Consider the following 115,395-nt stretch of genomic DNA (forward strand, 5'->3'; position numbering starts at 1 on the left):
CCTTTGGAGCAGAGGGAAAAATTCCAGTTGGAATAAAAACATTGGAAATCTTGCAGGGAATTCTTCAGATCCATCCATGAAACCTCCAGGGATTTTCATCCACGAGGAAATTCTGATTCCTTGAGCTGTGATTTCCCAAATCAATCCCACACCTTCCACAGGTTTCTCACAAAAAAAAAAAAAAAATCTGAGGTCAACTGGAAGTAAAATTTTCTGCCTGGAAAACCATCCCTGGTGGTTTTGGGGCTTTTTTTTATTATTTCCATTCTGCCCTGCTGGGCTTTGTGAGCCCAGGTGGGAATTGTGGAATCCAGGCTGGATTTCCTAAATTGTGGTGTCAGGCAGTGAACAGAAGAGATTCCCTGGCAGCCAAATCCCATTCCTGAGGAATTCCTGCTCTGTTGAGGAAAGGTTGGCAGAGCTGGGGAAGGTGCAGGGAATTTTTTGTTCCCCTCTCTGGCAGCAGGTTCAGGGAATTGGTGCTGAATTCCACTGGATTTTGGGGAAACTCCATCCAAACCTCCTCTCCCAGGAGCTGGATTCTGACTTATCCAAAATCCTTAGAAATTTTCACTTTTTTTTTTGGCAAATCTGACCCATTCCATGCTGGTGCAAAACCAGGATAACTCAGGCCTGGAATCTTGGAGTGTTTCTGTGCTTTGTGTGAATTTTGTCAGCTCTTGGGGAATGTTTCAGCATCATTCCAAGGTTGTTGGGTTTTTTTTTATCAAATCCATCCTCGTGATTGCAGCTGGGGGTTTGGGATTTCAGCTCTGGCAGTGTCAGGTGGGGGCTGCTCCTCTCTGCTGGGGGCTGGGTGTCAATGATTCATTCCACATTAATTCCTCTCTCCAGGAAAAAAAAAATAAAAATAAAACAATTTTTAAAATCTCTGGCAAATCCAGCCATTTGGATTTCTTTTCTTGATAGAAATCCTCAAACTCAAAAACTCCTTCCAGGGAATTTTACAAATCGAATTGCACATCCAAAAAATGCCCTTTGTGGGCAAATATTCCCCCAGGAAAAAAAAAACAAAACAACAAAAAACCAACCTGGGAGTGCAGGAGTTGATGCTGGGATGGAGTTCATCTCCTCAGGAGCTCGGTTTGGGATTTCTGGACATGTTTTTTGTTGTTTGAGGAAGGAAATCGTGTGACACGAGGCGCTGGGGGTTGGGAAATGAGGAGCTGGCGTTGCTCAATCCCAGTTTGGGCTCCCCACACCAGTTTGGGGTGGGGCTGGGAGCTGAGTGGGGGCTGCAAGGGAAGGAGGGGACATTTCCCTGGGTTTGGGGACACCCCATGGTGTCCTTGTCACCCCCCAACTCCTCCTCACAGCCAAAATCTTTGGGGTTTCCTCGTTCCCAGGGAGAATTTCACTGGGATTTTTCCAGCAGGAAGCCAGGGACGCTCGTGGTGACCCTGGGGGACACATGGTGGCCACGTTGTGCTGCTGCTGTCATGGCACTGTGGGTTGTCCCTGTCACTGTGGGGGTGACCCAGACACTGTGGGGTGTCCCCAACACTGTGGGGTGTCCCTGATGCCATGGAGCGTCCCCAACACTGTAGGGTGTTCCCAATGCCATGGGATGTCCCTGTCACTCGGGTGTCCCTGTCACTGTGGGGTGTCCCTGATGCCATGGAATGTTCCCAACACCATGGGGGTGTCCCCAGCACCATGGGTGTCCCTGTCCACTCTGGGGTGTCCCCAACACTGTGGGGTGTCCCCAACACTGTAGGGTGTCCCCAATGCCATGGGGTGTCCCCGTCACTCTGGGGTGTCCCTGTCACTGTGGGATGTCCCCAGCACAGTGGGATGTCCCCAACACGGTGGGGTGTCCCCAACACCATGAGGTGTCCCCAACACCATGAGATGTCCCTGTCACTCTGGGGTGTCCCCAACACCATGGGGTGTCCCTGATGTCATGGACATGACCCAGACACCGTGGGATGTCCCTGATGCCATGGATGTCCCCAACACCATGAGGTGTCCCTGTCACTATGAGGTGTCCATGATGCCATGGAGTGTCCCTCACACTGTGGGGTGTCCCTGGCCCTATGGGATGTTCCCTCACACCATGAGATGTCCCTGGCCCTATGGGATGTCCCCAACACCATGAGATGTCCCTGGCCCCGTGGGATGCTCGTGGCAGGGAAGGAATGCAGGCCTGCAGGGTGTGTGGGAAGCTGAGCCCACGCAGCAGCAGGAGCAGAACGTCCCAGCTCAGCTCCCTGCTCTGCCCACGCTGCTGCTCCCAGCACCATCCCACATCCTGGAGATTTTGGAGTTTCCATCAGAATTGTGTCAGTGAAGCTGGAGAGAGCAACAACAGCTTGGAGGGGAGGAAAGCTTTTCCTTTTGGGATGTTTTCCCTCGTGGAGAGTCAAAAATCCAGCACGGGCTCAGCCAGGTTGAGCCTCGTGGAATTCTGTTTGCCATAATCCCTTTGTCATTGTGGAATTCTGTTTGCAATAATCCCTTTGTCCTCATGGAATTCTGTTTGTCATGATCCCTTTCTCCTTTTGGAACTCTCTTTGCCATTATTCCTTTGTCCTTGTGGAATTCTCTTTGCCATGATCTCTTTGTCCTCGTGGAATTCTGTTTGCCATGAGTCCTTTGTCTTTTTGGAATTCTCTTTGCCATAATCCCTTTGTACTCATGGAATTCTGTTTGCCATGATTCCTCTGGCCTGGTGGAATTCTGTTTGCAATAATCCCTTTGTCCTTTTGGAATTCTGTTTGTCATGATCTCTCTGTCGTCGTGGAATTCTCTTTGCCATGATCCCTTTGTACTCATGGAATTCTGTTTGTCATGATCGAATTCTCTTTGCCATTATTCTTTTGTCCTTTTGGAATTCTCTTTGCCATGATCTCTTTGTCCTCGTGGAATTCTATTTGTCATTATCCCTTTGTCCTTGTGGAATTCTGTTTGCAATAATCCCTTTGTCTTTTTGAAATTCTGTTTGCCATGAGTCCTTTGTCATTGTGGAATTCTGTTTACTATGATTCCTTTGTCATTGTGGAATTCTCTTTGCCATGATCCCTTTGTCCTCATGGAATTCTCTTTGCCATGATCCCTTTGGAATTTCTCCACTCTCAGGAGGGAACACCGAGTCCAAGCCGTTGTTTGTTCCCATCCCAGCATTCAGGACACCGAGTTTTCTCCCCAAAACCACTGGAGGTTCAGGGCATCCCACATTCCCACAGATCCAGGAGGATTTCATCCTTCATCCCTCACCGATGATGGAATTTTCCCCATCCCAGCTCAGCAATTCTGGGTGGTTTGGAGTTAAAGTCAGGGCAGCAGCTCCGAGTCCCCTCGCGGTGGCACCGAGGTCGTGGCGGTGCCGGGCGGATCGGGCACGGCACAGAGGAGTCCTGCTGGCCACACTTTGGGGTTTGTAGATCCCAAAATTTGAGTTTGTAGACCCCAAAGTTTGAGTCTGTAGATCTCAAAGTTGGTTGAGCTTGTAGACCCCAAAGCTTGAGTCTGTAGACCCCAAAGCTTGAGTCTGTAGATCCCAAAGTTGTTTGTAGACCCCAAAATTTGAGTTCATAGATCCCAAAGTCGTTTGAGTTTGTAGGCCCCAAAGTTTGAGTTCATAGACCCCAAAATTTGAGTTTGTAGACCCCAAAGTTTGAGTTTGTAGACCTCAAAGTTGTTTGAGTTCATAGACTCCAACATTTGAGTTCGTAGATCCGAAAGTTTGAGTTTGTAGACCTCAAAGTCATTTGGGTTGTAGACCCCAAAGTTTTGAGTTCGTAGACCCCAGGGTTTGAGTTTGTAGACCTCAACATTTGAGTCTGTAGACCTCAAAGTCATTTGGGTTTGTATACTCCAGAGTCTGAGTTTGTAGACCTCAAAGTTTGAGTTTTTAGACCTCGAAGTTGTTTGAGTTTGTCGATCCCAAATTCGAGTTTGTAGACCCCAGAGTTGGAGTTTGTAGAACCACAGATCTGGTTTGCAGACTCCCAAGTTTGGGGACTTGTGGACCCCAAGATTTTGGGTTGTGGAACTTTGGGTTTGTGGAACTCCAGGTTTGGGTTGGTGGAACCCTCAGGTTTGGGTTTAGGATTCCCCAGATCTGCATTTGTGAACCCACCAAGTTCAGGGTTGGTGGAACCCCACATTTGGGGTCATGGAACACCAAGTTTGGGTTTTGGGCCCCCAGATTTGGGGTTGTGGACCTCAAAGCTTGGCTTGGTGAACCCTCAGGTTTGGGTTTATGATTCCCCAGATTTGGGGTTGTAGACTCCCAGGTTGGGTTTGTTGGACTCTCAGGTTTGGGTTGGTGGAACCCCAAAATTTGGGGCTGTGAACCCCAAGGTCTGGATTTGTGAACCCTCAGCTTTGGGTTTGGGGCTGGATTTATGATTCAAGCCCAGATTTGATTTGTGGAGCCCAGATTTGGGCTTTGAGGACTCCCAAGTTTGGTTTTATGGAGCCCCAGGTTTGGGGTTGGGTTTGTGGAGCTTCATCCAAAAATCTTTTCCTTCAGTTTGTGTTTGTTCCTCTGTGGCTGAGCTGGTTCTGGAGAAGCCCAGGTGGGTTTGTTGTGCTCTGTGCATGGTGGAATTCCGTGTTTTGCCAAGAAATAATCCTATAAAAACCCCCAGCCCGTGCCTGTGGGGTGCTGTGTGGCGAGGACTGAAGGTCAGAGCCAGCCCCAGGAAATTCCTTCTTGTCCTCTTCCAGCCTCCTCCTCTTCCGGGATTTTTTGTTCCTTCTCTCTTGGGAACTGATCCTTCAGGACAGTCATTGGATTTAGGAATATTTGATGAAGAAACCAAGAGTTTCTAGTGGTGTCTCCCCTGAGTAATTTCAGCAAATTTCAATAGGCACCTTCAAAAAAAGCTTCCGTAATTCCCGGGTTTGCTACAAGAACTGGATCCCTCGGAGGGAACCCAAATGCTGCTTGGGAAAACAAACAAAACGAACAAAAAAACCCCAAAAAACTCATCCTGCTGAGGAACTCCCGCTCCTTTGTCCTCCAGAATTCCAAGAGCTGCTCTGAGATGTCCCCCTGGAGAGAAGCGGTGCTGGGGTCCTCTCCTGCTTGGAATTCAAGTATCCAGGAGGGCTCCCGGCTCTGAAAAAGGGAATCCCAGCCCCAAGGATGGCCCAGAGCCCAAAAAGGAACCCCAGAGTCTGGGAAGGGAATTCCAGAGCTCAGGAAGGGAATCCCAGAGCCCAAAAAGGGAATTCCAGAGCCTGGGAAGGGAATTCCAGAGCCCAAAAGGGAATCCCAGAGTCTGGAAATGGAATCCCAGAGCTCAGGAAGGTGAATCCCAGAGTCTGGAAATGGAATCCCAGAGCCCAAAAAGGGAGTCCCAGAGGTCAGGAAGGGAATCCCAGAGGTCAGGAAGGGAATCCCAGAGCCCAAAAGGGAATCCCAGAGTCTGGGAAGGGAATCCCAGAGCCCAAAAAGGGAATCCCGGAGCTCAGGAAAGGAATCCCACACCTTGAGGAGGACAGCCTGGTCTGGATTAGGAGATCCCAGCTCCTAGGAGGGGATCCAAGATCTTGGGAAGGAGATCCCAGCCCTCAGGGAGGGAACCCCAACCCCTGAGGAGGGAACCCCAACCCCTGAGGAGGGAACCCCAGCCTTTAAGGACAGCTCCTGCTCCAAGGAGGACATCCCAGACCCCAGGAAGGGCATCCCAGCTCCTGAGGAGGGAATCCCAACCTCAAGGAGAGCATCCCAACCCTGAGCAGGGCTCCCAGACCCCAAGGAGGGACAGGCAGACCTCGAGGACATCCCAGCTCCAAGGAGAACATTCCAGACCTCGAGGAGAGCATTCCATCTCCAAAGAGAACATTCCACACCTCGAGGAGGACATCTGAGATCTGAGAAGAACATTCCAGACCTCGAGGACATCCCAACTCCAAGGAGAACATTCCAGACCTCGAGGAGAGCATTCCATCTCCAAGGAGAACATTCCACACCCTCGAGAAGAGCATTCCATCTCCAAGGAGAACATTCCAGACCTCGAGGAGAACATTCCATCTCCAAGAAGAACATTCCAGACCTCAGGAGGGCTCTCCAGCTGGGAAGGAAGGGCTGGGAGGCAGGATCCTGCTGTTCCCTCTCCTTTTCCTGCCTCCCACGAGGCATTCCCAGAGTTTTGGGTCTGGTTTTGGCGCTGAGACACGAGGAGAAGCCCGGCAAGCTCCCCTTCCCCTGTCCCCTCTTGCTTTGGCAATGGTCACAGGCTACATGCTCCCGGGAAAACCATTAAAAAAATAAAAATTTGGGGGGAAAAAAGAAAAAAAAAAAGGCAGGGAAATGGCCACCAAAAGTGCTGGGAAGCGACCAAAGGGATGAGAGTGGCAGATGTTCCCGGTCCATCCGGAGTTCTCTTGGGTATTGCAGTGAGTGTTGTTAGCACGTGGCAAAGCTACATAAGAGAAGATGCTACATTCCTTGGAAAACAAAAAAAAACCAGTGCTGAGTTGGATTTGTTCTGAGTTCGGCAGGGTTCTCCCCTTTTTGCTCATCCTCAGCCAGGCTGAGAGGAGCTGGGGGTAGATCTGGGAACAGTCTGAGATCTTGGCAGCCCTCAGAGGGAATTTCTGCCTCTCCTTCCCCCTCTCCCTTCCTGGGGAGGAGCATCCAGGGCAGATTTTTTTTTTTTTTTTTTTTGGCAGGGGTGGGGAAGGAGATTGAAAATTTAAAAAAAAAAAGGAAAAAAAAAAATAAAATCTATTTACAGCTCTCCACAACCAGTTCTGCAAGATCTCCTCGTGTCTCCTTGCCCCTAGGGGCAGGAGGGGCTGGTGGAGCTCTCCAGGGAGGACTGGGAGAGGCGGCGGGTCAGGGGTCCGATGCTGGAGTCGGCCAGGGACGAGGTGGGGAAGAGTTTGTACCAGCCCGAGACGGGGCTGGACAGATCCAGCTCCTCCAGGATGATCTGGGCCATGCCCATGAAGCACTTGTGGTCCATGCGCCCGTAATCGCCCCACACGATCACCTGAGGGCAGGGAAACGGGGATGGAGCTGGGGATTCCTGCCCAGGAGGGAAAACCCCGCTGGGCTCGGGGCTGAAGGGTCTGAGGGATGTGGGAAGGGGCTCTGGGCAGTCCTGGCTCTGCTCCCCTCGCCCTGTGAGGGTGGGGAGGGCCTGGCACAGGGCGTTCCAGATCCCAAACAGGGCATTCCAGATCCCAAACAGGGCATCCCAGATCCCAAACAGAGCATTCCAGGTCCCAAATAGGATATTCCAGGTCCCAAACAGGGCGTTCCAGATCCCAGACAGGGCATCCCAGATCCCAAACAGGGCATCCCAGATCCCAAATAGGATATTCCAGATCCCAAATAGGGCATCCCAAACTCGAGAAGAGCATCCCAACCCTGAGAATATCCCAATGGTAAGCACAGTATTCCAGACCTTAAGGAGAAACATCCCAAACCTCAGGACAACATCCAGACCTTGAGGAGAACATCCCAACCCTAGGCAGGGCATTCCAGATCTCAAGGAAAATATCCCAGACCTCAAGGAGAACATCCAATCCTGAGGAGAACATCCCAAACCCAAGGAGAACATCCCAATCCCAAGGAGATCATTCCAGACCTCGAGGAGAACATCCCAACCCTGAGGAGGGCATCCCAAACTCGAGGAGAGCATCCCAACCCTCAGTACACCCCAACCCTAAGCAGGGCATTCCAGACTTTAAGAAGAACATCCCAAACCCCAAGGAGAACATCCCAACCCCAAGGAGAACATCCCAACCCCAAGGAAAACATCCTAGACCTTGAGGAGAATATCCCAACCTCAGGCAGGGAATTCCAGACCCCCAAGGAGAGCACCCAGACCTCAAGGAGGGACACCCAGACCTCAAGATCATTCCAGAGCTCGAGGAGGACATCCCAACCCCAAGGAGAACATCCCAGCCCTCGAGGAGAACATCCCAATCCCAAGGAGATCTTTCCAGACCTCGAGGAGAGCATCCCAATCCTGAGGAGAACATCCCAACCCCAAGGAGAACATCCCAGACCTCCAGAAGAAAATCCCAATCCTGAGGAGGGCATCCCAAACTCCAGGAGAGCATCCCAACCCTGAGAACATCCCAACCCCAAGCAGGGCATTCCAGACTTTAAGAAGAACATCCCAAACCTCAAGGAGAACATCCCAACCCCGAGGACAACATCCTAAGACCTTGAGGAGAACATCCCAACCTCAGGCAGGGAATTCCAGACGCCCAAGGAGAGCACCCAGACCTCAAGGAGGACACCCAGACCTCAAGGGGATCATTCCAGACCTCAAGGAGAACATCCCAACCCTAATGAGAACATCCCAACCTTAATGGGAACATCCCAACCCCAAGGAGAACATCCCAACCCCAAGGAGAGCACCCCAGCCTCAAGTAGATCATCCCAACCCCAAGGAGAACATCCCAACCCCAAGAAGAACATCCTAACTCTGAGAACATTCCAGCTCCAAGGAGAACATCCCAACTCTGAGAACATCCCAACCCCAAGGACACCCCAGCCCAGAGCAGCTGTGGCTGCCCCAGCCCTGGCAGTGCCCAAGGCAAGGCTGGATGGGCTCAGAGCCAGCTGGGATGGGGGAAGGGGTCCCTGCCCACCTGCAGGACTTTGCCCTGGGGGCTCTCCTCGAAGAGCAGGGGCTGCTGGTACGAGGGGTCGCAGGTTTTCTTCACCACCTTGGTTTTCTTCTTGGCCAGGCAGACGCCGTTCTCCAGCAGGTAAACCTTCACATAGGTGGCTGCGTGGGGAGGGGACAAACAGGGATCCTGGGGTGACCCTGGGGTGACCCTGGGGTGACCCCAGCACGGCACCTCCATCCCCACCCCCCTACCAGGGATGCACTTGGAGCCCATCTTCGGGATGAGTCCCCTGGCCTGGATCACGTCCACCTCCAGCTGCCCGTTGCGCTCAGCCATGCCCACGTGGACGTCACCTGCAGGGAGGGGACACACCTTCAGGGACAGCCACCTCCCCTGGGGACAGCCACAGCCCCTGTCCTCAGCACTGTGGGGATCTGGGCACCCCCTTCCTCACAGGTCCCCACTGGATCCCTGATTTGTTGGGAATTGGGATGTGGGTGGGAAGGAGCTTGGATTGAGCAGCCAGGAGAGATCTGGGTGGGAGCCCCATGGGTTCCATCCCTGCCACTGGGATTTTACCCCTCAGGATGGGAAGAAGGCTGGGATTTACCAGGTTGGGCCTTGGCTGGGTGATTCCCCAGGGAAAAGAGAGTTGGGACAGAAGGAAACAGGGGACAGGAACTCTGAGGGGGTCTTAACTATCCCACTTCCTTTTCCCTTTTCCCTTTTCCCATTTCCCCTTCCCTTCCCTTCCCCTTCCCTTCCCTTCCCTTCCCTTCCCTTCCCTTCCCTTCCCTTCCCTTCCCTTCCCTTCCCTTCCCTTCCCTTCCCTTCCCCTGGGAAGGGCAATTCAGACTTCGGGCACAATTTTGATCCCCATTTGGGATTTCAAATGGAAAAGTGGGACAAACTGTAGGGTTTGGTTCCAGGATGCTCGAAAAGGAGGGGGAAAGGCAGAGCTGCTGCTTCTCAGGGATGCTCTGCACGCTCCAGGGCAGAGCATTCCCGAGAATTCCAAAGAATTCCCAAACATTCCCAAGAATTCCTGAGCATTCCCAAGCATCCCTGAGAATTCACAATAATGTCCGAGCATTCTCGAGAATTTCCGAGAATTCCCAGTAATTCCGAGAATTTCCAAGCATTCCTGAGCATTCTCGAGCATTCCCGATAATTTCTGAGGATATTCAATAATTCCCAAGAATTCCCAAGCATTCCCGAGAATTCCCAAGCATTCCCGAGAATGCCAGAGCATTCCCAAAAATTCCCAAGCATCCCCGAGAATTCCCAAGAATTCCCAAGCATTCCCGAGAATTCCCGAGCGTTCCCAAGCATTCCCGACAATTCACAAGAATTCCCGAGCATTCCTGAGTATTCCCAAGCATTCCCAATAATTCCCGAGCATTCCCAATAATTCCCGATAATTCCCAAGCATTCCCAATAATTCCCAATAATTCCCGAGCATTCCCAAGCATTCTCAAGCATTCCCATTAATTCCCGATAATTCCCAAGCATCCCCGAGCATCCCCGGCCCGCGCAGGAGCATCCCCTGCTCACCCATCGGGGGTGTCGCCAACGTTTGTCTCCCCACGAGCTGCCCCGGCCCCAGCCCGTCCAGGAAATCGCTGAACTGGCTCTCGGCTCCCAGCCGCGTGGTGGGGAAGATGAACCTGCAAAAGATCCCCATGGAAAACCAACAATTCTCCCCTCGGGAGCGATCCCAGCGCGGTTTCCCCCCGTTCCTTACGTGCCGTCGGAGCTGTTGCTGTTGGTGCTGCCGTCGGTGGAGTCGCGGCTGCCCTGGCGGGTCACCCTGGTGCGCATCTCCACGGCGATGCCGGTCTCGGTGCTCCTGCGGATGGTGCTGCGCAGCTTCTTGGGGCCGCCCTCTGCAAACCGGGCACGGGGGAGCTGCGGGAGCCGCCCCCAGCCCGAGCTCCCTGCGCTCCCGGGGTGGATTCCCCGTGTCCCTGTGTCCCTGTGTCCCCGTGTCCCTGTGTCCCTGTGTCCCCACCCTATCTGCGACAGCCCCGCTCTGTCCCAGTGTCGCTGTGGTTTTGGGTGGCTCAGAGTCCCCTCTGCAACTGAGACCTGCCCCGCGCATCGGACATCCATTGTCCCCGTGCTAGAGGGGACAATAATCCGCAGTGTCGTAGCCCCAATGCTCCTGATGTCCCCTCTGTCCACCCTCCGTGTGCCCCTGTCTCTGTGACAAAGGGGACAGCAACCTGCAGGTGTGGGCACAACCCCAGCTGCTCGATGTCCCTTTATCCCCTCCAAAATCGCTGTGCCCCTGTCCCCGTGCCAGAGAGAACAGGAACCCACGGGTGTGAATAGAACCCCAAAGCTGCCCGATGTCCCCTTGTCTCCCAAACCCCGCTGTCCCTGTGCCACAGGGGAGAGGAGCCCACAGTGCCACAGGTGTGGGCACAGCCCCAGCACCACCTGATGTCCCCTTGTCCCTTCCAAAATCGCTGTGCCTTTTTCCCCATGCCAGAGAGGACAGGAACCCACAGGTGTGAACACAACCCCAAAGCTGCCCGATGTCCCCATGTTCCCCATGAGGGAACACTCAACACTCAAGTGTGGGCACAGCCCCAAAGCTGCCCGATGTCCCTTTGTCCCCTCCAAAATCGCTGTGCCCTTGTCCCCATGCCAGAAGGGACAGGAGCCCCCAGGTGTGGGAACAACCTCAAAGCTGCCGGATGTCACTTTGTCCCCCAAATCCCCCCTGTGCCCCTGTCCCGGTGACAAAGGGGACAGCAACCTGCAGGTGTGGGCACAGCCCCAAAGCTGCCCGATGTCCCCTTGTCCTCCAAAATCCCTGTCCCCATGTCCCCCATGAGGGGACAGCAACCGGCAGGTGAGGGGACAGCAACCGGCAGGTGTGGGCACAGCCCCAGCATCCCCCGATGTCCCCTGGTCCCCCAAACCTGGCTGTCCCCGTGCACAGGGGACAGGAGCCTGCAATGCCACAGGTGTGGGCACAGCCCCAGCACCACCTGATGTCCCCTTGTCCCTTCCAAAACCCGCTGTGCCTCTGTCCCCATGCCAGAGAGGACAGGAACCCACAGGTGTGGGCACAGCCCCAGCACCCCCCAATGTCCCCTTGTCCCCAAACCCTGCTGTCCCCGTGTCACAGGGGACAGGAGCCCCCAGTGCCACAGGTGTGGGCACAGCCCCAGCACCCCCCTTTGTCCCCTTTCCTCCCCCCGCGTGTCCCCTGCGGTGACAGATGGCAGCAGGAGGAGCAGGAGGGTGGCACCAGCGGCCACGCCTGGCACTGTCCCCGAGCCCTGCAGTGTCACCATGTGCGAGAGGTGGCACTGCCAGCTCTGGGCTGTCCCCACGCCAGGGTTGGTTTTTTTAGTTGGCATTTTTTCGTGTGTGTCATTTTTTTACCTGTATTTTTTTGGGGTTGTCATTTTTTGGTTGTCATTTTTTTATTTGTCATTTTTTGGTTGTCATTTTTTAGTTGTCTTTTTTTTTGTGTCATTTTTTAGTTGTCATGTTTTGGGTGTCTTGTTTTAGGTGTATTTTTTTGGGTTGTCATTTTTAGGTGTATTTTTTTGTGTCTTTATTTAGGCGTGTTTTTTGGGGGGTTCATCTTTTAGGTGTAGTTTTTTTAGGTGCCGTTTTTGGGGTGTCATTTTTGTGCATGGTTTTTTTAGGTGCCACTTTCGTGGTGTCATTTTGGGGTGTAGTTTTTGTGTGTCATTTCTGAGCTGTCATTTTTTGGGTGTAGTTTTTGTGATGTCATTTTTGGGGTGTAGTTTTTGTGGTGTCATTTTTTGGGTGTAGTTTTTTTGGGTGTAGTTTTTCAGGTGCCATTTTTGGGCTGTAATTTTGAGGTGTAGTTTTTTAGGTGCCATTTTTGTGGTGCCACTTTTGTGGTGTCACTTTCATGGTGTCATTTTTGGGTGTAGTTTTTGTGGTGTCATTTTTTAGGTGCCATTTTTAGGTGTCATTTTGGGGTGTAGTTTTTAGGTGCCATTTTCAGGCACCACTTTTGCCGTGTCACTTTTGGATGTAGTTTTTGGGTGTAGTTTTTGTGGTGTCGTTTTTGAGTTGTCATTTTTAGATGTAGTTTTTAGGTGCCACTTTCATGGTGTCATTTTTGGGGTGCCGCTTTTTTAGGTGTCATTTTTAGGTGTCATTTTTAGGTGTCATTTTTGGGTGTAGTATTTCAGGTGCCATTTTTAGGCACCACTTTCACAGTGTCACTTTTGGTTGTAGCTTTTGTGTGTGGTGTCATTTTTGAGCTGTCATTTTTGGGTGTAGTTTTTTAGGTGTCACTTTTGTGGTGTCATTTTTTGGCTGTCATTTTGGGGTGTAGTTTCTTAGGTGCCATTTTTAGGCACCACTTTCGTGGTGTCATTTTGGACTGTCATTTTTTAGGTGCCATTTTTAGGTGTCATTTTTGGGCTATCGTTTTTTAGGGACCATTTTTAGGCGCCACTTTCGCGGTGTCACTTTTGGGTGTAGTTTTTGGGGTGTACTTTTTGTGGTGTCATTTTTGAGTGTAGTTTTTTAGGTGTCATTTTTGAGCTGTCATTTTTGGGTCTAGTTTTTTAGGTACCATTTTTAGGTGCCATTTTTGGGTGTAGTTTTTTAGGTGTCACTTTTGTGGTGTCGGTTTTAGGCTGTCATTTTTGAGTGTAGTTTTTTAGGTGCCATTTTTAGGCGCCACTTTCGCGGTGTCGCTTTTGGGTGTAGTTTTTGTGTGTGGTGTCATTTTTGAGCTGTCATTTTTTAGGTGCCATTTTTGGGTGTAGTTTTTTAGGCGCCACTTTTGTGGTGTCATTTTTGGGCTGTCCTTTTTGGGTGTAGTTTTTTAGGTGCCATTTTTAGGCGCCACTTTCGTGGTGTCACTTTTGGGTGTAGTTTTTGTGTGTGGTGTAATTTTTCAGGTACCATTTTTAGGTGCCATTTTTGGGCTGCCATTTTTTAGGTGCCATTTTTAGGTGCCATTTTTGGGCTGCCATTTTTTAGGTGCCGTTTTTAGGCGCCACTTTCGCCGTGTCACTTTTTTGCCCGTCGCTTTCACTCGCCACTCCTCGTGCCCCACCTTCAGGCGCCTCCACCGCGCGCGGGCAACCAAAACACAAACGGTGGCCACTCAAACCCCTCGAGAGGAATCAGGGCAGCCTCTCACCGGTCTGGTTGAGCTGCAGGGTGCTCTTGCTCCACTGGGACAACCCCACGATCGCCACCATCTTGGCGCCCAGGCTGGAGCGTCGCTTCTTGCTGGCGGTGACGGTGACGGAGTCGGCGCTGCCGCGCGCGCTCTTCTCCAGGTTGTACATCTCGCCGCTGATGCTGGAGCTGCGCACCACATTCCTGCCGGATGAGGAGCTGCCATCCCCGGGGAACATGGTCAGAGCGCCCGCCGGGCACCGGCGCCGCCGCCCGGGATCAGCTGTGGGGACAAGGTGGGGACGTGAGGGGTGGCATTGATGGATGGGTGGAAATTCAGGATTCCTGGAATTTCAGGGAATTCAGGTTGGAATGGGAATTAGGGAAAGGTTTTCACTCAAGGGGATTTTCTCTCCATCCCTGGGTTGGGAACTGCCCAGGATCAGCTGAAGGGACAAGGTGGGGTGGCAGCAGTGGATGGGTGGTGGTTGGGGACATGAGGGGTGGCATTGACGGATGGGTGGTGGCATCAAAGTGTCAGCAAATCAAGGAAATTCAGGTTGGCATGGGAATCAGGGAAAGGTTTTCACTGAAGGGGATTTTTCCCCATCCCTGGGTTGGGAACTGCCCTGGATCAGCTACAGGGACAAGGTGGGGATGTGAGGGGTGGCAGCAGTGGATGGGTGGTTGTGTCAAAGTTGGCAAATCCAAGAAATTCAGGTTGGAATGGGAATCAGGGAAAGGATTTTCACCCAGGACATTTTTTCTCCCCTTCCTGGACTGGGAACGGCCCAGGATCATATGAGGGGACAAGGTGGGGACGTGAGGGGTCACAGCAGTGGATGGGTGGTGGTGTCAAAGTTGGCAAGTCCAGGAAATTCAGGTTGGAATGGGAATTAGGGAAAGGTTTTCACTCAAGGGGATTTTCTCTCCATCCCTAGGTTGGGAACTGCCCTGGATCAATCAGCTGCAGGGACAAGTTGGGGACGTGAGGGGTGACAGCAGCTGTGGCATCCCCACAGGGATGGGCAGTGGCATCAAAGTGTTGGCAAATCCAGGAAATTCAGGTTGGAATGGGAATCAGGGAAAGGTTTTTTCCACCCATCCATGGGCTGGGAACTGCCCAGGATCAGCTGAGGGGACAAGTTGGGGACGTGAGGGGTGGCAGCAGTGGATAGGTGGAAATTTAGGATTCCTGAAATTCCAGGAAATTCAGGTTGGAATGGGAATCAGGGAAAGGATTTTCCCCAGGAGGTTTTTCCCCCCATCCCGGGGCTGGGCACTGCCCAGGCTCCCCAGGGAATGGGAACATTCCCGAGGCTGCCAGAGCTCCAGGAGTGTTTGTCCAGGGATGCACAGGGTGGGATTTTGGGGTGTCTGTGCAGAGCCAGGGGTTGGATTGGATGATCCTGGTGGATTCCTTTCATCTCAGCATATTCCAAGATTTTTTCCCATCCAGAGGCTCCCCAGGGAATGGGCACAGCCCCAAGATCTCAAGGAATATTTGGACACTGCTCCCAGGGATGCACAGGGTGGGATTTTGGATTGGATTTTTTTCATCTCAGCATATTCCAGGATCTTTCCCCACCCGTGGGAGCAGCAGGAAGGGCTCAGGTCACCCCTGGGGTGAACACCCAGCCCTGCCTCAGCTCCCTGCAGGACCTGGACCCTCCCAAAATCCAGGAGACACCGGGATGGGCAGAAATCTCTGATTGTCACCAACCTCGGGTACAGCCCCATCCACCCCTGAGGACATCCCAAATCCCACCCAGGCTCGTTCTCCCTGCACATCCAACCCGTGTCCAGTTGATTCCAGCCCGGGATGGGAATCCCTGGAGCTCCAGACCTCCCACACGGCCCTCCCTCCTCCCCTGGCCCATGAATATTTAAACTGCAGCAGGATGGAGCATCCATCTTCCAGGGAAAGCTGGATTATTAACTGCAGGCCAAGCCAAGCCACTTTGTGATAATGGATGGAGGCAGAGCCTGGGAAAATGTTTCCCTTTCAGGAGAGAGGGATGGACACGAGCACGGGGAAGGGATGGGGAGTGGGGCAGGGGGGGCTCTGCTGCTCCACAGCTGCTGGGAATCATGGATGAGAGCTGGCAGGAGCTGTGGGATCAGCTCCAGCACCGCTGAACTCGTGGATTTATCAATTCCAGGGTGAGTGGGTGATTAGTCATTAATATCATTAATGAGCTCGCTGCTGGCTGGGTGTTCTCTCCTGGCTCTGCCCGGGCATTGACCCACGGCCTTCCCCTCCTCCTGGTGCCTGGGTGGGCTCAGAGGGGATGGATCCTCTGGATAAAGCTGTTTATTGTGGGGTGAGCCCATTCCAGAGGGATGGATCCCCTGGATAAAGCTGTTTATTGTGGGGTGAGCCCATTCCAGAGGGATGGATCCTCGGGATAAAGCTGTTTGGTGTGGGATCAGCCCATTCCAGAGGGATGGATCTCTGGGATAAAGCTGTTTGGTGTGGGATCAGCCCATTCCAGAGGGACGGATCCCCTGGAAAAAGCTGTTTATTGTGGGGTAAGCCCATTCCAGAGGGATGGATCCCTGGATAAAGCTGTTTATTGTGGGGTGAGCCCATTCCAGAGGGATGGAGCCATGGCACCAGGTGCCTCCCAGCCCTGGAGCTGCCCCACCACAGCTCTGTGTCCATCTCCTCCTCCAGGAGGGGCCAGGGCTGATCCCCTCTCTGCCTTGGGGACCTTTGGGGTGACACTTTCCACTCCCCCCCACCCCTCTCAGCCTCCAAATCTGCTGCAATCTCTGAGTTTTCCCTGACCCAGGGAATGGATCCCAAACACTTCCCCAACCACAGTGTCCCCATGCCTCAGTTTCCCCAGCAGCAAACCTGGCCCAGGCTGTGCCTGAACAAACACAAATCCCTCAGCCAGGCCCAGCCCAGGCCCCTCCACGTTCCAGGTGAGAAATCCCCGGAACAGCCCAACCCTGCAGGGCCAGGAGGACACAAAAGGCTCCTGTTGCTGCTCCCCACTCGCTGCTCCAGCTGCCTGGAGAGCACCAGGCTCTGGTGGGAGCAAATTAGATCAGGAGAGCACAGCACTAATGGGATCATTTGCAATGCAACACACAGGGATAATCCCAGCAAAGGAAGGAGCTCGCTCCTCAGCCTGAAGGGAGGATTTGCTTTCCCTTGCCCGTGATTTTACCCCTTATCTCTCTGCACAATCTGCTTCTGCCCGCAGCAGGTGCTGGGTGGAGGGTTCAGGAGGTGCCTGGTGCTGAGAGGGGCTGGGCTGGAGAGTGGGTTTGAGTGCTGGAGACTGGCTGCCACAGCTGAGCCGGCCTTGGCAGGGCCACAGCATCCTTGGGCCAGAGCATCCTCAGTATCACCAGAGCATCCTCAGCACAGCCACAGCATCCTCAGCACCACCACAGCATCCTCAGTATCACCAGAGCATCCTCAATATGACCAGAGCATCCTCAGTATCACCAGAGCATCCTCAGCATCACCACAGTGCCCTCAGCACAGCCACAGCATCCTCAGTATCACCAGAGCATCCTCAGCACAGCCACAGCATCCTCAGTATCACCAGAGCATCCTCAGTATCACCAGAGCATCCTCAGCATTGCCAGAGCATCCTTGGTGCCACCACAGCATCCTCAGCACAGCCACAGCATCCTTGGTACCATCACAGCATCCTTGGCAGGGCCACAGCACCCTCAGTATCACCAGAGCATCCTCAGCACCACCACAGTGCCCTCAGTATCTCCAGAGCATCCTCAGTATCACCAGAGCATCCTTGGTGCCACCACAGCATCCTCAGTATCACCAGAGCATCCTCAGCACCGCCACAGTGCCCTCAGCACAGCCACAGCATCCTCAGGATGGCCACAGCATCCTTGGCAGGGCCACAGCATCTTCAGCATCACCACAGTGAACCCAGCATGGCCACAGCACCTTTGATGCCACCACAGCATCTTTGATGCCACCACAGCATCTCTGGTACCACCACAGCATCCTTGGCATGGCCACAGCATCCTTGCCACCACCACAGTGTCCTCAGCATGGCCACAGCCCCCCTGAAGCCACCACAGCCCCTCTGATGCCGCCACAGCATCCTCGAGGCCACCACAGTCCCTCCGATTGCCACCACAGCATCTTTGATGCCACCACAGAATCCTTGGTGCCACCACAGCATCTCTGGTACCATCACAGCGTTCTTGGCATGGCCACAGCATCCTTGCCACCACTATAGTGTTCTCAGCACAGCCACAGCCCCCCCGATGCCACCACAGCATCCTCGAGGACACCACAGCCCCTCTGATGCCACCACACCACCCCTGATGCCACCACAGCATCCTTGGTGCCACCACAGCATCCTCAGGATGGCCACAGCATCCTTCCCACCACCACAGTGTCCTCAGCATGGCCACAGCCCCCATGATGCCACCACAGCATCTCTGATGCCACCACAGTCCCTTTGATTGCCACCACAGCACCCCTGATGCCACCACAGCATCTCTGGTACCATCACAGCATCCTTGGCATGGCCACGCCATCCTTGCTACCACCACAGTGTCCTCAGCATGGCCACAGCCCCTCTGATGCCACCACAACCCCCCTGATGCCACCACACTGCCCCTGATGTCACCACAGCATCTCTAAAGCCACCACAGCCCCCCTGATTGCCACCACAGCATCCTCGATGCCACCACCAGCCCCCCTGATGCCACCACAGCATCTCTGGTACCATCACAGCCTCTCTAAAGCCACCACACACCCCTGATGCCACCACAGCCCCCCCAGCCCCGGCTCCCCGCTCCCAGCAGCACGGGGGCACTCCGGGAACCGCAGCACTTTTCCCTTCCAACCCCCATTTCCCCTTTTCCCCTCCCCGTGTTTATTGCCCGTGTCCCCAAGCCCCGCGATGCTCGCAGCGATCCGCGGTGACGCCGCATCCCAGCCCGAGCTCCCGCAGCCCCCGCAGCTCTCACCGCCAGCTCGCTCCGTCCTTGCGGGAATCAACACGCACCGCCAAGTTCCCCAGAGAGCCAAACCCCGATCCCGAGGGATGCGCGGAGCCCCCGAGCCGTGTCATGGCTGGATGGATAAGCACAAAAAAAAAAAAAAAAAAACGGGATCCCTGTTGCGTTTGGATCCCCTCCCAAAAAAAAAATATATGGAAAGAAAAGAGATGGAGGAGCCTTACCAGCCCTGCGCAGGGGAGGAGGAGCAGGCTCAGCTCAGCGTTCCAGCCCCATCCCGGCCGGATCCGGAGGGTGCCAGGGCGGGTGAATCTTTCCAGGGTTCTGGAGAGCTGTGCTGGCGCTGCTTCAGCATCTCCCTCAGCATCTCCATGGTTACACGGCTGACCCAGTTCTCCCAGCCCCGAGCAGGGGCACAGTGGTCCAGCGGGGTGGGATGTGCTGGGAGCATCCCTGGGATTTGGGGAGATGGTGATCCCCGCCCTGCATCCCTACAGACACATCCGAGGGGATGGCAGGGATGGGAAAAGTGGGGCTGGAGGGGTCACAGGTGAGCCCTGGTGCCAGGACAGTGCCAGGTGTGGGAAGGAAAATCTCAGGTTTGGCCCCAAATCTGGCACAGAAACTGGAATGAGGGGTAAAATATTGATGGGGGGAATGGATGCTTTGGGAAAAGCTCTGGAGAAGGAGGGAGCAGCCCTGCAGGTGCCCCCACACAGGTGGGGAAGGAGGAGGAGGAGGAGGAGGAGGAGGAGGAAGGCTCTGAATGAGCACGGTGGGGGTGGCTGGGAATGCTGCCTTGCCAGGGAAGGAGGCAGAAGGATTTTGGCTCCCTCAAAACCATCAAGGTGGAAAAACAGAGCTGAAAACCCCCCAGCAGTGGGGCAGGAAAATCTTCTTGTCCCTTGTGCTTGAGCCTGGAGGGAGAGCACTAAAAACTGCAGATGTCTGGAGCAGGTAGGTCCTAAAATCAGCTTTTTTTAGGGAATAAAATGTTGTCAGAGCTGCCACCCCAAGGCCCTGCCAGTCCTGGGCAGGACAAGCTGCAGCATCCCAGCTCCCACACACGTGCTCCTCCAGGAATTTGGGAATAAGGCAAAGCTTATTTCCCCTAGAAGTATTTCATTCTAATTAATTGCTTCAGCTTTGATAGGCAGCTGCTTGTATAATTTTAATTGCCCAACAAGGGGTATAATTGGGTGCACGTGAGCTGGGAATTTGGGAGGAACTCCAGGTTCTGGAATTCAGCTTCTCCTGGCTCAGGCAGGTTAGAAAAGTTCAGTCCTGGCTGGAATTTGCTGCAGGTGCAGCATTATTGCTGCTGCACCAGTTTAAAATTAAAGGATGTGCTCCATTTCTTGGAAAAGTCGGGAAATTTGGATGGAGCTGTGCTCAGGGATCCCACAGGAGCAGCTGCTGCCTCTGGAAAAAGGCCTGGCTGGTGGATGAGCGAGGTTCAGCAAGGGAGGAGGAAGAGGAGGAAGGGCCTGGAGCAAACCCCACAGGATGGTTTTCCAAAGGGCAGGGGCTGGGATGGAGCCTGGACTGGTTTTCCATCGGGATGGGAAGTGCTGGTGGCTGTGGTGTGGGAGCAGAGCTCAGGGGCTGGTGGTGGTGACAGGGACCAGGGATGTCCCCAAGGGCTCAGCTCTCCCAGACACCTGGGAATGGCTCTGGTGGGACAGCCCAGGGGCTCTCCAGGCTTCCAGCTGCTCCTGCACAGGGGATGGACTGGGAGCACCAGTGGGATCAGACTGGGAGCACCAGTGGGATCTGAACTGGGAGCACCAGTGGGATGGACTGGGAGCATCACTGGGATCCAGACTGGAAGCACAACTGGAATCCAGACTGGGAGCACCAGTGGGGTCCAGACTGGGAGCACCAGTGGGATCCAGTCTGGGAGCTCCAGTGGGATCCAGTCTGGGAGCACCAGTGGGATCCAGTCTGGGAGCACCAGTGGGATCTGAACTGGGAGCACCAGTGGGATCCAGTCTGGGAGCTCCAGTGGGATCTGAACTGGGAGCTCCAGTGGGATCTGAACTGGGAACACCAGTGGGATCCAGTCTGGGAGCACCAGTGGGATCTGAACTGGGAGCACCAGTGGGATCCAGTCTGGGAGCTCCAGTGGGATCCAGTCTGGGAGCACCAGTGGGATCCAGTCTGGGAGCACCAGTGGGATCTGAACTGGGAGCACCAGTGGGATCCAGTCTGGGAGCTCCAGTGGGATCCAGACTGGGAGCATCACTGGGATCTGGATTGGAAGCATCACTGGGTGAGAGAACCAATGGGATCCAGACTGGGAGCTCTAGGGGGATCAGACTGGGAGGATCACTGGGATCTGGAGTGGGAGCATCACTGGGATCTGGACTGGAAGCTCCAGTGGGATCCAGTCTGGGAGCAACACTGGGTGGGAAAATCACTGGGATCCAGACTGGGAGCACCAATGGGATCCAATCTGGGAGCAACACTGGGTGGAAGCTCCAGTGGGATCAGCCTGGGAGCTCCAGTGGGATCAGCCTGGGAGCTCCAGTGGGATTTGGATTGGAAGCATCACTGGGTGACAGCACCAATAGGATCCAGTCTGGGAGCTCCAGTGGGATCCAGACGGGGACCCACAGCTCAGTGGGGTCTCCAGGCAGCAGTGGCACAGGACAAATGTCCCCTGGGGATGTTCCTGAGTCCCTCTGTGTCCAGTCGTGGCAATTCCCTTTCCATGCCCGTTCCATCCCCAGGTGCCACAGCTCCAGAAGGATCCATCCCAGAGCACCTGCAGCATCCTCCTGCACCCACTTTGTGCCCATTTCCCACTGGAATAATTCCACAGGTGTGGAATTGCTCCAGGACACCCGTGTCCTGTGGGGAAGGGGCTGCAGGACACCAGACCCACGCCGTGGCCACGCTGTCCCTGTCCCCCGTGTCCCTGCGTGACGTCTGCGCCCGCTTCAATCAGATCTGAGCTGAATCCCAGCGTTTCCTTGGCAACATCAAGGAATCCGAGGAGCAAAAGGCACCAGGCAGGGCCAGGCTGGGGGACAGCCAGCGCCCACTGAGCCCAACTGGCCACCAGAGCCACGGGGACACTGCGGCAACACCGGGCTGTCCCCGCGGTCCAGCTCCTCCTGCAGAGAATCCAGGGCAGAGCGCGGATTTCCTGCTCTGGTGGCACTCGCTGCTGGCTGTGGCCACCGATGGGGACACACAGGAGGTGGCACCAAGCAGCCACCGTGGGCAGGGGGACATTGCAGCCGCGTGGCCCCAAAAACTGGGGCAGCTCCATGAGGGTGAAGAATCCAGCCCTGGGATGGGTTTGGGATGGGATGGCCCCGCTCAGATCCCAACCCTGGTGCTGGTGGCACTGAGAGCCGTGCCAGGGCAGTGCCAGGGCCGTGCCAGGGCCGTGCCAGGGCCAGGGCTGATCTCGCTGGCACTCAGGGAAGATGGAGAGGAGCTTTTCCCTTTCCGCTGCTCGGCTCCCAGCTCTGCAATGCAGCTCGCACGGCTCGGCTGCTGTGTGTGAATCCCATCAATATTTCATGGAGCTGCTTCCTCCAGGGGAAGGGCTGCTCTCAGCTCCGGCTTTCTGCTGCTCCTACCAGCAGGGAACATCTGATTTCCTTCCACCAGCACCCAGCAGATCCTCCTCGTCCTCCTCATTCCATAACCCTGTGCTTTCCAGGGGCTCTGGATGCTGAAATCTCTCAGCTTCCACCCTTGTTGTTCCTGGGGTCTGCAGGGAAAAGCCACCAGCTCCACCAAACCCACCCACGTCCCCAAATCCACATCCAGCAGTGGGATGTGCCAACAGCCCGCCTGGATCTGACATTCCCTGCCCAGCCACATCCATCCCGATCCCAGCTGGCTCCCGAGCCCAGCAGGAGTCGGGGGTGAGCAGCTTTGTTTGCAGAAAAAAAAAAAATTGCTTTTTTAACTGCTAAATCTGCACAATTATTCCCGAGCTTCTTCAGGGATCAGCAGAAAACTTGGGAAGAGTTGTGGGAGCCGGAGCGATGCCAGGAGGGGGCAGAGCCTGCGGCAAACACCCCTGGCTGAGGCACGGGGAGCTGGGGAGGCGCCCCGGGGGTGGCAGCGGCTCCTGCATCCCTGCAGGAGGAACGGGATGGGATGGAGGCACACGGGACGATCCCAAAGTGCTGCTCCCACAAGAATACTTGTGAGAAGATGAGGCCAAAAGCTTAAAATCTGCGTAATTCCCAATTTCCAGGGTGAAACTTCCACCTCCAGTTCTGTGGGAAGGATGAGGAGGATGGAGAGGCTCCCAGCAGAGCATCCCAAGGCACGGAAGCAGCTCCTGACCCCAGGGCAGGGAAGCAACTCCTGATCCCAGGGCAGGGAAGCAACTCCTGATCCCAGGGCAGGGAAGCAGCTCCTGATCCCTGCAGGAGCATCCCAGAGCAGGGAAGCAGCTCCTGATCCCAGGAGAACATCCTGGAGCAGGGAAGCAGCTCCTGACCCCAGGAGAACACCCTGGAGCAGGGAAGCAGCTCCTGATCCCAGCACAGGGGAGCAGCTCCTGATCCTAGGGCAGGGAAGCAGCTCCTGATTCCAGGGCAGGGAAGCAGCTCCTGACCCCAGGAGAACATCCTGGAGCAGGGAAGCAGCTCCTGATCCCAGCAGGAGCAGGGCTGTCAATCCCTCCCCAAGAATTCCTAACCGAATCTCTCTCCCTGCTCGTGGAGATGTGGTGACAAAACATTTGAAACGCCTTGACAGGGACGCCAAGAGCTGCTGCCACACAGCTCCGGGTTTAATCAGCAGGGAAATCAGGGATTTTCATCGCCTTAAACTGCATTTTGTATCCGTGTGAGGCTTCCCAAAGGGCTGTGCTGCTGTGGGAGCCACGGGGATGGGGAAGATTCACCCCTGGATTTGGGACCACGATTCCACAATGTCACCTCTGTCCCTGTCCCACAAAGGCTGGAACGGGGACAGAGCGAGAGGCTGGAGCGCTGGGAATGTGGGAGGTGGCAAAGTTCGGCCTCACAAAGGGAGGTCGGGGATGGAACAGAGAGAGAGAGGTGTGAGCACAGCAGGAGCGGCCTTGGGGAGGTGTCGGTGCAGCAAGGAACGAGCACACGGAGAACTGGGGCTGGGAGAGCTGAGGAGCAGCCAGGGAAGGAAAACAGGGATGGTTTGGGAAAAGTCAGGGGATGAAAACAGGAATGGTGTGGGAGAAATCAGGAAAATAAAACAGGGATGGTTTGGGAGAAGTCAGGAAAATAAAACAGGGATGGTTTGGGAAAGTCTGGGGATGAAAACAGGGATGGTTTGGGAAAAGGCAGGGGATGAAAACAGGGATGGTTTGGGAATGGCCATGGGATCAGCCAGGGACGGTTTGGGAGAAGTCAGGGAAATAGAACAGGGATGGTTTGGGATCAGCCAGGGATGGTTTGGGAGCAGCCCAGGGATCAGCCAGGGATGGTTTGGGAATTGCCCAAGGATCAGCCAGGGTTGATTTGGGCAGTCCCTTGTCCTGTGGTGGAAGAACAGCCCCAGGTCCCGTGCCTGCCAGCACGTCCCTGCCCATCCCGAGCTCCCGGAGGATTCACAGCCTCCCACTCCCAGCTCCCAACCAAAACAAACATCACAGCCCCGGGATGTTCCCTGGACACTCAGGGATGGGGTTGAGCCTCGGAAGATCCTTTCCTGTGGGTATCAGACCCCCAGGAATGGCCACTGTCACCACAGAGCCTGTGACACCCCCAGGAACGGGCACTGCCCATCACAGAGCCTGTCACACCCAGGAGTGGCCCCTGTCACCACAGAGCCTGTGACACCCCCAGGAGTGACCACTGTCACCACAGAGCCTGTGACACCCCCAGGAGTGGCCACTGTCACCACAGAGCTGTCACACCCAGGGGTGTCCCCTGTCACCACAGAGCCCCTCACAGCCGCCACCTCCCGCGGGTGCCACCCCGCAGCTCGACGCTCCCTCGCAGTGACCCTGGGGACCGTTCTGGGGCACACAGGGGACCCTGTGGCCAGCCAGGCCTGTGCCCATCGGGGCGATGCCACCCTGCCCTCGGGCTGTCCCCACTTGTTGTCCCCCTGGCTGTGGCACACGGGAGCAGCACAGGAGCTCTGCCCATCTCACTCTTCCCACCCCTTCTTTAACAATTTTCCCTCCAGAACCGACCCCAAAACCGCAGAGGAAGCTCTGGATGGAGGAAGAGACAAATCCACGACAAATCCCGAGGTGGAAACGCTGCCGGGAATCCCGGGACGAGCCGAGCCCGGTTCGATGCCCCGGGGCAGAACCTCCCGCGGACCCTCCCGGCTTTTCCCGGTCCCTATCCCGGTTTTCCCGGTCCCTATCCCGGTTTTCCCGGTCCCTATCCCGGTTTTCCCGGCGCTGGCACCGCCGTGCACGGGACGGGCTTGACGTCAAACGGGGCTTTCAGCGGGATGATGGATGGCACGGGAAGGCGCTCCCGGTGCCGAGCCGCCGGGGGGAAGCGCTGCCCGGGAAAGGCTCGGGAAAGGCTCGGGAAAGGCTCCGGGAAAGGCTCGGAAAAGGCACCGGGAAAGGCTCCGGGAAAGACTCGGGAAAGGCTCGGGAAAGGCTCCGGGAAAGGCTCGGGAAAGGCTCCGGGAAAGGCTCCGGGAAAGGCTCGGGAAAGGCTCGGGAAAGGTTCGGGAAAGGCTCCGGGGAAGGCACCGGGAAAGGCTCGGGAAAGGCTCGGGAAAGGCTCCGGGAAAGGCTCGGGAAAGGCTCGGGAAAGGCTCCGGGAAAGGCTCCGGGGAAGGCACCGGGAAAGGCTCGGAAAAGGCTCGGGAAAGGCTCCGGGAAAGGCTCCGGGAAAGGCTCCGGGGAAAGCTCGGGAAAGGCTCCGGGGAAGGCTCCGGGAAAGGCTCCGGGGAGCCCTCGGGATCGCGGGGAGCGCGGCCGCATCTCCCCGGCTGTCGGCGCAGCGATGATTTTGGGAGGTTGGCATCCCTGGGGGATGATTTAGGGGTGCCGGGCACAGCGGGTCCCCACCCCACACGGGTCCAGCCCCCTCCTCTCCCTCCAGCCCTCCTCCCGGAGCTCCCGGAGCGCGCATCCCGCTGCTCCCCGTTCCCGGCATCCCCAAATTCACCTTCCCCGCTGCCCCGCTGCCGGCCGGGGATGCTGCGGGGCAGGTGCGGCCCCGCTCGGCCCGGTCCCCACGGGGGTCAGGGGGTGTCGCCGCTGTCCCGGGCGCTCGGAGCGCCGCACCCCGCGGGCACTCACCGCTGCCGCCGCCGCCGCCCGTGCCCGCTCCTCCCCCGGCCCCGGCGGGCTGCTGGGAGCGGCGGGCGGGGGAGCCCCGGGCCCGGCCCCGAGCCACCGGGCGGAGCGGAGAGGGAGCGGGAGAGCACCCCCGAGGGAGCGGGAACCCCAAAAGGGAGTGGGAACACTAAAAGGAGCGAGAACCCCAAAGGGAGCGGGAACCCCAAAGGGAGTGAGAGCCCCAAAGGGAGCGGGAACACTAAAAGGAGCGGGAACCCCAAAGGGAGCAGGAACCCCAAAAGGGACCGGGAACCCCAAAAGGAGCGGGAACCCCAAAAGGGAGCGGGAATCCCAAAGGGAGTGGGAGCCCCAAAGGAAGCGGGAACCCCAAAAGGAGCGGGAATCCCAAAGGGAGCGGGAACCCCAAAGGGAGCGGCAACCCCGAGGGAGCGGGAGAGCACCCCCGAGGGAGTGGGAACCCCAAAGGGAGCGGAAACCCCAAAAGGGAGTGGGAACCCCAAAAGGGAGCGGGAACCCCAAAAGGAGTGGGAACCCCAAAGGGAGCGGCACCTCCAAGGGACCGGGAATCCCAAAGGGAGCAGGAACCCCAAAGGGAGCGGGAACCCTCAAAAGGGAGAGGGAACCCCTCGAAGGACCGGGAACCCCAAAAGGGAGCAGCACCCCCCAAGCGACCAGGAACCTCAAAGGGAGTGGGAACCCCAAAGGGAGGGGGAACCCTAAAAGGAGTGGGAGCCCCAAAGGGAGCAGCACCCTCAAAATGACCGGGAACCCCAAAAGGAGCGGGAACCCCAAAGGGAGTGGCACCCCCTGAAGGACCAGGAACCTCAAAAGGACCAGCACCCCCTTGAAGGACCAAGAACCCCAAAGGGAGCAGGAACCCCCCGAAGGACTGGGAACCCGAAAGAGAGCGGCAACCCCAAAGGGAGTGGGAACCCCAAAAGGAATGGCACCCCCTGAGGGACCAGCACCCCTGAAGAACCGGGAACCCCAAAGGGAGCGGGAACCCCAAAAGGAGCAGCACCCCTAAAAGGAGGAGGTGGCAGCCAGACCCCCCTTTTGGGGCCGTGCAGCCATCAGATGGATCCTAAGGGATGATGGAAGCAGCAGCAGGTCCCCAGCAGCTTCCAGTTGGACCCTACAGCCTTCAAGTGGATCCTACACTCAGCAGCTGGACCCCAAAAACCTCCAGCTGGATCCTTCAGCTGGAGGCTGGACCCACTAACCAGAGCTTGGGAGGCACCAGATGGATCTTACACCCAGAAATTGAACCCCAAGAGGCACCAGATGGATCCTACACCCAGCAATTGAACCCCAAGAGGCACCAGATGGATCCTACACCCAGCAATTGAACCCCAAGAGGCACCAGATGGATCCTACACCCAGAAATTGAACCCCAAGAGGCACCAGATGGATCCTACACCCAGAAATTGAACCCCAAGAGGTACCAGATGGAGCCTGCACCCTTCAGTCAGGCCCTACAGCCATCAACTGAACCCCAAGAGCCTTCAGCTTCACCCTGTATCCATCAACTGGACCCTACACCCATAAACCGAACCTGAAAAGGCTCCAGTTGGATCCTACACCCATCAGCTGCACCCCAAAAGCCTCAGATTGAGCCCTGCACTCATCAGTTGGACCCCAAGAGCTTCAGCTTGAACCCTACACCCATCAGTTACACCCCAAGAGCCCCCAGCCAGACCCTGCACCCATCAGTGACACCCCAAAAGCCTCAGATTGAACCCTACACCCCTCAGTTGGACCCCAAGAGCCCCCAGCCAGACCCTGCACCCATCAGTGACACCCCAAGAGCCTCCAGTCGGACCCTACACCCAACAACTGGACCCTACACCCATCAAACGAACCCCAAAACCCCCAGCCTGACCCCACACCCCCCAGCTGGAGCTCAGGACCCTCCAGCTGGACCTTCCAGCCACCAGCTGGACTCTGGAGCTGCCACCTGTCCCTTGTGTCACAGCTGGACCCCCAAGAGCAGCTGCCAACCCCTCTGGTGTCACCTGGACCCCAAGAGTCCCCAGGGAGCCCCGGGGAGCTCGGGAGGCTCCGGGCTGATCCCGGAGCTTTGGGATTTGGGGCTGGGCTTTGGGATTGCTCAAACCCCGCAGCTCCCATCCCGCTGGAGCCCCCGGGGGGGACAGGGACACCTTGGGGACAGCACTGGGACACCATGGGGACACCTCAGCGCCCTGGATCCTGCACAGGGAGGGAGAGGCGGCGATTCCAGCGCTGCCCTTGGACTCACCTTGGCTGCCGGGATCCAAACACCGATTTCCCTGCGAGCAGCGTCTCCCCGCTCCCGGTGAATTCCTCCGGCGCTTTCCCTGCGATGCCTCTGCCGGCTGACATGGAGCCACGTGCCAGGAGGAAACCCTCCTTCCCCGCCTTTAACTCTGTCCCTCCCTAAAATCCCGCAATTCCCAGCTCCCCGTGCCATGGGCAGCACCGACCCCAATCCCAGCGCTGGGATTTGAGATTTGGGATCGGGCTGGGTCGGTGAGTGAGAGCATCCAGCAGTGCAGGGAGGATGTGGATGATTGTCCCCGTGGTAAGGAGGGAAAAACTGGGATGCAGCAGGTCCCGGCAGGAAAGCTGGTCCAGGAACAGGAATAGCTGAAAGAACTAAATATGGAAACTTGGATAAAGCAGCGCTGAAGGAGGGAGATGGTTTCCTAATGGGATTCAAAGCTTATAAACAAACTCAGGGAGGAGGGAGGGTGTCCAGAGGGGCCTTGGGGAGGAAGAGTTTGGAAAATCAGATGGAATTCTCCCAGCAGGGAAAGCTGTTCCATGGAATTTGCAGCTCTGTGGAGGAATTGCTGCTCCTGGGAACACATTGTTGGGGGGAAGAGATAATGAAAACAGCATCCCTGAAAGATTCTCTGAAGGATTTTTTTCCTTTTTGATGATAGGAAATCTCCCAGCAATGGAGTTCTCAGTTCCTTTGGAAGTTTTTTTGCTTCCTTTGATTTTTCTGGGATCACCAACCTCACACTGGGAAAGCTTTGGTGGCACCAAATTCCTGGGAATTGCTCTGAGATCCCAGCATTGTTGGGATGAAAAGATAATGAAAACAACACCCCTAAAAGATTTTTTTTCCAGCTGTTTTTTGACGATAGGAAATCCCCCAGCAATGCAGAGTCCTCACATTGGGAAAGCTTTGATGGCACCAAATTCCTGGGAATTGTTTCCCTGCAGGGACAAACCCCGAGGCTCCGAGATCCCAACATTGTTGGGGTGAAAAGATAACGAAAAGAACAGCACTGAAAGATTTTTTTCCAGCTGCTTTTTGATGATAGGAAATCTCCCAGCAATGGAGTTCTCAGTTCCTTTGGAAGTTTTTTCGCTCCCTTTGGTTTTTCTGGGATCAAGGACCTCACACTGGGAAAGCTTTGATGGCACCAAATTTCTGGGAATTGCTTCCCTGCAGGGACAAACCCCAAGGCTCTGAGATCCCAACATTTTTGGGGGGAAGAGATAATGAAAACAACACTCCTAAAAATTCTCCAAAGGGTTTTTTTGATGATAGGAAATCTCCCAGCAATGGAATTCTCAGTTTCATTGGAAGTGTTTTGCTCCCTTTGGTTTTTCTGGGATCAAGGACCTCACACTGGGAACGCTTTGGTGCTGCAGATTCCAAACTGGGGCTGCGTGGCACCAAATTCCTGGGAATTGCTCCGAGATCCCAGCATTGTTGGGATGAAAAGATAATGAAAACAACACCCCTGAAAGATTTTTTTTCCAGCTGTTTTTTGACGATAGGAAATCCCCCAGCAATGCAGAGTCCTCACACTGGGAAAGCTTTGATGGCACCAAATTCCTGGGAATTGTTTCCCTGCAGGGACAAACCCCGAGGCTCCGAGATCCCATCAGAGCTCTCCCATCTCCGTTTCTGTTAATTCCTTAAGGAGCTCGGCTTTGCCGGCTCCCCGGCACCTTCTCCTTTCCCTTCTGGGTTGGTGGCGGCCCCACGGGCTCGGCTTAACGCGATGATCCCGCTCCAAGTGCCCTAAGAGGATTCCCGGGGCTGATCCTTGCTGCTGGCTCTGGGGGAGCCCCGCGAGGGTGACCCCGGGATTTACAGCCCCACGTGCTGCCCTTCCCCGGGATAAGGTGGGAAAGTGTCCGTGGATGGATCCTGGATGCAGGGAAAGGGGTGGGGATGTCGGGGTTCTGCGGATCTGGGGGGGTTTGGGGGATCCTGGGGCTGCTCTGGGGCTTCCCAGGAGATTTTGGGGTTTTCACAGGAGTGTCCTGGAGCTTTCCAGAGAACTGGAACTTCCCAGGAGGATCCTGGAGCTGTTCTGGAGCATCCTGGAGCTTCCCAGGAGGATGCTGGTGATTCCCAGGGAGGTCCTGGAGCTTTCCAGAGGATTGAGGCTTCCCAGGAGTGTCCTGGAGCTGCCCCAGGAAGGTGTTGGGACGTCCCAGGAGGATCCTGGAGCTGCTCTGGGGCATCCTGGAGCTGCCCTGGGGCTTGCCAAGAGATTTTGGCGTTTCCCAGGAGTGTCCTGGAGCTTTCCAGAGGACTGAGGCTTCCCAGAGGGATCCTGAGGCTGCCCTAGGAAGGTGTTGGGAATTCCCAGGAGGGTTCTGGAGCTGCTCTGGGAAATCCTGGAGCTGCCCTGGGGCTTGCCAAGAGATTTTGGGGTTTCCCAGGAGTGTCCTGGAGCTTTCCAGAGGACTGAGGCTTCCCAGGAGGGTCCTGGAGCTGCTCTGGGGCACTCTGGAGCTTCCCAGGAGGGTGCTGGGGATTCCCAAGAGGGTCCTGGAGCATCCTGGAGCTGCCCAGAGAATTCTGGGGCTCCCCAGAAGGGTCCTGGAGCTGTTCTGGAGCATCCTGGGGCTTCTCAGATGATTTTGGAGCTTCCCAGGAGGGTGTTGGGGATTCCCAAGAGCATCCTGGAGCTTTCCAGAGGACTGGAGCTGCCCAGAAGGATCCTGGAGCTGCCCTGGAGCTGCCCAGACAATTCTGGCACTCCCCAGAAGGGTTCTGAAGCTGCTCTGGAGAGTCCTGGAGCTGTTCTGGAGCATCCTGGCGCTCCCCAGGAGATTTTTGGTCTCTCCAGGAGGTTCCTGGAGCTTTCCAGAGGGCTGAGACCTCCCAGAAGGATCTTGGAGCTGCTCTGGAGCATCCTGGAGCTTCCCAAGCTGCTCCTGGGGCTGTCCTGGAAGCTCTGAGGCTGCTCTGGAAGTCCTGGAGACCTCCAGATGTCCAGAAGGAGAAGTTGCACCTGGAGAAGGGTCATGGAACGGGGCTGGAATTCCCAGTGGGGATTCCCTGGATTAACCCTGCCCAGTGTCCCTGTCCTGGCCCCTCTGGAAGTGCCCAGTGGGATGAGCTGCTGGAGCTGGGTCAGTTCTTCCCCTGCTGGAGGCTGTGTCCCACTTCTGGCAGGAGCAGGAGCCGTGTGGAGACGCTGGGAAATCTCAATCAGGTCACCAGTGCTCACCAGTTGGGTACTGGGACAGCCAGGGGGTTGAACTGGGCAGGAACTGCATCCCTGGGAAATCCTCTCCCCACTGATCCTAAAGTTTTGGGGGGGTTTTCCTGATTTCTGTCAGCTCTTCCTTAGGAAATGATGGCTGGGAGGATGAAGGAGAGCAGGATTCCTTTGGGAATTCCCATCTGGATCAGAAAATGTAAAATTTCTTGGGGCACAGGTTCAAACCTGAGCACAAAAGGGGACACACAAGTTGACCCTGGATCATCCCTCAGCAATTTTGGGTTCCTGAGGAATCCTTTGGCAACACCCAACAGTCAAATTATTTCCCCAGGGGTTTAATTTCAAAGCAGAAGGTTTAAAAAAAATCAATGTTCAGATATAGATATATTCCTAAATATCCTTAAATATCCTTTAATATCCTTAAATATTCTTAAATATCATTCCAGCTAGGACAGGCACCAGGTGGGAATGTGGCACAAAAATCAGGCCCCAAAATCTGGCCCTAAATGTCCCTTTTTTTCCTGCAGATCCATAAATCAGCATGTCCATGTCCAGAAAAAATGAATATCCAGGTTTTCCTGTGCCTGTGGATGATTGGCCCGAAGCAGAGGCTGGTTTGGGATAAATCCAGAGTGCTGCTGGAACGGGAATCCCGGGGGATGGCGGGGGCTGAGCTGGGAAGGGCCAGCCCTGTCCCTGCTGCTCTGAGCTGATTTTTCCAAACGGATCCAAGGTCCCAAATCCCAAATCCAGCTCTGGGGTGCAGGGGGAAGTGTGGGAGGGATGGCACGAGCAGGTGGGAGGTGCTGGGTGAGTCCAAACCCATCAAAGCATCACCAGATTCCTGTAAAAGCACTTTCTCCATTCTTTTTTATTTTTTTTAATTTTTTTTCTCTCCTCTGTTTCTTGTTTTCCTTGGCTCCTCCACGTTCCGGGCAGGCTGACAGGGAGCTGAAATCCCTGTGGGAAAAAGCGAGCAGCTCCAGACAATGGATCCATTGCTGCTGGAAAAGGGAGCAGGTGGGGAGGAAACGGAGCCGCACAAAAGGATCGGGAGGAGGAGGAGGAGGAGGAGCAAGGGGGGATTGTCCAGAAATCCCTGGAGAGGGGCAGGACCCGAGCTGGGGGCTGGGGAATTAATTAATAAATGAGGCGTTTGCCAGGGAATTGTGGGGATGGATCAGTGCTGAAACAGGAGGGAACGGCTCAGAAAATTGGGAATTTAAAAAAATCAAAAAACAAAAAAACAAATCAAACTGGAGGGTGGGGAATGGATTTCCCAAGGGTGGATTTCCCAGGGATGGATTTATCAGGGATGGATTTATCAGGGATGGATTTATGAGGGATGGATTTCCAGGGATGGATTTCCCAGGGATGGATTTCTCAGGGGTGGATTTCTCAGGAATGGATTTCTCAGGAATGGATTTGTCAGGGATGGATTTCCCAAGGATGGAATTCCCAGGGAAGGATTTCCCAGGGATGGATTTCCCAGGGATGGATTTATGAGGGATGGATTTATGAGGGATGGATTTCCAGGGATGGATTTCCCAGGGATGGATTTCTCAGGGATGGATTTCCCAAGGATGCATTTCCCAGGGATGGATTTCCCAGGGATGGATTTCTCAGGGCTGCATTTCCCAGGGCTGCATTTCCCAGGGATGGATTTCCCAAGGATGGATTTCCCAAGGATGCATTTCCCAGGGATGGATTTATCAGGGATGGATTTCCCAGGGATGGATTTCCCAGGAATGGATTTCCCAAGGATGCATTTCCCAGGGATGGATTTATCAGGGATGGATTTATCAGGGATGGAATTCCCAGTGATGGATTTCTCAGGGATGGATTTCCCAAGGATTCATTTCCCAGGGATGCATTTCTCAGGGATGGATTTATCAGGGATGGATTTCCCAGGAATTGATTTCCCAAGGATGCATTTTCCAGTGAAGCTGTGTTTGCCCCATCCTGGCAGTGTTCAATTCCAGGCTGGAGCACCCTGGGACAGGGGGAAATGTCCCTGCCCACGGCAGGAGGAGGGATTGGAGGATCCTGAATGTCCTTCCAAGCCAAACCACTCCATGATCCCGACTTTTATTTCTCTTGGCTGCCTTGCAAGTGCCCTCAGTCTCGAGACTTCCAATAAAACTGCAGGAATTTTGCTGTTAAACATTTCCCACTCCACTGCCAGCTGAGCTCCCAGCCCATGGAGGACACAGAAATTTGTCCCATTTCCTCCATTTCTTCCACAAAAACCCCACAAATCCCAAATCCCTGTGCTTGCAAGAAATGGGATTTTTGTCCTCTGGCAGGGCAGACCCAGCCATCAATTTTGGGAAGGGTGACTGGAAGTGCAGCAGCCCTGTGGGATTCCACTTTCCTTTCTCATCCCAAACAATATTTCAAGGGATTTATTTTTATAACCTGTACAATGATATTAGAAACGACATTAAAAAAAGAAACTTGGCCAGGCTGCAAATTGGGCCACCAGAAGGACAATGAGGAGGCAAAAAGATGGAGTCATTCCTAAGGAAAAGGGAATTTTTTTTCCAGGGAAAATCCTGTGGCAACATGAGGGATGTCCCTGGATGATCCCTGGGATTGCAAAAAGGCAAAAAAAAAAAAAAATCTGTTGGAAATGCAAAAAATTCCAACAGAAAACTACTTCACTGCTGTATGAATTAATCCATTAAAGCAGAACTGATGGATTTGAGGGGATGTCAAAGCACCCTTTGCTTCTCCTCCCTTTGGGGCTGTTTTGGTTTTTTTGTTGTTTTTTTAAATTTTCTTTTCTGATTATCAGCTGCCTTGATTCTCCACTCACAGAGAAAAAAGGATCTTTAATTCCTTTATCTATCTAAGTGGATTTCAGGAATAATTTTTCTCCCCACAATGTGAACAATCAGAACTCTGTGGTCTCCCAGATATGTAAAATAGTTTTTATTCTTCTTTTGTGGGTTGATATAGTTGAGCTACATAATGGGACTCTGGGAGTGAGTCAACTCAGGAACACTGGATGTATTTAAATTCCATTTCAAACTCACTCCTAATAAAAAAAAAAAATCCAGAAAAATGCCAAATCCTGGTGTGGAGAAAAGTTTATTGCAACTCATTTTATCTAACACCTCTTAATGGATTTATTTACCAATTTATGACGAGGATACTCGACAGAGAAGCAAACATGCTTGGAAAACATCTCGGCATTCCTGTTTGGGCTTTTTTTGGTTTTTTGGGTTTTTTTAATAAAGCAGGAAAACCATTATAAGGCTCCCCACACGAGGCCTAAAGCTGAACATGTGAGGGTTTAGCAGAGGGCAGATCTGTGTCAGAGACAGCTTGGTTGCCCCTCCAGGCACGGTCGGCGCTGAGATCCCTCACGGCTTGTCCCGGTTTGTCCCGGTTTGTCTCTTTTTGTCCCGGTTTATTTCGGTTTGTCCCGGTTTGTCCCGGCCCCTCACGGCCCTCCCGCCCCCCGCAAATCTCGCGAGATCTCCCCCGGCTCACGCCCGGAGAGGGGAAGGGGGGAAGCACAAAAAAGGGGCGGAGCCTCCGCCCCGCCGCCTCACGGCCCCGCCGCCATCTTGTTTCTCGGCCGATCAGCGCTCACTCCGCTCCGGCCGCCCCCCTTTTCCCCCCCGCCTCCCACCGGCCGCACCGGAGGCAGCGCGGGCAGCGTGCGGAGCAGGCGGAGGTCGCGGCGCCGGCCGCCCCGGTGAGTGCGCGGGGAGCGCGGCGGGGGGGAGGCGGCGGCGGCGGCCCGTGAGGGGGCGCGGGGCGGGGGCGGCCCGAGGGGTCGTTACGAGCCCCCCCCATCACCAACGGCTGCGCTGCGATTGGCTGGGGCGCGGCGCGCGCGCTGATTGGTCCGCGCGGGGGAGGCGGGCGCGGGGCGGAGGGCGCTGATTGGCTGGGGGGGCGCGGACCGGGGAGAGGACAGCGAGCGAACCGTTGTCCCGCGCGGGCGCGGAGTGGGGGGGGCGGTGAGGCCGGGGCAGGCCCGGCCCGAGAGCAGCGGGGAGTCGGGGCTGAGGGGAGCCAGGGATCCCCGGCCTGAGAGCGGGGACTCGGAGCTGAGGGGGAGCAAGGGATCCCCGACCCGAGAGCGAGGACTCGGGGCTGGCGGTGCCCGGGACTCCTGGCCTGAGAGTGGGGATTCGGGGCTGGTGGAGCTTGGGACCCCCGACCCGAGAGCAGCGGGGACTTGGGGCTGGCACCGCCCGGGATTCGGGACTGGTGGAGCCCGGGACCCCCGGCCCGAGAGCAGGGACCTGGGGCTGGTGGAGCCAGTGATCCCCGGCCTGAGAGCGGGAACTCGGGGCTGGCACCACCCGGGACTCGGGGCTAGTGGAGCCAGGGACCCCCGGGCTGAGAGTGGGGATTCGGGACTGGCACCGCCCGGGATTCGGGGCTGGTGGAGCCCGGGACTCCTGGCCTGATAGTGGGAATTCGGAGCTGATGGAGCCAGGGATCCCCAGCCTGAGAGCGGGCACTTGGGGCTGGTGGAGCCAGCGACCCCCGGGCTGAGAGTGGGAATTCGGGGCTGGCACCGCCCGGAATTCGGGGCTGATGGAGCCCGGGACCCTTGTCCTGAAAGCCGCGATTCGAGGCTGTTGGAGCCCGGGACCCGGGGCTGGCAGGCAGCACAGAGCGCAAACTTTCCCGGGTGGGATGCGCTGTGGTGCCTCATCCCTGGCAGGATCCAAGGTGGATAAGGCCTTGAGTAGCGTGGTTTAGTGGGAAGCATCCCTGCCCATGGTTTAAATGAGGTTTCCTGGCTGTGTGATTCCAAGGACAGGCTGTGATCCTGACCTGTCTGAGGAGGTAGAGGGGAGCTCGGATGTTCAGGTTTAGATTTGATTTTAGGAAGAAATTCATGGCTGTGAGAGTGGTGAGGGGCTGGAATGAATTTCCCACAGGAACTGTGGCTGCCCCTGGATCCCTGGAAGTGTCCAAGGCCAGGTTGGATGGGCTTGGAGCACCCTGGGACAGTGGAAGTGTCCCTGCCATGGCAGGGGTGGCACTCAGTGATGTTTAAGATCCCTTCCAACCCTTAACATTTTATCATTCCATGAGTCTTGTTTTACCAGTCTTTGGGATTTTTGCCATCCAAGCCTTGAGAAGCTTCTTCAGGCTCTGCCACAGCATTTTGGAGTATTTCTGATGGATTTGGGAATAAATCTTCCCTTTCTCCATTGCTGTCTGAGCATGGACAATTCAAAGCCCACGAGCTTTTCTGCCAGCCCTACAAACCAAACCATCAAATCCTTGGTGACATCCTTTCCTTAAGGTTTTTTCCTTAAATGAGGTTCTGGTTTTGGACTGGGCTGTTTGTCCTCGTGCTCTGTGCTAGGACAGGATCTCAGGGAAGGGCTGGAGCTGTTCCAGGGGGGATTTAGGGAAAGGTTCTGGGGCTACCAGAGCTCCAGGAATATTTGGACAGCACTCCCAGGGTGGGATTGTTCAGGGCTTGGATTGGATGATCCTTGAGGATCCTTCCAGCTCAGGATATTCCATGATTGTGGGATCCAGCAGGATCCCTGAGAGCTCATTCCAGGCAGGAATAAATGTGATCCTAACTCTGGTGACCTTGAGCTGGGCATTTTTCCTGCCTGGCCTCGTTAGTTTGTGCTTGATCAAGATAATTCCTGTTTGTCCAAGCACATTTCCATGGAAATTCCTGGAAGTGCCTCAGAGAGGCAGGTGACAGCTACAGGCTTCAGAACATTCCTTTCTGCTGATGTTTTCTCAGGAACTCTGGAGTTCATGGAATGGTTGGAGTAGGGAAAATCAAATCCTGACACTTCCAGGGGTCCAGAAACAGCCACAGCTTCTCTGGGAATTCCATCCCATCCCCTCCCCAGCCTCACAAGAAAGAATTCCTTCCCAAAATCCCATCCAAACCCTCTGTGATTTCAGAGCAAGAACAGCTGCAATGCTTGGAATAAACCCTTTAGGGTTTCCCAAATTAATTCAGTGAGGTTTTTCCATGAATAAAATCGCACATCTTCCCAAAATTAATTTAGGTTTTTCACCTCCCCAAATAAACCCTTTAGTGCAGGTCTTCCCAAAATTATTTTGGGGTTTTCACTCCCCACAAATAAACCTTTTATTGTAGAACTTCCCAAAATTAATTTGAGGTTTTTGTCCCCCCACAAATAAACTTTTTACTGCAGGTCTTCCCAAAATGAATTTCAGATTTTTATCACCCCACAAATAAACGTTTTACTGTAGAGCTTCCTAAAATTAATTTGGGTTTTTTTTTAGCTCCCCCTAAATAAACCCTGTACTGCAGGTCTTCCCAACAATAAATTGGGGTTTTTATCACCCCACAAATAAACTTTTTGTTGTAGAAACTTCCCAAAATTATTGTCAGGAGGGATTATTAACCACTGTGAGCATCAGCTGTTCCTGCAGAGCAGCTTTGGGATGTGTTTGGCCAGTCAGAACCCCTTGGAATTGCAGAATTCCAGCCAGGCATTCCTCTGTTCTGCAGGAAAGGTGCTGGCTTTGTTTTCCTTACCACCCAAAGCACCTCACATAATTCCAATAGTCAGAATTCCACAGCTTCTGTTTTTTATCTGAGGAATGCCACAGGGAGAGAACACAGTGTATTTATTTGTTTTAACCAATTCTATTCCTCCCCAAATCACCAGGAAGATCTATTTTTAAATTAATCTCTCCTCGTTATCAGATTCAAAGTGATTTAATCTGCAGGGCTGGTCAAGGCTTGGCTGTGCTTCCCAATAATTTTTTGCTCCTGGATAATCCTGTGAGCAGGAAATTATACCTTAGAATTACAGCTCAAAATCCACTGGGGTGCTGTTGATAAAACTGGGATTTGTGCATCCAGAGGTTAAAATGTCACCTGGTTTCCACAATTTTTTTTTATTGTGGACCATTCTGATTGTTTAGCCACAGAATTCCCAAATTCCCATCCAAGGGCTGATGGAGGGGGCAAAGTGAGGCTGAGTGTGATGAAAACCGAAGGGAAATTATTGATATTGGAGGGATTCATCCTGCCCAGGGCTCGGGGGCTGTGCCAGGGAGCTGGAAAAGCCACATCTATTTTTCTATTTTTTTATTTTATTATTTTTTTTCCCTCATCCTGTGGGATCCCGATCCCTGCTCCTCCCAGGCGGGGAGGGAATGTCCAACCTGGGATGGACAATTCTGGGACAATCAGGACAGGACAGGGAGCTGCTGGAGAGGGTCCAGAGAGGGAATTTGGGGTCTGGAGCATCTCCCTGGGTTGGCTGTGGCTGTGCTGGAATGAATTATTCCTGAGAAACACCAGATTTGTGCAAGCTGGAACTCTCAGGGATCCTTATAGGGGAAATACGGGGAGAAGGGAAGGCTGGAAGAGAATCCCATCAATCCATAAAATGTCCCGAAGGTGTGTCAGAGATGGTGGCAGGGACAGGACGAGGAGCAGAAATGAAAACACAACGAGTTCACCTCGTTCCATGAGGGTGGCACAGCTGGAGGCTCCCTCTGGGGACATCCCAGCCCCACCTGGAGCTGTCCCCGTGTCACCTGCCGCGGGTGACCCTGCCTTGGCACGGGCTTGGCCCGGGCGATCTCCCAAGATCCCAGAATTTCTGGAATTCCGGGATGCGGCCGCGCGCGCTCCCGCCGCGCCTCGCGCACGTGCGGCCCCGCGCCCGCCGGGAAGGTGTGGCGGGAACCGCCGTGATTGACAGCCGCGCGGACCAATCAGCGGCCGCCTCCTCCTGCCTCCTCGGGCGTTTGAATAGGAGGCGAGGCGGCCAATCGGGGCGGGGCTGGGGGGCGGGGCTTGCCTGACCCCTGCGGCCGCCGCTCAAGGTAACTTTAAAGCAGGAAGCGGCCGGCGAGGCTGCGCCGCGGCGCCGACCAATGGGAGCGCGGGGCTTCGGGGAGCGCAGCCAATGGGAGAGCGCGGCCGCGCGGGGCTCAGCCAATGGGAGCGGGCGGGGGGCGGGCCGGGCGCGCGCAGCGGGGCGCGCGGGGCCGCCGCCGTTAAAGGGGCCGCGGGCACGGCCCGGCCCGGGGGGGCCCCGCCGCTCCCGGGGTCACTCAAAGACAAAGCCATGGCGGGGAAGCCGCGGCCGCAGGCACGGCCGGCGGTGAGTCCGGGGCGCTGCCGCCGCGGTGGCGGCGGGGGAGGGCGGCCCGTGCGCCGGGGACAGGCCGCGGCGGCGGCGGCGGCGGGGGATGCTCGTGTGTCCCGGTGTGGGAGCGGGGAGGCGCGGCGGGATGCGGGATTTTAGCGCCGAACCCGCGGTGCTTCACACCGAGCCACCCCCACCGCGAGGGCAGCGATGAGAGAGGGGGCACAAAACAGCGCTGGCACCACCTCGGGGTCCCCCCACACCGCGGGGGCTCCCCCGGTGCCCTTGGCCTGGCCGTGAGGGCCGCACAAACCGGGGAGGGGGCAACAACAGAACCGCGACCCCTCACCCCCCACCGCGGGGCTGGCAGCTCTTTGTTGTGATTTCTGTGGGGATCTCAGGGGCGAAGGTGCCGGGAGGAGCGGGGGGAGCCCTCCCGGAGCCCCCCCGGAGCCCCCCGGGCCCTCCGCGCTCCGGCAGCGCCGCAGCCCCGGCTCGGAGCGGGGCCTGCTCCGGTGACCTTGAGATCCCCGCGCTGCCGGCACCGCGCTGAAGGACAAAGTTTGTTTGCGGCACTTTGGACCGAAAAGGAAAAAAAATAAATTAATTAAAAAAAGAAAGAAAAAAAAAAAGGAAAGAGGGAGGGGAAAAAAAAAATGGAGCTGCTCTCGCTGTGGGTGAGGGAATCAAGGACACGGGGATGTTGGAGGTTGGAATAAAGTTGGGTTTTGCTGCTGCTCAGAGATGCTTTTCCCTCTCAGGGTGATAAAATGCAATTTTTTTTTCCCTTCTTGTTGTTGACCTTAAAAGCGCTGGTTTGGAGATTCGGGGATGGTTACCTGAGGGTTTTGGAAGGCGGGACCTTGAACCTGAGCTCGGCCTCCTGTCAGGGCTCAGCTTTGGTGTTTTAATTCAAAATTCACATTCCCAGGATTTCACTTTGTCCTCAGTTTGGTTTTGGTGTTTAAATTCAAAATTTATATTCCCAGGGTTTTAACTTTGTCCTCAGTTTGGTTTTGGTGTTTTAATTCAAAATTTATATTCCCAGGATTTCATTTTGTCCTCAGTTTGAATTTGAGGTGTTTAAATTCATAATTCACATTCCCAGTATTTTGGCTTCGTCCTCTGTTTGATTTTGATGTTTTAATTCAAAATTCACATTCCCAGGATTTCATTTTGTCCTCGGTTTGGTTTTGGTGTTTTAATTCAAAATTCACATTGCCAGGATTTCACTTTGTCCTCAGTTTGATTTTGGGATGTTTAAATTCAAAATTCTCACTCCCAGGATTATAATCTTCATCCTTAGTTTGATTTTGAGGTGTTTTAATTCAAAATTAACATTCCTAGGATTTTCACTTTGTCCTCAATTTGATTTTGGGGTGTTTTATTTCAAAATTCACACTGCCAGGATTTCACTTTGTCCTCAGTTTGGTTTTGGTGTTTAAATTCAAAATTCACACTCCCAGGATTTTAATTTTGTCCTCAGTTTGGTTTTGAGGTGTTTAAAATCAAAATTCACACTCCCAGGATTATAACCTTCATCCTTAGTTTGATTTTGAGGTGTTTTAATTCAAAATTCACATTCCCAGTATTTCAGCTTTGTCCTCAGTTTGATTTTGGAGTGTTTTAATTCAACATTCACACTCCCAGGATTTTAAGAATGAGAGGAGAAATGTCCCCAAAATTCACCTTTTAATAATTCAGAAATTTTGGAGCAACTTCTGGGCCAGGATCAGGATATTTGTTGTGAACATGAAGGTCACTGTCAGCACCTTAAAGCAAAAATAAAAAATATTTTCATTTATTTCCATTAAAATTCGGATTTATCCACTTTTAAATTGCCAGGACACAAGGGCAACCTGCAGCTCCCAAAAATGAGAATTAAACTCCTGCTGAAATCTTGGTTCCACCCAATATTTGGAATATTTTAATTTTGCAGGAGGCTGGGCAAGAGTTGGTCCTGCTTGATTTTTCTAGGTCAAGAGCCTGGGAAATGGGAAAATTGATTTATTAACAAATTATTCCAGTTCCTTTTGATTTCTTTTTGGAGTGAAGTTTAGGTTTTTTTTAAGGAGTGAAGTTTGGGTTTCCCTTCTGCTCCAAAGATCTCAATGTTTTCTCAAAAAACTCTGAATTTTTTCCTCAAAAAAATCCGATTTTTTTGTTGTTTTGTGCTCTAGAAGTTTGATATTTTAGTTTTATTCTCTACATGAGTTTGATTTTTTAGCTTTATTCTCTAAGAGTTTGGTTTTTCTGGTTTTATTTTCTGTATGAGTTTGATTTTTTAAGTTTTATTCTCTCTTAATTTAATTCTTTAATTTTATTCCTTATGAGTGAGATCTTTTAGCTTTATTCTCTAGAAGTTTGAATTTTAAATTCTATTTTCTATTAAATTTTATTCTCTATGGGCTTGATTTTTTTAGTTTTATTCCCTATAAGTTTGATCTTTTAGCTTTATTTTCTAAGAGTTTGATTTTTTACTTTTAGTTTCCAGCAATTTGATTTTTCCTGTAAATTTTAGTTTTTATTTTCTCCTAAAATTTTAACCTGGAACTTCAAGCTTGGAAAATCCACCTCAGTGAACTTGTCAGGGATTTGAGCCCCAAAATTTGGGTTTTATTTCATTTAATAAATGAAATATTTTGGATTTATATCATGGGGGTGACACCTGGATTTTAGTTCTGTTGGTTCACGCGGTGGTTCCTTCATTTCAGGGTGTAAATAAATTAAATTTGGGGAGTTTTGAACCTAAAATCTTGAATTATTTCAATTTTTGAAGCTCTTTAATTACGATCAACAATAATTTATCTTTTATTTCAGAGGGTCAGAAACCACAGCAACACAAAATTCAGGACAACTCCAAATCATCCTGGGAGTTAAAAAATGAAATTTTGGGGGAGTTATTCCCAAAAACTGAAGGGATTTTCTTGTATTTTTTTTTTATTTGAGCAGGAATTCTCCATTTTTATTCCATGAAAGTGTAAAATTTGTATTTTTAGAACACCAAAGCATTTTTATTTCAATTAAAAAGTGAAAAAAATAAATGAATTAAACCATCCATGGCAGGACTTGGATAAAAATTGGATTTAAATTCCCATTGCAGGGTTTGGAATCATTCCCACCCTCATTCCATGATTTATGAGTTGGGATTTCCAGCCATGGGTAAGGAGAATTTTCCCAATCCCAGCTTGGCCTTGGACACTTGCAGGGATGAGGCATTCCCAGATTTTTTGGGATTTCATCCCAAAATCCCACAATTCCATCCCAGAAATTCCATCCCCAAATCCCACAATTCCATCCCAAAATCCCATCTGCCACTGGAATTCCATTTCCCATTTATCCCAAATCTCACTCCCATTCCAAATTTGTCACAATAAAAGGAAGCAGGAAAACTTTTAATTATTAAACTTTAATAATTAAAGCTGATTAATCAGTGAACCCCCAGCACCACCATAATTCCACTTACTCAAATTAATAATTATTTAATTAGATTTGTCTGTGTATTGATAAAATCTGTGAGAACCTTGCCCTGAATCCATCCTCAACCCCTCCAGCCGTTCCCTGGGGAATTCTCTCTGATTTCCAGCTCAGTTTGGGGCTGTTCCTGAAGGAAATCCTGAGAAAGAAAGGAAAGGAAATCCAGGGGAGGAAATCTATGGAGGGAAATCCAGGGGAAAGAGGGAAGGAAGTAAATCTAGGGGAGGAAGGAAAGGGAAGGAAGGAAGGCAGGAAGGAAGGCAGGAAGGAAGGAAGGAAGGAAGGAAGGAAGGAAGGAAGGAAGGAAGGAAGGAGAAAAGGAAATCCAGGGAAAGAAGGAGAGAAGGAAGGAAATCCAGGGAAGGAGGAACGAAGATCCAGGGAAAAAGGAAGGAAATCCAGGGTGGGAAATCTGGGGAGAGAAGGAAGGAAGGAAATCCAGAGAAGGAAATCAAGGAAAGGAGGGAAGGAGATCCAGGGGAAAAGGAAGGAAATCCCAGGAAAGAGGGAAGGAAATCCAGGGTGGGAAATCTGGGAAGAGAAGGAAGGAAGGAAATCCAGGGAAGGAAGGGAGGAAGGAGATCCAGGGAGGGAAATCAAGGGAGGGAAATCCAGGGAAAGAAGGGAGGAAGGAAATCCAGGGAAGGGAAGGGAATGCAGGGCTGAAAATCCAGAGGAGGGAGGAAGGAAGGAAGGAAGGAAATCCAGGGAAGGAAATCAGGGAAAGGAGGGAAGGAGATCCCGGGAAAGAGGGAAGGAAATCCAGGGGAGGAAATCCAGGGAAAAAAGGAGGGAAGGAAATCCAGGGAAGGAAGGAAAGAGGGAAGGAAGTAAGGAAGGAAGGAAATCCAGGGAAAGAAGGAAGGAGGGAAATGCAAGGATGGGAATTCAGGGGAGGGAGGGAGGAAGGGGAAAGGAAAGGAAAGGAAAGGAAAGGAAAGGAAAGGAAAGGAAAAAGGAAAAAGGAAAAAGGAAAAAGGAACAGTTGGAAAATTCCCCCATCAAACTCCCCAGATGAAAACCCCCAGGTGTACAATCCAGGAGTTCCTCTGGCTGTGCTGGGCCCATCTCACCCCAGGGAGATTTTTTGTGCCTCTGATGCTGGGACAGTCCAGAGGAGGAGCAGGAATTCCCCTCCCTGCCAGTGAGGTTTCTCTTCCTGGAGCTTTGGGATTTCTCCTTTTGCTCCCAGTCCTCCCCAGCACAGAAATTCCTGGAGTTCTGAGCAGTTTCACTTTTATTTTGGGGTTTATAGAGATTTGATTTTGTTTCTGCTTTTACTCAATTTATCATGAAATGATCCTGAACAGCCACAGAAAGCAGGAATTGTTCCATTGTTCTGAAATCCCTTCTGTGTTTGAACTTAAAAATAGGAATTTTTTTGTATCCATCAGCAGGATTTTTATATTATAAATGACCAGAGCAAACCAATCCTGAAATCTGCATTTTTAATGTATCTGGAGGCAGATATTAAATACAAGAGATTGAATGGTGGTGAAATTCTTTTCCTCTTTATTCCATGACCTTTTTTCCTTTAATTTTAACCTGTTGTTTCCTGGGATTGTGGGCAGTGTTGTGTTCCAGTGCAGCAATTAAATGGGATAAAATTAAATAATTCATATTTTAAAAGCAATTTTAAATTGTATCTCCTCTTGGACTGAATTCCAGGAATGCTGAAATATTTTTTTGACAATGCTGATCGAGGTGAGGGAGATCCAAATGCCAATTAAATCCTCACTGGAATATTTTTATCCCTGATTTTCTTATAAACCACTTGGAATATCTCAGTCTGTGGGCAGCTTCCATTCTAATGCAAATAATTGTGGAAGAGTCAGCAAGAAATGTGTCAGTCACTGAATTCCAGAGGTTCCCTCACCTGGAATTCTTCCTGCTTTGCTCTGAGACTGAAAATAAAATTCCCTGATCTTTTTTCCATTGTCAGAATTCCCTCTGGCTCTTCCCACTGCCAGACTGATGGGATTAAAATACAACATTTCCTTGGGAAGTGTGGAATTAAAATACAACATTTCCTTGTGTTACTTGGGAAGTGTGGGATTAAAATCCTTGGGAAGTGTGGAATTAAAATTAAACCTTTCCAGATTTTCCTTAGGAAGTGTGGAATTAAAATATAACATTTCCCTGTTTTCCTTGGGAAGTGTGGGATGAAAATCCTTGGAAAGTGTGGAATTAAAATAAAACCATTCCAAGTTTTCCTTGATAAGTGTGGAATTAAATTCCTTGGGAAGTGTGGAATTAAAATAAAACCATTCCAAGTTTTCCTTAGGAAGCATAGAATTAAATTCCTTGGAAAGTATGGAATTAAAATAGAACCACTCCAGGTTTTCCTTGGGAAATGTGGAATTAAAATCCTTGGGAAATGTGGGATTTAAATAAAACAATTTTCTGTCTTCCTTGAGAAGTGTGGAATTAAATTCCTTGGAAAGTGTGGAATTAAAAGAAAACCATTTCAAGTTTTCCTTGGGAAGTGTGGGATTAAATTCCTTGGGAAATGTGGAATTAAAATAAAACCATTCAAAGAATTTCTTGTGAAGTGTGGGATTGAAATCCTTGGGAAATGTGGAATTAAAATGAAACCATTTCAAGTTTTCCTTAGGAAGTGTGGAATTAAATTCCTTGGGAAATGTGGAATTAAAATAGAACCATTCCAAGTTTTTCCTTGACAAATGTGGAATTAAATTCTTTGGAAAGTGTGGAAATAAAATAAAATAAAATCATTCCAAGTTTATCTTAGGAAGTGTGGAATTCAAATAGAAATGTTTCCTGTTTTCCTTGGGAAGTGTGGAATTGAAATAAAACCATTCTGTGTCTTACCTGGAAAGTGTGGAATTCAATTCCTTGGGAAGTGTGGAATTGAAACAGAAATAATAGATTGGGGAATTCCTGGAGCAGGTTTGGAAATTCCTGGAGCAGATTTGGAATTCCTGGCTGGGACAGATTTGGGAATTCCTGGAGCAGATTTGGTAATTCTTGGAGCAGATTTTGGAATTCCTGGAGCAGATTTGGGAATTCTTGGAGCAGATTTGGAATTCCTGGCCAATTCCTGTGCCTGTTTCTGACTGGAATCTGCTCGTGGGTCACCATTTAAAGGATAAAAAGCCACACAAATATCCTGGAGATCCTCCCCTATGGAAAACCCTCTCAGATTTCTCTTCCATCCCTGAACATTCTGATCCCACTGATTTTCCCTTTGTTTTCACTCCAAGCTGTTTGCAGAAATCCCATGGATACCCTCTGGAATAAATGGAATAATCAGATAATCAGGCTAATAATTCATTTAGAAAAGAGCTTCCATTAAAAAATTTGGAATTTAGATTTTCCAGCTTTTGCTCTCCTGTGTTGTACAGACTCAATTCCTCCTGTTGATCCTGAGGAAAAGGAGGATTTGAAAAGTGCTGGGAAAGCCCTAAATGACACTGGAGTGGGAAAGCAAATTGTTATTGTGGAAAAATAAATGAACAGTAATTTCACCATTATAAGACACATGTTACAATACAGGATGTGATCAAAGGTATCTGTTCTGTCACCATCTGCTGAGGGTGGGGCAGTGATCCTGATCTCTGTGGGAGATATTCTGCTAATGGGCATCCATTGAAACCAGCTGGGGCAGTGTTCTTTATCTCATGGGATATCTCCTGTTCATGGCCATGGTTTATAAACCAGCTGGGGCAGTGTTCTTTATCTTTTCACAACCCATCCTTCCTCCAGGAGTCATTTTCTGCTCATGGCCATTGAGTCCCACTGTGGGACTGATAAAATTACTGCATCCCATTGGGAGTTGCTCCAGCCAGGGGGAAGAGCCCAACATTTCTTACCAAGATAAAAACTGAGATTTGGAACATCAGAGCAGCCTTTCCCACTGGATCCCAGAGGAAAACCAGACCCTTCCACATCATCCCTGGAGCTTGGGAGGAAACTGCACCTTGTCCAGGAGCACTGCTCCAACTGAGCCACATCTGTCACTGCAGGAGGATGCAGCCACCATGGGATGGGACTGCTGCCAACACCCTGCCTGACTGACGGCTGTCAGCTTGGATTCTGACTCTGGCAGGGCTTGGGTTTGTTCTTTGTAGTGCTGTATTTCTATTTTAATTTCCCTAGTAAAGAACTGTTATTCCTATTCCCATATCTTTGCCTGAGAGCCCCTTGATTTCAAAATTATAATAATTTGGAGGGAGGGGGGTTTCCATTCTCCGTTTCAAAGAGAAGCTCCTGCCTTTCTCAGCACACACCTGTCCTCCAAACTAAAACAGCAACTTTTCCTTCTTTGTCCATATATCAGCCACACCTGATTATAAGCTGCACTTCGAGTTCAGACCACAATTTTAGTCAAAAGGGTGCAGCTTATAATGGTGAAATTACTGTAATTTAAAAAAACCACAAATTTAGAGGCTGTGAAACCTGGGCTGACATTTTTTCTGATGGTTTTCCAGAGGGATTAACCCTTTCCTGAATTCCTGCCCATCAAGTTTTACCTGGGCAGGATCATCCCATTCCACCTTCCCCTATCCCAGCTGCTCCTTGGACACTTCCAAACATGAGGAAATCCATCCCAACTCTAATTTCATCCCAATCTTTACCCTAAACCCATTGATTTGATGCCATTCCTGCCTTTAATCCTGGTTTATTTTTATTTTTTTCCCTTTTTTTCCCAGCTGCCAGGATGTCCACGGACGGCGGCTTCGGCACGGCCGGGAGCAGCGATGCCCAGCAGAGCCTCCAGTCCTTCTGGCCAAGGGTGATGGAGGAAATCAGGAACCTCACTGTGGTGAGAATAACCTGGGATCAAGGAATTCCCTCAAAAATAAAATCAGGGAGAAATTCTGGTCAAGCTCAGCTGCTCTGGGATCTGGGGAATTGAAGGGTAAAGGTTTAGGGAATGAGGATTAATGCGCTCAAAAGTGGGGATGGAAATGGAATTGGAGCAGGGTTTTAAAATCAGGGAATGGTTTAGGAAGTGGATAATAATCCCTTCAAAAAGTAGGGGTAGAAATGGAATTGTGGCTGTTATAAAATCATGGAATGGTTTAGGAAGTGAGCAATGATATCCTTAAAAAATACAGATAGAAATGGAATTGTGGCAGGGTTTTAAAATCAGGGAAAGGTTTAGGAAGTGAGCAATGATCCCCCTAAAAAATACAGATATAAATGGAATTGTGACAGAGTTATGAGATCATGGAATGGTTTAGGAAATGAGCAGTGATACCCTCAAAAATGGAGATAGAAATGGAATTGTGGCAGGGTTTTAAAATCATGGAAGGGGGGGAATGTCCAAAAAATGGGGATAGAAATGAAATTGTGGCAGAGTTATGAGATCATGGAATGCTTTAGGAAGTGAGCAATGATACCCTCAAAGATGGGGATGAAAATGGAATTGTGGCAGTTATAAAATCATGGAATGGTTTAGGAAGTCAGCAATAATACCCTCAAAAAATGGGATAGAAATGGAATTGTGGCAGAGTCGTAAAATCTGGATATTTTTACTGTCAAAATTCAGCTTAGACTTTTCTCTCCTCCCTAAATTCCCAGTTAATTCCAATTTTTGGATGAATTTTTGAGTTCAGCCTCGTGCCTTAGTCCAGAACCTGCTCTGAGAACCCTGAAGTGCCAAGTGTGCCATTATCACTTTAATTATTAAATTAAAGATATTTGATTTTTAAAAAAATCACTCTCCTGCTGCTTTTAATGCAGCTGAAAACAAAAGAATTTCCACTCCAAGCCAGGATCTTCAAAGTAAAATTAAGAAAATCCCCAATCCACCAGGCCCAGCATAAGCTGATTTTTAATTTTTTTATTTCTGTGTGCAGATAGTTGATTAAAGAAACAGATGTAGGAAATTTGTATGCATCACCAGAATTAATTCCTTTCAGCACAGTCAGTTCTGGTGTTGGAGTTAAATCTCCACATGAAAGGAAATTCTTCTGCAGCTTCTCAAGTGTGGGCAGCTTCAGTGTGAAGTGTCACAGGAAATGGAGCTGAGGGCAAAGGGAGAGCAGGAAAAATCCCAGAGCTGTGGAATCAACAAATCCTGATGTTAATTTAATTTAATATTATTGAAATTTGAATATTGGATGTTGAATATTATTGAGAATTGCTTCTATGAATGTGGGTGTGAAAATTCTTTTGGTCTCTGATTTTTGGAGACTGAAGGGATGGAAGGAAAAGGGAGAACAGGAGAAGATCCCAGAACTGTGGAATCAACAAATCCTGAAATTCATTTAATTTAATATTATTGAAATTTGAATATTCTATATTGAATATTATTGAAAATTGCTCATGTGGATGTAAAAATCCTTTTTGTCTCTGATTTTTGGGAACTGAGGGCAAGGAAGAAAAAGGGAAAACAGGAGAAGATCCCAGAGCTGTGGAATCAACAAATCCTGAGATTAATTTAATTTAATGTTATTGAAATTTGAATATTGAATATTATTGAAATTTGAATATTGAATATTATTGACAATTACTCCTGTGAATGTGGGTGTGAAAATTCTATTGGTCTCTGATTTTTGGAGACTGAAGGGATGGAAGGAAAAGGGAGAACAGGAAAAGATCCCAGAGCTGTAGAATCAAAAAATCCTGAAATTAATTTAATTTAATATTATTGAAATTTGAATATTGAATATTATTGAAATTTGAATATTGAATATTATTGAGAATTGCTCCTGTGAATGTGGGTGTGGAAACTCTATTGGTCTCTGATTTTTGGGAAGTGAGGGAAGGAAAAATGTAACAGGAAAAATCCCAATGCTGTGGAATCAATCATCAAATCCTGCAATTTATTCTGTTGAATAATACTGAAATTTGTATATTGACTATTATTGAAATTTAAATATTCTATATTGAATATTATTGAGAATTGCTCCTGTCAATGTGGATGTGAAAATTCTTTTGGTCCCTGATTTTTGGGAACTGAGGGCAGGGCAGGAAAAGTCCCAGAACTGTGGAATCAACAAATCCTGAAATTTATTCTGTTGAATATTATTGAAATTTGAATATTGAATATTGAATATTTTAGAAAATTGCTTCCATGGATGTGGGTGTAAAATCCTTTTGGTCTCTGATTTTTGGGAACTGAGGGCAAGGAAGGAAAAAGGAAGAACAGGAAAAGATCCCAGAACTGTGGAATCAACAAATCCTGAAATTCATTTAATTTAATGTTATTGAAATTTGAATATTGAATATTATTGAAATTTAAATATTCTATATTGAATATTATTAGAATTGCTTCTGTGAATGTGGATGTGAAAATCCTTTTGGTCCCTGATTTTTGGGAATTGAGGGCAAGGAAGAAAAAGGGAGAACAGGAGAAGATTCCAGAGCTGTGGAATCAACAAATCCTGACATTTATTCTGCTGAATATTATTGAAATTTGAATATTGAATATTGAATATTATTGAAAATTCCTCCTGTGGATGTGGGTGTGAAAATTCTTTTGGTCCCTGATTTTTGGAGAAGTGAGGGAAGGAAAAACATAACAGGAAAAATCCCAATGCTGTGGAATCAATCATCAAATCCTGACATTTATTCTGTTGAATAATACTGAAATTTGAATATTGAATATTATTGAAATTTAAATATTCTATATTGAATATTATTGAGAATTGCTCCTGTCAATGTGGATGTGAAAATTCTTTTGGTCCCTGATTTTTGGGAACTGAGGGCAGGGCAGGAAAAGTCCCAGAACTGTGGAATCAACAAATCCTGAAATTTATTCTGTTGAATATTATTGAAATTTGAATATTGAATATTGAATATTTTAGAAAATTGCTTCCATGGATGTGGGTGTAAAATCCTTTTGGTCTCTGATTTTTGGGAACTGAGGGCAAGGAAGGAAAAAGGGAGAACAGGAGAAGATCCCAGAGCTGTGGAATCAACAAATCCTGAAATTCATTTAATTTAATATTATTGAATATTGAATATTATTGAAAATTAAATATTCTATATTGAATTGTATTGAGAATTGCACCTGTGAATGTGGGAAAAAAAAGGGAAAACAGGAAAAAATCCCAGCACTTTGGAATCATCAAATCCTGCCATTTATTCTGTTAAATTAAATTATTATATTTGAATATTATTTGAAATAATAATTTGAAATGTGCTAAACTGAATATGATTGAAATTAGAATTTTGTTAAAATTGCTTCCATGGGTGTTGGTGCTGATCCCTGATTTTTAAGGTGATTTCTGATTTTTGAGGTGATTTCTGCCTGGCTTTGTGGAGTTTTTATAGGAAAAAAAAAACAAAAATAAAACTGGGTTTAAAGAAGGGAAGGAATCCTGCAGGAATAAGGACCAGGCTTAGGCTGAGCTCAACATTTAAACTCCACAAGAGGCCTGAGGAGACAACAAAACCAAATTTGGAGAAAAGAAAAGAAAAAAATTTTGGATTTGTGTCCAAGGGTTTTCCTGCTCCCTCTGATTTGTGGCCAAAAAATCCTTAAAGAAATAAAAAAATATTTAATTTTTATTTGTTTTTTTTTCTCTCAATCTAAATATTTTGAATATTGTTTGAATTGTTTGTGTCTTCTCAAAGTTCATCCAAGTTGAAATGAAGTTTTGCAGATGAAAAATTTTCACCCTCAGCTTTCTGTGATGCTCAAAATTCCTTTAAAAAGGATAAAAAAATAGCAAAAAAAAGCAAAAATTAACGACAAAAAAATCCCTTTTTGGGATATTTTTCCATGTCCTAACAACCCCTTCAATTTTTTGTGTGGTGATCCCTGAATATTGTATATTTTATATATATTTATATCATTTTTAAACCCAAAATCCTTCAAAATTCCACATTTTCCATCAGGGTGGGACCAATTAATTCTGGTTTGCAGCAGGAGCAGCACAAAACACTTCTGAATTTCAGATATTTATAAAAATAATGAGTATAAATATTTATAAATGGGCTGGATATTAATTAAATTAAATGAAGTGCTGGGCCACACACAGAATCCACATTTCTCTTCACTGGAAAAGAAAACAAAACAAAAATTTAAAAAAAATTAAAAATAATCTGAATAAACTCAGCATTTTCCCCCTTTTTTATTTCCCTGCAGAAATCCTTTTATTCTTATTTTATTCACTATTTCTTTTTATTTATAACATTTTATTTATAACATTTATAACATTATTATTTTATTTTTTTATAAAGAAAATTATTTATTTTTTATTTTTAATAGGAATTCTGCATTCCTGATGGGAATACATTGAATTAATTTATTTATTTAAATTTATTTATTTTAATTCCATTTTTTTTGTCTCAATGTGGGATAATCCAAGCTCCTGGAGAATAGGGAGAAATCCACATAAAAATATTAAACTGATTTTTAAAACCAAGTTTTTAACACCAAAATTGGGATTTGGCAACAAAAAAAATTTCAAATAAAGCCAGGATTTCATGCAGCTCTTGAGTTTCATTTTCTCCTGGGATTTTATGAATTCCAATTCACCAAAATTCACCCAGGAAAGAAAATTTGAATTATTTGCTTCAAATAGAAATAGATAAATTAATGTGTGACATCAGAAACATGCAGGAAAAATTCAGATGTGAAATAATGAATTTAAATTTCTGACAGAAGAAAGAAATCAATATAAAACACCCAAAAAAAAAATTAAATTTCTGACAGAAGAAATAAATCAAAATAAAACACCAAAAAAAAGAGAGATTTTTCATCCTTCAACAAGAGCTGAAAGAGAATAAATCTGATTTTAGCCAGTTCAATTTGAGAAAAAAAAATTAAATTTTTTAAATTTTTATTTTTAGTTCAGTATTAATTTAAAAATCTCTAAATTCTCTCTGCAGAAAGATTTCAGAGTTCAGGAGCTGCCCCTGGCTCGGATTAAGAAAATCATGAAATTGGATGAAGATGTGAAGGTAAATCTGAATTTTTTTTACAATTTTCTGCTCCTTCTCCTGGATATTTATTATTCCTTGAAATCCATTCTTTCTCCTCATCATTATTTTAATTTTTAAAGCATTTTTTAGCAAAATATCCTCATTAAACTGAGTGGGAAAGGAGAAAATTTTGGGGTTTTGATTTGGATTTTGAAGTTTTGTTTTTTTTTGTGATAAATCCCAATTTCAGGACAGAATAAATCCCAAAATCATTTTTGTTATTTCCAGTTCCCTCTTTGTTTTTCTCCACTCTCACAAAGATTTGGAATTATTTTTGTGCCACCTAAATCCATTTTTATGCCAAAAAAAAGCAATAATTCAGGTGGATAACCTGGATTTGATCCAAGTAGATTAAAATAATTTTAATTTGCACCACTTATTTTATTTTTAATGGAAAAAAACCCAATAATTCAGGTGGATAAACCTGAGTTTAATCCCAATAAATTAAAATCCCTTAAATTTACATCACTCATTTTATTTTTTGTGGGGAAAAAAGCAATAATTGAGGTGTATAACCTGCATTTGATCCAAGTAGATTAAAATAATTTAAATTTGCACCACTTATTTTATTTTTAATGGGAAAAAAAAGCAATAATTCAGGTGGATAAACCTGACTTTAATCCCAATAGATTAAAATCTCTTAAATTTTCACCACTTATTTTATTTTTAATGGGAAAAAGAAGCAATAATTCAGGTGAATAACCTGGATTTGATCCAAGTAGATTAAAATAATTTAAATTTACGCCACTTATTTTATTTTTAATGGAAAAAAAGGCAATAATTCAGGTGGATAAACCTGAGTTTAATCCCAATAGATTTAAATCCCTTAAATTTACACCACTTATTTTATTTTTAATGGGAAAAAAAACCAATAATTTGGGATAATTGAAGGAATTGGGATTTTAGGAAGGAATTCACATTTATTTCAAATTTATTTCAGCCAAAGGTTGGGCTGAGTTTAAAATGAACCCTCAATTTCCAAATCTTTTTTGGAAAATCCCAGAAGAAGCTGCTGGTGAATATTCACTGTGGTTTGAAATGGAAAAAGTGCAGAAATTTGGGATAATTAGAGAAATTGGGATTTTGGGAAGGAATTCACATTTATTTCAAATTTATTTCAAATTATCTAAATGTTCAAACAGCAAAGGAAGGGCTGGGTTTAAAATGATCCCTCAGTGTGTTCCCCTGAATTTCCAAATCTTTTTTGGAAAATCCCAGAAGAATTCACATTTATTTCAAATTTATTTCAAATTTATTTCAGATTTATTTCAAATTTATTTCGAATTTCCTCCCTCCCAGCTGTGCTGGATCCCTGGAGGTGTCTGAGCTGTTGGGATGAGTTTTAAATTCCCTTCCCAAACCATTCCACACCCAACTCCAGGATTTTCTGCCCTCCATCCATTCAAACCAAATTTTCCACACCTCAAACTCTTTTTGCACCATCTCAACTCAGAGCTGAGGAAATCCTGAAGTGAAAATTTCCCCAAATTCTCGTTTAACCACCCAGGAAATTCCTCTGTGTGCTGTTAAAGTGTTTAAATCCAGACTGTCAGGATGGAGTGGTAAAACCCCAAATAATCTGATTTTTGGCAGATGATCAGTGCAGAAGCCCCTGTGCTCTTTGCCAAGGCTGCTCAGATTTTCATCACCGAGCTCACCCTGCGAGCCTGGATCCACACTGAGGACAACAAGCGCAGGACCCTGCAGGTAAACCCCAAAAATCCCAAAAATAAAAAAAATCCCCAAATCCCAAACCCCAAATCCTCATTTCCATGTTGTACTCCACATTTTGTGCACACAGGACCCTGCAGGTAAAACCCAAAAATCCCAAAAATCCCAAAAAATCAAAAATCCCAAACCCCAAATCCTCATTTCCACACCCCCAGATGCATTCTGTACACACAGGACCCTGCAGGTAAAAACCCAAAATTCCAAAAAAATCCCAAATCCTCATTTCCATGTTGTACTCCACATTTTGTACGCACAGGACCCTGCAGGTAAAACCCCAAAAATCCCAAATTCCCAAACCCCAAATCCTCATTTCCATTTTATTCTCCACATTTTGTGCACACAGGACCCTGCAGGTAAAAACCAAAAAATCCCAAAAAATCCCAAAATCCCAAATCCTCATTTCCATTTTATTCTCCACATTTTGTACTCACAGGACCCTGCAGGTAAAACCCCAAAAATCCCAAATAATCCCAAATCCTCATTTCCATTTTGTTCTCCACATTTTGTGCACACAGGACCCTGCAGGTAAAACCCAAAAACACCAAAAAATCCCAAAATCCCAAACACCAAATCCTCATTTCCACACCCCAAGACACATTTTGTACTCACAGGACCCTGCAGGTAAAAACCCAAAATTCCAAAAAAATCCCAAATCCCAAATCCTCATTTCCATTTTATTCTCCACATTTTGTGCACACAGGACCCTGCAGGTAAACCCCCAAAAACACCAAAAAAATCCCAAACCCTCATTTCCACATTCCCAGATGCATTCTGTATACACAGGACCCTGCAGGTAAAACCCCAAAAATCCCAAAAAATCCAAAATCCCAAACACCAAATCCTCATTTCCACACCCCCAGACACATTTTGTGCACACAGGACCCTGCAGGTAAAACCCAAAAATTCCCAAAAAAATCCCAAATCCTCATTTCCATTGTGTTCTCCACATTTTGTGCACGCAGGATCCTGCAGGTAAACCCCCAAAAACACCAAAAAATCCCAAAATCAAAAACACCAAATCCTCATTTCCACACCCCCAGACACATTTTGTACTCACAGGACAAGTGCAGGACCCTGCAGGTAAAACCCCAAAAATCCCAAATTCCCAAACCCCAAATCCTCATTTCCATTTTATTCTCCACATTTTGTGCACACAGGACCCTGCAGGTAAAAACCCAAAAATCCAAAAAAAATCCAAAAAAATCCCAAAATCCCAAACCCTCATTCCCATGTACTCCACATTTTGTACACAGCACCCCACAAAACACAGAACTCCACACTAAAAAGCCTTTTTGAAATATTTAACATCCCCAGACACATTTTGTACACACAGGACCCTGCAGGTAAAATCCCAAAAATCCCAAAAAATCCAAAATCCCAAACACCAAATCCTCATTTCCACACCCCCAGACACATTTTGTACTCACAGGACAACAAGTGCAGGACCCTGCAGGTAAACCCCCAAAAATCCCAAATCCTCATTTCCATTTTGTTCTCCACATTTTGTGCACACAGGACCCTGCAGGTAAAACCCAAAAAATCCCAAAACTCCAAACCCCAAATCCTCATTTCCACACCCCCAGATGCATTTTGTGCACACAGGACCCTGCAGGTAAAACCCCAAAATTCCAAAAAAAATCCCAAATCCTCATTTCCATTTTATTCTCCACATTTTGTGCACACTGGACCCTGCAGGTAAACCCCAGAAATCCCAAAAAAATCCCAAATCCCAAACCCTCATTCCCATGTACTCCACATTTTGTACACAGCACCCCACAAAACACAGAACTCCACACTAAAAAGCATTTTTGAAAAATTTAACATCCCCAGACATATTTTGTACCCACAGGACCCTACAGGTAAACCCCCAAAAAATCCCCAAAAATCCAAAATCCCAAACACCAAATCCTCATTTCCACACCCCAGACACATTTTGTACTCACAGGACCCTGCAGGTAAAACCCCAAAAATCCCCAAAAATCCCAAATCCTCATTTCCATTTTATTCTCCACATTTTGTGCACACAGGACCCTGCAGGTAAAAACCCAAAAATCCCAAAAAATCCCAAAATCCCAAATCCTCATTTCCACACCCCCAGACACATTTTGTACTCACAGGACCCTGCAGGTAAAACCCCAAAAATTCCCAAAAAAATCCCAAATCCTCATTTCCATTTTGTTCTCCACATTTTGTGCACACAGGACCCTGCAGATAAAAACCCAAAAATCCCAAAACATCCAAAAAAATCCCAAAATCCCAAATCCTCATTTCCATTTTATTCTCCACCTTTTTGTGCACACAGGACCCTACAGGTAAAAACCCAAAAATCCCAAATTCCCAAACCCCAAATCCTCATTTCCATTTTATTCTCCACATTTTGTGCACACAGGACCCTGCAGGTAAAACCCAAAAAATCCCAAAACCCCAAATCCTCATTTCTACACACCCAGACACATTTTGTACACAGCACCCCATGTACAAAACACAGAACTCCACACTAAAAAGAATTTTTGAAAAATTTAACACCCCCAGACACATTTTGTACACACAGGACCCTGCAGATAAAATAAAAAAAAATCCCAAATCGTCATTTCCATATTGTTCTCCACATTTTATACACAGCACCCCATGTACAAAACACAGAACTCCACACTGAAAAGATTTTGTTTTAAAATTTAATTCCCCCAGACACATTTTGTACACACAGGACCCTGCAGGTAAAACCCCAAAAAATCCCAAAACTCCAAACCCCAAATCCTCATTTCCACACCCCCAGATGCATTTTGTGCACACAGGACCCTGCAGGTAAAAACCCAAAATTCCCAAAAAATCCCAAATCCTCATTTCCATTTTATTCTCCACATTTTGTGCACACAGGACCCTGCAGGTAAAACCCCAAAAATCCCAAAAAATCCAAAATCACAAACACCAAACCCTCATTTCCACACCCCAAGACACATTTTGTACACACAGGACCCTGCAGGTAAAACCCCAAGATTCCCAAAAAATCCCCAAAAATCCCAAATCCTCATTTCCATTTTATTCTCCGCATTTTGTGCACACAGGACCCTGCAGATAAAAACCCAAAAATCCCAAAACATCCAAAAAAATCCCAAAATCCCAAATCCTCATTTTCATTTTATTCTCCACATTTTGTGCACACAGGACCCTGCAGGTAAAACCCCAAAAATCCCCAAAAATCCCAAATCCTCATTTCCATTTTATTCTCCACATTTTGTGCACACAGGACCCTGCAGGTAAAAACCCAAAAATCCCAAAAAATCCCAAAATCCCAAATCCTCATTTCCACACCCCCAGACACATTTTGTACTCACAGGACCCTGCAGGTAAAACCCCAAAAATTCCCAAAAAAATCCCAAATCCTCATTTCCATTTTGTTCTCCACATTTTGTGCACACAGGACCCTGCAGATAAAAACCCAAAAATCCCAAAACATCCAAAAAAATCCCAAAATCCCAAATCCTCATTTCCATTTTATTCTCCACCTTTTTGTGCACACAGGACCCTACAGGTAAAAACCCAAAAATCCCAAATTCCCAAACCCCAAATCCTCATTTCCATTTTATTCTCCACATTTTGTGCACACAGGACCCTGCAGGTAAAACCCAAAAAATCCCAAAACCCCAAATCCTCATTTCTACACACCCAGACACATTTTGTACACAGCACCCCATGTACAAAACACAGAACTCCACACTAAAAAGAATTTTTGAAAAATTTAACACCCCCAGACACATTTTGTACACACAGGACCCTGCAGATAAAATAAAAAAAAATCCCAAATCGTCATTTCCATATTGTTCTCCACATTTTATACACAGCACCCCATGTACAAAACACAGAACTCCACACTGAAAAGATTTTGTTTTAAAATTTAATTCCCCCAGACACATTTTGTACACACAGGACCCTGCAGGTAAAACCCCAAAAAATCCCAAAACTCCAAACCCCAAATCCTCATTTCCACACCCCCAGATGCATTTTGTGCACACAGGACCCTGCAGGTAAAAACCCAAAATTCCCAAAAAATCCCAAATCCTCATTTCCATTTTATTCTCCACATTTTGTGCACACAGGACCCTGCAGGTAAAACCCCAAAAATCCCAAAAAATCCAAAATCACAAACACCAAACCCTCATTTCCACACCCCAAGACACATTTTGTACACACAGGACCCTGCAGGTAAAACCCCAAGATTCCCAAAAAATCCCCAAAAATCCCAAATCCTCATTTCCATTTTATTCTCCGCATTTTGTGCACACAGGACCCTGCAGATAAAAACCCAAAAATCCCAAAACATCCAAAAAAATCCCAAAATCCCAAATCCTCATTTTCATTTTATTCTCCACATTTTGTGCACACAGGACCCTGCAGGTAAAACCCCAAAAACCCCAAAAAATCCCAAACCCCAAATCCTCAATTCCACACCCCCAGACACATTTTGTACTCACAGGACCCTGCAGGTAAAAACCAAAAAATCCCAAAATCCCAAATTCCAAATCCTCATTTCCACACCCCCAGACACATTTTGTACTCACAGGACCCTGCAGGTGAAAACCCAAAAATCCCAAATTCCCAAACCCCAAATCCTCATTTCCATGTTATACTCCACATTTTGTGCACACAGGACCCTGCAGGTAAAACCCCAAAAACACCAAAAAATCCCAAAACCCCAAACACCAAATCCTCATTTCCACACCCCCAGATGCATTTTGTACTCACAGGACCCTGCAGGTAAAACCCCAAAAAAATCCCAAATCCCAAACCCTCATTCCCATGTACTCCACATTTTGTACCCAGCACCCCACAAAACACAGAACTCCACACTAAAAAACCTTTTTGAAATATTTAACATCCCCAGACATATTTTGTACACACAGGACCCTGCAGGTAAAAACCCAAAAATCCCAAAAAATCCAAAATCACAAACACCAAATCCTCATTTCCACACCCCCAGATGCATTTTGTGCACACAGGACCCTGCAGGTAAAACCCCAAAAATCCCAAATTCCCAAACCCCAAATCCTCATTTCCATGTTGTACTCCACATTTTGTACACACAGGACCCTGCAGGTAAAATAAAAAATAAAATAAAAAAAAAAATCCCAAATCCTCATTTCCGTTTTGTTCTCCACATTTTGTACAACAACTCATGTACAAAACACAGAACTCCACACTGAAAAGATGATTTTTTTTTAAATTTAATTCCCCCAGACACATTTTGTACACACAGGACCCTGCAGGTAAAACCCCAAAAAATGATTTGATTTTATTTTGATTTTTTATTTATTTTTTTATTTTATTTTAATTTTTTTATTTATTTTATTTTATCTTACTTTATTTTCTTTTTATTTTATTTTTTAATTTTATTTTGTTTTTATTTTATTTTATTTTATTCTATTTTATTCTCTTTTTTTTTTTCCAGAGGAATGACATTGCCATGGCAATCACCAAGTTTGATCAGTTTGATTTCCTGATTGACATTGTCCCCAGGGATGAGCTGAAGCCTCCAAAAAGGCAGGTGAGACAAAAAAATTCTGCAATTTCTGTCCCCTCACATTTCAGATTTAAACAAAAATTCAGATTTAAACATGAGGTTTGTTCCTCTCTTTTATTTATTGTGGTTTTTCAGGTTCTTAAAGATAATTTTAATTTCAGGTTCTTAAATTTCAGGTTCTTAAATTGTTACATTTCAGGTTCTTGAAATCATAAATTTCAGGTTCTTAAAGAATAAATTTTAGATACTTAAAATCTTAAATTTCAGCTTCTTGAATTCTTGAATTTCAGGTTCTTAAAAATTTAAATTTCAGGTTCTTAAATTCTAAAAATTTCTGGTTCTTGAATTCTTCAATTTCAGATTCTTAAAGATTTAAATTTCAGATTCTTGAATTCTTAAAGCTCAGGATTTAAATTCTTACATTTCAGATTCTTAAAGTCTTAAATTTCAGATTTTTGAATTCTTGAATTTCAGGTTCTTAAAGATTAAATTTCAGGTTCTTAAATTATTAAATTTCAGATCCTTAAAATCTTAAATTTCAGGTTCTTGAATTCTTGACTTTCAGGTTCTTGGATTCTTTAATTTCAGGTTCTTAAATTGTTAAATTTCAGGTTCTTAAAGATTTAAATTTCAGGTTCTTGAATTCTTAAAAGTTCAGGATCCAAATTCTTAAACTTCAGGATGTAATTCTTGAATTTTAGGTTCTTAAATTCTTAAATAAAAATTAAAAATATTAAATAAAAATCAAAATCACTGGGTTTTTATAAAAATAGAACTTGAATGGAGATCCACACACCAGGAAACCAAATCAGTGGTTCCCCCAATGGGGAAAAAAAATGGAAAAAAATGGATTTATGTGCATTTTCTGAGTTATGGGTTGAAAATTGTCCCTCCTGCACCCTCTGGGGCAGTCAGTGCCTCTGTAAACATCCTTGACTGGAAGCTGGAAGGTTCTGGAAGGAGCTTTCAGTCGGATGTTTACAGCAGCAGGCTGCTGCTCTCACCTGACATCCCTCATCCCTTCAAATTCAAAATTCTGCAATTAAAAAAAAAATAAAATTAATATAATTATTCAAACGACTCATTTCTGCTACTTCTGAAGGTTGTGCCTGAAAATTTGGGAAATTTGACTTGGAAGTTTGGAATTTTTTAATTTTTTTTTTCTCCTATTTCACTCTAAATCCATGGAAAATTCTGGATTTTGGAGCTGTGATTTTCTGCTGGGAAACCTCCCTGGAGTAACTCCTGAGTTGTTCTGCTCCCCAAAAAACAACTTCCAAGCCAACAAACTCCTCTGTCCAGCCCAAAACCCACCTAGACTCACTCCTGTTTAATGTGAATTTTGCTTTTCCTGCCCAGCTGAATTTTTGGGATGGGATTTTCCACTGGGAAACCTCCTAGGAGTAACTCCTGAGTTGTTCTGCTCCCCAAAAAACAACTTCTGCAGCCCAAAGCCCACCTAGACTTGCTCCTGTTTAATTTGAATTTTGCTTTTCCTGCCCAGCTGAATTTTTGGGATGTGATTTTCTGCTAGAAAACCTCCTAGGAGTAACTCCTGAGTTGTTCTGCTCCCCAAAAAACAACTTCCAAGCCAACAAACTCCTCTCTCCAGCCCAAAACCCACCTAGACTCACTCCTGTTTAATTTGAATTTTGCTTTTCCTGCCCAGCTGAATTTTTGGGATGGGATTTTCTGCTAGAAAACCTCCTAGAAGTAACTCCAGAGTTGTTTTGCTCCCCAAAAAAAGAACTTCCAAACCCAAAGCCCACCTAGACTTACTCCTGTTTAATTTGAATTTTGCTTTTCCTGCCCAACTGGATCAGCAGAATTTTTAGGATGTGATTTTCTGCTGGGAAAACCTCCTAGGAGTAACTCCTGAGTTGTTCACCTCCCCAAAAACCAACTTCCAAGCCCAAAGCCCACCTAGACTTGCTCCTGTTTAATTTGAATTTTCCTTTTCCTGCCCAGCTGAATTTCTGGGATGTGATTTTCTACTGGAAAACCTCCTAGGAGTAACTCCTGAGTTGTTCTGCTCCCCAAAAAACAACTTCTGCAGCCCAAAGCCCACCTAGACTCACTCCTATTTAATGTGAATTTTGCTTTTTCTGCCCAGCTGGGATCAGCACCATTTTTGGGATGTGATTTCCACTGGAAAACCTCCCTGGAGTAACTCCTGAGTTGTTCTACTCCCCCAAAAAAACAACTTCTGCAGCCCAGAACCCACCTAGACTCGCTCCTATTTAATGTGAATTTTGCTTTTCCTGCCCAGCAGAATTTTTAGGATGGGATTTTCTGCTAGAAAACCTCCTAGGAGTAACTCCTGAGTTGTTCTCCTCCCCAAAAATCAACTTCCAAGCCAACAAACTCCTCTCTCCAGCCCAAAACCCCCCTAGACTCGCTCTTATTTAATGTGAATTTTGCTTTTCCTGCCCAGCTGGATGAGCTGAAGGGGAATCCATGAGGGCTGCAGGTGCCATGTCCCATGTTGTAGCACGTGTAAACATCCTACACTCTCAGCTGTGAGCTCGAGGTGGCTGGGAGAGGATTGTTTACGCCTTCTGCCATGGAGTGAACGTCTGGGAGCTGCACCTGCCCTCACCCTGCTGCTCTGGGCAGCTCAGGAGTTCTCATCCTGCTGTCTTGGCATCCCAGAGTCTCTGAAAATGCTGGAAAATCGTTCATCATGAGGGGCTTTTCTCTGCTGAGATGGGAGAAAGGAGGGAGGCAGAGCAGAGCCTCAGGTTCTTCCCACTGCTGGGATATCCCTGGGTTTAAATAAATAACTCCAGGCACCACAGGGAGCATCAAATCCATGATTTGTGTCTGATATCCCTGCTCCCACAGGGTGGGAAAGCTGGGTTTAAATAAATAACTCCAGGTACAACAGCAAGCATCAAATCCATGATTTTATCTGATATCCCTGCTCCCAGAGCAGGGAATGGGGGTCAGCCTGGAAAAGCTGGGTTTAAATAAATAACTCCAGGCATGACAGCAAACATCAAATCCATTATTTTATTCCCAGGGCTTGGATATCAGATATCCCTGCTCCTAGAGCAGGGAATGTGTTTCAGCCTGGAAAAAAATAATTTAAATAAATTACTCCAGGTACCACAGGGAGCATCAAATCCATGATTTGTGTGTGATATCCCTGCTCCCAGAGCAGGGAATGGGTGTCAACCTGGAAAAACTGAATTTAAATAAATAACTCCAGGCACAAAAGTGAGCATCAAATCCATGATTTCATTCCCAGTGCTTGGATATCAGATATCCCTGCTTCTAGAGCAGGGAATGTGTTTCAGCCTGGAAAAAATTAATTTAAATAAATAACTCCAGGCACAATAGTGAGCATCAAATCCATGATTTTATCTGATATCCCTGCTCCCACAGCAAGGAATGGGTGTCAGCCTGGAAAAAGTGAATTTAAATAAACAACTCCAGGCATGACAGCAAGCTAAGATCAAATCCATAATTTCATTCTCAGGGTTTTGACATCAGAGCTCACTGGAGGGTTGGGAGCACAGCTCAGGAGAGGGGTTGGTGGCAGAGGAGGCTCTGTCAGGGTTCTGGGCCATTTGCAATTCCTCCTGTGCTGGGATTCACCCATGAGCAAATTCCAGCTGTGGTGATTTGATTCCTTTCCTCCTCCACCACCACATCAGCCACACTTTACTGGGAGCACTCAGAGCTGAACAAACCAGCTCAGACTCGGTTTAACTGTTCTGAGGGAGGTTTTTTTGTGCTTTGGGGTGGGTTTGTGGCTGTGGGGCGGGCAGAGCCGTGTTCCTATCCCAATCCTGGTGTTCCTGCAGGAGGAGGTGCGCCAGGCCGTCACCCCGGCCGAACCCGTGCAGTATTACTTCACCCTGGCCCAGCAGCCAGCAGCAGTGCAGGTGCAGGGCCAGCAGCAGGGCCAGCAGACCACCACAGCCACCACCACCATCCAGCCTGGCCAGATCATCATTGCCCAGCCCCAGCAGGGCCAGGTGAGGCAGCCTGGGGGAAATCCTCAGGGCTGGATCGCTCAGGAACTGCCGTGGGAATCGTGGGGTGCGGTGGGTTGGGTTCAGTTGGGTTGGGTTCAGTTGGGTTGGGTTGAGTTGGGTTCAGTTGGGTTGGGTTGGGTTGAGTTGGATTGGGTTGGGCTCAGTTGAGTTGGGTTGGGTTGGGTTCAGTTGGGTTGGGTTCAGTTGGGTTGGGTTGGATTGGGTTTAGTTGGGTTGGGTTCAATTGGTTTGGGTTGGATTTGGTTTAGTTGGGTTGGGTTCACTTGGGTTGGGTTCAGTTGGGTTGGGTTGAGTTGGATTCAGTTGGGTTGGGTTGGGTTGGATTCAGTTGGGTTGGGTTGGGTTCAGTTGGGTTGGGTTGGGTTGGGTTCAGTTGGGTTGGGTTGAGTTGGGTTGAGTTCCGGTGGGTTGGGTTGAGTTCAGTTGGGTTCAGTTGGGTTCAGTTGAGTTCAGTTGGGTTGGGTTCAGTTGGGTTGGGTTGGATTCAGTTGGGTTCAGTTGGGTTGGGTTGGGTTGGATTGGGTTCAGTTGGGTTCAGTTGGGTTGGGTTCCGTTGGGTTGGGTTCAGTTGGGTTGGGTTCGGTTCATTTGGGTTCAATTGGGTTCTGTTGGGTTGGGTTTAGTTGGGTTCAGTTGGGTTGGATTGGGAGGGAAGGAATTGAAATCTCACCCTGTTCCATGATCAGAAACTTTCTGCTGTCCCTCATTGTTGTCCTGCTCACCTTGGGCATTTCTGTGGGTCAAACCTCATTTTCATGGCCAGATGGGATTCCTGGTGCTCCAGGATCCTCATCCAGGCTCTGAGCTCCCTCTGTGGTGATTTAATCTGGGCTTAGTCTAGGACAGGCTACCTGCCCCGGCCCCAGCAGGGCCAGGTGAACCAAGCCTGAGGGAAATCCTCAGGGCTGGATTGCTCAGGAACATCATGGACAGTGTGGAGATCATGGGTTGGGTTGGGTTGGGTTGGGTTGGGTTGAGAGGGAAGGAAAAAACTTAAATCTCACCCTTTTCCATGATCAGAGACCTCCTTACTGTTCCAGACTGTTCCAATCCTTGTCCTGCCTCACCCTGGACATTTCTGTGGGTCAAACCTCATTTTCATGGCCAGGTGACATTCCTGGTGCTCCAGGATCCTCAGCCAGGCCCTGAGCTCCACCTCAGGCTGTTTAATCCTCACAATTCTGGGTGCAGAACAGACCTGCCCCAGCCCCAGCAGTGAGCACTGGGTTTAGGACAGGCTCAGTCTGGGTTTCATGCATTTCCCACCTCCTGAATCCTCATTTCTTTGTGTGTTTTGTATTTTTTTTTGTACAGACCACCCCAGTGACAATGCAGGTGGGAGAAGGGCAGCAAGTACAGATTGTGCAGGCTCAGCCCCAGGGCCAGAGCCAGCAGGCTCAGAGCAGCACAGGACAAACCATGCAAGTGATGCAGCAAATCATCACCAACACGGGGGAAATCCAGCAAATCCCGGTAAGATCCCAGCAGCAAAGGTGCAAAAATCCCCCCTGAGCAGATTGTGGGAGCTGGAGCCTCGCTTCTGTTTGCTTTGTTAACTGGCAGAGAAGTCTGGATTGAGTGCTGTGCTTCCTGCACTTAGGAAAAGCAACCAAGAGGGGCATGAAAAGGGGAAATAAATCTTAAAAATAAATAAATCTTAGCTGCTTTAGTCCAGACTCACTGCCCACCCCAAACACCTTCCCCTGAGTGAAGCAGTTGTGATTAGGAAGCAATAAATTAAATATTTCCTGGCTGAACAGTTCTTCAGCACAGCCTGGTTGGAATGAAAGAGAATTTTTTTCTTTTTACCTGAAATGGGAAATAAATCTTAAAAATAAAAAAAGTCTTAACCCCTTTAGTCCAGACTCACCCCAAACATTTTGCCCTAAGTGAAACAGTTGTGATTAGGAAGCAATAAATTAAATATTTCCTGCCTGAGCATCAGGTCTTCACCACAGCCTGGTTGGAATGAAAGAAAATTCATGTCTTTTTACGTGAAAAGGGGAAATAAATCTTAAAAAAAAAATAAATTTGAACTCCTTTAGTCCAGACTCACCCCAAACACCTTCCCCTGAGTGAAAGAGTTGTGATTAGAAAGCAATAAATCAAAATATTTCCTGGCTAAACATTCTTCAGTTCTTCACCACAGCCTGGCTGGAATAAAAAAAAAATTCCTTTCTTTTTGCCTTTACTTGGTTGTGCCTGTGCAATCTGAAGTCCTGGCCTGGCAGGCTGAGTGGGAAAAGTTCCATCTGGGAGTTATTAATAAACTTTGATGTTAGAAGAAATATTTCTCCCAAAATATTTGGAGGAATGGTTATGCAGAAGCAGGAGGTGCCTCCTTAGAAATGGGAAATACAAAGTTTCTGAAATGTGTCCTAAGTAAACACACAAAAAAAAAAATTATAAAAAAAAATCACATTAACTTAGAATCACAACCAAGCTGTGGCTGTTGGTTCCCAGCTGGAAAACATCACACCTGTTAGAGAAAAATAAAATAATAAAATTAAAAATTAAAATTTAAAATATAAATTAAAATATAAATTAAAATAATAAAAAAATAAAAATAAAAATCATCCAATTCTGTGTTCCAGAACCCAAAGGTCACCCAGGGCCAGACATTTCACTTCAATTTCTACTTTTTCTGTGAAATCAGAGCTTTCCCAGCTCTTTTCATCCCTTGAATCTTCAGCTGATTCCTGCTGCCCTGAGGTGTTGATCAGGGAGGAAGAAATGCCCAAAATTGGATTTTTTTTAATACAGGAAACCTCTTTTCTTGTCCAGTTCTTTTTTAAAATTTCTTCTCCATTTCTTTTTTTTATTCCAGGGAACCCCTTTTCGTGTCCAATTCTTTTTTTTAAAATTTCTTCTCCATTTCTTCTTCTTCTACTTCTTCTTCTTCTTTTCCATTTCTTGTTTCTCTTCTTCTCCTTGTGAAAATCTCTCTGAGAATCTCTCAAGGAATTCTGGAAGAAGATCTCCAGCTCAGATTTGTTTTTGGGGAATGCTGAAATTACAGAAAGGGGCTTGGAAAACTCTTAGTAGTAAAAAATTCCTTCCAAAGGAGCTGTTGAGGAAAATCCAGGGGGGATTTTGGGGTTTTGGAGGGATTTTAGGGTCTGGTTTTGACCAAGAATTTGATTTTTCCTCCCTCCTTGCTGGGATTGGGAGCTGTGGCTGCTCCAGGGGAATTTTTTGGGAAATTTCTGAATTTCTCAAAGCTCCAAGACTGCAAAGCAGCAATGCAGGAGCAGTGTGGGATGGAATAATCCCAATTTCCAGCTCCCCATCCTGCAGAGATCCTGCTGAAAAACCACAGTTGGTGCTGAAGGAAGTGAAAATAAAACCAATTTTGGAGGAAAAAACTTGGATTTGGTTCCACAAAATTCCAGTCCTTGGTCCGTTCTGCTCTTCCTGCTTTGCTTTTCTTATTTTTTTTCCTCTTCTTTCATTTCTCTTTTGGCATCTTCTGACAGCTCTGAGGGCTCAGCAGAGAATTACAGTAATTTCACCATTATAAGCTGCACCATTTTGACTAAAATTTTGGTCCAAACCCGAAGTGTGGCTTCTAATCAGGTGTGGCTGATATATGGACAGAGAATGAAAAGTTGCTGTTTTAGTTTGGAGGACAGGTGTGTGCTGAGAAAGGCAGGAGCTTCTCTTTGAAATGGAGAATGTAAACCCCCTCCCTCCAAATTATTATAATTTTGAAATCAAGGGGCTCTCAGGCAAAGATATGGGAATAGGAATAACAGTTCTTTACTAGGGAAATTAAAATAGAAATACAGCACTACAAAGAACAAACCCAAGCCCTGCCAGAGTCAGAATCCAAGCTGACAGCCGTCAGTCAGGCAGGGTGTTGGCAGCAGTCCCATCCCATGGTGGCTGCATCCTCCTGCAGTGACAGATGTGGCTCAGTTGGAGCAGTGCTCCTGTACAAGGTGCAGTTTCCTCCCAAGCTCCAGGGATGATGTGGAAGGGTCTGGTTTTCCTCTGGGATCCAGTGGGAAAGGCTGCTCTGATGTTCCAAATCTCAGTTTTTATCTGGGTAGGAAATGTTTGGCTCCTCCCCCTGGCTGGAGCATCTCCCCATGGGATGATGGAATTTTATCAGCCATGCCCTGGGACTCAGTGGCCATGAACAGGAGAGATCTCCTGGAGGGAGGATGGGCTGTGCAAAGATAAAGAACACTGCCCCAGCTGGTTTAACAGCTGCCCATTAACAGGAGATATCCCACAGAGATCAGGATCACTGCCCCAGCTGGTTTGTAAAATCTGACCCATGAACAGGAGAGATCCCCTTTGGGAATAAAGACCATTGTCCCAGCTGGTTTTAACCCATAGCCCATTAACAGAAGATATCCCACAGAGACAAATGCCATTGTCCCACTGGTTTATAACACCTGGCCCATGAACAGGAGATATCCCATGAGATAAAGAACACTGCCCCAGCTGGTTTATAAACCATGGCCATGAACAGGAGATATCCCATGAGATAAAGAACACTGCCCCAGCTGGTTTCAATGGATGCCCATTAGCAGAATATCTCCCACAGAGATCAGGATCTCTGCCCCACCCTCAGCAGATGGTGACAGAACAGACACCTTTGATCACATCTTTTATTGTAATATGCAGTTTATAATCCTGAAATTACTGTAAATAAAGTTCTAAACTCTCTCCTGAAACTGGAATTGCCTCTGGAATATTTGGAGCATCTTTATCCTGCTTTTCCACATGTTCCTGGTGCTCTTTGTTCCAGTGGAAAAGTGAATTTTATTCTGGAGCAGAATAAAAAAGGGAGTGAAGCCATCAATTATTTAAATTTCATTTTAATTTTAAGTTTAAATTGAATTTTTTTTGTCTTACCCAGCCCTTATTTTGGGCAGAATCTTTGGAATTTCCTCTCCTTGCTGCAAGAATTTTCCCCAAATCTCTTCCAGCATCATTTCATGATGGAATTAAATCCTAATTCCCCCAGCATGGATAAAAATTGAACCTCCCTACAGATCTCAATGCAAAAATCAAATTTTTTATTGAAATTCTCTTTGCTCAGGGGGAGTTTGTTTGCTCTTGAAATAATTTTGGAGCTTTCAGACACAAATGGGGGGAGTTGGTGGCTTTTAGAGTGTTCTGAGTGTTCTTTCCAATTCTTAAAAAGAAAAATAAAAAAAATAAAAATAAAAATTAAAAAAAAAATCCTTTTTTTTTGTATAAAGATACCTTTAAAACCAAATTACAAAATTAAATAACAGAAGGAAAACCCAATATTGGTAAATTTTACATTTTCATTGCTCTCAGGTGTGTATTACCATTGTTACCTGCATTTTTTTCATGTCCACCTTCCCAAAATTAGGAGATTTAGGGAATAAATTTAGGATTGAATCTCTCACATGAGTTAAAAAAAATAAAAAAATAAGAAACTTAACCTCTGCCAGGTGGGGCTTGACAGGTGTTGGCAGAGAGCTGAAAACAAATCTTCCAAAAATATCTTTTCTGCTGCTTTGTTTTATAAAATTCCTCTTTATTCCTTCATTTTTATAGGATATAATTTGCTAGGGGTGCAGGATTTGATTTGGTGCTGCCAGCTCATAAATGTGAAATTTTTTTGGGATCCTTTTTGGTGGGATTAATTCAGAATTCCATAATAAATAATAAAATAATAAATAATAAAATAATAATTCAGAGCTTCCAGAGAGCTGCAATCAAAATTTCCAAAAATACCTTTGGGGTTTGCCATTTCTGCTGCTTTATTTTATAAAATTCCTGTTTATTCCTTGATTTTTGCCAGGATGTGACTGATAAATCTGTAAAAATTCCTGTTTATTCCTTAATTTTTGTAGGATATAATTTGCTAGGGGTGCAGGATTTGGTTTGGGGCTGCCAGCTCATAAATGTGAAATGCTGCCTCAAAAACAATTCTTGTAACCAAAATTTCTCCCAAATCCTTTAAAAACATTTGCTTTAGAGCTCCCAGCCTAAAAACCAAAATGGAATGTAATGTCTCAGGGATACCCAGGAGTTCTGGGGTTTATTTTTTTTTTTTTTTTTGGATCCTTTGTGGTGGGAATAATTCAGAATTTCCATGGAGCTCCCAGAGAGCTGAAATCAAAACTTCCAAAAATATCTTTGGGGTTTGCCATTTCTGCTGGCTTTATGGGGAAAAATCCTCTTTATTCCTTAATTTTTGGCAGGATGTGACTGATAAATCTGTAAAAATTCCTCTTTATTCCCTAATTTTTGTAGGATATAATTTGATAAGGATGCAGAATTTGATTGATAAGGGTGCAGGATACAACAGAGGTGCAGGATTTGGTTTGATGCTGCCAGCTCATAAATGTGAAATGCTGCCACAAAGGAATAAAACAATTCTTGTAACCAAAAGTTCTCCCAAATAATTTAAAAACTTTTGCTTTAGAGCTCCCAGCCTAAAAACCAAAACCAAAAAGAGGAATGGGATGTCTCAGGATCTCTGGAATTTTGTTTTTCGTGCTGATTCCTGCTGGGAACAATTCCCAATCCCATGGAGCTCCCAGGAAAAGCTGCAATCAAAACTTCCAAAAATATCTTTAGTGTTTGCCATTTCTGCTGGCTTTATGGGGGAAAATCCTCTTTATTCCTTAATTTTTGGCAGAATTTGATTGATAAATCTGTAAAAATTCCTCTTCATTCCTTAATTTTTGTAGGATATAATTTGCTAGGGGTGCAGGATTTGATTTGGTGCTGCCAGCTCATAAATGTGAAATGCTGCCTCAAAAACAATTCTTGTAACCAAAAGTTCTCCCAAATAATTTAAAAACTTTTGCTTTAGAGCTCCCAGCCTAAAAACCAAAATGGAATCTGATGTCTCAGGGATACCCAGGAGCTCTGGGGTTTATTTTTTTTTTTTTTTGATCCTTTGTGGTGGGAATAATTCAGAATCCCATGGAGCTCCCAGAGAGCTGCAGTCAAAATTTCCAAAATTATCTTTGGGGTTTGCCTTTTCTGCTGGCTTTATGGGGGAAAATCCTCTTTATTCCTTAATTTTTGACAGAATTTGATTGATAAATCTGTAAAAATTCCTCTTTATTCCTTAATTTTTGATAGGGGTGCAGGATTTGTTTTGGTGCTGCCAGCTCATAAATGTGAAATGCTCCTCAAAGAAATAAAATAATTCTTGTAACCAAAAATTCTCCCAAATCCTTTAAAAACTTTTGCTTTAAACAAAACCAAAAAGAGGAATGGGATGTCTCAGGAGCTCTGGGGTTTTGTTTTTTGTGCTGATTCCTGCTGGGAACAATTCCCAATCCCGTGGAGCTCCCAGGAAAAGCTGCATTCAAAATTTCCAAAAATACCTTTGGGGTTTGCCATTTCTGCTGGCTTTATGGGGAAAATCCTCTTTATTCCTTAATTTTTGGCAGAATTTGATTGATAAATCTGTAAAAATTCCTCTTCATTCCTTAATTTTTGTAGGATATAATTTGATAAGGGTGCAGGATTTGATTGATAAAAATGCAGGATACAACAGAGGTGCAGGATTTGGTTTGGTGCTGCCAGCTCATAAATGTGAAATGCTGCCTCAAAGGAATAAAACAATTCTTGTAACCAAAATTTCTCCCAAATAATTTAAAAACTTTTGCTTTAGAGCTCCCAGCCTAAAAACCAAAACCAAAAAGAGGAATGGGATGTCTCAGGAGCTCTGGGATTTTGTTTTTAGGATCCCTTGTGGTGGGAACAATTCCCAATCCTGTGGAGCTCCCAGGAAAAGCTCCAGAGAGCTGCAATCAAAACTTCCAAAAATACCTTTGGGGTTTGCCATTTCTGCTGGCTTTTATTTTATAAAATTCCTCTTTATTCCTTGATTTTTGGTAGGATATAATTTGATAAGGGTGCAGGATTTGATTGATAAGGATGCAGGATACAACAGGGGTGCAGAATTTGGTTTGATGCTGCCAGCTCATAAATGTGAAATGCTGCCACAAAGGAATAAAACAATTCTTGTAACCAAAAGTTCTCCCAAATCCCTTAAAAACTTTTGCTTTAGAGCTCCCAGCCTAAAAACCAAAACGAGGACTGGGATGTCTCAGGAGCTCTGGGGGTTTGTTTTTGTGCTGATTCCTGCTGGGAATAATTCAGAATTTCCATGGAGCTCCCGGGAAAAGCTGCAATCAAAACTTCCAAAAATACCTTTGGAGTTTGCCATTTCTGCTGACTTTATGGGGGAAAATCCTCTTTATTCCTTAATTTTTGGCAGAATTTGATTGATAAATCTGTAAAAATTCCTCTTTATTCCCTAATTTTTGTAGGATATACTTTGATAGGGGTGCAGGATTTGGTTTGGTGCTGCCAGCTCATAAATGTGAAATACTGCCTCAAAAACAATTCTTGTAACCAAAATTTCTCCCAGATCCTTTAAAAACTGAGCCATTAATTTGCTTTAGCTACTAACTGACCCCTCCCAACCTGGAAAAAAATGGAATGTAATGTCTCAGGGATACCCAGGAGCTCTGGGGTTTTTGGTTTTTTTTGGTTTTTTTTTTGATCCTTTGTGGTGGGAATAATTCAAAATTCCAAGAAAAGCTCCCAGAGAGCTGCAATCAAAATTTCCAAAAATACCTTTGGGGTTTGCCATTTCTGCTGGCTTTTATTTTATAAAATTCCTCTTTATTCCTTGATTTTTGGCAGGATATAATTTGATAAGGATGCAGGATTTGATTGAAAAAGATGGAGAATTTGGTTTGGTGCTGCCAGCTCATAAATGTGAAATGCTGCCTCAAAGGAGTAAAACAATTCTTGTAACCAAAAATTCTCCCAAATCCTTTAAAAGCCATAAATTTGCTTTAACTCCCAGCCTAAAAAACAAAAAGAGGAATGGGATGTCTCAGGAGCTCTGGGGTTTTGTTTTTAGGATCCCTTTTGTTGATTCCTGCTGGGAACAATTCCCAATCCCATGGAGCTCCCAGGAAAAGCTACATTCAAAACTTCTAAAAATACCTTTGGGGTTTGCTATTTCTGCTGCTTTATGGGGAAAAATCCTCTTTATTCCTTAATTTTTGGCAGAATTTGATTGATAAGGATGCAGGATAGGATTGATAAGGATGCAGGATGTAATTGATAAAAATGCAGAATTTGGTTTGGTGCTGCCAGCTCATAAATGTGAAATGCTGCCCCAGAGGAGTAAAACAATTCTTGTAACCAAAATTTCTCCCAAATCCCTGTAAAACTGATTTCCTTTAGCTCCCAGCCTAAAAACCAAAATGGGATGTGATGTCTCAGGGATGTCTCAGGAGCTCTGGGATTTTGTTTTTCGTGCTGATTCCTGCTGGGAACAATTCCCAATCCCGTGGAGCTCCCAGGAAAAGCTACATTCAAAACTTCCAAAAATACCTTTGGGGTTTGCCATTTCTGCTGGCTTTTATTTTATAAAATTCCTCTTTATTCCTTAATTTTTGATAGGGGTACAGGATTTGTTTTGGTGCTACCAGCTCATAAATGTGAAATGCTGCCCCAGAGGAGTAAAACAATTCTTGTAACCAAAATTTCTCCCAAATCCCTGTAAAACTGATTTCCTTTAGCTCCCAGCCTAAAAACCAAAATGGAATGTGATGTCTCAGGGGTACCCAGGAGCTCTGGGGTTTTGTTTTTCGTGCTGATTCCTGCTGGGAACAATTTCCAATCCTGTGGAGCTCCCAGGAAAAGCTACATTCAAAACTTCCAAAAATACCTTTGGGGTTTGCCATTTCTGCTGGCTTTTATTTTATAAAATTCCTCTTTATTCCTTGATTTTTGGTAGGATATAATTTGATAAGGGTGCAGGATTTGATTGATAAAAATGCAGGATACAACAGAGGTGCAGGACTTGGTTTGGTGCTGCCAGCTCAAATGTGAAATGCTGCCTCAGAGGAGTAAAACAATTCTTGTAACCAAAAGTTCTCACAAATCCCTTAAAAACTTTTGCTTTAAACAAAACCAAAAAGAGGAATGGGATGTCTCAGGAGCTCTGGAATTTTGTTTTTCGTGCTGATTCCTGCTGGGAACAATTCCCAACCCCGCTGAACTCTCCCCCTCACCTCCATCCTTTACTGGAACAGAGCAGGACTTTGGCTGTTGGTTCAGGGTGCAGAGTGACCTGTGTTGATTCTCTTTCCCTGCTCCCCCCTCACCTGTCCCCAGGTGCAGTTGAACGCTGGCCAGCTGCAGTATATCCGCTTAGCCCAACCCGTGTCAGGCACCCAGGTAGTCCAGGGCCAGATCCAGACGCTTGCAACCAATGCACAGCAGGTATGCTGCCTCTCCCCCCACTTCCAGGGGGTTTCCACCACTTCTTGGGTTAGGATTCTTTTCTTTTCTTTTCTTCTTGTTTGTCAGAGTTTAAAAAAAAAAAATTTAAAAAATAAAATTGAGGTGTCCGCGAGAGGTGCATGCAAAGCTTGTGTGTGTGTGTGAGGCTCTGGGTGAAGCTCCTGCTGCTTCTCAGCTGCTTGCAGGGAACTTTTTGGGCTCTTCAAGCTTCTCTTCTCCTTCTCCTCTGCCTGGGTGAGGGAGGAGCTGTGCAGGAAAGGCAGAACGTGGCCTTGGGGCTGAGGGATCCTGCTCTGCTGGCCTGGAGGCCACGGGCTCAGGGCAGGCACAGAGGAGCTGCTTTGGGTCTGGAGGGGCTTGATTTAAGTCTGGAAGGATCTGATTTGGGTCTGGAGGGGCCTGATTCAGATCTGGAAGGACCTGGTTTGGGTTTGGAAGGACCTAATTTTGTCTGGAAGGATCTGATTTAGGTCTGGAAGGACCTGGTTTAGGTCTGGAGGGACCTGGTTTTGGTCTGGAAGGACCTAATTAGGTCTGGAAGGGCCTGATTTAATCTGGAAGGACCTGGTTTGGGTCTGGAAAGACCTGATTTAGGTCTAGAAGGACCTGATTTGGGTCTGGAAGGACCTGATTTGGGTCTGGAGGGGTCTGATTTAAGTCTGGAAGGATTTGATTTGGGTCTGGAGGGGCCTGATTTAGGTCTGGAAAGACGTGATTCAGGTCTGGAAAGACCTGGTTTGGATCTGGAAAGACCTGATTTGGGTCTGGAGGGACCTGATTCAGATCTGGAAGGACCTGGTTTTGGTCTGGAAAGACCTGGTTTTGGTCTAGAAGGACCTAATTAGGTCTGGAAGGGCTTGATTTAATCTGGAAAGACCTGGTTTGGGTCTGGAGGGGCCTGATTCAGATCTGGAAGGACCTGGTTTGGGTTTGGAAGGACCTAATTTTGTCTGGAAGGGTCTGATTTAGGTCTGGAAGGACCTGGTTTTGGTCTAGAAGGACCTAATTAGGTCTGGAAGGGCCTGATTTAATCTGGAAGGACCTGGTTTAGGTCTGGAAAGACCTGATTTGGGTCTGGAGGGGCCTGATTTGAGTCTGGAAGGATCTGATTTAGGTCTGGAGGGGCCTGATTTAGGTCTGGAAAGATGTCATTCAGGTCTGGAAAGACCTGGATTTGGTCTGGAAGGACCTGAATTAGGTCTGGAAGGGTCTGATTTAATCTGGAAGGACCTGGTTTGGGTCTGGAAAGAGATTATTCAGGTCTGGAAAGACCTAGTTTGGGTCTGGAAGGGTCTGATTTAATCTGGAAGGACCTGGTTTGGGTCTGGAAAGAGATTATTCAGGTCTGGAAAGACCTGGGTTTGGTCTGGAAGGACCTAATTAGGTCTGGAGGGGCCTGATTTAATCTGGAAGGACCTGGTTTGGGTCTGGAGGGGCCTGATTTAGGTCTGGAAAGATATTATTCAGGTCTGGAAAGACCTGGGTTTGGTTTGGAGGGGCCTGATTCAGATCTGGAAGGACCTGGTTTGGGTCTGGAAAGACCTGGTTTTGGTCTAGAAGGACCTAAATCAGGTCTGGAAGGGCCTGATTTAATCTGGAAGGACCTGGTTTGGGTCTGGAGGGGCCTGATTTAGGTCTGGAAGGACCTGGTTTGGGTCTGGAAGGGCCTAATTCAGATCTGGAAGGACCTGGTTTGGGTTTGGAAGGACCTGATTTGGGTCTAGAAAGGTATGATTCAGGTCTGGAAAGACCTGGGTTTGGTCTGGAAGGACCTGAATTAGGTCTGGAAGGGCCTGATTTAATCTGAAAGGACCTGGTTTGGGTCTGGAAGGACTTGATTTGGGTCTGGAAATAGATTATTCAGATCTGGAAAGACCTGGTTTGGGGGCTGGAAGGACCTAATTTTGTCTGGAACGATCTGATTTGGGTCTGGAAGGGCCTGATTTAGGTCTGGAGGGGCCTGATTTGGTCTGGAAGGGTGTTGGTGGGGCTGTGACCCCTCAGGGGATGATGTTGGTGGGGCTGTGGCCCCCAGGGCAGGGCTGGCACTGACCAGCTGCTCTTATCTCTGTAGATAACACAGACAGAGGTCCAGCAGGGCCAGCAGCAGTTCAGCCAGTTCACAGATGGCCAGGTAAGAGCTGGGGGGCACAGGGGGCTCCTAAATCTGCATTTTCCTCCTGATAAAACAGCATAAGGGAATCTTGTGCCAGTCCAAATTCAGGTGGATTCTCAATGTTGTGCTGCCTTGGCTCTGAATTAATCCTGGCACTAAATAAAAATTTGAACATCCATAAATACCATAAATTTCATAATATATCATAAATATCAGAAACCATGGAATGGTTTGGATTGGAAGCACCTTGATGCTCATCCACTTCCAACCATGTGAGTGTAAAGACAATTATTAAAAATAAAAAGAGGAGGGATTGAGAGAAATGTTAAATTTGTCTGATGGGAGCCTGGGCTTCAGGAATTCCCCTCAGAAGGGGAATTGTGGTGGGTTTGGGGTTTGGGGATTGAATTTGAGTGTGGCTGAGCACTGACAGAGGTGCCTTTGTCCCTTTGTCCCTTTGTGTGTCTGCAGCAGCTGTACCAGATCCAGCAGGTGACAATGCCAGCGGGCCAGGACATTGCCCAGCCCATGTTCATCCAGTCCAGCAGCCAGAGCTCAGACAGCCAGGCCACCCAGGTGACAGGGGACTGACAGGGACCTGCTCAGTGTCCCCAAACACCAGGGGACTGAGAGAGACCTGCTGAGTGTCCCCAAACCCTGGGGACAGAGCAGGGACCTTCTCAATGTCCCCAAACCCAGGGGACTGAGCAGGAACCTTCTGAGTGTCCCCAAACCCACAGAACTGAGCAGGGACCTTCTGAATGTCCCCAAACCCTAGGGGACAGAGCAGGGACTCTCTCAGTGTCCCCAACCTGAGCAGGGACCCTCTCAATGTCCCCAAACCCCACAGAACTGATCAGGGACCTTCTCAGTGTCCCCAACCCCCACAAACTGAGCAGGGACCTTCTCAGTGTCCCCAAACCCTGGAGGACAGAGCAGGGACCCTCTCAGTGTCCCCAACACCAGGGGACTGACAGGGACCTGCTGAGTGTCCCCAACCCCACAGAACTGAGCAGGGACCCTCTCAATGTCCCCAACCTGAGCAGGGACCCTCCTCAGTGTCCCCAACCTGAGCAGGGACTCTCTCAGTGTCTGTTGTATTTTTTTTCCTCTGGATAGAGCTAGGTTTGGTCCTCCCATCTCAGTGGGTTTTAGGGAATTTTTATTTTTTTGGGGGGGTGAGTGTGTGTGGTTTAGATTTTTCCTTCCTGCCTCCTTTTGTTTTTTTTTTTTTTTTTGGAGCATTTGCTGTATGCAGGGAATAGGAGGAGGAGGAATTGAAGTGAAATGAAATAAATAAAAACATTCCTTGTATTATGATTGTATTTTCTAAGGGCAAAAAAAAAAAAAAATCCTTGAGTTTGACTTCTGGATTCCAGAAAAACTGATGGAATCTGGACAGAACCCCAGCCCTGCTGTTACCTGTTGTCCTGGCTTTGGTCCATGCATGTAATATAAGCTTCATAAAAGGAAATAAATTTGCTTTTGTCAGATCCTGTGTGTGCTGTCCATGAAATCAGCCTGAATCCCTGCAAATGTCACCCTGGGTGAGGGTTTGGCTGAGAGCTCAGCTGGACTGAGGGGTTTTGGGGGTAAATAAATGAAATTTGGCACAAAAAAAGAAAACAAAAAGTGTTCCAGCAGAGCTCAGAGATTTTGGGCAGCTCCAAATCTTGCTGAGGATATTTGGGAGGAGGGCCAGGAGATCCTGCCAAGGTCCTGTGGGCTTTTCCTCCCAGTCAGGTGGAATTTCTGCTCTCAGAGTCATCAAGATTGGAAAATCCTGAAATCACAGTCCCCCCTTGTCACCAGTGCCACCTCCAGGTGTCCCTGGGCACCTCCAGAGCTCCCTGGGCACCTCTAGAACTCCTTGGGCACCTCCAGAGCTCCTTGGGGTCCTTCAGAGCTCCTTGGGCACCTCCAGCCCTCCCTGGGCACCTCCAGCCCTCCCTGGGCACCTCCAGAGCTCCCTGGGCACCCCCAGGTATCCCTGGGCACCTCCAGAACTCCCTGGGCACCTCCAACCCTCCCTGGGCACCTCCAGAGCTCCCTGGGCACCTCCCGGGTTGTGTAAATTAAATAAATTCATAATAAATTAATTAATAAACATTCAATAAAAATGGCTTTTCCTGATTTCCCCAAGATTTCCCGGGAGCGGCAGAGCCGGGATGGGCGGAACTGGAGCGGCGTCTGCTGGGCTGGGAAAAGATGGAACTGGGAGGGGAAAAGATGGAATTGGGAGAGGAAAGTGGAATTTATGGGAAAGCTCCGAGAGTGGGATCGGCCACGAGAGGGACCCCGCGGGAAGGGCTGGAGCGGGAGGGGACGGGAGGGAATGGGACAGGAGGGATGGGAGGGGACAGGAAAGATGGGACAGGAGACACGGGACAGGAGAGACGGGACAGGAGAGACCGGAGGGGACAGGAGAGATGGGAGGGGACAGGAGGGGATGGGAGGGGACAGGAGGGGATGGGAGGGGACAGGAGAGACGGGAGGGGACAGGAGAGACGGGAGGGGATAGGAGAGATGGGACAGGCGGGATGGGACAGTCGGGAATGGGAGAGACGGGACAGATGGGATGACATGGGACGGGGGGATGGGACAGATGGGATGGAACGGGCGGGATGGGCTCTCGGAGGTGCCTTCCCTGCAATTGGGGTCTCGGAGGTTCCTCCTTTCCTTGGAACTGGGGGCTCGGGGGTCCCTTTCCCTGGATTTGGGGGCTCGGGGGTCCGTTTCCCTGGATTTGGGGGCTCGGGGGTCCCTTTCCCTGGATTTGGGGAGTCGGAGATCCCTTTCCCTGGATTTGGGGGCTCCGGGGTCCCTTCTCCCGACAGCCCCATCCCTGTCTCTGCTCCAGGCTGACACGGGAAAGGCTGGAGCGGGATGGGAGAGCCGGGGTGGGAGTTTGGGGATCCCTTTCCCTGGAATAGAAGAGCCAGGATGGGATGAGGATTTGGGGATCCCTTTCCCTGGAATAGAAGAGCCGGGACGGGATGAGGATTTGGGGATCCCTTTCCCTGGGATGGAAGAACCGGGATCAGGATTTGGGGATCCCTTTCCCTGGGATGGAAGAACCGGGATGCGAGTTTGGATCTCCGACCCCAAGAGCGGATCCCACCCGGCTGGGGCTGCCCCAGCGCCCTCCCCGCGGCCGGAGGAGATGAGTGACCCCCCCAAACACCTCTGGAAAAGCATCCCATGGGTTTGGGGAGCTGGGAATCCGCTCGTGGGGATGGAGAAGGAGCTGGAAGGAAGAGCCGGACAGCGGAGCCTTTATCAGCCCCCGGCAGCCGAAACCAGCGGGGCTCTGCTGGGGAAAAGCTCCTTACCCACAGCAGCCGGGTTTGCTGGAAATAAGGAAATCTGAATGGGAATAAATCGCTTAAAGGACAGAAAATGGGAGGGAGACGCTGCTCCCGAAGGGAGTTTCCAGCTGTTGCACGAAGCGAATGAAATTGCGTTAATATGAAATAAATAAACTCTGGTGAGTTCCGAGGGAGCAGAGGAGTGGCCGGGTTGATTATTTTAATTCCTGATCGTGTGAATTGGGAGCGAGAAGTGTGGTCGTGTTCAATAAAAACCTCCTCGATCACAAAAATAGGATTTATTAAAGGTACAGAAACTTCAGAACGGAGTCTGCTCCTCGGACACGGATCTGAGTAACAATCATAGATGTGAGAGCGTGTATTTAATTAACCTCATTAGCATAGACAAGATGTGGATTTTAATATCGAAATAAACCTTAATGGGGAGGAAGTTATTTTTCATTTCGGTGATAACAGAGGTAAAGCTTTGCCTGCCCGCCCCGAGGAGACTGGGACGGGCTGGGTGCTCTGGGGACAGTCAGCATCGTTTGTCACAGCGACGGGAACCCGGGCATTGACAGGAGCCAGACCTTCCCTGCAAGGACTCAGGGCTGCCTTTGATCTGCCCAGGGGACCGCGGTGACAAATGGGGTGGTGGGGGATGACACGGAGGAGGAGGAGGAGGAGGAGGAGGAGGAGGAGGGCGGGTTTAAGTTCCCTCTTCTCTCCGGGGTGATGAGCTCAGCACTCGGGCAGTGCCACGCTCGGTTTGCCGCGAGCTTGGCTGCTGACAGCTGTCCTTTCCAGGGTTCCTGTCCTTTCCATGATTTCTGTCCCTTCTGGGGTTTCTGTCCTTTCCAGAGTTCCTGTCCCTTCCAGGGTTTCTGTCCTTTCCAGGGTTTCTGTCCCCTCCACGGCTGCCACCTCCGGCCCCCTTTTCCCAGGAAAACTCCCTGCGGTGAAGGTGGCGCTGCCGCTGTGGGTCCCAGAGGGTCTCTGGAGCAGGGACAGGAGCTCCAGGTGAGGCTCTGGAGTCAGCACCTGCAGCCAGCGCCACCAAAGTCCCCTCCCTTGGGGATCAGCTCCGGCTCCGCTCTGCTCCATCTCCACACACCTGGAGGGGTTTGGCTGGGAACTGTCCCAGCTCTGGCCAGCCCGGGAACCCTCAGCATCCTCATCCATCCATCCATCCATCATCCATCCATCCATCCATCATCCATCCATCATCCATCCATCCATCCATCATCCATCCATCATCCATCCATCATCCATCATCCATCCATCCATCCATCCATCCATCATCCATCCATCCATCCATCCATCATCCATCCATCCATCCATCCATCCATCCATCATCCATCCATCCATCCATCCATCCATCCATCCATTCATCCATCCTTCCTTCCTCCCCTCCAGGGCTGAGGAGAGGACCCGAGCCGCTCCCGTCGCGCTGCACAGCGGGGCCGCTCCCGGCTCCTCCCGGGGCTGCACCTGAGCTCCGAGTCACTCCCGGTGGGACCAGATGTGGGGTGGCTTTGGGGTGGATTTGGGGTGTTTCTGGGGTGGATTTGGGGTGGATTTGGGGCAGAGCAGCCTCCAGCCCAGGGGTTCCCCATCCTGCCGGGCTGCTTTGTGCCAGGAGTGAATTGTCCTGGGATGAGGCCAAGCGCAGGTCCCCGTGCCACTGTCACCGCTGTCACCGCTGTCACCGCTGTCACTGCTGTCACCAGCGCTCTCCCCACCACGACAATGCCACCCCCGAGGCCGCCGTCCCCAGCTCTGCCCATCCCAGTCACTCCCCCGCTCACAAATGTTGGGTGAATCCTCCACGATGTCCCCAAATATCCCCCCACGAGGGGAGCCAAGCTGGGGCTCTGTGTCCCCGGGAGGGATCCGGGCTGTCCCCGGTGCCACGGCCCCTGTCCCCAGCCCCGCAGCCCTGCAGCTGCATTCCAAGCCTGCAAAACTTACTGGAAATCCTGTGGATGCAAATCCTGGCCGCCGCTCCGTGCCAGGAACTCGAGCTGCAATCCCGAGAGGGCAGCAGGCTCCGAGCACAGAGACCTCCCCCTCTCCATTCCCGGCCTCTGGAATCCTCCTGAAAGTCTCATCGGGGTTTGGGACGCGAGTGGCTCTGTGGGACACTCCAAGCCGGGCAGGTTTGGGACAAAGTCAGCAAATCCTGGGGTGGCTTCCCAAAATCTCAGCCGCTGCTGCCGGATGGGTTGGTGCCATGTTGATTCAGACTGCCTGGCTCCATCCCAAAACTTCCCAGCTCCCAGATCGATGGAGATTCCCAGGGTGTGGGCAGGTGATGAGGTGGGAATGGGACCCCCAGCAGCAGGAGGATCCCAATTCCCACCCGGCCCTCGAACACCCGAGTCCTTCCCAGGTCACCTCAACCCTGCCCCCTCCGCAGCCCCGAGGTTCTGATCAATCCCAGGTGAAACCTAAACCTCCAGCCAGGGGAATGCGCTGCTCCCAAGGCGGCGGGATGAAGGTCAGGACATCCCGGCGGAGATTCTGCCGGGAGAGCCGGGGGGATGCTCCCGGCAGCATTTTGGGGGGATGCAGGAATTAGGGATGGGTGGAAGGGAGAATTTCGTTTGGATTTCCAGGATTTTATCCTCCTCAGCTCTGCGTGGGGTTTTTGTGGCATCCCCGGCGGTGAACTGTGGGTTTAACAGCAACATTTCCGCGGAGTAAATAAAACTCTCAATTTATTGTGTGTGATTGCCGAGACCTCCCAAATCCCGCAGTGCTCACGAGGGCCCGCGCTGTGCCAGGATCTCTGACTGCCACTAAATAATTCACTGCCCACAGCCCTGGACTTCATCTCTGCTCCGGGAGAGCCTGGAGGGTGCGGGGGGAACACGGATTCGCACGGACCCAGCGGGGATCCGGCTTGGAAAGGGAATTCCCAGCGCCGGTGTGGGAGGTGGAGAGGTGGAAGAGCAGAGGGAGAGCAGAGTGTTGTTTGGGAAACGCTGGGACAGGTTGGAGAATGAGTCTGAGAGGGGTGGGTGGGGCGGGAGGCTCCATCTCCCCCTGGGATGCTCCAACTCCTCCAAGGATGTTTCATCTCCCCCAGGAATGTTTAATCTCACCCGGGAATGTTTAATCTCCCCCGGGGATGCTCCATCTCCCCCGGGGATGCTCCATCCTCTCCAGGGATGCTCCATCGACTCCAAGGATGCTCCAACCCCTCCAGGGATGCTCCATCTCCCCCAGGGATGCTCCATCTCCCCCAGGGATGCTCCATCGACTCCAAGGATACTCCATCTCCCCCAGGAATGTTTAATCTCCCCCGGGGATGCTCCAACCCCTCCAGGGATGCTCCATCTCCCCCAGGAATGTTTAATCTCCCCCGGGGATGCTCCAACCCCTCCAGGGATGCTCCATCTCCCTCTGGGATGCTCCATCTCCCCCTGGGATGCTCCATCTTCTCCAAGGATGCTCCATCTCCCCCAGGAATGTTTAATCTCCCCCGGGGATGCTCCATCTCCCCCAGGGATGCTCCCTTTCCCCCAGGGATCTCCATCCCCTCCAGAGATGCTCCGTCCGCTCCAGGAAGGCTCCATCCCATTTCATCCTCTCCAGGATGCCCCGCACCCTCTGTTTGGGGTTCGGGATGCAATTTGGGATGCAGTTTAGCAGGCAGTGACGGGGTTTGGGACGCGATTTCGGTTCGGGATGCGGTGCGGGGTTGAGTGTGGAATGAGGTGTTGCAGTTTGGGATGAGATGTTGCGGTGTGGGATGTGGATTGGGATGTGGATTGGGATGTGGATTGGGATGCAGCCGGGACGCCGTGCGGGATCCTCCCTCGCGGGATGCCCCAGCCGCTCCCCGCCCCCAGCAGGGTCCCGTACCCAGCCCGGGCTCTGCCAGCAGCTCACCCACCCCCCATCCCCTCCACCCCCGCCCCGCACGGCGCTTTCCCCGCCCGCCCCGTCCCGCGGAGCCCCGGGGGCGGGGGCCAGGTACGGCGGGGCGGGCCGGGCCGGCGGGGGAGGGCCGGGCTGCGGCGGCGGGCAGCTAAAGGCAGGTGGCCCCGGGAGCGGCCCCGGGCTGGCTCGGGGGTCCCGCGGCTGCCGGGGCCATGCGGTGGGGAGCGGCCTGAGCGGGGCGGCCATGGCCGGGGCGGCGGCGGGCGGGGAGCGGCGGGCGGCGCTGACGGCGGTGCGGACCGAGGCTGCGGAGACCCCCGGCCCCGGTAACGGGACCCCCCCTCCGCCTCCGCCCCCTCCCCGCCGCCGGGGGCTGCTGGCGGGGCCGCGCCCCGGGGCCGCCCCCCGCCCCGCCGGGGCCCCGCGCTGCTGCCGCCGCCGCCTCCAGAACTGCCTGTACAACGTGCTGGAGCGGCCCCGCGGCTGGGCGTTCATCTACCACGTCTTCATGTGAGTACCGAGCCCCCCAGGGCCGCCCCGGGGCCGGCGGGGAGCGGGAACTGCCGGAGAAGGAGCTCCGGGGGTACCGGAGAAGGAGCTCCGGGGGTACCGGGAGTGCCGCGGGGCAGCTCCGGGGGTACCGGGAGTGCTGGAGAAGGAGCTCCGGGGGTACCGGGAGTGCTGGAGAAGGAGCTCCGGGGGTACCGAGGGTGCCAGAAAAGGAGCTCCGGGGGTACCGATAGTGCCACGGGGGAGCTCCGGGAGTATCGGGAGTGCCCGAGAAGGAGCTCCGGGGGTGCTGGAGAAAGAGCTCCGGGGGTACCGAGGGTGCCCGAGAAGGAGCTCCGGGGGTACCGGGGGTGCTGGAGAAGGAGCTCCGGGGGTACCGAGGGTGCCCGAGAAGGAGCTCCGGGGGTACCGGCAGTGCCGCCGGGAAGTTTCTCCGGTTGGGCGGGGGGGACCCGCCGGTGCCGGTGCCGCTCCTGCCGCCGGGGCCGGGATCCGCCAGAGAGTCCCGCGGAGGGTCCGTGGCAGAGGGTTCGGTGCGAGGAGCTGAGCGTGTCCCCGGGGATGGGACTCAATCCCTGCGGTGGCCCAGAGCCCCTTCCCGGTGTCACCGTCACCGTCCCGCTCTGCCGCTGTCCTTGCCGGGCCCTCCAAGGCAGGGGACCCGCGAGGGGTGACAGGCGTGGGTGGCACCGGGGACCCTCTGTGTGCTGTACCTGTGGCAGGGCTGGGATGGGGACAGCGGGGGTGAGCTTGTCCCTGCTGTACCCATGAGCTGAGCCCGTTCCTGGGTCACTGTCCATGGGCAGCACCGGGAATTCCTCTCCAGGCCCCAGGGATGCTCCCGGAGCGCACCTGCTCCTTTCCCTGCTCCCTGTGCTTTCCTGAGCTCTGAGGTGCTGGATCTGAGCATCCCACGGCTCTTGGCATGCGGCTCAGAACAGCTTCACCCCCTCTGGGGGGTTGTGACAGCGATTTGGGGGGTCCCCAACACACCTGGAGGCTGCAGGGACAGAGGGGGCTCCGTCCTGGGGGGTTGTACCAAGCCAGGACCTGGTGGCACTGCTGGGGACACTGCGGGGACATCGCAGGGTTCTCCCTCTTTGCCTGGCGTGTGCCAGCTGTGGGCACAGATCTTCCGTGAGGGCATGAGCCAAAATTTCCCCTCCTCGGCTCCCGCCTGGAGCGGTGCCGCGGGGCTGCGTCGTTTCTGGGGTGCGGGAGCCGGAGCTCGTTAAGAGGCAGGAAAATGGGTCTTGCCTAAGTTAGCACACCGAGCTGGCAGCAGGAATTTGTCACCGCATGAAAGGGCACCTGAGCTCCCCAGGGAGCCGGGACACGAGCCCGGGGCCCGTTTGGAACCACACCTCCACAGGCAGAATCCCTGCGTGGAAAATCCCACCCTGGGAAGAGCTTCTCCCGCAGGGGAAGGCGGCCAAGCCCCCGCCAGGGGAGCAGTCGGGATTCATGGCACAGACACCATGGGATGTGGAGGAGACGTGCCCTGCTCATCTCCCAGCTGGGATATCCATCCCTGAGCGGGCTTCACCTGCTCTTCCTCCCAATTTGAGGCTGTTTTACCCCAAAAACAACACATGGGACAAGCGGCCCCATTTGCAGAACCCCCCCCCCAGTGCCACCCCTGGCCCGCAGCTCCTGGGCTTTGTTCCACAAGATGTGCAGCCGCCGGCAGCAGCAGCCAAACGTCTCCAGCCTTTGCTGGGGAGGTTTTTTGTTCACTTGCTCGCTTAATTTTAGGGCTGAGGCAGCTGCAGGGCAGAGTCCTGCCAGGGACCCCCCGAATCCTGTGGGAAGACGCCGCAGTGGGTGCAAGGTGCGGACATCTGTTCTGTGAAACCTCTCGTAATGTTGCTCATTTCTGCCTTCTTCCAAGTTTTTTTCGTTGGTTTTTTTTTCTCTCTCTCTCTCTCTCGCAGCAGATGGGAGCTGCGAAGCTGTTGCAGCGGCTCTGAAGTTGTCGGGGATGATTTGTGTGCCGCAATTCCTGGGTTTTAACAAAAGAGGGGGAAGGTGTTGCCCCCTCCCCTTCACCCCCCGGGGCACGGGAGGGGATGGAACCCCCGGCCCGGGCTCGGGGCAGTTCTGGTGACCGGGACCTGTCCCCTGAGCCCCGGCTGCGCTGCCTCCCCCGAGCAGGCTGGCTCCGAGACAGGGCTGAAAAATGCTAAAATGGAAATACCCGCGGAGAAGTGACGCGCTTCCCTCCCGGAGCCGCGCCGAGCCCATCGCGTTTTATTGCCCAACTTCAGCCTCTTTTTATCGGTGAATTGATCCCAAATCTCATCCCAGCCCCTGCTCCGGGCTCGGCGTTTGGGGGCTGCATCATTTCTGCAGCTCCCCCGCCTGCTGGGGCCGGGAGGGCTCGGAGATAATTTTGGGGTCTGATGGATGTCCCCAAACGCTCCGGGAAGGGGATGGTGAGGACGTGGGAGCCGTGCAGGTGGAAATTCGGGGTGTCCCAGCCCCTCCAGCCCCACGCTGACCACAGGCAGAACCTCTGGCCGGCCTCACCAAGCCGTGCCTCGCCCGCTTGGAATGAGAATTCCCAACCCCGGAGCTTACGGAGCAAATCCGGGAGGGAGCCCAGAGCATTAAGCGAGAGGTTTTAGAGCCAGGAGGCAAAATAAGAACTTCCCTTTTCCAATCTCCTCCTCGTTAGCGGCCGGGAAGGCTCTTCCCCGCTCCAGGCAAAGCTGCTGCGGGCTTGGCACGGGCACGGCTGCGTGTCCCGTGGGCAGGGGCTGCCCTGCCAGGGGGCTCCTGCAATCCTGGAACTGCTCCAGGCGCTTTTCCAGTGCCAGCGATCCCCGCTGTGCCCCGTCCCTGCCCGCCCCCCACATCCCCAGCGGTGCCGGGGTTATGAAACGGCGGCTGGGTGCGCCGTGAGCTCGGCTCAGCACTTTTCCTGCTCCTGGAGGAACGTTTCCATGCAGAACTGCTTAACCTGGAGCAAATTAGGGAAGACTGAGCCAGCAGCACCGGGAGCAGCCGCAATTCCCCGCCTGGAGCAGCATCCCCCGTGCCAGGCCTGGGTTTGGTTTCCCATGGAGGAAAGAAAATTCCCTGAGGCAGCGAGGGGACAGGAGCCTTGTCCCTGCTGGGAATTTGGTGTCGTTGTGGGGACAGAGGGGTGGCAGCTCCCGGCAGAGTCCCAGAGCAGCCCTGGCACTGGGTGAGGGATGCCAGGCACAGGATTGGCCTCGGTGGGAAATCCCGGCTGGTTTGGGATGCTGGCACTGGGATGTGTCCCCACCCGGCCAGGGGTGACAGCTCAGCCCACCCCTGTGCCTGGCTCCTGTCACCTCTGCCCCTCCCCTGCCTTGTCACAGCCCTCCAGCGCTGCTTGGAGAGCCAGGAACATTTCCCTGCCGTGCTGGCAGTGCCAGCCCGTGCCAACACCGCCAGGACAATCCCTAGGCCTGGAGCCTTGGATGGATTGCAGGAAAATCCTTCCATCCCTGCTTGGAAAAACCTGAATTTAACTCAAACTCTCAACTTTAACTCCCACCTCTTCGAATTGAGCTCCTCGAAGGTTTTTAACTCGCTGTCACCGGTGTGACCCCAGCTGGGGTGGCCACAACCGGGACTTGGGGCTGTGCCCTTCGAGCAGGGGCTGTGCCCCCAGGGGCTGAAACGGGAGCTGCTCCAGGGCAATGCCAGCGGCAGGAGAAGCCGGCACAGCATTTTCCCCTGCCCGATGTGGTGTCACCAAGGCATAAAATTAAGCGGCTTCGGCGCAACATGAAACGGAGCATTGATTTTTCCTTCTGTTTTTTTTCTAACTTTTTCCCTTCTTTCGGCTCCCGCAGGACCCCCCCAAGGTAGAAAGTGCCGGTTTGGATGTCCCAGTGAGGATCAGGGACAGTTTTTGGTTCTTTGTCACCCCCCAGACACAAAGTGCCAGTTTGGGTGTCCCAGCGAGGATCAGGGACAGTTTTTGGTTCTTTGTCACCCCCCAGGCAGAAAGTGCCAGTTTGGGTGTCCCAGCGAGGATCAGGGACAGGTTTTGGTTCTTTGTTCCCCTCCCAGAACCTCCCCTCCACTCTTTGAGGGTCCCAGCTTTGGGGCGACTTTTTGTTGTCACCCCGTGCCCCAAATGTCCCCGCGTCCTGCGGACCCCCGAGATGCTGGAGGAGGGTGACAGCCGCGATCCCTGCGCTGGGGTGCCTCGGGAAACACTCCAGTTCCTTCCCCCCTTTCTCCAGCCCGTTCCTTGCCAGATGATCCAAGAACAAAACTATCCCGGCTGCTCCGTGTGAGCTCTTGGCAGCGGCCGCGGGAGCCTTGTGACCCCGGCGGTGCCACGGGGGTGCCACGGGGGTGCCACCAGCACCATTTGCCTCCCAAAACACGAAGATTTTGGGTGCTGCCGTGCTCTGTGCGATGTCACCGGAGAGGCTCCGCATCTCAGTTTTGCTTCCAGCCTTTCTCAGCTTGTTGGGACCATCCCGGGCTGGGTCCAGCTGGGGTTGGAGGGGTCTGGGAGCAGCCCCGTGCTCCCCGCAGCGCTGATGATCGGCTCAGAGCCGGGCTCTGAGCGTGTGCGGGGCTCCTGGAGCTTTCCCTGCCCGCGGGGAAACACTCGGAGCTTTTCTGCTTCTCTTGTGAGCGGCGTGGGCCGCTCCGTGCCATGGTTACGGGTGCAAACAGGCTGGCTACAGCCCGGTTATTTATATCCCCTGCTCCAGCTCTCCTGAAGGGCTGCGGGGCCGAGGGCCGGGGATTTATGGGACGCGCTGTTTATACAGCTGCACACGGAGCAGGCATGGGGAGCCTGGAGGGTGAAAACATCGTCGCCATCCCCGCTCGGGCAGTTTTGGTCCAAATCCCGAATTTCCAGCGGTGGCACAGCTGGAGGGTGCGGCTCAGGCGCTCTGATGCCGCCAGGGAAGGGATGTGAGGTTTCCCAGAGCCTGTTTTGTTCGCTCATCCCACGGCCGAGCTGTTTATCCTGCGGCGCGTGGTGTTTTCCTTCCGCTCAGTTCTGGCTGGCACCGCCCGGGCCAGGCCCGGGACATCCCCGCGGGGAGAGGGCAAAGCGGGACCGGGACAGCCCTGCCAGGGTCAGTGTCACCCCAGTGCCAGTCCCGGGAATTCGGGCAAAACGGGACCGGGACAGTGGCGGTGTCACCTCCGTGCCAATCCTGGGGGTTCGGGCAAAGCAGAACCGGGACAGCCCTGCCAGGGTCAGTGTCACTCCCGTGCCAATCCCGGGAATTTGGGCAAAACGGGACCGGGATAGTGGCGGTGTCACCTCCGTGCCAATCCTGGGGGTTCGGGCAAAGCAGGACCGGGACAGTCCTGATAATGCCAATGTCACCCTCGTGCCAGTCCCTGGAATTTGGGAAAAGCAGAACCGGGACAGCCTTGCCAGAGTCAGTGTCACCCCCGTGCCAATCCTGGGAGTTCGGGAAAAACGAGACTGGGACAGCCCTGACAATGCCAGGGTCACCCCCGTGCCAGTCCCAGGGGTTCGGGCAAAACAGAACTGAGACAATCCTGACAGTACCAGTGTCACCCCCGTGCCAGTCCCGGGAATTCGGGAAAAGCAGAACCGGGATAGCCCTGACAGTGCCGGTGTCACTCCCGTGCCAGTCCCGGGAATTCGGGAAAAGTAGAACCGGGACAGCACCGGTGTCCCCCCCGTGCCAATCCTGGGGGTTCGGGCAAAGCGGGACCCTGACAGTGGCGGTGTCACCTCCGTGCCAGCCCCAGGAGTTCAGGAAAAGCAGAACCGGGACAGCCTTGCCAGGGTCAGTGTCACCCCCGTGCCAGTCCCGGAGGTTCGGGGACAATTCCTGGAAGGGCTGGGCTGTTCCATCCCCATCCTGCCCTGTCAGCTCCGGTCCCTCAGCTCGTCCCGGGCTGGTTTTGGGGTGCAGCCTCTCTGCCCAGGGGTGTTTCGGGGGGCACTGGGAGCCAACTGGTGCCCGCCTGCCCATCCAGGGCTGGATCCAGACTTGGCCCTGCTTCCCCTGAGCTCAGCAGCTTTCCCGGCTCACCTGTTCCTCAGCAGCAGATGGCAAAGCCCACCCTAATGAAGATTAATGGAGGAGATTTCGCCTTCCCCGCCGAGTTTTCATTATTGTTTTGGGGAGGTTTCATTACTGCTGGGGCCGGGCTGTGCTCCTGCTGGGTCCTGTCCCCGTGTCCATGCAGTGACATGTGCTGGGAAAGGGGGGGAAGACCTCGGGGAGGGGCTGGAAATGGGAATTTTATTCGGGAGAGGTGAAGCACCGGCTCAGCCTCTGCTCCCTCCATCCCCCGGGGTCCTGGAGCAGCGCAGTGAGGAAGCCCCGAAGTTTCCAAGAGCAGAGAATTGGGATGGGAGCCTGGCACTGCCGCTCCCCAGGGGAGTTTGATGGTGGAAAACCCCGCTGAGTGCTCAGTAGAGCGGCTGAGAGCAGAATTCCTGCCCGGGAGGGATGGGGGGATGCTGATTCCTGGCTCCCCTCGCTGCCTTCAGGCATCTGACCCTTCCCTAAGCCGCTTAAGCGCTGCCGGCAGCCGAGACGAGGCGTTTGCCCGAGGCTTTGCAAGTTAATTCCTAGCAGGTGATGTGTTCCCAGAAAGTTCCTTCGCCCCTGGGGCCTCTCATGCCGGTGTCCTTCCCCAAATCCTGCGGGACGCCGGCTGGGAGGGCAGGTTTCCATCACGGTGGGTGACAGAAATCAGAACCAGGGCCACCCACAGCAGGTCCCCGCTGTGCCCAGGTCCCGGGGACCCCCTCCCTGCTCGCTGGATGAGGCGAGGGGCACAAATCTTTGCAGGCTGGGAGATTTCTGCCTTCTCGTCTGCTTTGCGCTCCGCTGCCCGTGTAATTGCCTGCTAAATCCTGCCTGGATAATCTTTTATTGCTGCTGATGCTCGAAGCTCCGAGCTGTGCCCTGGGCCGTGTTTTGCTCCTCAGTGCCACAGGGGTGCCGCTGTTCCCACCGGGGGTTAATTCCAGAAGTGCTGCGCCGGAGGAAAAAACCCCAATTAATAATTCAGAGGGAGAAGGAGCCGGCTCCAACCTTCTGCCTTGCGGGCGGGGTGTGCCCGGCAGAGCCGCGTCCTCTGCGGCGAGGGCAGGGTGGTGACACGGCTGTGACACGGCTGTGACACGGCTGTGACACGGCTGTGACACCCCTGACCCCTTCCTGGCTCCAGCTCTCCCTCCTCCCTCTCTGCATCCAGCCCTTCTCCCATTCCCAGGGATTTTTTTGCTGTCGGTCCCACCCCCAGCAGCGTTTTTGGGGGAAGGGGACACAGCTGTCCCCTTTAGGCTGTGCCACCCTCACTCCCCTCATGCCAGGGCTGGGTTTGAGAGCCCCCGGCCCCACACGGGGCTGTGGGGTCAGTGGGGAGGGGTCCTGGATGGTCCCACTGAGGGACAGAGCATCAAACTATGTCCCACGGGTGCTGTGACAGTGGGGACAGCCGGGACAGTGGGGACAGAGGGGACAGTCAGGACAGTTTTCACCCCTCCCATGGCCCAAGCAGCTGGTCCTGAACAAAAATTCCACACCAACCACACGCAGAGATGGGAACGCGTCCCCGAGCGGGCGCTGCCACCCCAGGATCACCCCTGATTGTCACCGCATTGTCACCATGTCCCGGGGGTCAGACGGGTGCCACCAGCTCGAGGACAAGGTGCCGGGGCCACCGGGGCTCAGCCAGGCCGTGCCGGTGCCACCCAGCGTGGGGTGCCCGGAGCCCCCGGTGCCACCCCGGAGCCGCGGTGACATCACGGAGCAGCGAGTGGCCTTTGCTCTCCATCACGTGGGCCGGTGGCACGAGCCCTCCGCTTTCCTTTTTTAGAATCGCTGGATCAGGGGAAAAAAAATGTATTTTTGGAGTTTTCGTTTGCTTCGGCTTCAGAGTCGACTTTCTTTTTTTTCTTTTATTTTTTTTCCTTTTTTTGTTCAACTCTTTATTTTAAATGGGCCGAACCCCCTCGTGCCTGAGCCCAGCGCTGCTCCTGGGGACTTTTCCCAGGATTGTCACTTCCCAGGTGTTGCTGGCAGGTCCCCACGGTGGCAGTGATGTTGGGGACAGTCCGGAGGAGCTCTGGTTCCCTTCCTGCAGCACCAGGACCCCCTCCAGCCTTTAATTAAGAAGCCGCAGGGCTGTGGCAGAGCTGGCACCGAGCCCCACGGCAGCTCCCCGAAGGCTCCATGCCACCATCTAGGGGCAAAACGTGTCCCCAGCGGCTCTGCCACCACCTGGGGGGTCCAGGCTGTGAGTGGGGGGTGGCACTGTGGGCTGGGGTCCCTTGGCTGTCCCTGACACTTTATCCTTCCAGATTCCTCCTCGTCTTCAGCTGCCTGGTGCTCTCGGTCTTCTCCACCATCCAGGAGCACCAGAAATTGGCCAACGAGTGCCTCTTCATCCTGGTGAGTGATGCTGGAGCTCCGATTTCCTCTCCACGCTTTATATCCTAAAAGAATCACGGACAGAACCCGCTGCGACCGTGTCACCAGCCGGGATGTCACTGTGGATGCGGTGGCGGCTCGGGGTGGCCCGGGGTTGACTCGGGGTGGCCCGGTGGTGACTCGGGGTGGCCCGGGGGCAGCTCGGGGTGGCCCGGTGGTGACTCGGGGTGACCCATCCCACCACTGTCCCTCGGTGCCGCGGGGAGAGGCAGCCACCGCTGGAAAAGGCAGGGCACGAGGGGCTAAAAAAGGCAACTTTCCCCCAAACTGTCAGAAAGAGCTGACGCAGGGACTTCTCGCGAGTGATGGAGACTAAATTGGGAAGGTCCTTGTGACTTTTTCCTGCGAGTAAGCAGAACGGGGGCTTGTTTGTGCGGGAGATGGGAGGACAATGCTGACGGCGGAGGAAAAGGACCCAGCTCGGGGCGAGGAGCAGAGCAGCGATTCCCAGCCAGCCCCGACGGCTCCGCTCTCACCGCCCCGATCCCCCCGGGGGTGGCTCGGGTGGCTCTGGGAGGGGGGGACACCAAACCCAATTTCACTTCGCTCCATTCCAATCTGAGCCGCTCCATTCTCTCTGCCCCTCTCCCCCCTTTTCACCCCCAGGAATTCGTGATGATCGTGGTGTTCGGGATGGAATACATCATCCGCGTGTGGGCCGCCGGCTGCTGCTGCCGCTACCGAGGCTGGCGCGGCCGATTCCGCTTCGCCAGGAAACCTTTCTGCGTGATAGGTACGGAACTGCGATTTGTGGGTAACCCCCTGTCCCGGTTTAAAGGGACAGTATTGCCAGGAAAAGGAAATTCAAGAACTCTCAGGCAAAAAAAAGGTATAGGTTGGGAATAACAGCTCTTTACTTTACAGCATCAGCTATATGAAAGAGAACAAAAAAAAACAGTGACAGAACAGAACGAAATAGTCCTTTTTTCCAGTCACCTATCCCCCTCCTCGTCCTCGTAGTCGAGGTGGAGCAGGGCAGGGCAGCCTCTCAGTCGCGGCTGCTGCAGGAGCAGGGGGGCGAGGCGGCAGCGCCGTCCCAGGTGAGAGAAGGGGAAGAACTTGCTCACCGTGGGAGTCCCGTGGGTTCTGGGCGTTGTTTCAGAAGCAGGGAGCTTTTGCGGTCCGAGTCCAGCGGGGAAGAAAAAACACGGAGGAGAAACAACCTCTCTCCTCCACCGGCGAGCTGCCAGAGTTCTCCCACCCCGAGTGTCCTCCTACCTGCCGAAAAACAAAAGCAGGACTCCACCTTTCCCTAATGGAGCCATCGGGGCTGGTTCAGCCATTCCTTTGTCTAATAGGAGAGCTTAGCATAATAACGGGAAAAATTTCTAAACCTCGCCAGCCCACAACACCCCCGCACCCCCTGAGCTTCGCTGTGCCCTCAGATTTCATCGTCTTCATCGCCTCGGTGGCCGTCATCGCCGCGGGCACGCAGGGCAATATTTTCGCCACGTCGGCGCTGCGCAGCATGCGCTTCCTGCAGATCCTGCGCATGGTGCGCATGGACCGCCGCGGCGGCACCTGGAAACTGCTGGGCTCCGTGGTCTACGCCCACAGCAAGGTGAGTTAAAACCAGCCTGGTGTATCGTTGGGTACGTCCCCACGCGTGTCTGAGCAGCAGTGCCCCGCAGGAGCTCATCACCGCCTGGTACATCGGGTTCCTGGTGCTCATCTTCGCCTCCTTCCTCGTGTACCTGGCCGAGAAGGACGCCAATGTCCAGTTCGCCACCTACGCTGATTCGCTGTGGTGGGGCACGGTAAGCGAGGCTACCCCGAGCCCCCCCAGCCCCGGGAGGGGAGCAGGAGGGTGGGACGGGGTGGTGGTGGGGGGAGCGCCCTCCAGGCCCCCCGCTGCTGTGTCCCCGCGCAGGTGACCCTGACCACCATCGGCTACGGGGACAAGGCTCCGCAGACGTGGCTGGGCCGGATGCTGGCGGCCGGGTTCGCCCTGCTCGGCATCTCCTTCTTCGCCCTGCCCGCCGTGAGTAGAACCGGGAGAGGGTAAAAATTGGGGGGGAAAGAGGCGGAGGCAGCTCTGTGTGGGGTGTGCCTGCACTGACCGCCCTCCTGTCCCCTCCTGTGTCCCCAGGGCATCCTGGGCTCCGGTTTCGCCCTCAAAGTTCAGGAGCAGCATCGGCAGAAGCACTTCGAGAAGAGGAGAACTCCGGCTGCCAACCTGATCCAGGTAGGGCAGGGCTGGAGGTCCCGCCCCGGGGATGCTCCACTGTCCCCAAATCACCCAGAACCTAGATCCTGCGGGATGGGGGGCAGGATGGATGGAGGGGTCAGGGAGGGGTTCTCCCATCCGGATCGATCCCGATTCCCGGGAATCTCGCTCCCCTGCAGGCTGCCTGGCGCCTGTACTCCACGGATGCCAGCCGGGCGTACCTGACGGCCACGTGGTGTTACTACGACAGCCTCCTGCCCGCCTTCAGGTGGGTGGGATGGGCTGAGGGCTGGGGGGCTCTGCGTGGATGAACAGCCTGGGACACCAGGAGGGACCTTGTGGAACCCCCAGTCGAGCAGCGACACCTTCCCAGGATGGGGGTGTGCTGAAGGAGCCTCCTTCATCCTCATCATCCTCACTGCGCCCATCCCACCCCACCCATCCCATCCCATCCCATCCAGCACCACAGGGACAGGGATCGTGCCTCGGGAACCCCAGGGCTGTGCTGGTGGAGCTGCAGCCGGACTGGAGCTGATTCCAGTGCAGACCCAGCTGGACACGGGCGGATCCAGCGGGAGTCCCACGTCCCGTTCCTGCAGCATTCCCTGGGGTTTTGCCGCTGTGGGTGGATCAAAGGCTCCCCAAAGGTTTTCCAGATCTCTCTTGTAGATCCTGAGGCTTTGCCACATCCCTGTGAGCTTCCCTGCCCTCTTCTGGCTGTGTTACAAATTCATCTTTCTGCCCCATCCTTCATTTTTTAAAAGGGTTTTTGACAGCCACAGCCTCGAGTCCCAACTTCCCGAGCATCACCCAGATCCTGGGAATCACTGGGGGCTCTGCTGCCCCTCCTGCTGTGCCAGGAACAGTTTTCCCCGCAGTGGAATTCACACAGAGTCACATTCCATCCCTGTGGATCTGAGCTTTCCCCTTCCTGCTGCTCCAAGTCCCCATGTCCCCACCCCATCGCAGGTTTTATCCATCCCTCTCAAATTCCTTCTTTGGAATCCTGTCCCAGACCCTTCCCCAGCCCCATCTGCCCCAATTAAGAAACCGTCTTTTGGAAAAAAAAACAAAAAAGCTGATTTTTTTGTTTGTTTATTTGTTTTGTTTGGTTTGGTTTGGTTTTGCTTTGGTTCGAGCTCAGGAGGACCCGACGCTGCTCAGCCTCGCTTTGCTGGTTTGATTTGCTTCGGAAATTTTAATTTCTCCCCGTTTTTATTTCACCCCGACCTCAGAGAGCTGGTCCTTATGTTTGAGCATTTGCACCGGGTTCGCAACGGAGGATTTAGGAATTCAGAGGTGAAAAAATGGCCTGACAGAGCCCCACCGCCCTATCACTCCTTCACCCCCGCCCAGAAAAGCTTCAGCCTGGCCGTGTGCTCAGGGGAAAGGTAGGAGGGGGCAGCCCCCGTGTTCTCCCTCCTCTCTGCTGTCTCCTCTGTGCCCTCCTGCGATGTCACCGTCACTGCCAGGCCACACCCCGAGGTGTCACCTCCCCGAGCTGGCCCTGCTCCCCACCCGTGCTGGGCATCCCTCCTGCTCCTGTGCTGCTCCCAGCTCCAGAAGGGGCAGATTTGATCCAGAGGGACACTCTGGGCTTTGTGAGGTCACATTTTCTGTGGCACGGGGTGACCGAGTGTGCCAGGAATTCCTTGGCACGGGCAGCGGTGCCAGCCCAGAGCCTGGGGCTGGGAAGGGCTCCCGGTGCCCACGAGGAGAGAAGAGAGGGGTTGAGGCTGCCCTGGTGCTGGTGGCAGCTGCTGTGCACCGTGTCCCTTGTCCCCTCTGCCTGAAGAGTGCCACCAACGCTGGCCACCCCTCCAGGACATCGGGCCAGCTCCAGGGTTAGGTGGGGAGAGCCTCGTGCCTCAGTTTCCCCCTGCGATGTCACATCAGCAGGGCTGAGGCTGCAGTGGGGGCTGAGCGGGACCTGCTCCCCCCCCCAGGTGAGTTCGGGGCTTGGGGGGCTCCTCCCAGGGCTCGGTGACCAAGCAGGACCCGGCAGGGGAAGGACCGAACCCCCCTCGGGGTGGGGGCTGAGCCCGCCCATCTCCCCCGCCAGCAACACCTCTCATAACATCTCATCTTCTCTCTCTCCTCCCTCTCCCTCTCACCCTCCTCCTCCTTCTCTCCATCCCTCCACCCTCCCCCGAACCCGCCGTGCCCCCTTTGCCCCCCCAAGCTGGAATGAGGAGGACGCGCAGCCCCACAGGTGTTTACGCCTCAGGTAACGCTCACCCCCGGCCGCGGGGGTCCCTGTGCTCGGGGACACGGGGACTGTCCCCAAACCCTGCCGGCAGAGCCGAGGAACCGCACAGGTGTTCATGCAGGACCTACACAAACATCGTGTCGCGCTCACCGGTGGCGCTGCAGGGGACGGGGACGCGGTGACCCGGGACGCTCCGCTCCCTGCTGGCCCTGGCTGATTCTCTTTTCTCCTGTGTCTCTGCCCTGCCCCTCCAGCCCCATCTTTAGTGGTAAGAGGAGGCTCTTGCAGACGTGGGGCACGTGGAGACGGAGGTAGCGTGTCCTGCCCGTCCCGGAGAGCGGCACCGGGAGCCTGGGGATGCATGGATGCAGCCCTGGAGATGCATGGATGCAGCCCTGGAGATGCATGGATGCACCCCTGGAGATGCATGGATGCACCCCCTGGAGATGCATGGATGCACCCCCTGGAGATGCATGGATGCACCCCTGGAGATGCATGGATGCACCCTCTGGAGATGCATGGATACATCCCCTGGAGATGCATGGATGCACCCCTGGAGATGCATGGATGCACCCCTGGAGATGCATGAATGCACCCTCTGGAGATGCACGGATGCACCCCTGGAGATGCATGAATGCACCCTCTGGAGATGCACGGATGCACCCCTGGAGATGCATGGATGCACCCCTGGAGATGCATGGATGCACATCCCTGGAGATGCATGGATGCACCCCGTGCTGCAGCATGGGCAGGGCTGGGGGTTGAGGCACGGGGGCTGCGGGCTGAATTTGGGGTCCCTCCGTGGGGGCAGGGAGGTTGTGCATGGCCTGGCCTGAGCTGGCTGTCCCCACTGTCCCCATTGTCCCTTACTGCCTCAGTTTCCCCATTGCAACGTGGATGAGCGCGGGCTGCTGGCAGCGATGTCCGGCACTTGGATAAATCCCATAAATCCCATAAATCCCATAAATCCCATAAATCCCATAAATCCCATAAATCCCGTCCCGCTGGTGTGCCACACAGCCTGATTCCCGGGACACAGCCCTTTCCACCCTCTGGCACAGGGTGGGATGTGTGGCAACCCCCACTGCCAGCATGGGGAAGGGCTGGGAGTTCCAAATCCTGCCTGGACCCTGCCCGAACCCTGCTCAGACCCTGCCCAGATCCTGCTCGGACCCAGCCCAGATCCTTCCCGAACCCTTCCCGGACTCTGCCCGATCTCTGCCTGGATCCTGCCCGTATCCCTGCCTTGCCTTGCCTAAGGAAATCCAGGAAATCCTGGGTTTGGTGGAGCCTGTCCTACAGCGGGTGTGGGATTCACTCCGTGTCCTCCCCGGCTTAGGGTCCTTCCCTGTGTGTCCCCTTGAGCGGTGTTTGGGGTCTCTCCTCATGGAAAATGCGGGGGGTTTGTGTAGGTCCTGCATAAACAAAGGCTGGTGCTTCCCCCCAACCCGAAATTGCAGCTGGGTTTGGGGGCAGAACTCGCGTTAGGGCAGGAGCAGAGCCTGGACTGGGAGGTGCAGCCTGGAGGAGGATTGGGAACACCCCGTGCCAGCAGGGACGGAGCAGGAGCAGAGCTCTGCTCAGCTCAGAGGTGTCCCCTGCTGCCACACCCGTCTGTCCCCTCTCTCTGTCACCTCCTTTCTCTGCTCTTGGGACCAACAAAAGGGATTTTAAAGAGCAACCCCAGAGCCGCCCCTTCAGGAACAGCCTGGCCCGTGCCCATCACCTGCCGGGGGCTCTCTGCGAGCTCAGCCACCCCCCTTCACCCCAGAGACCACCCTGTCCCTGTCCCTGTCCCTGTCCCCACGCCCCTGACACCGCCCTCCCGCTGTCCCCAACGCAGCAACAAGATGGGCATCAAGGAGCGGATCCGGCTGAGCAGCTCGCAGCGCCAGGGCAGCCGCGGGCGGCAGCAGCACCTGGGGCCGCCCCTGCACCGCTCCCCCAGCACCGAGGACGTGGCCGAGGCCTCCAGCCCCAGCAAGGTGCAGAAAAGCTGGAGCTTCAACGACCGCACCCGGTTCCGAGCATCGCTGAGGCTCAAACCGCGCATCCCGGCTGAGGGTGAGCCCCTGGATGAGGGGTTTGGGGACATCCCTCGGGGGCTGCAGGGTTGGGGACATCCCTCGGGGTGTGCCACCCCCCATCTCTTGGCACCCACAGCCGACTGCCCGCCCGAGGACAGCGGCGAGGAGAGGAGCTCCCCCTGCGAGCTGACCTTCGAGGACATCATGCCAGCGGTGAAGACCGTCATCAGGGCTGTCAGGTGAGACTGTCCCCTCCCGTGTCCCCCGCAGAACCCCCCCTGGGCACCCCGTTCGTGCCCTCAGCCCGTCTGTCCCTGCAGGATCCTGAAATTCCTGGTGGCCAAGAGGAAGTTCAAGGAGACCTTGCGCCCCTACGATGTCAAGGATGTCATCGAGCAGTACTCGGCCGGACACCTGGACATGCTGGGCAGGATCAAGAGCCTGCAGACGCGGTGAGGTGTCCTGGGGGGATCTCCCACATCCCCAGAGCTCCATCCCGAGCCCCTGGGAGTGATGGACGGGCTCTGCCCCTTCCCTCCCCGGCAGCGTGGATCAGATCGTGGGCAGGGATCGGGCGCTCCCTGCGGACAAGAAGGTTCGGGAGAAGGGGGAGAAGCCGGCGCTGGAGGGGGAGCTGGTGGACGAGCTCAGCATGATGGGCCGAGTGGTCAAAGTGGAGCGGCAGGTCAGGAGGGGACACGCCGGGAGTGTCACCGTCCCTTTGGGACCCCTCCCGCGGGGTTAAACCCGGCTCAGCCCCTCCCCGCGCCCCTTGCAGGTCCAATCCATCGAGCACAAGCTGGACCTGCTGCTCGGCCTCTACTCGCAGTGCCTCCGCAAGGGCTCCACCAATTCCTTCAGCCTGGCGGCGCTGCGGCCGCCCCCCGGCGAGCCCGACATCACCTCCGACTACCACAGCCCCGTGGAGCACGAGGACATCTCCGCGTCCGCACAGACCCTCAGCATCTCCAGGTCGGCCAGCGCCAACATGGACTGAGCAAAAGGAGCACAAGGAGGCGGGATGGACCTGCCCGCCGGGATGGGGAGCTGGGGAAGGCGTGGTGTTGTCCCCTCGCTGTCCCCTCGCTGTCCCCTCGCTGTCCTCGCCGTGTTACTTGAACCGAGTTTTTCTTTGCGGGGGCGCGGCTGCAGAGGGGTGACTGGGGCACTGTGGCATGGCCCGCGCTCCTGGGGTGCTCCTGGGATGTTCCTGGGATGTTCCTGGGATGTTCCTGGGATGTTCCTGGGATGTTCCTGGGGTCTAGGATGCTCCTGGGATGTTCCTCGGATGCTGCTGAGATCGGGGATGCTCCTGGGATGTTCCTGAGATCTGGGGCGTTCCTGGGATGCTCCCGTGATGCTCCTGGGATGTTCCTGGGATGTTCCTGGGATGTTCCTGGGATGTTCCTGGGATGTTCCTGGGATGATTCTGGGGTCTGGGATGCTCCTGAGATGTTCCTCGGATGCTGCTGAGATCTGAGATGGTCCTAGGATGCTCCTGGGATGCTCCTGGGATGCTCCTGAGATCTGGGATGCTCCTAGGATGCTCCTGGGATGTTCCTGGGATGTTTCTGGGGTCTGGGATGCACCTGGGATGCTCCTGGGATGTTCCTGAGATCTGGGATGCTCCTGGGATGCTCCTGGGGTCTGGGATGCTCCTGAGATGTTCCTCGGATGCTGCTGAGATCGAGGATGCTCCTGGGATGCTCCCGGGATGCTCCTGGGACCTGGGATGCTCCTGGGACCTGGGATGGTCCTGGGATGTTCCTGGGATGTTCCTGGGAGGCTCCTGGGATGGTTCCTGGCACGATCCTGGCTTCCTGAGGGATGACACCCCCCCCAGTTCCGGGGTCCTGGCTACTCCCCAGCTGTGGTGGGGATGCTCTGGGCTGGCCCCATCCCCTGGGGTTTGGTTTAAACCGCTGCCCCAGCCCTCAGGACAGCTCCTGCCTGGTCCCCCAGAGCTGAACCGGGGCCACCACCAGCTATGCAAGGTCCCATCTCCCTCTTGCATCCGTGCAGGGGTGTGGGGGCACGACCCAGGGTGGTTTTACCCGTGTCACTCGGGGTCCCCAGTGCGGGGAGCAGGGGACTGTCCCCCCCCTCAGCAGGCTGCACCTCTCCAGAAGCACAGCAGAGCCTTCTGCCTGCCCGTGCATGCTCCCAGGGCAATATATATATAGAAGATATATATATATATATATTTATGCAATAATGTCTTAATATGCAAACACCCCTGGGCAGAGCCACCCGAGGGGACATAGGCAATAAGTGACCCCCTGCCAGCTCCCAGGGCTGGACTGTGCTGCCCAGGAGGGCCCTGGAGGGCTCAGGGCCAGGGGGAAATCTCCACCCGAGGTGGCAGAACTGAGCAGGGGCTGTGGGGAAGGCAGGGGGACAGGCACAGGCGCTGTCCCCAAGGAGTGTCCCCCCTCTGTGTCCCAACCCCTGCTCTCTGCCGGTCCCGCGGTGCTCAGTTTGTCCCTGCCCGTGTCCCTGTCCCCTCTGCGGTCCGGGCAGCACGGGCCGGGCCCGGAGCGGGGTTTGCCTGGTGGGGACAGGGCGGTGTCCTTGCATGTCACCTCCAGCAGCGCTGCCACAACGCCCCGCGCTGCCCTCCCAGTCCCGGCGCTGGTTCCCAGTCCAGCAACAGCGGGGTTGTGCCAAAGTGCGAGGCTGGAGCTCGGGGGTGACCCCACAGTGCCGGAATCAGCTCTGGGCTGCTCGTCCCCACCCCGCACGGGGCATTCGCACCCCCTTTTCCCATCCCTCTGCTCCGGGCAGAGCGGGGACCCCCGACCCTGCTGGTGTCCCCCCCCCCCCCCGTTAGTGCATGTGGCCAGCGCGGGCCGTGCCAGAGCTGCTCGAACCCCCCGATCCCCTCCCCTCGCCCCGGGGGTGCCACACGAGGGGACAGCGCTGCCTGGGTGGCCGTGGGGCGAGGTGCATGTGACAGCTTTGCCCGCAGCCGCACGCAGGAATTAACCCTTAGGATCCCCCCTCCCGGGGCCTCCCCCCGAGCCAGCGGTAGTTACCTCACTTGATTAACTTATTAATTTATTTGTTTCATTAAAATTTGGAGTAGAGGCTGCCCGCCTGCTGCCGTCTGTCTCGCGGTGCTCCCGAGAGGTGGCACTGCAGCCCCGCGGCCAGGGGACACCAACGTCCGGCCAGGGGACACCAATGTCCGGCCAGGGGACACAAATGTCCGGACGCCTCCCTGACCTCTTAATCTGCAGAAACCCACCGAGAATCTGCAGAAACCCACCGAGATGGGATTGAGAGCCCAGCTCCAACTCGTTCGCCCCCCCCCGGCTCCATCCTGGGGGAAAGGGGAGGTGCGGGGTTGGTGTCACCGTCCAGGGAAGTGTCGCTGCCCCGGGAAGGGCTGTGCCCCACCGACCTGTTTGCTGTGTCCCCAAAACCGTCCCAGGGAGGTGAGGGTGGAACCCCTTTCCCCCGGAGCCCCCCAAACCCCTCTGGGGACAGCAAAGCTTCTCCCCATGGCTGTGAGCTGGCACCCCCTGGGGACAACACGTCCTGCGACATCGCGGGGTGAGGTGGCCCCTTCCCGTGCCGCTGGCTCGGGAGGAAGCCGGGGCTGGCCCTGGGTCAGTCCCTGCCTTTCCTGGCTGTCTCCTGCCAAGAAACTCTCCCCAGGCTGGTCTCGGAGCCGAGCACTGCGGGAGCAGCACCGCCCTGCCCCGCTGTCCCCAGCGCTGCCCCGGCCTGGCCATGGGAGCTCGGGGGGGCTCCGAGAGATGTGGGGTGCAATCCTTGGGGGATTGTCTTGGAGGGGGATCCGTGAGGCTGCAGCACCCCAAAAGCCACAGGGGCACGGTACCGGCCTCTCCCGGTGTTCCCGGGATGGTTTGGGGGGATTGATCCCTGCACCCCAGCTCGGTGCGCTCATGGGGCACCCAGCTGTGTCTGGGGGATTCCCTCGGTTCTGAGCGGTGGGGACGGGGTCCTGGCACCTCGTCCCTCCCGGGATGGTGGCACAGGCAGGACGGGGGGTGTGTGCCCGCCCTGGGCTCTGCCTCCCGCCGTCACATGGGCCCAAGGCGCCCCGGCAGGACTTTGTCCCACTCCACCTTGGCTGCCCCACGTGTGCCGAGGCTGCCACTCCCCGCGGAGGGGACACGCGCAGGGGGGAGACGCCAGCGTCAGAGTGACACAGAGGGAGCTGTGACCTCGCAGGGCCAGCTGGCCGCAGCCCGCCGGAGCCCAGCCGCAGGAACGGGGTGAGGGGATGCTCCAAACACTTGGATTGTCGCCGCTGCCGCCTCCGCGCTGCGGCTCTTATCAGCTGGCAGGGGGACAGGGTTGTTACGGGAATGGTCATCTGTTCCCGCAGCACCCCACGGTCCTCTGAGCTGTCAGGGAGCTGGCGGGGGCACAAGGACACGGAGCAGTGGTCAGGGATGTCCTTTGCGCCAGTGGCTTTGCTTTGTTCCCCGAGGGTCTTGGGGGAATTCGTGACTCACTGTGGATTCCTACGAGTCCAGTCATGCTGGAGACAGTCGGACTCTGGGCTGGACTCAGTTCCTTCCTGCGCCGCTCCAGCCTCCAGATCCACTGCCCAAGGACGCAGTGACAGGAAAAGACCGTTCCAAGAGCGCTGGGAAGAGGCGCTCCCTGCTCTTGGGGCTCCGTTCAGAGCACCCCGGGGTCCCGGGCAGCCCCCGTGCTCCCCACTCCCACCCACCTCCCCCGGAGTGAAGCCCACCCTGGGCACCCCCCGTGGGCTCAACCAGGAGCCCGTGGCTCGTAGCCCGTGGCCCGTGGTTGTCCAGGGAACCCCGCGGTGCTCCCGTCCTGGCTGCCGTGAGGCATCCTCGAGGAATCCTTTGGCAGCCGCGGGAGGCGAGTCAGAGTCAGCAGCGGCTCCGAGTGGGCGGCTGAGGTCCCGCAGCAGGTGCTGCTGCCGGGAGGGGGGGAAAACCCCCCGCTTCTGGTCCCTGAGAGCGTGGCTGGGCCCTGGGAGCCGGGACAGGGGCTGGATCCAAGTGACACCAGCTCCATGCCCTGTCTCAGCTGCACCCAGCTGCCCACACCCCTGGAAGGGGGAGAAACGCGGCCCCCTCCCCTCTTCACCCCTCTCTCCCCACCCTCTGGGCAATGGGGAACCCCCCAGGACGGCTCCCCCCTACCACATAACCCGGACCCCCCCTTTGGCGAGGGCAGTGCCGGGGGGACACCGGGATGGGGATGGGGACAGGGATGGGGACAGGGATGGGGACACCCCGACCCCGCAGGGACAGATGTGTGCCGGGGGACTGCGGGGGAGGGGGGGCCACGAATTCGGGGCTCCTCTCTACAACCCCAGGCCCGACCCCCGCCCCGCTGCGCTCCGCCCCGAGCCGCTCGCGGCTCTCCCGGCGCCTCCCCGCTCCCCCCGGCCGGGGCGCGGCTATAAGGAGCGGCGGGGCCGGCGGAGGGCGCGGGGCGGCGGAGCGGCGGGCGCGGCAGGTACGGGATCGGCTCGGGGGGGATGGGGTGGGGCTGGGGGGGTGCCAGGCAGGAGGGGAGAGAGGGGGAGGTCCCGCCCTATGAGTTCTGGACCCCCCACTCCTCTCCGGGGGTGTCTGCGCGGAGGTACGGCCGGGAACGGGGCTCACCCCGTGGGATCCCCGTGGGTTGCGGGGTCACCCCCTCCCCGCTTTAACGGGGTCCCCAGGCTGCAGGAGGGAGGCGGAAGGAGGGGAGGAGTCCTTCCCCGTGTGCCCCCCGGATTGTCCCCACCGGCCTCTTTCGGGGTCCCCCTCGCGATGGGGACTGGGGGTGGCGCAGGGAACGGGACCCCGAGTGTCCCGGGGAGCTCCTCCCCGAGGGGGTTCTGCTTTTGGAGCGGTGGTTTAGGGGTGGGTGGGCACGGGACCCCTCGGGGTGTGGGCAGCGTTTTTGGGAGGTTGTTTTGGAGTTGAACTGCGTGGTCACAAGGGGAGTTACAAAACCGGGATGTTTTGAGGAGCATGGGGAGGTCAGGGTGGGAGCAGCACCCGCAGTGGGATGGGGATTGAGGAAAACCCTCAGTGCCCTCCCTCCCTCCGCAGGTGTGGGGACATGGCCGGGGACATGCGGGCCCTGCTGTGCCTCTGGCTGGTGGCCCAGGTGGCCCAGGTGGCCCTGTCCTCCCGGGTCCGCACCCGCCGGGAGCTCAGCCCCGGTTTGTACGAGCACGGGGTGTACGACGCCGGGGGCTCCTACTGCCAGCGGGGGGACGTGTGCTGCCACGGCCGCGACGATGGCTGCACCGTGCCCTACCACGACACCCTGTGCTACTGCGACCTCTTCTGCAACCGCACCGTCTCCGACTGCTGCCCCGACTTCTGGGAATATTGCCTGGGCATCCCGGCTCCTTTCCCCAAAGCCGCAGGTGAGGCGCGCCCTGCCCGGCTCTGGGGTGCTGCTGGTGCTCCTTGGGGTGATGGATGTGGCACCCCCACATCCCTGCCCTCGCTGTAGGGCTGTTCCGGACCCCTCAAAGCTGTGGGGACTCCTGCGGGATGGACTCCCAGAATAAAAGGTGCGGGAGCAGCCCCTGACCCCACAGCCCGATCCCGGCGGCCTGTGGGCAGAGCAGGGACGTGAGGGGACATGTGAGGGGACATGCGAGGACTCCATCCCAGCTTGCCCGGTCACGTCTGGGGCAGGCAGATGCTGGCCCTGGTTTAACCCTGGCGGGGAGGGGGCACGGGCAGCCCCCAGCTCGCAGCACAAGGCGCTCTCAGAGTCCCTGCGGAGCAGAGCCAGCTCCTCCCGGGCACAACCGGCCCCTTTATCCCTGTCCCGCCAGGCTGAGCACATTTAACCCTCTCGGCGCCAAGCCAGCCCCGTGCAGCACCCGCTGACCCCCAGCAGAACTTTGGGGGTGCCAAGGTGCATCCACTACCTGGATTTAAAAACCGTGTTGATTTTCCTTTTGATTCGTACCCCCGGGATTTGGGGGTGCTGATGGGACCCCCGGCACAACCAGGCTCTCACCAGGGGCTCTCCCGTTCCCACCCAGGCTGTTCCCGTGCTGGACGCAATTATCCCACCGGAGCCACGTACCGGGAGAACTGCAACCTGTGGTGAGTGACCGCTATGTGGGCACCTGTGGCGTGTCACCAGCATGTCACCAGGGGAAGGTGTCGCCGTCCCGTAAATCTCAGAGCTCGGCGGAGAGCGAGGCCCGAGCTGGGTGGTGGGAGCTGCTGCCAAAAAAACTCCCAACAAAAAAATCGGAGCAAAGGGCCTTGAGCCGCTCCCAAGTTCCAGCGCATGCCTGCGTGGGAGCCCCGGCGGGACAAAACGCTGCCCAGGGGAGGTTTGGGCACGCTGGTCACAGCCCAGCTTGCCCAAGCCTGACGGGACGCTGGAGTAGCCGCGGTGCTTTGGTGCCAGCAGCGAGTCCGGCTGTGGAGCTCCGCGGGGAGCAGCGCGGGGGTTAGCTGGGAATACTGGGAGTGCTGGTATTACTGGCATCCGGAGGTGGGGGATAGGGCAACCTGCAGGCGCGGAGCTGCTGGAGACGAGGATTGAAGCCGCAGGGGCGATGCGGCAGATAAGCGGAAATCAAAGGCAGCGTCTGGGGCGTGTGCGAGGGCAGGGGCGCGTGTGTGAACATGTGTGTGCGGGGGAAAAGCCAGCCCGAGCCTCCCCACAGCTCTGGGGCAGCCTGGAGCTCCTCCGGGATCCTCAGGGATGGAGGGTGTCCCCATTCCCGGGCAATGCCGATGTCCCCAAGTCTTTGCTGCTGGGGGAGCATCTCTGACTGGGGAAAATCTCTTCCAAACCTTCCTGCCCCGCACTCGCCGCCTGGAAAATTGCCTGGAGAGTTTGTGCAGCGCTTCACCCCCGCCCCTGTCCCTGCCGCGGTGCCCGCGGGTGTGGCAGGGGGGAAAAGCCACAGTAGGGTGACACGGAGTGTGGGCACCCAGCTGGTGGCACCCCAGGGTGCCCTCAGGTCCCCAGGTGTCACACACAGCGCCCGGAGCGCTCAGGGATGGATGAGGGAATGCTGGAATGCAGGTGGGATTGGGATGGGGAATGAAAGGGAAATGCGCAGGGTTCTTGGGCAGCTCCATAAAAGGGAAATATTCCGGGATCTGGGCAGGAGGGAAGCATGCCAAGCATTGCTCAGTGCACGGGGCTCCCCGGGGGACCCGCCACACCCCCACAGCCCCCCCCCCCGGCCCGGCTGTCCCCTCAGGAGTGACCTGGTGACAGTGGGTCACTCGTGGGGACACCCAGCCCCGATCCCCGGGCCGGGCTGCCGTCCAAGCCCCTCTCTGATGTTTGCAGCCCTGGCAGCTTTTCAGCTGATTTTCTGTCCCATGGCCTGTCTGCCCTCGTGGCTCCTGCCAGGGCTGGGGCAGGCGGGGGGACAGCTCCCAGGGCCACCCAGAGGCCACTCAGGGTCACCCGAAGGCCACTCAGGGTCACCCAGAGGGCTGCCCACGCCTTCACCCCGTTCCGAGGTGCCAAGCCCCGGTGATCCCTGCCAAAAGCAACCCCGAATTCCTGCGCAGTTCGGGAGGGGCAGCGCCCACTCAGGGTCCCCCTGGTCACCTTGGGGACATCATTTCTCCCCGGCTGTCCCCTCTGCAGCACCTGCGGCGCCGGCGGGCAGTGGCAGTGCGAGGACCACGCCTGCCTGATGGATGGGGAGCTGATCGACGCCGTCAACAGAGGCGATTACGGGTAAGGAGCGAGCACCGCGAGGATGGGGCAGCGATGCTTCAACCCTCGGTGCTTTTTTGGGGTAACCCCTCTCCCCACGCAGCTGGAGAGCCGCCAACTACAGCCAGTTCTGGGGGATGACCCTGGAGGACGGGATCCGGCACCGCCTGGGCACTTTCCGTCCCTCTCCCACCGTCATGAACATGAACGAGATGCAAGTGAGTCCCCCCGGGAGGGAAACTGAGGCACGCCAAGGGTTATCCCTGCCCGTCCCAGCGATTCCCCGCGGTTGGGAAGGGGCTCCCAGAGGGGAGGCCGGGCAGCCCTGATGTTTGGAGACAGCAGCTCAGCAAATTCCCCCGGACAATCCCCGCGCTGCCAGTGTTGTTTTTTCCCCCTCTCCTCCGTGCTCGTTTCCCATCGGAACGCCGGCCCCGCCGCTGCTGACTCAGCACAGCCGGCTGCTCCAGCGCTCCCAAAGCCGGGCTGGGCACCCTCGGGGGTCCCTGGGGTGCTGGCAGAGCTCGGTGCACGCCCAGCCCCGCTCTCCACAACCCGAGGTTTAATTTTAATGGACCCGATCTGGGCACCCTCGGGGGTCCCTGGGGTGCTGGCAGAGCTCGGTGCACACCCAGCCCCACTCTCCACAGCCCGAGGTTTAATTTTAGAGGCGTTTCCTGCGCTGGGAGAAGCCGGGGAGCCGTGGCCGTGTCCTCCCCAGGAAGGTCGGGGCGGGGGCACCGTCCCAGCTCCAGGACGGAAAGGTTGGGCCAGAGGCCACCGTGAGGGGCTGTGTGACCCGGAGCTGGGAGCTCGGGGTGGCCACCGAGCTTTGCTGGGGTCTGGGACAGGACACTCGGTGCTGCTGGGGCTGTGGAGCCCAAATTTAGGGAAAATTGGGGAGTGTGGCCTTTCTCAGATAAGGGGACACCCAAATCTTTGTCACTCGTGGTCCCTGTCCTGAGAGGTCTTGTAGTGGAGCTGGGGGACACAAAGCTGGGTAGGGACAGCACTCAGAGGATGGCTGGGATGGCAGGAGGAGCTGCTGAGGTTCCAGAGTGTGGCTGGGGACACTAAAGGTGTCTGGGGGACCGTCTCAGAGGATGGTTGGGATGGCAGGAGGAGCTGGGGACACTGAAAGTGTCTGGGGATCATCTCAGATGGTTGGGATGGCAGGAGGAGCTGGGGGGGTTCCCAAGTGTGGCTGGGGACACTAAAGGTGGGTGGAGATAATTTCAGAGGATGGCTGGGATGGCAGGAGGAGGACAGGACATCCCAGACTGTGGCTGGGGACACTGAAGGTGTCAGAGACATGCTCAGAGGATAGTTGGGATGGCAGGAGGAGCTGAGGTCCCACAGTGGGGGTGGGGACACTGAAGGTGTCTGGGGATCATCTCAGAGGATGGCTGGGATGTCAAGAAGAGCTGTGGGGGTCCCAGAATGTGGTTGGGGGTCACTGAAGGTGTCTGGGGACCAACTCAGAGGATGGCTGGGGTGGCAGGAGGAGCTGGGGACACTGAAGGTGTCTGGGGACCATCTCAGAAGATGGGTGGCATGTCAGGAGGAGCTGGGGACACTGAAGGTGTCAGGGACACTGCTCAGAGTATCGTTGGGATGTCAGGAGGAGCTGGGGACACTGAAGGTGTCTGGGGACCATCTCAGAGGATGGCTGGGATGTCAGGAGGGGGACACGGGGTCCCACAGTGGGGCTGGGGACACTGAAGGTGTCAGGGACACTGCTCAGAGTATCGTTGGGATGGCAGGAGGAGCTGGGGACATTGAAGGTGTCTGGGGACCATCTCAGAGGATGGTTGGGATGGCAGGAGGAGGACAGGACATCCCAGAGTGTGGCTGGGGACACTGAAGGTGTCAGGGACACTGCTCAGAGGATGACTGGGATGGCAGGAGGAGCTGGGGACACTGAAGGTGTCAGGGACACTGCTCAGAGGATGGTTGGGATGGCAGGAGGAGGACAGGACATCCCAGAGTGTGGCTGGGGACACTGAAGGTGTCAGGAACACTGCTCAGAGGATGGCTGGGATGGCAGGAGGAACTGGGGACACTGAAGGTGTCTGGGGATCATCTCAGAGGATGGTTGGAATGTCAGGAGGAGCTGGGGACACTGAAGGTGTCTGGGGACACTGCTCAGAGCATCGTTGGGATGTCAGGAGGAGCTGTGGGGTCCCTGTGGCCTGACCCCCCTGTCTCTGCCCCACAGGTGAACATGGACTCCAACGAGGTGCTGCCTCGCCACTTCGATGCCGCCGCCAAGTGGCCGGGGCTGATCCACGAGCCCCTGGACCAGGGGAACTGCGCCGGCTCCTGGGCGTTCTCCACGGCCGGTGAGGGGACACGGGCGGGGCTGGGCGGGGACAGCGGGGACAGGGACCAAACCTGAGCTGTGCCCCTCCCCAGCCGTGGCCTCGGACCGCATCTCCATCCACTCCATGGGACACATGACCCCCGCGCTGTCCCCGCAAAACCTCCTGAGCTGTGACACCCGCAACCAGCGCGGCTGCAGCGGGGGGCGCCTGGACGGGGCCTGGTGGTACCTGCGCAGGAGGGGGTGAGCGGGGATGGACGGTGGGGTGGGAGGGGATTTGGGGATTTTGGGATTTTGGGATGGGATAATGACATGGGATGGGGTGGGATGGGATGGGATTTTGGGGTTTGGGGGTTTTGGAGTTTTGGGGTTTTGGGATTTTGGGATTTTGGGATAATGGCATGGGACGAGATGATGGGATGGGATTTTGGGATTTTGGGATAATGGCATGAGATGAGATGATGGGATGGGATTTTGGGATGGGATGGGATGGGATTTTGGGATGGGATAATGGCATGGCATGGGATTTTGGGATTTTGGGATAATGGCATGGGATGGGATGGCATGGGATGGGATGGCATGGGATGGGATGGGATCAATGGGATTGGGATGGGAAGGGATAATGGGGATGGAATGGGATAATGGGGTGGGATGGGATTTTGGGATAATAACATGGGATGGAATGATGGGAAGGGATGATGGGATAGGATGGGATTTTGGGATGGGATTTTGGGATGGGATTTTGGGATGGGATGGAATCAATGGGATAGGATCAATGGGTTGGGATAATGAGATGGGATGGGATCAATGGGATTGGGATGGGATAATGGGATAATGGGGATGGAATGGGATAATGGGGTGGGATGGGATTTTGGGATTTTGGGATAATGGCATGGGATGGGATGATGGGATGGGATCTTGGGATGGGATTTTGGGATAGGGTGGGATTTTGGGATGGGATGGGATAGGATCAATGGGATTGGGATGGGAAGGGATAATGGGGATGGAATGGGATAATGGGGTGGGATGGGATTTTGGGATGGGATAATGGCATGGGATGGAATGATGGGATGGGATTTTGGGACGGGATTTTGGGATGGGATGGAATCAATGAAATAGGATCAATGGATTGGGATGAGATGGGATGGGATGGGATTTTGGGATGAGATGGGATCAATGGGATAGAATCAATTGGATTTGGATGGGATGGGATGGGATAATGGGGATGGGATAATGGGGATGGAATGGAATGGGACAAAATGGGACAGGACTTGATCCATGGGATAGGATGGGATTTTTGGGATGGGATGGGATGGGAGACAGAGGCTGCTCTGGGATAGGGTGGGATAAAGGGGGTTTGAGGTTCTGGTCATCTGGAGAAAACCCAAGAGATTTTTGTGCTCATCCTGTCCCTTGGAGAGATGGGCACTGAGGGCTGCCAGGGCAGGATGGACAGTGGGGTTTGGGACTGGGATGGGACTGGGGATCACAGTGGGATGGGAGTGGGGTTTGGGATGGAAGAGGGATTTAGTGTGGGGATGGAGAGCAGGTTCGGTGTGGGGATGGGATCGAGATGGGGATGAGATTGGGGTTCGGGGTGGGGATGGGAGTGGGGTTTGGGGTGAGGATGGAGCCGGGTGGTCCCTCCCCATCTCCATCCTGTCCCTGTGCGCAGGGTGGTGACAGACGAGTGCTACCCGTTCACGAGCCAGCAGAGCCAGCCCGCCGCCCCGCCCTGCATGATGCACAGCCGCTCCACGGGCCGGGGCAAGCGACAGGCGACAGCGCGCTGCCCCAACCCCCAGACCCACTCCAACGAGATCTACCAGTCCACCCCCGCCTACCGCCTCTCCTCCAGCGTGAGCGCCGGGCCGGGGGCGGAGCGGGAGCCCTGGGGAGCGGGAAGGGGCTTGGCTGGGGCTGCTTTACCTGGGGAAAGCGAGTTTGGGAATGCGGCTGGGAAAACCCCATGTGGAGCCCGCGGGGAGAGGCTCCTCCGCTCGGCATCTCCACAGAACCACCCCTGGGTGCTGGAGGAGCTCTGCTGCATCCCCGGGGGTCGGGAGGGCAGGGTCGGGGGTCCCGGACCCGGTGCCACTCGGTGCCACCCGGTGCCACCCGGTTCTGTGCTTGCAGGAGAAGGAGATCATGAAGGAGCTGCTGGAGAACGGCCCCGTGCAAGGTGAGGAGCTGGCGGTTGCACCTCTCTGTGCACCCCAAAAAGTGTGGGGGGGGAAAAACAGGTTGGGGGAGCTGTCGTGGAGGCCAGAACCCCCCTGAGCTGCTCCCCCTGCGTGCCCGGGCAGCGCTGCCCCAGTGCCCGTCACGCTGCCCACCCCAGCGGGCATTGGGTTACTCATTAACTCCCGAGATTTAATCAGCGTCTTGGCAGCCGCGTTTGTTTAGTATTTTTTTCTTTTTGAAACCTCCTCTGAGTGTTGTTGCCTCGCCCCGGGGAGGATCCGGCTGCCGCCTTCCCTCCCGCCGGGAATGCGATGCCCCCGCGCCACCCCTGTGCCCCAATCCCCCACCCTGGGGACAGCGGCAGTGTCCCCAAACCCTGTCCCGCTCCCCGCAGCCATCCTGGAGGTGCACGAGGATTTCTTCATGTACAAGAGCGGAATCTATCGGCACACGCCGGTGGCCGAGGGGAAGGGGCCGAAGCACCAGAGACACGGGACCCACTCGGTCAAAATCACGGGGTGGGTGAGGGGGTGACCTGGGGGACTCCAGGGGGTGCGGAGAGGCTTGGTCAGGGTGGGACAAATGTTCCTTTAACGGGAGGGGACTGGTGGCACAAGTGGAAGGAGGAGCTGGGATGGAGGTGCAGACTCCCGGGAGGGGCTGGGATGGAGGTGCAGACCCCCGAGAGGGGCTGGGATGGAGGTGCAGACCCCCGAGAGGGGCTTTGATGGAGGTGCAGACCCCCGAGAGGAGCTGGGATGAAGGTGCAGACCCCCGAGAAGGGCCGGGTTGGAGGTGCAGACCCCCAGGAGGGACAGCAGGACCCGCTGCCCTGCCCGCAGTTTCCTTCCTCCTGCCGTGGCTAAATATTCCTGCCCCTATTCCGGGAGCGGATGTCAAAACCTCGGCCTGGCCCTGGGGGCAGGAAAAGAGCAGGGTCAGCACCCCCGATCCCACCGCGGTGCTGGGTGGGGGGATCCCCCAGTCTGGGGGTGCCTGGGGACCCCCCCTCACTGTCCTGTCCCGCCGCAGGTGGGGAGAGGAGCAGCTGCCTAATGGTCAGACCCAAAAATACTGGGTGAGTGTTCGGGGTGAGCCTGGGGGAGCTCAACCTTCTCCAGCTTGGCTTTAGGGTGGGGTCACCACGCTGAACGTGTCCCTTGTCCCCTCTGCAGACGGCGGCCAACTCGTGGGGCACGGCGTGGGGCGAGGGCGGCCACTTTCGCATCGCCCGCGGCGTCAACGAGTGCGAGGTGGAAACTTTCGTGGTGGGGGTTTGGGGCCGCGTCAGCATGGAGGACATGCCCCATAAGTGAGCCCCGCGATGTCCCTGTCCCCAGCGGCACCTCAGACCCGGCAGCTGTCCCCTGTGTCCCCTGGGTCCGCTGGCCCGGGGCTGGCGCTGTCCCCTGGGTTCCGTTCCCCTGGCCTGGGGGCTGGCGCTGTCCCCTGGGTCCTCTGGGTCCCCTGGCCGGGGCTGATGCTGTCCCCTGTGTCCCTTGGGTTCCCTGGCCGGGGGACTGACACTGTCTCCTGTGTCTCTTGAGACCCTTGGCAGGGGGGCTGGCGCTGTCCCCTAGGTCCTCTGTGTCCCCCGAGTCCCCTGGCCCGGGGCTGACGCTGTCCCCTGGATTCCGTTCCCCTGGCCTGGGGGCTGGCGCTGTCCCCTGTGTCCCCTGGGTCCCCTGGCCCGGGGCTGGCGCTGTCCTCTGGGTCGCTTGGGTCCCCTGGCCGGGGGGCTGGCACTGTTCCTTGTGTCCCCTGGGTCCCCTGGCCGGGTGACTGACACTGTCTCCTGTGTCCCCTGTGTCCCCTGGCCGGGGGACTGGCGCTGTCCCCTGGGTTCCGTTCCCCTGACCCGGGGACTGGCGCTGTCCCCTGTGTTTCCTGGGTCCCCTGGCCCGGGGCTGGCGCTGTCCCCTGTGCCCCCTGTGCCCCCTGTGTCCCCTGGCCGGGGGGCTGCGTGTCCCCTGGATTCCGTTCCCCTGGCCCGGGGCTGGCGCTGTCCCCTGTGTCCCCTGTGTCCCCTGTGTCCCCTGGCCGGGGGGCTGCGTGTCCCCGCCGTGCTGACACAGCGGCTGGGTGCAGTGGGGCGTGCGTGGGGGGTGTCCCGGAGGCTGCTCCCGTCTCCCATGGGATTTACCCGCTAATCCCCCCGCCCCGGGCTGCGGTGGCGGGCGGGGGGCTCTTCAAAGGCAGCTGCACCCACCCCCCTCCCCCCCCATCCCGGCTGGCGCTGCGGGATTCTCCCCCTTTTCCCAATTTAAATTCCCACCCCTCCCGTCCTGACCCCACCAATCCCTCCCCAGCAGATCAGCGCTGGAGCTCGGGGTGTGAAATACCCACCGGGGGGGTCCCCGGAGCCCCCCAGGGCTGGGTGTCGCCAGGATGGGGTCCCCACCGTCCCCCCCCAGCCCGTCCCTATGGTGCTATGGCCCTGCCACCCCCTTGGGGACAGCAGGGACAAGGGAGGGCTCAGTCCCGCGGTGTCCCCGTCCTGGTGGGGTCACAGGTGGGGTCCAGCACAGCCCGAGACCTCCCCCCTTCCCCCAACCACAAGGGCTGTACTTTTAAGACTTTTTTTTTTTGTATTTATTTTGCTTTTTATTGTTTGTAAATAAAGTTATGGAAGCCTCAGAGCTCCGAGGGTGGACTCAGTGCTCCGAGGGGGACACGTGGCCCCTGTCACCCCCTTCTGGGGGGCCCAGGGTGGCCTCGGGAAGGGCTGGGGGGTGAGATAAGGCCCCGCTCATTGTTCACCTTCCGGCCCCGCCGCTCCGGTCACCGCGGCCAGCGCTGGACACGCCGCGGGCACGCGCAGCCACTCGGGCCACCACGGCCACCAGCGCGGCCAGGGGGGTCACCACGGCCAGATGTGACACCGCGGCCAGCTGTGACACCTCACCCGGCTGTGCCACCGCACCCAGCTGTGCCACCATGGCCAGCTGTGAACCTCACCCAGCTGTGCCACCTCACCCAGCTGTGCCATCGTGGCCAGGGCGGTCACCACGGCCAGCTGTGCCACCACGGCCGGGTATTGCCACCACATCCAGCCGTGCGACCTCACCCAGATATGTCACCATGGCCAGCTGTGCCACCACACCCAGCTGTGCCACCACGGCCAGCTGTGCACCTCACCCACAGTTGTGCCACCACAGCCGGGTATTGTCACCACGGCCAGCTGTGCTAACTCACCCAGCTGTGCCACCACAC

General features: G+C 52.8%; 4 protein-coding genes and 1 long non-coding RNA gene across 8 annotated transcripts; 3 read left to right on the top strand and 2 right to left on the bottom strand.

The window, feature by feature from the left end:
- Positions 1 to 451: 451 nt before the first annotated feature.
- On the bottom strand, positions 452 to 5,250 carry LOC117007528. Its single transcript, XR_004420153.2, has 2 exons — positions 1,053 to 5,250; positions 452 to 849 (listed from the first exon to the last, which is right to left on the bottom strand). It is a non-coding gene; the product is annotated as an uncharacterized LOC117007528 (long non-coding RNA).
- A 159-nt stretch (positions 5,251 to 5,409) lies between these two features.
- Positions 5,410 to 28,917, bottom strand: RIMS3 (regulating synaptic membrane exocytosis 3). 3 transcript variants are annotated; one of them, XM_033080768.2, is made up of 8 exons: positions 18,885 to 19,223; positions 18,670 to 18,775; positions 13,721 to 13,984; positions 10,313 to 10,454; positions 10,123 to 10,235; positions 8,820 to 8,921; positions 8,587 to 8,726; positions 5,410 to 6,971 (listed from the first exon to the last, which is right to left on the bottom strand). In XM_033080768.2, the coding sequence occupies exons 3-8, from the start codon at positions 13,938 to 13,940 to the stop codon at positions 6,759 to 6,761; spliced, it is 930 nt and encodes a 309-aa protein (XP_032936659.1). In that variant the 5' UTR covers positions 13,941 to 13,984; positions 18,670 to 18,775; positions 18,885 to 19,223; the 3' UTR covers positions 5,410 to 6,758. The 3 variants fall into 3 exon arrangements, with proteins under 3 accessions (XP_032936659.1, XP_032936662.1, XP_032936660.1); XM_033080771.2 differs by lacking the exons at positions 18,670 to 18,775; positions 18,885 to 19,223 and adding an exon at positions 28,152 to 28,917; XM_033080769.2 differs by lacking the exon at positions 18,670 to 18,775.
- Positions 28,918 to 39,341: 10,424 nt separating this feature from the next.
- NFYC (nuclear transcription factor Y subunit gamma) lies at positions 39,342 to 77,301 on the top strand. The gene is made up of 10 exons (XM_033080887.1): positions 39,342 to 39,452; positions 47,588 to 47,700; positions 52,725 to 52,796; positions 54,411 to 54,524; positions 59,995 to 60,090; positions 63,876 to 64,049; positions 65,385 to 65,543; positions 74,220 to 74,327; positions 76,423 to 76,482; positions 76,936 to 77,301. The coding sequence occupies exons 2-10, from the start codon at positions 47,596 to 47,598 to the stop codon at positions 77,053 to 77,055; spliced, it is 1,008 nt and encodes a 335-aa protein (XP_032936778.1). The 5' UTR covers positions 39,342 to 39,452; positions 47,588 to 47,595; the 3' UTR covers positions 77,056 to 77,301.
- A 6,252-nt stretch (positions 77,302 to 83,553) lies between these two features.
- On the top strand, positions 83,554 to 100,212 carry KCNQ4 (potassium voltage-gated channel subfamily Q member 4). Its single transcript, XM_033080679.2, has 15 exons — positions 83,554 to 84,170; positions 92,476 to 92,566; positions 93,212 to 93,338; positions 93,991 to 94,166; positions 94,237 to 94,362; positions 94,476 to 94,586; positions 94,695 to 94,790; positions 94,952 to 95,040; positions 96,008 to 96,163; positions 96,955 to 96,999; positions 98,825 to 99,045; positions 99,145 to 99,247; positions 99,329 to 99,460; positions 99,555 to 99,693; positions 99,787 to 100,212. The coding sequence occupies exons 1-15, from the start codon at positions 83,554 to 83,556 to the stop codon at positions 100,003 to 100,005; spliced, it is 2,448 nt and encodes an 815-aa protein (XP_032936570.2). The 3' UTR covers positions 100,006 to 100,212.
- Positions 100,213 to 103,171: 2,959 nt separating this feature from the next.
- Positions 103,172 to 114,821, top strand: TINAGL1 (tubulointerstitial nephritis antigen like 1). Of its 2 annotated transcripts, none has more exons than XM_033080794.2 (12): positions 103,172 to 103,252; positions 105,065 to 105,387; positions 106,021 to 106,084; positions 107,604 to 107,696; positions 107,779 to 107,893; positions 109,894 to 110,017; positions 110,091 to 110,241; positions 111,674 to 111,857; positions 112,135 to 112,180; positions 112,577 to 112,700; positions 113,215 to 113,260; positions 113,358 to 114,821. In XM_033080794.2, exons 2-12 carry the CDS (start codon positions 105,075 to 105,077, stop codon positions 113,496 to 113,498), a joined length of 1,401 nt encoding a protein of 466 aa, XP_032936685.1. In that variant the 5' UTR covers positions 103,172 to 103,252; positions 105,065 to 105,074; the 3' UTR covers positions 113,499 to 114,821. The 2 variants fall into 2 exon arrangements, with proteins under 2 accessions (XP_032936685.1, XP_032936684.1); XM_033080793.1 differs by lacking the exon at positions 103,172 to 103,252 and adding an exon at positions 104,469 to 104,480.
- Positions 114,822 to 115,395: the final 574 nt, after the last annotated feature.

The sequence above is a fragment of the Catharus ustulatus genome, chromosome 26, assembly GCF_009819885.2.
Source record: "Catharus ustulatus isolate bCatUst1 chromosome 26, bCatUst1.pri.v2, whole genome shotgun sequence".
In the NCBI taxonomy this organism is placed as follows: domain Eukaryota; kingdom Metazoa; phylum Chordata; class Aves; order Passeriformes; family Turdidae; genus Catharus; species Catharus ustulatus.

Coding starts and splice junctions, on each gene's coding strand:
- NFYC (XM_033080887.1), top strand. CDS start 47,596: ATGTCCACGGACGGCGGCTTCGGCACGGCCGGGAGCAGCGATGCCCAG. Junction 65,544..74,219: donor GGGAAATCCAGCAAATCCCG/GTAAGATCCCAG, acceptor ACCTGTCCCCAG/GTGCAGTTGAACGCTGGCCA. Junction 74,328..76,422: donor TTGCAACCAATGCACAGCAG/GTATGCTGCCTC, acceptor TTATCTCTGTAG/ATAACACAGACAGAGGTCCA.
- TINAGL1 (XM_033080794.2), top strand. CDS start 105,075: ATGGCCGGGGACATGCGGGCCCTGCTGTGCCTCTGGCTGGTGGCCCAG. Junction 106,085..107,603: donor CGGGAGAACTGCAACCTGTG/GTGAGTGACCGC, acceptor TCCCCTCTGCAG/CACCTGCGGCGCCGGCGGGC. Junction 111,858..112,134: donor CCTACCGCCTCTCCTCCAGC/GTGAGCGCCGGG, acceptor CTGTGCTTGCAG/GAGAAGGAGATCATGAAGGA.
- KCNQ4 (XM_033080679.2), top strand. CDS start 83,554: ATGTGGATTGGGATGCAGCCGGGACGCCGTGCGGGATCCTCCCTCGCG. Junction 94,167..94,236: donor TGGTCTACGCCCACAGCAAG/GTGAGTTAAAAC, acceptor AGTGCCCCGCAG/GAGCTCATCACCGCCTGGTA. Junction 94,587..94,694: donor CCTTCTTCGCCCTGCCCGCC/GTGAGTAGAACC, acceptor CTGTGTCCCCAG/GGCATCCTGGGCTCCGGTTT.
- RIMS3 (XM_033080771.2), bottom strand. CDS start 13,940: ATGTTCCCCGGGGATGGCAGCTCCTCATCCGGCAGGAATGTGGTGCGC. Junction 10,455..13,720: donor CCTGCAGCTCAACCAGACCG/GTGAGAGGCTGC, acceptor CCCGGTTTGCAG/AGGGCGGCCCCAAGAAGCTG. Junction 6,972..8,586: donor CCCAGGGCAAAGTCCTGCAG/GTGGGCAGGGAC, acceptor CCCTGCCCTCAG/GTGATCGTGTGGGGCGATTA.